Raw genomic sequence first — 144,179 nt, 5'->3', positions numbered from 1 at the left:
AGGTATCGTAAATAATGCCAGATGGGCCTTATGGATGAAAAGCTGGAAAGGGGACACGCCGTCAAAATCTAAAATCTGCGCTATCCCATGTGGGGGTGAGTTTCTCTTTGGAAAGACCCTAGATGAAATACTCACCAAGGCAAAGGACAGGAAGAAAGCTTTTCCTGATTCTATTCCCTTTTATAGGAGAGACTTTAAGAGAAGGCCTTTCGGCAAGAGAAGGCAGACAGAGAGGCCAACAAGATGGGCCACTAAGAAAGACAAACAGAGAGGCAACATGTTCAAAAGACCCAACCCCCCAAAAGAAAGCAAATATTGAAGAACCAATTACTCCAGTAGGGGATAGATTACAATTTTTCTTCTCTCAGTGGGAAAAAATAACAACTAGCTCGTGGATCCTGAATACAATCAGAGATGGAATTAAATTACAATTCATTCGCTTTCCCCACGAATCATATATCATAACATCCCTCAACTCGCCAATACAACAAAAGGCCCTTGAGGTGGAAATTCAAACCCTATTATCAAAACGGGTCTTAGTCCGGGTTCCTGAAGGGCAGGAAGGTAGAGGATTCTATTCTCCCTTATTCCTAGTTTCCAAACCCGATGGTTCATTCAGAACAATCATAAACCTAAAAAACTTAATTCATTCTTCATAATCATAAATTTAAAATGGAGTCTATCAGATCCATCATAAAACTCCTTTTTCCAAATTGCATGATGGGGGGCATTGATCTGAAAGATGCTTACTACCATCTCCCTATCCATGACAGATACCAAAGATACTTCAGGGTAGCGGTAACATTCGACGGCGAGATTCGTCATTTCCAGTATGCAGCCATGCCCTTTAGCCTCTCTACAGCGCCAAGAATCTTCACCAAGGTGATTCTGGAGGTGATGGCTTATCTTCGTCAAAAAGAGACCTTAATTGTGCCCTACCCGGATGACTTTTTGGTCATCGGAAATTCAGCTATCCAGTGTGCTGACCGCCTAGCTCATGCAGTTTCATCTTTACAGGTTCTGGGCTAGATCATCAATGTCAAGAAATCCAGACTTATTCCACTTTCCCTCCAGGCATTTTTAGGGTTCCATCTAGACTCCACAAGCCAAAAGTGTCTTCTCCCTCAGGTAAAGATATCACTCATCATACACAAAGTCACATCTGCGATGGATAATCCACGCATGTCCTTGAGGAAGGCAATGATGTTATTGGGATCCCTTATTTCCTGTACCCCAGTAGTTCAATGGGCACAATACCATACCCAGACACTGCAACACCAGATTCTCCAAGACTAAAGACGAGTACTTGGTCGTCTAGATGCAAAAATAACTTTATCTCAGGAAGTCTTGACTTCTTTGATGTGATGACTAGATTCTAAGCATTTGATGAATGGTAATACCACCATCCCATACTATAACCATCGATGCCAGTCCTCACGGATGGGGCCCCATATGGGAAATAGCTTTTTGCCAAGGGTTATGGGATACAGAGGAAACTCAGTATTCATCTAACCTTAAAGAGTTAAAAGCAGTAAAATATGCATTGTATCATTTTCTTCCACAGCCAAGGAAAAAATGTCAGAATCCTTTCCGACACCACCACAACAGTGGCATACCTAAACAGACAAGGAGGTACTCGATCAGAGAGTCTGATGTCTTCCGCTGGAGAAATCTTGGACTTAGCCGAAAAACATCTATTATCCCTTTCTGCACTTCACATAAGGGGGGAAACAACCAGCAGGCAGACTTCCTAAGTCGACACACTTTATGACAGGGGGAATGGTGCCTAAACCGTCATATCTTCCAAGAGATAGTATCCCTATGTGGTCATCCTCAAATAGATCTCTTCGCCACAAGGAAAAATAAAGTACGGAAATTTGCCTCCCTATCTTTAGCAGATCGTCCGGACATTCTAGACACTCTCCAAGCCCCTTGGCGATTCAATCTGGCATACGCCTTCCCTCCGATAATACTATTGCCACAAGTTATTCAGCAGATCAGAGAGAAAGGAGCGAGAATAATACTGATAGCAGTATGTTGGCCCAAGAGACCATGGTTCTCGTGGCTACAACCCATTTTGGTCTCAGATCCTTGGGTCCTCCCCTCGATTACCAACCTGCTCTTCCAGGGACCTTTTTTCCACCCTCAGGTGGACAGTCGCCATCTGACTGCCTGGAATTTGAAAGGCAAATGCAAAAATTAGGGGGGGTTCTCAGAAGGATTAATCGATACACTCCTTCAAAGTAGAAAGCATTCCACCACAAGGTGGTCCTCTATGGCCATAATGTGGCAGGAAATAAGTGGGTGTCCCGATTTATCACAGCCTGCGGACAAACAAATCCTGTTAACATACCTAGAATTCCCCCCTGGGATTAAAACTTAGTCCTACAAGCCCTAACAGACTCTTCTTTTAAACCAATAGACTCGATAACCCCAAAATAAATATCACTCAAAACGGCCCTCTTAGTGGCACTAACTTCTGCTAGACGGGTCAGTGACATCCAAGCCCTTTCCAAAGATCCACCTTTCCTGCTGACGTTTCAGGATAAGTTGATTCTAAAACCAGACCCCTCTTACCTTCCCAAGGTAGCAAAAAAATGTCATAGATAGCAAAAAATACTTCTGCCCTCCTTTTTTAGTAACCCCTCCACTCCTGAGGAAGAGAGGTATCACACCCTAGATGTTGGGAGAGTAGTTTTAAAATACATTGAAAGGACCAGGAGTTGGCGGCAGTGTAGGGCTCTGTTCATATCCTTCCAGGGTCACAAGAAGGGGCATGGAGTCACAAAAGGCACCTTATCCCGGTGGATCAGGGAGGCTATCAGACTGGCTTATTCCGCGAGAAATGAAAACCCTTCGGAAGGTATTACAGCACATTCTACCAGAGCTATGGCTTCTTCCTGGGCCGAAAGAGGGGATGTTCCAATTGAAACTATATGTAAGGTGGCAACATGGTCAGATCCTTCTACCTTCTATAACCACTATAGGCTTGACCTATCATCAACTTCTGACCTAGACTTTGGCAGGACTGTCCTCAGCACGGTGGTCCCTCCGTAGGTGATGGTCTCTGGAAAATCTCCAGTAGGGTGCTGTCATGGCGAAGAGTATACAGTAAAGCCGGATTACTTACAGGTAACGCTCTTTTAGTGAGTCCACGACAGCACCCACTCACATCCCTCCCTAGGTTAACCCCTTCATGACCTTGCCGTTTTTTGCAATTCTGACCAGTGTCCCTTTATGAGGTAATAACTCAGGAACGCTTCAACGGATCCTAGCGATTCTGAGATTGTTTTTTCGTGACATATTGGGCTTCATGTTAGTGGTAAATTTAGGTCGATAATTTCTGAGTTTATTTGTGAAAAAAAAGGAAATTTGGCAAAAATGTTGAAAATTTTGCAATTTTCACATTTTGAATTTTTATTCTGTTAAACCAGAGAGTTATGTGACACAAAATAGTTAATAAATAACATTTCCCACATGTCTACTTTACATCAGCACAATTTTGGAAACAATTTTTTTTTTTTGCTAGGAAGTTATAAGGGTTAAAATTTGACCAGTGATTTCTCATTTTTACAACAAAATTTACAAAACCATTTTTTTTAGGGACCACCTCACATTTGAAGTCAGTTTGAGGGTTCTATATGGCTGAAAATACCCAAAAGTGACACCATTCTAAAAACTGCACCCCTCAAGGTGCTCAAAACCACATTCAAGAAGTTTATTAACCCTTCAGGTGTTTCACAGCAGCAGAAGAAACATGGAAGTAAAAAATGAACATTTAACTTTTTAGTCACAAAAATGATCTTTTAGCAACAATTTTTTTATTTTCCCAAGGGTAAAAGGAGAAACTGGACCACGGACGTTGTTGTCCAATTTGTTCTGAGTACGCTGATACCTCATATGTGGGGGTAAACCACTGTTTGGGCGCACGGCAGGGCTCGGAAGGGAAGGAGCGCCATTTGACTTTTTCAATTAAAAATTGGCTCCAATCTTTAGCGGACACCATGTCCCGTTTGGAGAGCCCCCGTGTGCCTAAACATTGGAGCTCCCCCACAAGTGACCCCATTTTGGAAACTAGACCCCCCAAGGAACTTATCTAGAAGCATAGTGAGCACTTTAAACCCCCAGGTGCTTCACAAATTGATCCGTAAAAATGAAAAAGTACTTTTTTTTCACAAAAAAATTATTTGAGCCTCAATTTTTTCATTTTCACATGGGCAACAGGATAAAATGGATCCTAAATTTTGTTGGGCAATTTCTCCTGAGTACACCAATACCTCACATGTGGGGGTAAACCACTATTTGGGCACATGGTAAGGCTCGGAAGGGAAGGAGCGCCATTTGACTTTTTGAATGAAAAATTATCTCCATCGTTAGCGGACACCATGTCGCGTTTGGAAAGCCCCTGTGTGCCTAAACATTGGAGCTCCTCCACAAGTGACCCCATTTTGGAAACTAGACCCCCCAAGGAACTCATCTAGAGGCATAGTGAGCACTTTAAACCCCCAGGTGCTTCACAAATTGATCCGCAAAAATGAAAAAGTACTTTTTTTTCACACAAAATTTCTTTTAGCCTCAATTCTTTCATTTTCACATGGGCAACAGGATAAAATGGATCCTAAAATTAGTTGGGCAATTTCTCCTGAGTATGCCGATACCTCATATGTGGGGGTAAACCACTGTTTGGGTGCACGGCAAGGCTCGGAAGGGGAGGCGTGCCATTTGACTTTTTGAATGGAAAATTAGCTCCAATCGTTAGCGGACACCATGTCGCGTTTGGAGAGCCCCTGTGTGCCTAAACATTGGAGCTCCCCTACAAGTGACCCCATTTTGGAAACTAGACCCCCCAAGGAACTTATCTAGATGCATAGTGAGCACTTATAACCCCCAAGTGCTTCACAGAAGTTTATAACGCAGAGCCATGAAAATAAAAAAATAATTTTTCTTTCCTCAAAAATGATTTTTAAATGCACTGTTCCAAATTATTAGACACAGTAGAATTTCTAAAATATTTAGAATTGAGAGTCCTCAGTGGTTGATACCTTTTAATGGCTAACTGAAAAGATTGTAACAAATTGCAAGCTTTCGAGACTACATATGTTTCTTCATCAGGCAAAGACTAAAACAAATTCTGAAGAATCACATATTTATGCACAAAATGGTACCAAGATATATTTCTTTCCAGTAGAATTTCTAAACATTTGATATGTTTTAAAGAACTCAAAATGCTCATTCGTGAAATTTGCAGCATTAGGAGGTCACATTCACTGAACAAAAAACTATTTAACTCCAAAACATCCTAACAGGCCAAGTTACATGTTAATATAGGACCCATTCTTTGATGTCACCTTCACAATTCTTGCATCCATTTAACTTGTGAGTTTTTGAGAGTTTCTGCTTGTATTTCTTTGCATGAAGACAGAATAGCCTCCCAGAGCTGCTGTTTTGATGTGGACTGCCTCCCACCCTCATAGATCTTTTGCTTGATGATACTCCAAAGGTTCTCTATAGGATTGAGGTCAGGGGAAGATGGTGGCCACACCATGAGTTTCTCCTTTTATGCCCATAGCAGCCAATGACTCTGAGGTATTCTTTGCAGCATGAGATGGTGCATTGTCATGCATGAAGATGATTTTGCTTCTGAAGGCACTTTACTGCTTTTAATACCATGGAAGAAAGTTGTCAGTCAGAAACTCTGTATACTTTGCAGAGGTCATTTTCACACCTTCAGGAACCTTAAAGGGCCCTACCAGCTGTTTCCCCATGATTCCGGCCCAAAACATGACTCCTCCACCTCCTTTCTGACATCGCAGCCTTGTTGGGACATGGTGGCCATCCACCAACCATCCACTATTCCATCCATCTGGACCATCCAGGGTTGCTCGACACTCATCAGTAAACAAGACTGTTTGAAAATTAGTCTTCATGTATGTCTGGGCACACTGCAACCGTTTCTGCTTGTGAACACTGTTTAGGGGTGGCGGCCGAATAGTAGGTTTATGCACCACAGCAAGCCTTTGACGGATCCTACACCTTAAGGTTCGAGAGACTCCAGAGGCACCAGCAGCTTAAAATATCTGTTTGCTGCTTTGTAATGGTATTTTGGCAGCTGCTCTCTTAATCTAATGAATTTGGCAGAAACCTTCCTCATTATGCCTTTATCTGCATGAACTCTGTGCTCTGTTTCAGTCAGAAATCTCTTCACAGTATGATGATCACTCTTAAGTTTTCGTGAAATATCTAATGTTTTCATCCCTTGACCAAGGCATTGCACTATTTGATGCTTTTCGGCAGCAGAGAGATGCTTTTTCTTTCCCATGTTACTTGAAAACTGTGGCCTGCTTAATAATGTGGAACATCATTTTAAGTAGTTTTCCTTTTAATTAGAATCACCTGGAAAACTAATTATCACATGTGTTTAAGATTAATTTCAGTGATCCAATGAGCCCTGAGACACAATACCATCCATGAGTTTATTTGAAAAACAAAACAATTAAATCTTTATGACACTGAAATCCATAGTGTATATATACACATATATATTGTAGTAAATTGTTTGTACTACAGTATTTTTTACTAAAATATAATCACAGTCCCCGTCAGATAGTTGCTGGTGCTAAGTTATTTGTTTTTAACGACATCTGTCTTGCAATTGTTGATTCAGAATTTTAGTGGAACATTTTTGTAGTAAATATGCTACAGCTTTATTTACTGCATAGAATTAATTTACTTGCGGGTGATCAGTAATTGTTTTTACTGTCGTCTATTTAGTATGTATTTTTGCTTCTTTTATTTTACCAAATTTTTATATTTTTTTTATTTTATCCTTTTCTAGATTCTTTCCTTCTATTCTTTCTGTTTTTTTCCTTTTTTTCTATTTTAAATTTACACGAAAACCTCATATACGCCTAAATAAAATTTGTTACTCACATGTTCCGCTTGTCCAAAATACGGTATTCAGCAGAGGAGACATAAGCCTGTGACACTGATAGTGAGGGAGAGGATGCCACCTTTGTTTATTTATCCTGGTCCTCCTCCTCTTTATCAAGTGATACCGAACTGCCACGCAGACGCCCTATGACCAAAAATAAGACAACACCCACCGTTAGTAACCCCCTATGAACCTCACCTCCTTGACTCTACTGGCCTCACAGAAATTGGCTTTTCCAAAATCTTTTTCACTGAGAATTTGGTAAAGGGCATGATGTCCCAGACAAATTTGTGCGCCCATCAATTTTTATCCCAAAAACTCACTTCATCATTTGCCAACTGGACCCCTGTAGACGCCGTAGAAATTACAAAGTTTTGGGGCCTTGTTCTTCGCATAGGGAGAGTGAAGAAGTCTGAAATTTGGCAATATTGGGTTGGTATTTTATATAACACTCCACTGTTTTGCATGGCTATGCACGGGACACACTTTAGAGGCCATCCATAAATTTTTGCATTACGATAATGCACAATGTCTTTCCCAAGATGACCCCACCTCTGACCATCTTTTCAAAGTTCGGCCGGTCATTGATCACTTCAGCAACAAGTTTGTTGAGGTGTACATTCCCCAATGGAACATCTGCGTAAATGAGTCCCTAATACATTTCAGGGAGAGGCTCAAATTTCTGCATTAACAAATAATTGTAACAAGAAAACGAGCACTCACCATCTGTGCAAAAGTCCTCCTTTATTGAGGCTTCATGTTAAAAAAGCAGGCTGTTACAGGGAGAACCTGAGGTTCCAGATGACGACGATCTTTTCGCTCTTCTGAGCTTCTACGGGTCTAGAGGTGATGTCAGAAGGGAGGGTATATCTAGCATATCCGTCAAAGCGGCACACCCTCACCTGTGAACGTCACCAGACAATGGAACTCCTACCTAATAAAACTATTTAAGAACAAATTAAAGTGGAACAAAATAACTAAACAAACATATACAACTGCAAATATAAATACACTGTAACGAGTAAATCGACAAATTACCAAAAAATTATTACTATAAGAAAACTGACATATCAGTCCGATCATTTAACCCTAGAGGGCCTGTTGCGTTCACTTTCAATATCCATCTCCCCTCTTTTCTCAATAACAGTCTATGGAGATCGCCTCCCTGTTCTGGCACAGTTACCCGCTCCAGACCTGCGAACCGCAAACAAGTCGCATCTCCTGCATGATAGGTACGTATATGATTTATGAGTCCGGGAACACCCTTGCCTGTGATGATGGATTTGAAGTGTTCTATGAATCTAATAAAAAGGGAACGTATAGTTTTGCCTACATAACAAAAAAACCACACGGGCAAAACAACATGTAAACAACATACGTAGTTCTACAAGATATCAAGTCTTTAACCGTATGTCGAACTGGACCAATGTGGATCAATTTACCCACCAAGTGAAAGGAACAAAAGTTACAGTGTCCACATTTCACATTACCTTGGGGGATACTTGCTGTCAACCAATCAACTTGTTTTGAAACCACCCTATTGCGCACGAGTACATCTTTTAGATTTTTATTATGGCGACACGCAAACAAAGGCCCTTTACTGACTGGACCAGCTAAACTAGGGTCCCTCTCCAAAATATGCCAGTTACCGTATATACTCGAGTATAAGCCGAGATTTTCAGCCCAAATTTTTGGGCTGAAAGTGCCCCTCTCGGCTTATACTCGAGTCACGGTCGGCGTCAGGGTCGGCGGGTGAGGGGGAGAGGGCGCTGAGGCATACTTACCTGCTTCCGGGGCTCCTGGCGCTCCCCCTGCCTGTCCCACGGTCTCCGGGTGCCGCAGCTCTTCCCCTGTTCAGCGGTCACGTGGGACCGCTCATTAGAGAAATGAATATGGACTCCACTCCCATAGGGGCGGAGCCGCCTATTCATTTCTCTAATCAGCGGTGCCGGTGACCGCTGACAGAGGAAGAGGCTGCGGCACCGGAGACCAGCTGTCCGGGGGAAGGAGCGGGACGCTGGGAGCAGGTAAGTATGTCATATTCTCCTGTCCGCGTTCCACACGCCGGGCGCCGCTCCATCTTCCCGGCGTCTCTCCGCACTGACTGTGCAGGTCAGAGGGCGCGATGACGCATATAGTGTGCGCGGCGCCCTCTGCCTGATCAGTCAGTGCAGAGAGACGCCGGGACGGGACGCTGAGGAGCTGCAAGCAAGAAAGGTGAGTATGTGTTTTATTATTTTTATTGCAGCAGCAGCAATGGCACAGCTTTCTATGGCACATCTATGGGGCAATTCTGAACGGTGCAGAGCACTATATGGCACAGCTATGGGGCAATAATGAACGGTGCAGAGCACTATATGGCACAGCTTTCTATGGCACATCCTATGGGGCAATAATGAACGGTGCAGAGCACTATATGGCACAGCTATGGGGCAATTATGAACGGTGCAGAGCACTATATGGCACAGCTATGGGGGCAATAATGAACGGTGCAGAGCACTATATGGCACAGCTTTCTATGGCACATCCTATGGGGCAATAATGAATGGTGCAGAGCACTATATGGCACAGCTATGGGGCAATTATGAACGGTGCAGAGCACTATATGGTACAGCTATGGGGCAATAATAAACGGTGCAGAGCACTCTATGGCACAGCTATGGGGAAATAATGAACGGCGCAGAGCACTATATGGCACAGCTATGGGGAAATAATGAACGGTGCAGAGCACTATATGGCACAGCTATGGGGAAATAATGAACGGCGCAGAGCACTATATGGCACAGCTATGGGGCAATTATGAACGGTGCAGAGCACTATATGGTACAGCTATGGGGCAATAATAAACGGTGCAGAGCACTATATGGCACAGCTGTGGGGCAATAATGAACGGTGCAGAGCACTATATGGCACAGCTATGGGGAAATAATGAACGGCGCAGAGCACTATATGGCACAGCTATGGGGAAATAATGAACGGCGCAGAGCACTATATGGCACAGCTATGGGGAAATAATGAACGGCGCAGAGCACTATATGGTACAGCTATGGGGAAATAATGAACAGTGCAGAGCACTATATGGCACAGCTATGGGGAAATAATGAACGGCGCAGAGCACTATATGGCACAGCTATGGGGCAATTATGAACGGTGCAGAGCACTATATGGTACAGCTATGGGGCAATAATAAACGGTGCAGAGCACTATATGGCACAGCTGTGGGGCAATAATGAACGGTGCAGAGCACTATATGGCACAGCTATGGGGAAATAATGAACGGCGCAGAGCACTATATGGCACAGCTATGGGGAAATAATGAACGGCGCAGAGCACTATATGGCACAGCTATGGGGCAATTATGAACGGTGCAGAGCACTATATGGCACAGCTATGGGGCAATAATAAACGGTGCAGAGCACTATATGGCACAGCTGTGGGGCAATAATGAACGGTGCAGAGCACTATATGGCACAGCTATGGGGAAATAATGAACGGTGCAGAGCACTATATGGCACAGCTATGGGGAAATAATGAACGGCGCAGAGCACTATATGGCACAGCTATGGGGAAATAATGAACGGTGCAGAGCACTATATGGCACAGCTATGGGGCAATAATGAACGGTGCAGAGCACTATATGGCACAGCTATGGGGCAATTATGAACGGTGCAGAGCACTATATGGCACAGCTATGGGGCAATTATGAACGGTGCAGAGCACTATATGGTACAGCTATGGGGCAATAATAAACGGTGCAGAGCACTCTATGGCACAGCTATGGGGAAATAATGAACGGTGCAGAGCACTATATGGCACAGCTATGGGGAAATAATGAACGGCGCAGAGCACTATATGGCACAGCTATGGGGCAATAATGAACGGTGCAGAGCACTATATGGTACAGCTATGGGGCAATAATAAACGGTGCAGAGCACTCTATGGCACAGCTATGGGGAAATAATGAACGGCGCAGAGCACTATATGGCACAGCTATGGGGAAATAATGAACGGCGCAGAGCACTATATGGCACAGCTATGGGGCAATTATGAACGGTGCAGAGCACTATATGGTACAGCTATGGGGCAATAATGAACGGTGCAGAGCACTATATGGCACAGCTATGGGGAAATAATGAACGGTGCAGAGCACTATATGGCACAGCTATGGGGAAATAATGAACGGCGCAGAGCACTATATGGCACAGCTATGGGGCAATTATGAACGGTGCAGAGCACTATATGGTACAGCTATGGGGCAATAATAAACGGTGCAGAGCACTCTATGGCACAGCTATGGGGAAATAATGAACGGTGCAGAGCACTATATGGCACAGCTATGGGGAAATAATGAACGGCGCAGAGCACTATATGGCACAGCTATGGGGAAATAATGAACGGTGCAGAGCACTATATGGCACAGCTATGGGGAAATAATGAACGGCACAGAGCACTATATGGCACAGCTATGGGGCAATTATGAACGGTGCAGAGCACTATATGGCACAGCTATGGGGCAATAATGAACGGTGCAGAGCACTATATGGCACAGCTTTCTATGGTACAGCTATGGGGCAATAATGAATGTTGCAGAGCGCTATATGGCACAGCTATGGGGCAATAATGAACGGTGCAGAGCACTATATGGCACAGCTTTCTATGGTACAGCTATGGGGCCATAAGGAACGGTATGGAGCATCTATTTTTATTTTTGAAATTCACCGGTAGCTGCTGCATTTTCCACCCTAGGCTTATACTCGAGTCAATAAGTTTTCCCAGTTTTTTGTGGCAAAATTAGGGGGGTCGGCTTATACTCGGGTCGGCTTATACTCGAGTATATACGGTATTTCTTATGGCCGTTCTTATACTTTGGTCCATGGGACCGAATTTAAAACTAAAAACGAACTTTTTTTGTGCCAAATCATTATTGTCCGATTTTTTTACGCCGCTTGATTATACCTTCCGTTTTCGCTTTTGTTAAGGCCTCATTTAAAACACTAGGGGGATATCCTCTGTCTCTGAATCTGGTGTATAATTCTTGTGATTGTCGCAAAAAGCTTGCTTGGCTACTGTTAACCCTTAAGACCCTGAGGAATTGGCTGTAAGGAAGGGATTTTTTAGTGTAGTATGGATGAGCACTCTGATAATGTAGAAGTGAGTTCGTCGCTGTGGGTTTACGGAACACTTCAGTTTGTAACAACCCTTCTTCGATCCAAATTTTAACATCCAAAAATTCGAGATGTGACCCACCAAAAATCGACGTGAATTTCATATTCATGCCGTTTACTAGTTCAAGATGTTGAACAAAGGACAAAAAGTCGAATTCATCTCCATCCCAAACTACAAACACGTCGTCGATAAATCTAATATAAAGTTTTAGGTGTTTTAGAAAGGGATTGCTGTGAACATATACGAAGCGTTTCTCAAACACTGCTAGATATAAATTGGCGAGGGTACATGCGACAGGCGTACCCATCGCTGTACCCTCAGTTTGAACATACCAAGTGGAATCAAACTTGAATGCGTTGTGAGATAAAACAAAATGTAAACCTTCACAGACAAACGCCACTGCCCTTTCATCAGTCGGAGTATATGAAAGAACCTCTTTGACTGCCTCCACTCCCTGTTCTTGGGGGATACGAGTGTATAAACTTTCTACGTCAATAGACGCTAAGAAAAAGTTATCTTGCCAAGTAAACCCTTTTAATATTCCCAAAAAATGTTTGGTGCCACGTACATAGGAGGGTATGTCAGGGAGGAGGGGATGTAGAAGCCAATCTAAATAACGTGACAGGGGTTCTGTGACCGCTCCCACCCCCGACACTATTGGACGGCCTGGTGGCGTAGCTTGTGACTTGTGCACTTTGGGTACATGGTACCAATAAGGTTTATGAGGAAAATCTGTAAACAATTTCTCTGCCTGTCTCCTAGATAGGGTCCCATTCTCTACAAAAGGTCTCAATAATGTCCTTAAATCCTTCTTAAATTTCTCAGTGGGATCTGATTTCAATGGGCGGTGTGTTTCTGATTTACTTAGCTGTCTATGAGCTTCTAACATGTAATACTCTTTAGATAAGAGCACTAAATTCACACCCTTGTCCGCTGCGCGGATCACTATATTATCCCAACTCCTGATTTCCTTCAAGGCCATTTTTTCTTCTACAGTCAAATTTGACGGCATATGTCGATAAACCAGAGCCTCTACATCTTTGATAACCTGTCTCTCAAATACCTCTATGGGTCCACCTGAGACAACAGGAGGCATAAAGGTAGAAGGTACGTTACCCATAAAAGGTGCATTTTTCGATAACCTAGATGCTAAAGAGACATCAGGGTCTGTGAGGCTAAGTAGCAAAAGTGCATCATCCTGTATATCATTATCAACACTAGGGTTCACCATGAAACCCAAAGGACTACAGAACATCGAGTTTCACCTGGATATACTTCCTTAACTGCACCTGTGGAGGAAGAGAAGAGTTTAAACAAATGCATTTTCCTCACCGCTTTAAACAAATCGATTTTAAATTGGACTACATCAAATTTCTCCGGTAAACAAAAACTCAAACCCTTGGATAACACAGAAAGCAGAAAGGTGAGTCTTACTCAGTTCATGAGAAGACAAGTTCAATACTGTGTTTATCGATGTGCTTGCGGGTAAGTCCGTTTCCAGGAAACTTGTTTCCTCTTGCGCCGATTTTCGGGATCTACGTCTCCTGCCCCCCCCCCTTCCGTGTTTTCCTTCTAAAGGGATCACCTCCGTCACTGGTGCCTCACTTGGTGACTTGCTCGTGGATGGAAAGGGGTCCTCATTCATACTTGAGTCGGAATCGGTAGTTAAATAATCCCTTTTGGAATATTTGGAAAAATTGCGATTTCTGCCACCTCTGGGTCTGGGAAACCTGCAAAAACCTGGCGTATGTTTGTTTTTATTCCAGGAAAAAATTAAACCACTGTCAAAATCCGCTTTTTCGTGAATGAATTTGTCGCGTTTTCTTTGTTTTATCTCTGACTGGAGAATGACCAGATTGCTGTCCAGTTTTTTGTCCCGTAGTTTAGCTGGTCCAGTCAGTAAAGGTCCTTTGTTTGCGTGTCTCCGTAGTAAAAATCTAAAAGATGTACTCGTGCGCAATAGGGTGGTTTCAAAACAAGTTGATTGGTTGACAGCAAGTATCCCCCAAGGTAATGTGAAATGTGGACACTGTAACTTTTGTTCCTTTCACTTGGTGGGTAAATTGATCCACATTGGTCCAGTTCGACATACGGTTAAAGACTTCATATCTTGTAGAACTACGTATGTTGTTTACGTGTTGTTTTGCCCGTGTGGTTTTTATTATGTAGGCAAAACTATACGTCCCCTTTTTATTAGATTCAGAGAACACTTCAAATCCATCATCAAGGGTGTTCCCAGACTCATAAATCATATACGTACCTATCATGCAGGAGATGCGACTTGTTTGCGGTTCGCAGGTCTGGAGCGGGTAACTCTGCCAGAACAGGGAGGCGATCTCCATAGACTGTTATTGAGAAAAGAGGGGAGATGGATATTGAAAGTGAACGCAACAGGCCCTCTAGGGTTAAATGATCGGACTGATATGTCAGTTTTCTTATAGTAATAATTTTTTGGTAATTTGTCGCTTTACTCGTTGCAGTGTATTTATATTTGCAGTTGTATATATTTGTTTAGTTATTTTGTTCCACTTTAATTTGTTCTTAAATAGTTTTATTAGGTAGGAGTTCCATTGTCTGGTGACGTTCACAGGTGAGGGTGTGCCGCTTTGACGGATATGCTAGATATACCCTCCCTTCTGACGTCACCTCTAGACCCGTAGAAGCTCAGAAGAGCGAAACGATCGTCGTCATCTGGAACCTCAGGTTCTCCCTGTAACATCCTGCTTTTTTAACATGAAGCCTCAATAAAGGAAGACTTTTGCACAGATGGTGAGTGCTCGTTTTCTTGTTACATTTGTTGTTACAGACATCTTTTTCTGCTTTTCACGAGCACCCGATTCTGTTGTGGCAGATATAACGCCCAGTCGCCTGGAGGTGGAGTACAGGTGTGTCAGTGCTGATTGTGCGTCTGACTTTTTTTCTTTTTGAATTTCTCAAATTTCTGCATTACCTACCCAGTAAAAAGGCCAGGTATGGAATTAAACTGTGTGAGAGTACCTCAGGGTACATTCATGGGTTTTGGGTTAATGAAGGGACGGACACCCGGATTCAACACCATGATTTCCCCCTTGTCCTGCGAGTGAGTGCGAAAATTGTGTGGGAATTAGTGCACCTACTGCTGGATCAAGCTCATCACCTCTATGTATAACTTTTATACCAGCATCTCACTCATCTGAGTCCCTCTCTGCCAGAGTTACCCCAGCTTGCAATACTATGCGCAAAAATCAGAGCGCACTCCCTAGAACGCTAATTGGGCAGCTGCTCAGAAAGGCTGACAGCAGAGCACAATGTACAATGAAGGACAGCATCCAATCCAGGTGAAGTCTTAAAAAACGTTTCCTTTATTTGCCAAATGCAACGTTTCGACCACAGAGGTCTTTTTCAAGCATAAAATACATTGGTAATGGCGGCCTTATATAGGAAGTGGATTAGCATCCACCAATCACCATACAATGACCACCATCTAATATATACAATTTAAAATCATGTATAAACATACACAAACAGATTACACAATATATACATTAGAGATAATAAAGTATAAACAGAAAATTCTATATAGATACACAAATAACCTGCTTAGTTCCTGTGCAAAAAAAAAAAACACTAACAAGCGTATTCAAATGTCCATAGTGACCATGTGCCAATCACAACTTGCAACACAACTGACTTGATGTCTCATAGCAAATCAGGTACACCTTACTATACTCATGTCACACGTGTTAATTCACCCAATGTAATGCCTCCATACGTCCACCAATCATTAATCGAGTTAGCACTGCCTTCTAACAATCCCTGTACATAGCACATACTTTGTTTACAAAATAAAGGTATACAGCCAATAGATGGGCTGCCTTACTTTAGCGCTCAAATGGGGCACATGTACCTGATCCAATCAGCAGAGCTGTCAAGTCTGTTTACATTGCAGCTCAGTCTCCAATGCACTCCACTTGTGTGCCGGCCTCCAGAGGCTCATAGCTCCACCCACCACAGCGTCATCATCACATGATGCAGCTGGGTGAAGGAAACACAGAGCACTCCTCGCCGCACTTCAGAGCATGCGCAGAGGACCCACAATCACACATCAGTCATGTGACGCCTTTCAGCTATGTCACACTCTCGGGGGAACACCACCTAAATAGCGCAATAAGGAGAGCATCGGCCATCAATCAAACAACACATGTAACCATACACACCAAAGGAAATATCTCACTACATGTCGGCACATTCATCCACTATGGACAAGAAAAGACAAACATAAAGGAACTGGATCTTATCCGCAGAAATAATTATACAATCAGGGAAAGAATAACAGGTGTCACAGATCCCACATTCTATATCTGTTCGTATAGGCACCGAATGTGCCATCTTCTTGCACCAAGGACAACTAAGTGCATAACCTAAAAATATAAAGAAAAAGGGAAAAGAACAAACAAAAAATTCCATTTAAAACCAATTAAAATCTTTCTTCTACTGAAAAATAGACCACAGAGTAACCACAGGTCTCCTTACATCACACATCTGCAGATTATACTCAATATTGAGACCCCCAGGTTGTAATGTACCTAATTTGGAGATCCATTTTAATACCTTTTGTTTCAGCAATTTGATCCTATCCCCACCTCTCCGCAATGGTGGTACTCCATCAATGACCCTAAATCTCAACTGGCTGACAGTATGTTTATTATCATGAAAATGTTTAGGGACTGGCAAGTCTAACATCTTGGTTCTTATTGTACTCTTGTGTTTTCCAATGCGCGCCTTAACCTCCATCGTCGTCTCACCAATGTAAACTAACCCACATGGGCACACTATCATATATATAACAAAATTAGATGTACAAGTGTACCTGTCTCTTATCGCTATTTTTCTTCCTGTATGCGGGTGATGAAAAAAGTCCCCTTTTAGTAAATTACTACAACACGCACACCCAAGACAGGGGAAATTCCCCTGCCTCGGAGGGCCCAGTGTTCTCTGTATGGAGACCCTACCAGGGCCTACATCTGAGTGGACCAGTTTATCTTTTAAATTACGTCCCCGTTTATAAGAGAAAATGGGTGTCTGCATAAATTCAGCTACATTGGGAAAACCTTTATTTAGTACATGCCAGTGCTTTCTCACAATCCCACTGATTTGACTGCTGGCCGTACTAAATGTAGACACAAATGGAATACGCCTGACAGCCTCCTTAGTACGCTTACTTCTAACATCAAGTCGTGTTGTTTCTTTCACTTTGTTCTTATAAACTGACACATCTTTGCCAGGGTAACCCCTATCAGTGAACTTCCTACACATATCGTCCAATCTAGATTCCAACCGAGACTCGTCTGATACTATTCTCCTATACTATAATACTATATTAGTACACACCCCTCTTTGTAAACCATAGTGTCTGGGAATTGGACCCTCTCTGTCGAATATGTCAGAGTGAAGTCCAACTCAGGATAAATTCCATTTAACTCACCCTGAAACTCAAGAAGCTCATTTTGGTCTCCATCCCAGACAACAAAAATGTCGTCGATGTAGCACCACCAGGCCCGGACATGGCACCAAAATCTGGAACTGTACACGTGTCTGTCCTCGAGCACCGCCATGTAGATGTTAGCATAAGTTGTTGGGGACAGAGAGGGTCCAATTCCTAGACACTATGGTTTACAAAGAGGGGTGTGTACTAATGACAGACTTGTTTGTCAAAGAAACAGACAGGAATAGCTTATTGAGCTTTGAAAGTCATCATCCGAGGAGGATGGTAGAATCCCTACCTTGGAGCCAGATGGTCAGGGTACGGAGAATAGTATCAGACGAGTCTCGGTTGGAATCTAGATTGGACGATATGTGTAGGAAGTTCACTGATAGGGGTTACCCTGGCAAAGATGTGTCAGTTTATAAGAACAAAGTGAAAGAAACAACACGACTTGATGTTAGAAGTAAGCGTACTAAGGAGGCTGTCAGGCGTATTCCATTTGTGTCTACATTTAGTACGGCCAGCAGTCAAATCAGTGGGATTGTGAGAAAGCACTGGCATGTACTAAATAAATGTTTTCCCAATGTAGCTGAATTTATGCAGACACCCATTTTCTCTTATAAACGGGGACGTAATTTAAAAGATAAACTGGTCCACTCAGATGTAGGCCCTGGTAGGGTCTCCATACAGAGAACACTGGGCCCTCCGAGGCAGGGGAATTTCCCCTGTCTTGGGTGTGCGTGTTGTAGTAATTTACTAAAAGGGGACTTTTTTCATCACCCGCATACAGGAAGAAGAATAGCGATAAGAGACAGGTACACTTGTACATCTAATTTTGTTATATATATGATAGTGTGCCCATGTGGGTTAGTTTACATTGGTGAGACGACGATGGAGGTTAAGGCGCGCATTGGAAAACACAAGAGTACAATAAGAACCAAGATGTTAGACTTGCCAGTCCCTAAACATTTTCATGATAATAAACATACTGTCAGCCAGTTGAGATTTAGGGTCATTGATGGAGTACCACCATTGCGGAGAGGTGGGGATAGGATCAAATTGCTGAAACAAAAGGAATTAAAATGGATCTCCAAATTAGGTACATTACAACCTGGGGGTCTCAATATTGAGTATAATCTGCAGATGTGTGATGTAAGGAGACCTGTGGTTACTCTGTGGTCTATTTTTCAGTAGAAGAAAGATTTTAATTGGTTTTAAATGGAATTTTTTGTTTGTTCTTTTCCCTTTTTCTTTATATTTTTAGGTTATGCACTTAGTTGTCCTTGGTGCAAGAAGATGGCACATTCGGTGCCTATACGAACAGATATAGAATGTGGGATCTGTGACACCTGTTATTCTTTCCCTGATTGTATAATTATTTCTGCGGATAAGATCCAGTTCCTTTATGTTTGTCTTTTCTTGTCCATAGTGGATGAACGTGCCGACATGTAGTGAGATATTTCCTTTGGTGTGTATGGTTACATGTGTTGTTTGATTGATGGCCGATGCTCTCCTTATTGCGCTATTTAGGTGGTGTTCCCCCGAGAGTGTGACATAGCTCAAAGGCGTCACATGACTGATGTGTGATTGTGGGTCCTCTGCGCATGCTCTGAAGTGCGGCGAGGAGTGCTCTGTGTTTCCTTCACCCAGCTGCATCATGTGATGATGACGCTGTGGTGGGTGGAGCTATGAGCCTCTGGAGGCCGGCACACAAGTGGAGTGCATTGGACACTGAGCTGCAATGCAAACAGACTTGACAGCTCTGCTGATTGGATCATGTGATGATGACGCTGTGGTGGGTGGAGCTATGGGCCTCTGGATGCCGGCACACAAGTGGAGTGCATTGGAGACTGAGCTGCAATGCAAACAGACTTGACAGCTCTGCTGATTGGATCATGTGATGATGACGCTGTGGTGGGTGGAGCTATGGGCCTCTGGACGCCGGCACACAAGTGGAGTGCATTGGAGACTGAGCTGCAATGCAAACAGACTTGACAGCTCTGCTGATTGGATCAGGTACATGTGCCCCATTTGAGCGCTAAAGTAAGGCAGCCCATCTATTGGCTGTATACCTTTATTTTGTAAACAAAGTATGTGCTATGTACAGGGATTGGTAGAAGGCAGTGCTAACTCGACTAATGATTGGTGGACGTATGGAGGCATTACATTGGGTGAATTAACACGTGTGACATGAGTATAGTAAGGTGTACCTGATTTGCTATGAGACATCAAGTCAGTTGTGTTGCAAGTTGTGATTGGCACATGGTCACTATGGACATTTGAATACGCTTGTTAGTGTTTGTTTTTTTTGCACAGGAACTAAGCAGGTTATTTGTGTATCTATATAGAATTTTCTGTTTATACTTTATTATCTCTAATGTATATATTGTGTAATCTGTTTGTGTATGTTTATACATGATTTTAAATTGTATATATTAGATGGTGGTCATTGTATGGTGATTGGTGGATGCTAATCCACTTCCTATATAAGGCCGCCATTACCAATGTATTTTATGCTTGAAAAAGACCTCTGTGGTCGCAACGTTGCATTTGGCAAATAAAGGAAACGTTTTTTAAGACTTCACCTGGATTGGATGCTGTCCTTCATTGTGGATTTTGGTATGTACATTTTCCATGTGGTCCAGTGGAACTAGGACTTGCATCTACAGGTCTGTTGTGCTGTCAGCCACCCCCTATTGATATTTAGCAGAGCACAATGTAGTGACAACATGCTGGTGGTCAAGTACAAGGAGAAGAGGGTTGTCTTTTTTTGACCACTTTAAATGTTGATGGCAACACCCCACAGCTGTACGATGTTCCTCTACACTGGTCCCCAAACCAGACTGTGTCCTGGCGAACAACAAGAACATAGGGGGAGTTGACCTCTCTGATCAAGTCCTCCACACCTACAGTGCCACGGAAAAAGCTAAGGTGTGGTACAAGAAGCTGGCCGCGTACATCATAGAGATGGCATTGTAAAACCCTTTCATGATATTACAATGTTCAGGCCTGACTGGAACGTACCTTCAGTTTCAGGAGGTAATGATCCAGGCCCTAATGTTTGGAAATCAGGAAGGAGCAGGCCCCAGTACTTCTGTAGCTGAAGGTGCCAGTGTTGTACCAGGGCAACATTTCCCCTGTGAGGTCCCTCAAACTGCCAAGAGACGAAGGTCGCAAAAAAAGGTGCAAAGTGTGTTACAGAAGGGGGATATGAAAGGACACAGTTTCAGTGTGACACCTGCCCCAACAAACTTGGTCTGTGTATGAAATGCTTTCAGAGTCGACCACTCATCCATGGGCTACTAAATTTATTTCTGATTTGCACAAATTAACGTATGCCAGCAGCCAACCTGATGCATTCTACACTACTCACGTAGGCCAACCTGATCCCCTACCAACCATTAAGAGTTCTGGCTCTACAGACCAGTTAGACGCTCCTAATCAATTTGTTACCTGCGTTAAAGACTGTTGTCTTACATAGTCACCTTTATAAAAGACTCCTGTCCACAGACTCACAGTCAGACTCTAATGTCTACAACATGGGCAAGACCAAAGAGCTTTGTAAGGATGTCAGGGACAAGATCATAGACCTGCACAAAGCTGCAATGGGCTACAAAACCATAAGTAAGATGCTGGATGAGAAGGGGTCAACTGTTGGTGCAATAGTAATAAAAAGGAAGAAAAACAAAATGACTGTCAATTGACATTGATCTGGGGCACCTTGCAAAATCTCACCTCGTGCGGTATCCTTGATCATGAGGAAGGTGAGAGATAAGCCTAAAACTACCCAGGGGGAACTTGTCAATGATCTCAAAGCTGCTGGGACCACAGTCACCAAGAAAACCATTGGTAACACATTACTCCGTAAAGGTTTAAAATCTGCAGTGCTCACAAGGTCCCCCTGCTCAAGAAGGCACATGTGCAGGCCCGTCTGAAGTTTACCAATGAACACCTGGATGATTCTGTGAATGACTGGGAGTAGGTGCTATGGTCAGATGAGACAAAAATTGAGCTCTTTGGTAGGGTTGAGAGAATTTGTTTGGGTTCCTTTACCGAATAAGCTATAGTGGGAACCCAGCTTCCTGGATTGCGCCAGCTGATCAGCGCCGCAGCTGCATGTGTCACGGCTGTGTTACAGCACATGCATGGAGAGCCTGTTTGTTGGGCTATCCATGCATGTGTCGTGACTGTGACACAACCAAGACACATGCATCTGCTGCGCCGATCAGCCGGCACAATACAGGAAGCCTGGTTCCCTCTGCAGCTTATTCGGAAAGCGCTATAGCTTGCCCAATAAGAGGGAACCCGAACAAATTTGCCCAACTCTACTCTTTGGCATAAACTCAACTCGCAGTGTTTGGAAGAAGAAAGATGCTGCCTATCACCCAAAGAACACCGTCCCCACTGTCATGCATGGAGGTGGAAACATTATTTTTGGGGGCTGTTCCTCTGCTAATGGCACATAACTAATTCACCGCATCAATGGGAGAATGGATAGAGCCATGTACCGTAAAATCCTGAGTGACAACCTCCTTCCCTCCGCCATGACATTAAAAATCGGTCGTGGCTGGGTCTCCAAGCAAGAAAATGACCCAAAACATACAGCCAAGGCAACAAAGAAGTGGCTCAAAAATTAAGCACATTAAGGTCATGGAGTGGCCTAGCCAGTCTCCGGACCTTAGTCCCATAGAAAACTTATGGAGGGAGTTGAAGCTCCAAGTTGCCAAGTGACAGCCTCAACATCTTTATGATTTAGAGATGATCTGCAAGGAGGAGTGGACCAAAATTCCTCCTGACGTGTGCAAACCTCATCATCAACTACAAAAAAGTCTGCTGTGCTTGCCAACAAGGGTTTTACCACCAAGTATTAAGTCTTGTTTGCCAGAGGGATCAAATACTTATTTACAGTGCCTTGCGAAAGTATTCGGCTCCCTGGAACTTTTCAACCTTTTCCCACATATCATGCTTCAAACATAAAGATACCAAATGTACATTTTTGGTGAAGAATCAACAAGTGGAACACAATTGTGAAGTTGAACGAAATGTATTGGTTATTTTTAGTGATGAGCGAATATACTCGTTACTCGAGATTTCCCGAGCACGCTCGGGTGTCCTCCGAGTATTTTTTAGTGCTCGGAGATTTCATTTTTATTGCCGCAGCTGAAAGATTTACATCTGTTAGCCAGCATAAGTACATGTGGGGATTCCCTAGCAACCAGGCAACCCGCACATGTACTTATGCTGGCTAACAGATGTAAATCATTCAGCTGCGGCAATAAAAACTAAATCTCCAAGCACTACAAAATACTCGGAGGACACCCGAGCGTGCTCGGGAAATCTCGAGTAACGAGAATATTCGCTCATCACTAGTTATTTTACATTTTTGTGGAAAATCAAAAACTGAAAAGTGGGGCGTGCAATATTATTCAGCCCATTTACTTTCAGTGCAGCAAACTCACTCCAGAAGTTCATTGTGGCTCTCTGAATGATCCAATGTTGTCCTAAATGCCTAATGATGATAAATATAATCCACCTGTGTGTAATCAAGTCTCCGTATAAATGCACCTGATCTGTGATAGTCTCAGGTTCTGTTTGAAGCACAGAGAGCATCATGAAGACCAAGAAACACAACAGGCAGGTCCGTGATACTGTTGTGGAGAAGTTTAAAGCTGGATTTGGATTCAAAATGATTTCCAAAACTTTAAACATCCCAAGGAGCACTGTGCAATTGATCATATTGAAATGGAAGGAGGATCATACTACTGCAAATCTACCAAAATTCCCTCTAAACTTTCATCTCAAACACATTTCAGTTTTTGATTTTTCCACAAAAATTTAAAATAGCCAATACATTTCGTTCAACTTAACAATTGTGTTCCACTTATTGTTGATTCTTCACCAAAAATTTACATTTGTTATCTTTATTTTTGAAGCATGATATGTGGGAAAAGGTTGAAAAGTTCCAGGGAGCCGAATACTTTCGCAAGGCACTGTATAGCTGCAAAATGCAAATACATTTATATAAGTTAGAGTGATTTTTCTTGATTTTATTTTTGATATTATATCTCTTAATGTTTAAATTAACCTACTCTTAAAATTATAGACTGTTCATGTCTTTGTCTGTGGGCAAACTTACAAAATCAGAAAGGGATCAATTAATTATTTCCTTCACTGTATGTCAACCTGTTGCACTCTACACTACTCACATATACCAACCTGATGGACTCTGCACAACTCGCTTATGCCAACCTGATGCCCTCTACAGGACTTGCGTATGCTAGATCAGTTCCAATATAGGGTCACTTGTGGGGGGGGGGAGTCCACTGTTTAGGCACACCAGGGGCAACGTGATATGAGCATGATCATTATTATAAGGTATACGAAATATACTGGTGACATAAAGAAAACAGTCATCTACATATCAGAAAAAACTGCCTCACCTTACAAGCGTAAGTAAAGCGTTCTCGCTGCTCGGCTGCTCCATCAGGTACATACTCATCTTGACTTGAGGTCTCAATGTCTTTGCCAGTAGCTTCAGCTACATAGAATATGAAGACTATTTTATTTTCATTCAGTCCAGGCAATGGTGGTACATGAACTGGCAAGGTACCATCATGTGGAACTGGCCTAATTGCAGATTCAAGCTCAGGGTAATTAATCTTATGTTTGTTCTTTGTAGAAAAGTCCTTCAGTTTAATACAAAAGTAGCAGTCATCAGTATGATTTTGGGGTTCTCTCCAAATCATGGAAACGGCAAATGGCATAGCCACTTTCCTCATATTCAACCAGTCACAAAGACCATTTGAACAACTTGAGTACTGTATATACTTGTCTTACCGAGTTTTCACTCCGGGAGGGGAAAACCCCTTACTTACGTAGCGCTCACTAATATACTAATTAGGCAAGAAGACTACTAGGTCTCTATTTCGGTAAAACAACTTATATTTTATTAATAATGAAATAAAGTTTAATAATCAACAATTTAAGCTATGATTTGATATATGTACTACAGGCACATGAATTATAACAGCGCTAGCCTAACATTACATGATCATAATCATCATCTATATAATAGAGAAAGTAAGCATCTATATAATTACTGTAAGAGTCATGTCGGCCTGGTAGTCGGGGGCAGGTATATCTCGCCCAGGTATTTGTCCTATGTGAATTAGGCCGCTCAGTATCTTCAGGATACCGAGGGGTTAATAACTGCAGGAATAAAGGCTGACCAGCTGGAGGTTTCAGGTGTCAGCCTGGGGCACACAGAATGCCTGTCTGTGTGAGACAATGTGAGTAAGAGCTGTGCTCATGACCTGTGTTATGTTTGCTGGGTGGGAGTAGCCCCCCCAGTTGTTAGATAGGAACGTGTTTGTTTAGTAAGTGCCGGACAGGCAAGGATTTATTTTTATGATTTGTTTTCTGTATTTGCTTTCACTTTAATAAACCTGACCTGAGGTCAGTTTACCTGGAAACCTGCTGTCACCTCAGAGTTTAATGCACAAACCACGTGACCTTTGACCCCAGCAAAGGCGATCCCGGAGTGTTTTGTCACATTGTGGTGGAGAATGCGGGCACTCCGTGGCACAGGCGACAGTATGGAAGACGTGGTGAAAGCCCTGGTACAGTCCGCTGCCGTACAGCAGGAAGCTAATCGTTTGATGGCCGCACAGCTGAAGGAGTTACTGGACATGACGGCTGCAGACCGCCAGCTTCTCCAACAGGTGGCGCAGCGCTTGGTGAGCATGCCTGAGGCTAACCCGGAAGCAGAGTCCAGGAGGATCCATGTGAGTCGATACTGGCAAAAGCTGACCGCAGAAGATGACGTCGAGGCGTACCTGACAACGTTTGAGCGGACAGCGTTGAGAGAGAAGTGGCCGAAGGAACGGTGGGCCGATTTAATTGCTCCGTTTCTCTCCGGCGAGGCCCAAAAAGCTTACCATGACTTGGACCCGGAAGTCGCGCAGGACTTTGAGAAGCTGAGAGCTGAGATCCTGGCCCGGCTCGGTGTGACGACGGCTGTCCGTGCACAGAGGGTACACCAGTGGACATACCAGCAAGATAAACCGGCGCGGTCTCAGATGTTCGACCTGATCTACTTGACAAAGAAATGGCTGCAACCCGAGGAACTGACAACGCCCAAAATAATCCAGCGGATTGTCTTGGACAAGTACCTGAGGGTACTACCACCAGCGCTGAAAAAGTGGGTAAGCCAAGGAAATCCCACGACAGCGGATCAACTTGTGGAGTTGGTCGAGCGTTATTTCGTGGCAGAAGGACTTCCCGATGACACCGCCAGCACCCGGTCTGTGCCTCCTCCTCGTGGAACCGGTAAGACTGTTCCAGCGATTACGGGTGAAGGAAAATCACCAAAAACTGTGGGGGAGGAACCCGGGACTGCTCGCGCTCCGAGACCGAGAGTATGGGACGGTGGTCTCAGTAGGGGGCCTGTTAGGTGTTTTCGTTGCCGTGAGAAGGGCCATGTTTCTGCGAACTGTCCTGTTACCACTGAACCCATGCAGTGCGATGTTATAGACTCTAAGAAACGCATGTCTTTGGTTACACAGCTGGTGAATGTGAATGCGGGCCAAAATGATATAGCAAAACACCTGTGTGAATTATCTGTTGATGGGAAAAGTGTTGTGGCGTTACTAGACTCTGGAAGTGTGGTGACTCTGGTGAAAGCTAGTCTGGTGGCACTTCCGTCTGGTTCGTCTGACAAATTCTCTGTGACGTGTGTGCATGGTGACACCTGCTCGTACCTAACAGCGGTCATACTGATTTCCACTCCCTATGGGTCTGTGCAACACAAAGTGGGACTCGTTCCCGCATTGTTACATGATGTAATTCTGGGCAGGGATTTTCCCCATTTCTGGCAGTTGTGGGAAAGTCAGTTGCTCCTTCACGGTAGCTGTGAACCTTCCCCCATGCCATCTGGAGGTCCCGAGTTCCTAGAGGAGACCCCACAGGAAGATGTTGCTGGGGAGGTTATTGAATCTAACCTTCAGTTCCCCTTCTCAGTTATGGCGGGGGAAACTGAGGAAACTCAGCGAGAGGCGGAGGCAGACAGCCATCCGGCACCCGGCCTGCCAGATTTGGGAGTCCAGTTGGATGACTTCCACAGCGAACAAATGAAAGATCCTACCCTGACTCAGGCTAGGAAAAATGTAAAAATAATAGATGGGGTGCCCGTAGAACCTGACACTAGGCTAGCGTACCCGTACATGGTTCTTGAAAATGATTTACTCTACCAGGTAGAAAAAAAAGGGGAAGACACTGTGCAACAGTTAGTGGTACCCAAACCTTATCGGCGGAAGGTACTGGACCTGGCCCACGGACATATATTGGGGGGACATCTGGGGGTACAAAAAACCATAGAGAGGATATTGCATTGTTTTGTGTGGCCTGGAATACACAATGATGTGCGTAGCTATTGTGAGTCCTGTCCAGAGTGCCAAGTCTCGGCACCTAAACCTCGGTTCTGTAGCCCTTTGGTACCCCTCCCTATCATTGGAGTCCCTTTTGAGAGAATTGGGATGGATCTGGTTGGGCCCCTTCCCCGGTCCGCACGTGGGCACCAACATATCCTCGTCATCATGGACTATGCCACTCGTTACCCAGAAGCCATCCCTTTGCGTAACACTGCTACCAAAACGATCGCCAAAGAGTTGGTACAAGTGTTTAGTCGGGTGGGAATTCCAAAACAGATACTCACCGACCAGGGGACTCCCTTTATGTCAAGGGTGATGAAGGAGTTCTGCAGGCTCTTACAAATAGACCAGTTGCGTACGTCTGTCTATCACCCTCAAACAGATGGCCTGGTTGAGCGGTTCAATAAAACCTTAAAACAGATGCTCCGGAAGGCGATCGACAAAGATGGGAAGAACTGGGATTACTTGTTACCCTATTTGCTGTTTGCCATTAGGGAAGTTCCCCAGTCTTCCACAGGATTCTCGCCTTTCGAGCTATTATATGCCCGTCGTCCCCGTGGACTGTTGGACGTCGCAAAAGAAACCTGGGAAGGTCAAGTCACTCCCTTTAAAACGGTGATAGACCATGTAACGCAAATGCAGGACCGGATTGCTGCTGTCATGCCCCTTGTTAGGGAACATATGTTACAGGCCCAGGGAGCCCAAAGGCAAAGTTATGATAGAGGCGCCAAGGTCCGTACGTTTGCACCCGGGGATAGGGTGTTGATCCTAATCCCTACGGTGGATAGTAAATTTCTGGCAAAATGGCAGGGCCCCTTTGAGGTCATGGAACAAGTTGGAGAAGTGAACTATAAAGTGCACCAGCCTGGTAAGAGAAAACCAGAACAGATTTATCATGTGAATCTGATAAAACCCTGGAAAGACCGCACTGCCCTAACAGCGGATCTGCCCCGTCCGGTTTGCTCACCTACCATACCGGAGGTACAGATTGCCGAGACTCTCTCTGAACGACAAAAATCTGAGGTTAAGCAGTTTTTGTTACAGAACCAACAGTTTTTCTCGGAAAAACCTGGCCAGACTAGGCTAGTGAAACATGAGATTGTCACAGAGCCTGGTGTCACAGTTCATGTGAAGCCATACCGGATTCCGGAAGCACGCCGTGAAGCCGTCTCCCGGGAGGTGAAGGCAATGTTGGACTTAGGAGTCATTGAAGAGTCGCACAGCGCCTGGTCCAGTCCAATCGTGTTGATACCTAAGCCGGATGGCTCTATACGGTTTTGCAATGACTTTAGGAAACTGAATGCGGTTTCTAAATTTGATGCCTACCCTATGCCCCGGGTCGATGAGTTGATCGACCGGCTGGGTAAAGCCCGATATATTACGACCCTGGATCTAACAAAGGGATACTGGCAAATCCCTCTGAGAGAAGACGGCATTTGCTACACCAGAAGGGCTGTTCCAGTATATCTACATGCCGTTTGGACTTCACGGAGCCCCAGCAACGTTCCAGAGATTGATGGATCGAGTCTTGAGGCCCCACAGGCAGTACGCCTCTGCCTACCTAGACGACATCATAATTTACAGCGTGGACTGGGAAGCTCACCTCCGGAAGGTACAGGCGGTGATTGATGACCTGAGAGATGCAGGCTTAACAGCGAATCCCAAGAAATGTCACATCGGCCTTGAAGAAGCCCGATACTTGGACTATGTGATTGACAGAGGAGTGGTTAAACCCCAGATCGACAAAATACAGGCAATTCAGGGCTGGCCGCAACCAGTGAACAAGAAACAAGTTCAAGCTTTCCTGGGCATTGCCGGCTATTATCGCCGGTTCATACCCAACTTTGCGGCCATGGCTACCCCCTTGACGGATCTTACCAAAGGGAGGGATTCCGTCATGGTAAAATGGACTTCAGCGGCTGAAGAGGCCTTCCACAGCCTGAAACGGGCTTTGTGCTCTCAGCCCGTACTAGTGACTCCTGATTTCAGCAGCGAGTTTGTGGTGCAAACGGATGCTTCTGATACTGGTATTGGAGCTGTACTTTCCCAGGTCAGGGACGGAGTCGAACACCCGGTCCTCTACCTCAGTCGGAAACTGAATGTGCATGAGCAGAGGTATGCCGTGGTTGAAAAAGAGTGCCTAGCCATCAAATGGGCTCTCGACTCCCTCAAATATTACCTGGCAGGTAGGAAGTTTAGGCTGGTCACGGACCATGCCCCTCTCAAATGGATGCACCTCCACAAGGACCATAATAGTCGGGTAACCCGGTGGTTCCTTGCCCTGCAGGCTTACTCGTTCACGGTGGAGCACCGCCCCGGGGTACAGATGGGGAATGCTGATGCCCTGTCCCGAGTGCACTGTTTCAGGAGTGTCTTTGCTCGACCGGAGTGGTCTGAGCAGGGGGGGAGGATATGTAAGAGTCATGTCGGCCTGGTAGTCGGGGGCAGGTATATCTCGCCCAGGTATTTGTCCTATGTGAATTAGGCCGCTCAGTATCTTCAGGATACCGAGGGGTTAATAACTGCAGGAATAAAGGCTGACCAGCTGGAGGTTTCAGGTGTCAGCCTGGGGCACACAGAATGCCTGTCTGTGTGAGACAATGTGAGTAAGAGCTGTGCTCATGACCTGTGTTATGTTTGCTGGGTGGGAGTAGCCCCCCCAGTTGTTAGATAGGAACGTGTTTGTTTAGTAAGTGCTGGACAGGCAAGGATTTATTTTTATGATTTGTTTTCTGTATTTGCTTTCACTTTAATAAACCTGACCTGAGGTCAGTTTACCTGGAAACCTGCTGTCGCCTCAGAGTTTAATGCACAAACCACGTGACCTTTGACCCCAGCAAAGGCGATCCCGGAGTGTTTTGTCACATTACCAAATATTGTAACATCACTTCCCTGTCGGGGGACTCGACTGATGAGAAGGAAATATTCGGTAACACATCATCACAGAAGTTATGCGTCCATAAAGTCTCCTGGAATGTCCCTACCCCCACCTAGATGCCGTCCTGTTTTATACACTTAAAACTGGATTCAGTTTCGTCATGCGTACTGGCATTTTTCTCATATAACTTATTATTTTACAGATCACGAGCTGTTATTGTACAAATTCCATGCTTATCTTGTTGTTCACCCTTGAGAATATTTTCCTCACACTACAAGAATGCCGCTGCGCATGCGTACATAACTGTTTATGCCACATCTCCTCATACAATACAAATAGGTCACTCTGAGGGCACTTTCCCGCTTCCATTTTGTCTTGTTTTACTCAGTTAATGGCAATAGATACGTGAAATCACTATCTACACATACATTCAGACATTCTTGTCTCATTTGTATCACAAACGGTCCTTGATATCATGTAACTATTTGCCATTACCATAGGTGACCATTAGGACCTTAGGTCTCCTACAGAACACTTTGTAAGCCATGTAACAGTTCCATATTGACAATATAATAACTATTATCATGACCACTAGGAGTGGGTGGATTACCCAGTCCAACATTTTCTTAGCGGATGGCGAGTACCCAAGAAAAATATCATACCAATAATGAGAAGTGGCATTGGCTATAACTGAACCCATTTTAACCATTTTATTACTTATAATCGTAGTAGTGATTATATGATTTTTGCAAACTTTGCATAAACTAAGTGTAATTTACAAGTTTTGCCTTCCAGAGTATCTTCACAGATAGATAAATCATGAGTTTTGTTATTGTTATCAACATAAGGTCCATTGAATTTTGGCATCCAGAAAAATATATTCCCCGGAAGCCCCAACATCAATGGCAATACTACATACCTACACATTACCTGTATTATTCTAAGATAATCCCTCCAATTTGGATAATACCTCCTAAAATCAGTGGAATATACTTTATCTGTCATATTAAAACACACTATCAATTTTGTTCCATTTAAACAAAATATAAAGCTAGTATCATTCAACCTTCTAGAAGTATAATTAGCGTATACTCGAGATTCGATTAGTCCAGTCGTTAAATTTAATTCTGGCATTTCAGCTTCCCAACATACTATATTGTCTTCATGTATTATCTTTACAGTTCCAGTTCCGTTGGTCAAAACAGTACTTGGCCAATACTTCCTTCCTGGATAATTGTATGGAGCCGGTTCTTCAATTACAGGCCCATACATCCATACAGAACTGGTGTTAGATAAAGTTATATTTACAATAGCCAGTATATCACTAAAGTTTTTCCTTCCATCCTTTGTGACATTGTAGACATTCCAATCACCAGATGACCTCAAAGGTGGCACTCGCTCACTTGTTAATTGGACACCGGGAGTCCATGCTTCAACGACGTCCAAAAATACGCCTCCAAGGATTCCACATACGATTAGGAAGGAAATCTGCAGAAATCAGAACATAACACGTTTATTCCCGCAAATAACATTTTTTTTTTTCCCCTGTGGGATATACTCCCATTTTTCTACGCCTTGCCTCATGATCAGCAAGGTGCGGTCCCTGCCTACTGCAATTATCTTAGCCTCTGAAGGCGGTTCTTTGAGCATTTTGTACCCAAATTTTAGCTCCAACATTAGTTACTTCAGAGGAGCCAAAACCTTTATCTCCTCTTACGGTTAATTCAGTGGGGGCATGACCTTCTTCCCCCAGAGATAAGTTTACGGGTATTAATAACATCTGAGCCATTTTCTGTTTCTTCTCAATGATCAATGGCTCTGTTCCCAAATTTAACATCAATACTTTAATTTCTCCTTGATAATCTGCATCAATAATTCCTCCCACCACTATGGCCCCTTTTAATGCAAAACTGGAACGAGTAGCAATCTGACCATAGTGACCTTTAGGGATTTGACAACCCAATCCAGTGGAAATTGGAACCACCTTACCTGAAGGAATGACTGTTACATCTAGTGCACTCAAATCCAGTCCGGCTGATAGGGGTGTTGCCCTTTCAGGGATCCTGGCCTCTTCATGTATTTTCCAGTAGATAATAGTCTCTCCTACGTGTGCTTCATGTATTATGAGATTGGGTGTCAACATTCTCATCAGAGGAGTCATGGAATCAGTTATGGGCCTATTGTTTATTATCTGGAGGGCATCACTTAGATTATCCCTCCATTGCCCAAATGAAGTGTCAGATTGGTTCAACTTTTTAGGGTGACCTTTAGTAACCCATTCATTCTCTCTACTAACCCTGCTGCTTGAGGGTAATAAGGCATGTGATATACCCATTGAATGTTGTGTTCCATAGCATAGTCTTTGACTTGTTGTCCAGTAAAATGTGACCCATTATCTGTCTGTACTTGAAGTGGGACCCCATAATACTGTGTTATGATTTCTAAAGTTCTCAGTGTACTCCATTGTGTAGCTGCCTTGCATGGGAAACCTACCATCAGGCCTGAGTATGTGTCTACTGCGGTACAGACATACTTACACCCTCTGCTCCCTGGTAGTGGCCCTATAAAGTCCATTTGCCAAATTTGTGCAGGTAATTGTCCCCTCCCTATGTGTCCCATTACTGTGTGTGGCACCTCTCTCCTTTGGGAATGTTGACAAACAGGACACTGTGCAATAATTTGTTTTATTATGTCCATGGTGAGGGGAACTCCTCTTTCCTGGGCCCACCTGTAAGTGGCTTTTTCTCCCAGGTGTCCACTTTTCTGATGTGCCCAAACGGCCGTACCGTGAAGCCATGTTTCTTTTGCTTTATCGGTTTCCGCCGTTGTTTGTCGAATGGCAGCTGCTCTATCTGCTTCAGAATTAAACAAATGTTCAAGTGAATCAGCAGGTACATGTGCATCAACATAAAAAAACAGTGGTAGGCGTGGTTTGCATTATTTCTTCAATACTCTCCCACACCTCTTTCCCCCAAACTTCTTTTCCATGGATAAGCCATCCATATTTTTTCCACCCCATCGTCCAGGTAGCTAGTCCATTTGCTACTGACCAAGAGTCTGTATACAAGTGACATTCACGTCCTTGCTCAAAACTCAGAGCTAAGAAAATTGCATATAATTCCGCATATTGACTGCTCTTACCATGACCTTCCATTTTTATATGTTTTTCCAATTAGGAACTGGGAAATTGATTATTGTCTGTCTAGCTTTAGGCAAGATTTTCCTATGTCCTTTGTTCCATTGAATTCCTAAAAATTTCACCACTTGGGCCGGTCCTTGGACCTTCAACAACAGTTAGATAAGTAATGATACTTATGTGATCACTTATTCATACATGCTCATTCAGGGATTGTTTTTTCCTCTTTTTTTTTTTCCTTTCACTTTTCAGTTGATTTTTACAAGAAGAAAATCCCTTATCTCAATCACTCCACCTAGTTCAGCTCAAACTGAGTTGAATAATGTCTCATTGACATACATACATACATACAAGGCTCACACAGCCTGCCTATTTTGCACTTTGGAATTAACACATTAACTCTATATAAATAAAACTGCAGCAGTGTCCACTGACACTTTGAAAGCACTTCAAGGCCAAACAACAAAAACCACGGCCTTATACAAAATATAGCTTCATATAATGTACTGCCAATTCAAAATGACCAAAATAACAACACTGCACAGAGCCTATCCCAGCTCTGTATTACACACTTATACAAATACACAACCAATTAATATATTGACAGATATTACAGATGAGATCTTATTTCTCTATAAAACATTCATCCTGGACCTTCATAATCATGCATCCTAACTAACCATGCAATTTCTGTTTCTCCAGGTTTTTGTTTAAACTGGGTTAAGATGCTATCTACTTCATTTTGAGTATAATCCTCAGTTGAGATCCTGGTTCAAGTATGGGGAACACCTCGTTCCACCATAATGGGCTGTCCGTCATCTCCAAATTGAAGCTGACGAGCTGCATCACGGGCTTGCTCCCGGATTATTTCGTTTTCCGTCCTTTTTTTTTTTCCTTTTCGTTTACGGTATTTATTTTAAGCAACTTTGATAGCAGCTTTTTCTGCTACACCCTGATAGTGTTCCAACTTATCTTCTAGTAATTTTTTTTTTCCCTGCATTCCAGCACTACCCGTCTTCCTTCAGATTCAATCAACCTCTGTTCAGCTTTTTTTTTCCAACAACAAAGAGTTCTTCTTGTGAACTGCTCTATAGGCGGTGGCCAACACCCAATAGAGACACTGCATCACCTGCCTTGGCAGGGACACCCTCGAGTAACTTAACAACATCGAGGGGTTAACTGCATCACCCGCCTTTGCGGGGACCCCCCTGAGTACATTAACAACATCAGTGGGTTCACTACCCTGGAGCTTACTAGACCACTGTTCCGCTAGTCCAGAACTGCTCAATTCATGTGCCAATATATTATACGGTGCCTCGGTCCAACCGGGCACGTCCACAACATCCTCCTACTTTTCCTTTCGTTTCTCAAACATTGTAGCAAAAACTTGGCAAAATGCCAAATGCTAATTTTTTGCACAAAAAATTATCAATCAAAACATATCACATTGATAAAAAAATTTCAAAATTATGTTGACAAAAAGTTATAAAGATTTCTAAAAATTGGCTTTGCGCCAAAAAGAAATAATCTTCCAGCAACTTAACAATTTCCTTTGTCTAGACAATCAAACTTACAAAAATCCATCTATTATCTATCACAAAATTCTTTTTAACAAAAAAAGCTTGCTTTCATAAAATCCTGCCGACTACGCCAATTTATGTCTTACCGAGTTTTCACTCCGGGAGGGGAAAACCCCTTACTTACGTAGCGCTCACTAATATACTAATATACTAATTAGGCAAGAAGACTACTAGGTCTCTATTTCGGTAAAACAACTTATATTTTATTAATAATGAAATAAAGTTTAATAATCAACAATTTAAGCTATGATTTGATATATGTACTACAGGCACATGAATTATAACAGCGCTAGCCTAACATTACATGATCATAATCATCATCTATATAATAGAGAAAGTAAGCATCTATATAATTACCAAATATTGTAACATCACTTCCCTGTCGGGGGACTCGACTGATGAGAAGGAAATATCCGGTAACACATCATCACAGAAGTTATGCGTCCATAAAGTCTCCTGGAATGTCCCTACCCCCACCTAGATGCCGTCCTGTTTTATACACTTAAAACTGGATTCAGTTTCGTCATGTGTACTGGCATTTTTCTCATATAACTTATTATTTTACAGATCACGAGCTGTTATTGTACAAATTCCATGCTTATCTTGTTGTTCACCCTTGAGAATATTTTCCTCACACTACAAGAATGCCGCTGCGCATGCGTACATAACTGTTTATGCCACATCTCCTCATACAATACAAATAGGTCACTCTGAGGGCACTTTCCCGCTTCCATTTTGTCTTGTTTTACTCAGTTAATGGCAATAGATACGTGAAATCACTATCTACACATACATTCAGACATTCTTGTCTCATTTGTATCACAATACTCAAGTATAAGCCGACCCCCCTAATTTTGCCACAAAAAACTGGGAAATCTTAATGACTTGAGTATAAGCCTAGGGTGGAAAATGCGGCAGCCACCGGTAAATTTCAAAAATAAAAATAGATACCAATAAAAGTAAAATTAATTGAGACATCAGTAGGTTAAGTGTTTTTGAATATCCATATTGAATCAGGAACCCCATATAATGCTCCATACAGTTTATGATGGGCTCCATAAGATGCTCCATATTAAAATATGCCCCATATAATGCTGCACAAATGTGGATTATGGCCCCATAAGATGCTCCATACAGATATTTGCCTGTTGTGAATTCTGCTTTTGGGCTCCATCCGGTGGTTGTAGGTGGCAATGCAGTTGCCCCTGAGTTGCAGTCCTGGTCAGGTGTATCTGCTGATTGCAGTTCTGACTGGGGTATTTAGGCGTGCAGGATTCATTAGTCCTTGCCAGTTGTCCATGGTTGTTGGGAGGTTTTGGTCCTGGTTTGGTTCCTTCTGCCTTCATCCAAATCAGCAAAGATAAGTGTCTGGTTTTGTTTCTGTGGCACACATGCTGTGTGCTTAATAATTCTGTGCTATTCAGTGTTTTTTTGTCCAGCTTAGATTGTGTCAGTATTTTCTCAGTCTTGTTGGATTCTCTGGAGTGGCAGATATACATTCCATGTCTTTAGTTAGATTGTGGAACTTTTTGTATTATCTGCTGTGGATATTTTTGGAAGGGTTTTAATACTGACCGCTTAGTATTCTGTCCTATCTTTCCCTATTTAGCTAGAGTGGCCTCTTTTGCTGAATCCTGTTTTCTGCCTGCGTGTGTCTTTCCTCTCCTACTCACAGTCAATATTCGTGGGGGGCTGCCTATCCTTTGGGGTTCTGCTCTGAGGCAAGGTAGTATTCCTATTTCCATCTATAGGGGTATTTAGTCCTCCGGCTGTGTCGAGGTGTCTAGGATTTGTTAGGCACACCCCACGGCTACTTCTAGTTGCGGTGTTAGTTCAGGTATTGCGGTCAGTATAGTTTCCACCTACTCCAGAGAAAGTTCATGCGGCTCCAAAGTCACCGGATCATAACATTTGCCCCCATATAATGCTGCACATGGCCCTATATAATGCTGCACATGGCCCCATACAGATGCCCCATACAGATATTTGCCCCCATATCATGCTGCACATGGCCCTATATAATGCTGCACATGGCCCCATACAGATGCCCCATTCAGATATTTGCCCCCATATTATGCTGCACATGGCCACATAAGATGCCCCATACAGATATATGCCCCCATATCATGCTGCACATGGCCACATAAGATGCCCCATACAGATATTTGCCCCCATATCATGCTGCACATGGCCACATAAGATGCCCCATACAGATATTTGCCCCCATATCATGCTGCACATAGCCACATAAGATGCTCCATACAGATATTTGCCCCATATGCTGTTGCTGCGATTAAAAAAATTACATACTCACCTCTCCGACCCCCGGCAATTGCTATAGTCACCTGCTCCCTGTGCCACCGCTGACCGCCGCTGTGTCTTCCCATCCTCTGCACCGACATTCAGGAAGAGGGCGGCGCGCAGTAATTACGTCACCGCTCCCTCTGACCTGAGCGTCACTGCGGAAGACACAGCGGCGCCGATGGTGGAACGAGGAGCCGGTGAGTATCGCGCACTGCTCCTGGCACCGTCGCTGCACGTCTGTTCCCCAGCTCCGCATTTTCTTCCTGTAGTGAGCGGTCACCGTTACCGCTCATTACAGTAATGAATATGTGGCACCACCCCTATGGGAGGTGGAGCCGCATATTAATTACTGTAATGAGCGGTACCATGTGACCGCTCACTACAGGAAGAAACTGCAGCGCCGGGAAGCAGGGACCGCGCCAGGAGCAGGTGAGTATTATTAGACAGCCCCCGCTCCCCCTCCCCTGCCGACCCCTGGGTATGACTCGAGTATAAGCCGAGAGGGGGACTTTCAGCCCAAAAAAGTGGGCTGAAAATCTCGGCTTATACTCAAGTATATACGGTATATCACATGAGGGGTCCAGCTTTTGTCTTGATCACCAAGTGGACACTTAAAGTACATCTGGTACATTTTTTTAATATCATGAGTGATTGAACGTACTTGGCCTTTTGTTGTAAAAGAACTACACACATAGCAGAATCTGTTCATATGATTGATACACTGTCGGGGCATTTTCCTCCTTTAAGTCAGATTAAACAGTAGAGTAAGTTCAGTTCAATGGTGGTGACAAAAAAAAAATGCGATGAGCCGACAAACTATATGTAGATATTTCCTTAGAGATGATAGAGGCAGCTTGTATTTAGAACTGATTTTACTGGAAGTAATGTGGTAGATAACTATATACAGTTGTGAGATAAAGTGGTCAGCCTATTCCATACAGATGAACATTTGTAGACAGGCAGTTTCTCAGTGTGATATTGGCTGCTTTCAGGATCTCTCTCTGTTTTCTTTGCTCTGAGGGGACTTGCCCTCCCAGAAATGTAGTGAACATCCTCTCACAATGGCGGCTGTCTGCTGCCTTCCCTTCTGTCTCCCTGTGGCAGGGCTCAGATCCCTGTAGAGGCCTGTCTCCTGTCAGTCTCACATACCAGTCCTTGCTTCTATAACCATCCTTTTCTGACTGACGCAAATCTTACCGCCTCATAACAGTTAGATCCTCCCCAAAGCATGTGACTTTCCGAGAAGCAGTTATTGGTTGACTGCACTGTCAATACTCCTTCCCATAAATATCACTAAAACCTTTACTGATGATGTCCCTGTAAGAAAATTCACAATTAAGTAAGACAGCAAAGAAATGGTAATAACATAGGAAAAGCCACATACATTGAAAATGCAGAAATAACGTAATAACAGAAATACCTCTCTCAAAAACATTATGTGATAGAGCAAAACTAAGCATATTTTTGGAATCAGCACATCAAACTCCAAAAAAACAGACATATTACCTTTGCTGATGATTTTTTTGTGTTGACCAGTGTAATATTTACTATAGTTCTACTTTAGGTCCGCAGCTTTTTTCCAACATGCCGGTTTATTTTTTCAACATTCTTTTTTGGATAGTAGAAGGATTACAAGTTTAGCAACAAATTTTTATATGTTCAATTAAATTTACTTTCATTTTTTAAATTACTTTAAGGGGCCTAGATTTTAGAACCAGGAGTGCAGAGAAAATACAAAATCGGGAGACACGAGTAGTCGGTAAACAGGCCAGAATCCCAACAGGATCAAATTCAGAAGCTGTATCTGGCATCTTTAGTAGTGTGTGGTGCTTTACAATTGGCTGACGTGTGGAGTTTATTACTCCAGCTGAACTGCACATACACCCATACTGCAAGACTGGATGGTTCTACTGGTCTTGGCCACTCAAATCTTAGTGGCTGGAAAGAGTCTGCTGCTCAGAGCTTCTGGTTCCAATGTCTCCTCCATCACAAGCGCCGCCCGCAGAATGAATGATAGCAGGTGATTGAAGCAGATATCACAGGAGCAGATCCCAGAGGAGATGTGACACACCATTTGCAGAAGCCCTAATGTTACAGAATAGCCGGAAACCAGAACAGTAGAAAACCCCATAAAGTAACTCCATTTTGTAAATAATAACCATCAGTGAATTAATCTATAGGAGTAGTGACTATTTTGACACCTGCGTGGGGGCTTGTGTTTTGCAGGATGAGTAAAACATTTTATTAGTATCATTTTCGCCTTCCTAACATTTTTTGGTGGCTTTTTATTCCAATATTTCAGAGGCAAAAAGAACAAACCGTTGAATACCATGCTCCACTGGCTCATGCTATGACGTCTTCTATTAGACTGTTATTATTAGACTCGTTTTTATGGACATTTTGAGTAGAAATATTCAAAAACATGAATTTCAAGTATATTTTGTTCAAAAATAATAATTGATTTTATTCTTGGCAGATGACTGTACCAGGAGATCAGAGGAACAAATGCCCTTATCAATTTTTAAATCAGATGAACTTGAGATCACACAGGATGCAATTGAAGTGATTGCCATTACTCCAGATACACCATCATCCCTTCACAGCAAAGATCTATTGTCTGATCCTTTGAAAAAGATCCTATCTTCCGATTCATTACAGACTACTAAGAAAAATAAAAGTCAGAAAAGAGGCATTAAAAAAAGAACTGCTCTTAAATCAAAGAAGACAATTTCAAGTTCAGAATATGGAAATAGTTTTCCCCTCGAAACATCTTTGGTTAATCATCAAAAACTTCACACCGAGAAGAGATTTTCTTGTTCCACTTGTGGGAGAAATTTTAAACAGAAATCAGATCTTGTTATTCATGAAAGAACTCATACTGGGGAGAAGCCATATTCATGTTCAGAATGTGATCAGTGTTTTAAAGTGAAATCAAAACTTATCAGACATCAGAAAACTCACACAGGGGAGAAGCCACATCTATGTTCAGAATGTGGGAAATGTTTTACCCATAAATCTTATCTTGTTATTCACCAGAGAACTCACACAGGGGAGAAGCCATATTCATGTTCAGAATGTGGAAAATGTTATGCACATAAATCACATCTTGTCACACACCAGAGAACTCACACAGGGGAAAAGCCTTTTTCATGTTCAGAATGTGGGAAATGTTTTGTAGATAATCCACACCTTGTCAGACATCAGAGAACTCACACAGGGGAGAAACCTTTTTCATGTTCCGAATGTGGGAAATGTTTTAGCCAGAAATATTGTCTTGTTTTTCACCAGAAAACTCACACAGGGAAGAAAGCACATTCATGTTCAGAATGTGGGAAATCTTTTGGACAGCGATCATATCTTGTTACACACCAGAGAACTCACACAGGGGAGAAGCCGTATTCATGTTTAGAATGTGGGAAATGTTTTAGACTTAAATCTTGGCTTGTTAGTCACCATAGAACTCACACTGGGGAGAAGCCTTATTCATTTGCAGAATGTGGTAAAAGTTATGGACACAGATCATATCTTGTTAGTCACCAGAGAACTCACAAAGAGGGAAATCCTTTTTCATGCTCAGAGTGTGGGAAATGTTTTGTATTGAAATCGCATTTTGTTAGACACCAGAAGACTCACATAGGGGAGAAGCCCTTTTCATGTTCAGAATGTTGGAAATGTTTTACTTGTAAATCATTTCTTGTTCAACATCAAAGAATTCACACAGGGGAGAAACCATATTCATGTTCAGAATGTGGGAAATGTTTTTTATTTAAATCATATCTTGTTAGACATCAGAGAACTCACATGGAGGAGAAGCCTTTTTCCTGTTCAGAATGTGGAAAATGTTTTTTACTTAAATTATATCTTGTTAGACATCAGAGAACTCACATGGGGGAGAAGCCTTTTTTCTGTTCAGAATGTGGGAAATGTTTTACTCAAAAATGTCACCTTCTTGAACATCTAAAATCCCACACGGGGGAATCCATTATGATACCTAGAATGTGAAAAATTAATTACTGGAAATTATATTTTATTGACCATCGAAAATAATGCACACAGGGAGAAACTATATGTTATTGACAAGTTGTCCAAAAAAAACTAACAGTGCTATTCACTTGGGATATAACAGGAATTGTTTTTATTTAAAGTCTGGCTTTTTTTTATTTCAGTCCTCATAAACCACATCACAGGAAACTCAAGAAAAGTCCTTGTCCGGCATACAATAAAACATGATGCAACAAATCCATACAGTAGTGCTGGTTAGTGCACTTGGCTTTTTGGTCCTTGCAAAAGCACTCAATCCAGGAGATCTACACACCTTCATATACACAGCCCATCTGTATGACAAAACAGGTCTCATTTAACCAATGAATCACAGGCAGGGGTGGACATATGGTGAGCAGCTGCTCCTAATCAACCTGTCGTGGACTAATAACTCCTTTTAGTCTTGTATGTACCAAAGCATTAATTCAGGTTTATCTGCCATCCACTGTGTCTAGCAGCCACCTTACACTATTTAACAGACAGCCGTATAATTAAATGAGAAGGGAAATTACTTTAAAACTTATTTCTATGGAATATTAGACACACTTTTAACATGAAAAGTCTTGCTAACAATTGAGTGTCTGTTACAGTCTGGTGGCAGTTTCCAGTGATGGAGAACATTGAGACAGTTTACCGTATATACTCGAGTATAAGCCGACCCGAGTATAAGCCGGACCCTCCTAATTTTGCAACAAAAAACTGGGAAAACTTATTGACTCGAGTATAAGCCTAGGGTGGAAAATGCAGCAGCTACCGGTAAATGTCAAAAATAAAAATAGATACCAATAAGAGTAAATTTAATTGAGACATCAGTAGGTTAAGTGTTTTTGAATATCCATATTGAATCAGGAGCCCCAGATAATGCTCCATAGAGTTCATTATGGCCACATAAGATGCTCCATATTAAAATATGCCCCATATAATGATCCATACAGTTCTTTATGGCCCCATAAGATGCTCCATATAATGCTTCATGCAGTTCTTTATGGCCCCATAGATGCCCCATATAATGCTCCATGCAGTTCATTATGGCCCCATAGATGCCCCATATAATGCTCCATGCAGTTCATTATGGCCCCATAGATGCTCCATTGTGCCACATGTAATGCTGCTGCACTAAAAAAAAAAAAAAAAAAAGACATACTCCCCTCTCGTCGCTGCCTGCTGCTCCTCAGCGTCCCGTCTCTCCACAGTTCAGGCAGAGGGCGGCGCGCACACTAACACGTCATCGCGCCCTTTGACCTGAACAGTCAGTGCAGAGGATGCAGAAGACGGATCGTCGGTGGAACGCAGAAAGGTGAATACGAAATACCTGCTCCCGGCGCTCCTGACGCGGTCCCTGCATGTCCCATGGTCTCCGGGCGTGGCAGCTTCTTCCTGTAGTGAGCGGTCACATGGTACTGCTCATTACAGTTATGAATATGCGGGTCCACCCCTGTGGGAGTGGAGTCCATATTCATTACTTTAATGAGTGGTACCACGCGACCGCTGAACAGGGGAAGAAGCTGCCATGCCCGAAGACCGTGGGACATGCAGGGACCGTGTCAGGAGCGCCGGGAGCAGGTGAGTATTTGACAGTCGTCGCTCCCCCTCTCCCGCCGACCATGACTTGAGTACAAGCCGAGAGGCGCACTTTCAGCCCATTTTTTTGGGCTGAAAATCTCGGCTTATACTCAAGTATATACGGTAAATGTCCATATGTAGCAGAGCTGTGTTTATGTAAATTTGTAGATGCAGCGGAGCTGTATGTATGTAAATGTGCAGATGCAGCAGAGCTGAATGTGCATGCACTGTCCAGCAGTGTTGTTTGTATATATGTGAGCTGCAAAGTGCATATTAATGTTCATGTTGTGACACTATTAGTAAATAGTTTACGATAAATCCATCCGCAAAGGATAAGGTTACACATAGATGTACACCATCAATAGATTATGAATTCAATATAGGAAGAGAAAAAAAAGTAATGTGTAACTAAAATTTAACTTTTATTCCATATATGTATTAAAATATTATATCTAAAATTATTATACATACATCCAATGTGGATGTATATTTGGTCACGATAGAAATTGTAGGGTGACCCACTGAGTCCTATAGGTAAAATGATGTAGGAGATGTATAAATAATAAAGGTGATTCTGACTGTTGTTCCCATAAATTAAGTCAAACTATTCCACCTATAATTTATCAATATCATAAAAAGCAGAGCAAATATATATATAATTATCAGTGCTGATCAACAATTTCTGCATGCACGCAATTTATAGGAATTGTAACCGTATTGGAAATTTTACAGCACTATTGAGTGCTATTGGTGTTTAATAAGAGCAACTTCTAATTATGAGCTCACCCTGGGCTGATGTGCCAGAATAAATAACTGATACAATTGCTGGCAACAGTCCTGTAACAGGGTATCAGTTATTTAACGTACAGCCTTAGGGGAGTAGTTGCTGCACATGAAGTGTTAATAATAAACAAATACCCGCTGGATACCGCATGGTGTCTATACATATACTCAGTATGGTTGAGTACGGAGCAAGTTGTACTAGCACGAGACTCCACGCGGCATCCAGCGTGTGTCGGTCTCCGCTAGCAGCACTCCACATGCCATGTCATACAGCAGACTGCAGTACGTGAATGCTCGTACAACTTGCTCCATACTCAACCGTACCAAGTATATGTTTCAGATCACAAAAGAAATTTAAATATTAGACGAAGATAACACAAGTAAACACAAAATCCTGTTTTTAAATGAAGGTCTTTAATATTACTAGAAAAAAAATCCAAACCTACAGGGCCCTGTGTGAAAAAGTGATTGCTCCCTAAACATAATAACTGGTTGGGGCACCCTTAGCAGCAAGAACTGCAATCAAGCATTTGTGATAACTGGCAATCAGTCTTTCACAAGGCTCTGGAGGAATTTTGTCCCACTCATTTTTGCAAACTTGTTGTAATTCAGCCGCATTGGAGGGTTTCTAAGCATGAATCACCTTTTTAGGCCGGAGTCACACACAACGTATAAAAATATGGTCCGTTTTTGATGGCCGAGATACGCAGAAAATTTCCTGAACAGTGATCCGTATTCAATGCGAGGATGCAATTTTTTCTCCAAAAATTATCCGTATGGCATCCGTATGGCGAGATTTTCTCGCCAGCTTGCAAAATGGACATAGAATTGATCCATGGCCTCAAATATTCGTAAAAACATATATACAGTATATATATATATATATATATATATATATATATATATATATATATACAGGGGTTGGACAAAATAATGGAAACACCTAACGTTTTGGCATCATAGTATTCGAACATGTGATAAACATGCAAACCGTGACATGGTAATGTTTTGTAGTTGATTATTTGTGATATGTGTATGTAAATTAACTGTTTGTTTTGCATAATTGTACGAACATTGATGAGAACCTGATACCAATGGCAGACCTCTCGGATTTTCAAAGAGGCCAAATTATTGGTGCTCGTATAGAAGGCGCTAGTGTAACAGAAAGTGCCCAAATGCTTGGCGTGTCAAGAGGTACTGTCTCTAAAGTAATGACTGCATTAGAAAGAGAAGGAAAAACATCCGCCGCAAAGCACAGGTCTGGCCGAAAGTCAAAGTTGACTAAGAGAGACCGTCGGACTCTAAAGCGAATTGTGAGAGAGGATCGCAAGACCACGGCTCCGAAAATCACTGCTGAGCTCAATGAACACCTACAGAACCCAGTTTCCACGAAAACTGTTCGTCGGGAGCTGCACAAATCTGGATTCCATGGAAGAACTGCGAAAAACAGCAAAACAAGGCAGAGATGCTTACCTGCCTAGGCCTCCAAACAAATGCACTATCAGGATGCAGTGGACCCATGTGGTCAAGATGAAAAAAACACAGGTGCAGCATAACCGATGAGGCAGCCACTCACGGCCTACCAAACTAATGGAGGGGGTGGCTGCTTGGCACATTGCTGCACATAAAAAACTTGTATGTGGCGCTGTTCACACAATGGAGATGCACAGCATCCAGGCAGGCCTAGTAGTGACACCCTTCTATTAGATCAGGCGGGCCTGCCCAGCGCTATCCAAATGCACCCCATGTGAACAGACACCACAGTTTACAAGAGAAAAATGGGCCCAACTGCACCCCGAAAAAAAGTGCAAAAAACACATAAAAAAATATATTTTTATGTGAGGTATTAGTTGATATTTTGGCCAAAATAAAGAAGCTCATGACCCACGTCAAGGGTCCCCACGCTCATGAGTCCTAACTCTAAAATAGCTAAAAGCACAAAAAGAGGATTCAGAGATCCTCCAAAAATGAGAAAAACAGCAAAACAAGGCAGAGATGCTTACCTGCCTAGGCCTCCAAACAAATGCACTATCAGGATGCAGTGGACCCATGTGGTCAAGATGAAAAAAACACAGGTGCAGCATAACCGATGAGGCAGCCACTCACGGCCTACCAAACTAATGGAGGGGGTGGCTGCTTGGCACATTGCTGCACATAAAAAACTTGTATGTGGCGCTGTTCACACAATGGAGATGCACAGCGTTTTTTTCATCTTGACCACATGGGTCCACTGCATCCTGATAGTGCATTTGTTTGGAGGCCTAGGCAGGTAAGCATCTCTGCCTTGTTTTGCTGTTTTTCTCATTTTTGGAGGATCTCTGAATCCTCTTTTTGTGCTTTTAGCTATTTTAGAGTTAGGACTCATGAGCGTGGGGACCCTTGACGTGGGTCATGAGCTTCTTTATTTTGGCCAAAATATCAACTAATACCTCACATAAAAATATATTTTTTTATGTGTTTTTTGCACTTTTTTTCGGGGTGCAGTTGGGCCCATTTTTCTCTTGTAAACTGTGGTGTCTGTTCACATGGGGTGCATTTGGATAGCGCTGGGCAGGCCCGCCTGATCTAATAGAAGGGTGTCACTACTAGGCCTGCCTGGATGCTGTGCATCTCCATTGTGTGAACAGCGCCACATACAAGTTTTTTATGTGCAGCAATGTGCCAAGCAGCCACCCCCTCCATTAGTTTGGTAGGCCGTGAGTGGCTGCCTCATCGGTTATGCTGCACCTGTGTTTTTTTCATCTTGACCACATGGGTCCACTGCATCCTGATAGTGCATTTGTTTGGAGGCCTAGGCAGGTAAGCATCTCTGCCTTGTTTTGCTGTTTTTCTCATTTTTGGAGGATCTCTGAATCCTCTTTTTGTGCTTTTAGCTATTTTAGAGTTAGGACTCATGAGCGTGGGGACCCTTGACGTGGGTCATGAGCTTCTTTATTTTGGCCAAAATATCAACTAATACCTCACATAAAAATATATTTTTTTATGTGTTTTTTGCACTTTTTTTCGGGGTGCAGTTGGGCCCATTTTTCTCTTGTAAACTGTGGTGTCTGTTCACATGGGGTGCATTTGGATAGCGCTGGGCAGGCCCGCCTGATCTATTAGAAGGGTGTCACTACTAGGCCTGCCTGGATGCTGTGCATCTCCATTGTGTGAACAGCGCCACATACAAGTTTTTTATGTGCAGCAATGTGCCAAGCAGCCACCCCCTCCATTAGTTTGGTAGGCCGTGAGTGGCTGCCTCATCGGTTATGCTGCACCTGTGTTTTTTTCATCTTGACCACATGGGTCCACTGCATCCTGATAGTGCATTTGTTTGGAGGCCTAGGCAGGTAAGCATCTCTGCCTTGTTTTGCTGTTTTTCTCATGTTTGGAGGATCTCTGAATCCTCTTTTTGTGCTTTTAGCTATTTTAGAGTTAGGACTCATGAGCGTGGGGACCCTTGACGTGGGTCATGAGCTTCTTTATTTTGGCCAAAATATCAACTAATACCTCACATAAAAATATATTTTTTTATGTGTTTTTGCACTTTTTTTCGGGGTGCAGTTGGGCCCATTTTTCTCTTGTAAACTGTGGTGTCTGTTCACATGGGGTGCATTTGGATAGCGCTGGGCAGGCCCGCCTGATCTAATAGAAGGGTGTCACTACTAGGCCTGCCTGGATGCTGTGCATCTCCATTGTGTGAACAGCGCCACATACAAGTTTTTTATGTGCAGCAATGTGCCAAGCAGCCACCCCCTCCATTAGTTTGGTAGGCCGTGAGTGGCTGCCTCATCGGTTATGCTGCACCTGTGTTTTTTTCATCTTGACCACATGGGTCCACTGCATCCTGATAGTGCATTTGTTTGGAGGCCTAGGCAGGTAAGCATCTCTGCCTTGTTTTGCTGTTTTTCTCATTTTTGGAGGATCTCTGAATCCTCTTTTTGTGCTTTTAGCTATTTTAGAGACATGGAAGAACTGCAAATAGAAAAATGCTGCTCTCAATGACAAAAGTTTCCAAGCGTTTAGAGTGGTGTAGAAACCTCCAGAATTGGTCCCTTGAGCAATGGAAACATGTGATATTCTCACAAAGTGACTTTAGGGCACCCTGTGAATTTGACTCCGGTAGTCCCACTAAACATACACTACTTCTATTGGAGCGATTCTCTAGGTCATCAATACGATCTCTCAATATCATGTTTTCACGGACGATAGCTATCACTGTTCAGTCAGCTGTTCAGCCTGCTCTTCCTGTCTATCCTTCAGGGCAGTACTAAGAGTGGATTGAATAATGTTTTTAATTTCCGGGATTAATTTGGCCGTCACCTCAGCTGCCAAAACTGAAAGATTCATTTGTATCTCTACTTTTTTTTTAAATAGAGGTGCGAAATTGGTTAAAGAGATGGCCCAACTTCTCCCTACCCTTAGTTTGGGGTGCTTGATCCTCTTGATCAAGAGTGGGGACCATTTTGGGGATGTTGGAAACATCAACAAGGCAGGAGAAAACGGGCTGTTTTTGCTCTCTGTGAAGTAAATAGCGGTCCATATAAGCAAATAGAATTATCCGAAGGTCTCCTTTAGCTTGATGTCAATTTTAAGGATTATGAGCGTGTTTAAGGGTGTAACACTCAAAAATCAGGTGGCCAGATGAAATGTACAGGGGGAGAGCATAAGCGATGATTAGAATTCACATGGTTGGCGCCTGAACCGGAAGTCTCACAGACCCATATTTTTGTACTAGTTATCCCATGTTAGAGGTAATTCATCCATTAGTCCAAGAAAGCCGTAATATCGTGTCTGGACACTAGATGGTAGCAGAGTCATACCGGGATAGTTAAAGAAGTTGTCCACTACTATAATTTTTTTTATATATATAAATCTTGCTATTATGTGCCACTGAAAACATCCACTTTGTTTATTTTAGCAATATTACCTTTTATCATGCTGTAGCAGCACATCTTCAGTGCTGGATCCAGCTCTCATGGGGTTAATCGACAACTTCCTTTCTCCTGACTTACTGTGCTCTAATACAAGTTCCATGATGCATTGCACTCGCCTGTAACTCTGCACCTGGCACACCCACTCCAAAACACACCCCAACCCCTCCCTCCTCTCCCCCCTGTATCTTCAAAAAGATTTGTGATGTCATTTCTGTCCAACCTCCTCTTTTACATTTGTCCAACCCACACTCCATTACACACAGATAGATAGAGGGATAGATAGATAGATAGATAGATAGATAGATAGACAGACAGACAGATAGATAGATAGATAGATAGATAGATAGATAGATAGATAGATAGATGGATAGAAGTCCAAAAATCAGAGGCAGCACACCATTCTGGATAAAGTTATGAAGGTATTTAAATTTAATAGCCCATAATGGCAACGTTTCGGCCCGTGGAGAGCCTTTCTCAAGCAAAGTGACAGTGTACAGACATGGTATTTATGTTATACAACCAATTAAACATACTTAATCTCATTTGTGCAAAAAAGATATAACAAAATCTTGAGAAGCAATATATATAAAGTGCATGTAGTGAACAATATAAGTGCAAGTGTAATAAAGTGCAATACAGTGACATATATAAATGAAAACAACATGCAATAGCTGTTTCAACGTTAATTGATAATCTACACAGCTGGATTTCATAAATCATTTCATGGCTCACCCCATTCTGTAATCATGTGTACACGCCGTGTTCGGCGTCCTGCTGCCTGAACTGCGCATGTCCAAAAGAAAAAAATGTAGTACAGGAAATCACTGTCAGCCCGCGCATGCGTGGAAGACAATTTGCAGAGCCAGCACCATATCGGTTGCTGGAAAGCTCGCACTGACAGACACCAACCAGAGCTCCATAAAAATGTGGGAGAAGAGAACCACCATAAAAGCCCATTCAGATATAGTTTTTATTCTTGTACAAAATAACTAAAGAACCAAAAGAAAAAAATAAGAAAAATTTTTTTGGGGGAAAAAAGCATTCCAATAGTTGACTCCATGAATAGGGTAAGTCATGATTTATGATCTTCAGAAGAAATTCTTTTCATATTTCATAATATATCCAAAAAACAAGAAAAAAGGTTTAATCAATACCATCAACTAGCTACAGTCATAAGAGAGGCAAGATCCCAAGTTGAAATATAAGGAAATATATACTGCAATTCATTATAATGTCACTTGCAACTTAAAATCAACATTCAAACCATGTGGTTTTAATGTATTCAATTTTCGAATCCACTTAAGTTCTCTAATCTTTAAGAGTTTAACCCTATCCCCTCCCCGCCTCAGTGGGGGTATATGATCAATGATCCTGAACTTCAAATTTTTTTCTGTATGTCCATATTCTGTAAAATGTTTAGAAACTGGCAAATCGATTTTTTTCTTTCGTATGGTATATCTATGGTGATTTATACGGGTTTTAAAATCCCACGTAGTTTCACCTACGTACCATAATTTGCATGGGCATTCCAAGAGATAGATTACGTAATCACTAGAACATGTCAAAAAATAATTAATAAAGAATTTTTCATTGGTAACCGGATGAAAAAAATGATCTCCTTTTAACGTATTGTTACAATTAATACAACTGAGACAAGGATAACATCCTACTCGATTTTTTCCAGTAAGGTAAGGTTGAAATGAGGATCTTCCAGGGCCCATATCTGAACGAACAAGTCTATCCTTTATATTTTTAGACCGTTTATAAGATATGAGTGGTGGATTTTTATATTCTGCTATCTCAGGAAGACAACGACCTATCATGGGCCAATGTTTTTTAACAATGCTTACTACTGCATTACTTTCGTCACAATATGTTGTGACTAATGGAATTCTTTTCATGGTTTGTTCTTTTTTGTCTCTACATAAAAGGGTGTCTCTATCCACATCCTTTACTTTATTTTCCCATTTTTTAAAATTTTATTGGGATAACCCCTTTGTCTAAATTTTTGGGTCATCATCCCAAGGGAATCAGCCACATTCCTATCATCACTTACTATTCTTCTGACTCGCAGATATTGACTGTAAGGTAATGCTTCTATTAATCTACGAGGATGATGACTATCATATTTTAATAGACTGTTTCTATCAGTAGACTTTATAAAAACTTCAGTAGATAATTTCATGCCTTCACATCTTACCAACACATCCAAAAATTGTATTTCTTTTTCAGAGTGTACTAGTGTGAATTTGATGTCTTCATTCAAACCATTAAGAAAAGTCTTGAACTCCTCCAATTCAACAATTGTTCCCTTCCATAGGAGGAAGACATCGTCTATGTATCTCCACCACTCCACAACATTGCGGAAGTGGTGGGACACATAGACAAGGTCCTCCTCCATGACTAAATTTGCATACGTGGGTGCCATATTGGCACCCATGGCCGTCCCTCTCATTTGCATAAAATATTCATCTCTAAACAGGAAGTAATTATTACCAAGTACCACCTCCAAAAGTTTTAGGATAAATTCAATCGTGTCTGTATTATACTCAGTCCCAGCAAGCTTTCTACGTACTGCTGTCAAGCCTACATCATGACTAATGGATGTGTACAAAGAAACTACATCAAAAGATGCCATTATAATCTTTTGTTCAATCTTGATTTTTTGAAGTTTACCCCAAAAATCAGTTGTGTCTTCCACAAAAGATGGTGTCTGTCTGGATAAAGGTCCTAAAATGTTATCAAGGAAAATTAAAGATTTATGAATTTTAGGCAATATGTATATTACCGGAGTAACCGGGTTCTCCACCATCAAAAATGTATAAAGATCATCATCTGTGATGTTCTGGTGTTTTACTTCATCCAGAATCACTTTCATTTTACTTATAATCATAAACTTAGGGTCACCCGACAACCTCCTATGTACATCCAGATCCGATAGCTGACGTTTGATTTCTGCCTCATATTTACATGTGTCCATGACGACAACAGCACCACCACCATGGTGATGTCGCCGTCACGGACCAATTCACACAAAGCCGTGTTCTCCTCACGTGTCATATTAGGGTTTTTGAAGCTTGTCTTATCATAAGTTTTCTTCAGATAATCTATATCTCTGTTAACGGCCAAGATAAATGCATCAATGACAGGGACATTAATAACAGGTACAAATTCACTCTTATTAAATAACATAAGTTGTTTAGATCTAAATACGGCTCCTGCTGGATTGTCAATACCTGGATTTTGTGAATGCCAATATTTCAACTTAATGGTTCTGAAGAATCTAAAAAGTTCCATTTCCAATGTAAACCAATCAATATGTCTGTTAGGACTAAAAGAAAAGCCCTTACTTAATACTGATAATTCACATGCATTTAATGACCTAGAAGATAGATTTACCACAATATTTAATCCTTCTTCTCCACCGTGGTCTGTCTCTGTGGAAGCACCCGACCTTTCTGCTTCTTGTCTCTTTTTTTCCACGCCGGTGTTTTCTGCCACCTCTCCTGGTCCTCTTGCACTGTCTTCCATCTGATCCTGTAAAAAAAATAGCATTATCAGAACATGAATGAATAGTGGCTGACCCCCTTGGTTGAGAACTAGTTGGATAAACACCTCTATCCAATTGGTATTTTTTAGATTTTGGAGTCTGAGAACCCTCTTTTTGCCAATTATAAACTTTCCCAAGACGATAATCCTCAGAGTCCCTGTTCCACTTCCTCCTTTTAATATCTTCCAACTCTTCCCTACTTTTTTCAAGCAAGAGTCAATCATGTCCTTGAATTGTTATACACATTTAGTTGTAACGAGAGTGTTTATGCTCCTTTAAAAATGTATTTGATTACTTTGGTCATTTACTCCATTGCCCAGCAGATAGCGCGGTTACAATCTATGCTCCATTACCCACATATGGGTTGTTATTTACTCTGACGGTGTGAGATCTCTCAGTACGAGCTTTCCAGCAACCGATATGGTGCTGGCTCTGCAAATTGTCTTCCACGCATGCGCGGGCTGACGGTGATTTCCTGTACTACATTTTTTTCTTTTGGACATGCGCAGTTCAGGCAGCAGGACGCCGAACACGGCGTGTACACATGATTACAGAATGGGGTGAGCCATGAAATGATTTATGAAATCCAGCTGTGTGTAGATTATCAATTAACGTTGAAACAGCTATTGCATGTTGTTTTCATTTATATATGTCACTGTATTGCACTTTATTACACTTGCACTTATATTGTTCACTATATGCACTTTATATATATATATTGCTTCTCAAGATTTTGTTATATCTTTTTTGCACAAATGAGATTAAGTATGTTTAATTGGTTGTATAACATAAATACCATGTCTGTACACTGTCACTTTGCTTGAGAAAGGCTCTCCACGGCCGAAACGTTGCCATTATGGGCTATTAAATTTGAATACCTTCATAACTTTATCGAGAATGGTGTGCTGCCTCTGATTTTTGGACTTCTATGACAAGGTTTGGTACATGCCTGAGGGCCTTGCACCCTGATTTTTGTTTTTCTTTTCTGTGCTGCTCTCACTTTTTTGCTATTGTTAGATAGATAGATATATAGATATGGGATGGATAGATAGATAGATAGATACATATATATCTATATATCTATGTCTATTTCCATAGATATGTCCATATCCATGTTTCTAAACCCCTTCACCCCTGGAGCTTTTTTCGTTTATCGCTCCCCTTATTTCCAGAGCCATCATTTTTCTGTCAATATGGCCATGTGAGGGCTTGTCTTTTGCAGGACAAGTTCTACTTTTGAACGACACCATTGGTTTTACCATGTCGTGTAACAGAAAATGTGAAAAAAAATTCAAAGTTTGACAAAAAAGTGCAATCCCACACTTGTTTTTTGCTTGGATTTTCTGCTAGGTTCACTAAATGCTAAGGCTCCTGGCTCTTACTGAAACCTGGATCCAGCAGTCAGACACCACCGCTGCTGCTGCTCTTTCATATGGTGGACTACACTTTTCTCATACCCCAAGATCAGACAACAGAGCAGGTGGAGGCGTTGGTCTGCTCCTTTCACCCAAATGTACCTTCCAAGTTATCCCCCAAGTACCCTCACTTGTATTCCCTTCCTTTGAGGTCCATGCTGTCAGACTCTACATCCCCTTCTCCATGCGACTGGCGGTGGTGTATCGTCCTCCCGGCCCCTCTCATCAGTTCCTGGATCATTTTGCCACCTGGCTTCCACACTTTCTCTCCTGTGACACCCCCACCCTTATCATGGGTGATTTCAACATCCCCATTGCTTCTCCCCTCTCCCCATCTGCTTCTCACCTTTTATCTCTAACCTCCTCTTTCATCCTCTCGCAGCATACTAACTCTCCAACGCATGAAGATGGAAACTCCCTTGACTTGGTCTTCTCCCGGCTTTGCTCACTGGATGATTTCACAAACTCCCCTCTCCCGCTCTCTGACCACAACCTTCTTTCATTTTCTATCAAGAACTGCCATCCCACTCAGGTCACCCCCACTTTCCACACTTATAGAAACATACAGGCCATTAACACCCAGAAACTTCTGAAGAACTTGCAGTCCTCATTGGCCCCAATCTTCTCCATCTCATGTCCTGATTCTGCTCTGAAGCATTACAATGAAACCCTGCAAAGTGCCCTGGATGAAGCTGCACCTCCTATACATAGAACAACTCGACAAAGACGGCGACAACCAAACACGTTTCTTGCAGCGGTGCTCCAGGTGCGCCGAACGTCTGTGGAGAAAATCTAATCTACCCGAAGATTTCATCCATTATAAGTTCATGCTAAAAACATACAACTCTGCCCTTCACCTCTCCAAACAAACCTATTTCAACACCCTCATCATCTCGCTGTCCAATAACCCTAAACGTCTCTTCGACACTTTCCAGTCACTACTCAACCCAAGAGAGCAGGCCCCAACCACAGATCTCCGCGCTGACGATCTGGCCAATTACTTCAAAGAAAAAATTGACCACATTCGACAGGAAATCATCTTCCAATCTCTTCATACCATGCACTGTCCTCCCTCCCCCACTGCATCTAGTTCACTCTCTGACTTTGAACCAGTTATAGAAGAAGAAGTAAGCAGGCTCCTTGCATCTTCTCGCCCGACCACTTGCACCAGTGACCCCATTCCGTCACATCTCCTCCAGTCCCTTTCCCCGGCTGTCACCTCTCACCTAACAAAAATATTCAACCTTTCCCTCACTTCCGATATTTTTCCCTCCTCATTTAAGCATGCCATCATACATCCATTACTTAAAAAACCCTCCCTCGACCAAAATTGTGCCGCTAATTATAGATCTGTCTCTAATCTTCCCTTCATCTCTAAACTCCTCGAACGCCTGGTCCACTCCCGTCTTACCCGCTATCTCTCAGATAACTCTCTTCTTGACCCTCTTCAATCTGGTTTCCGCTCTTTACACTCTACTGAAACTGCACTCACTAAAGTCTCTAATGACCTACTAACAGCTAAATCTAATGGTCACTACTCCATGTTAATTCTCTTGGATCTCTCCGCAGCATTCGACACTGTGGATCATCAGCTCCTCCTCACTATGCTCCGCTCCATCGGCCTCAAGGACACCGTTCTCTCTTGGTTCTCCTCCTATCTCTCTGACCGATCCTTCACTGTATGTTTTGCTGGTTCCTCCTCCTCTCACCTTCCCCTTACTGTTGGGGTTCCTCAAGGATCAGTCCTAGGCCCCCTCCTCTTCTCTTTGTATACTGCCCCTATTGGACAAACAATCAGTAGATTTGGTTTCCAGTACCATCTCTATGCTGACGACACCCAATTATACACTTCTTCTCCTGTTATCACGCCGACCTTCTTAGAAAACACCAGTGATTGTCTTACCGCTGTCTCTAACATCATGTCCTCCCTCTATCTGAAACTGAACCTGTCAAAAACTGAACTCCTCGTGTTCTCTCCCTCTACTAACCTACCTTTGCCTGACATTGCCATCTCCGTGTGCGGTTCCATCATTACTCCAAAGCAACATGCCCACTGCCTTGGGGTCATCCTTGATTTCGAGCTTTCATTCACCCCCCACATCCGATCATTGGCTCGCTCTTCTTATCTGCATCTCAAAAACATTTCTAGAATTCGCCCTTTTCTTACTTTCGACTCTGCAAAAACTCTTACTGTCTCACTTATTCATTCTCGTCTGGACTATTGTAACTCTCTACTAATCGGCCTCCCTCTTACCAAACTCTCCCTGCTCCAATCTGTCCTGAATGCTGCTGTCAGGATCATATTCCTCACCAACCGTTACACCGATGCCTCTACCTTGTGCCAGTCATTACACTGGCTACCCATCCACTCCAGAATCCAGTACAAAACTACTACCCTCATCCACAAAGCACTCCATGGCTCAGCACCACCCTACATCTCCTCTCTGGTCTCAGTCTACCACCCTACCCGTGCCCTCTGCTACGCTAATGACCTCAGGTTAGCATCATCAATAATCAGAACCTCCCATTCCCGTCTCCAAGACTTTACACGTGCTGCGCCGATTCTTTGGAATGCACTACCCAGGTTAATACGATTAATCCCCAATCCCCACAGTTTTAACCCCTTCCTGACATCCGACGTACTATCCCGTCGAGGTGGGGTGGGCCCCCATGACCGCCGACGGGATAGTACGTCATAGCCGATCGGCCGCGCTCACGGGGGGAGCGCGGCCGATCGCGGCCGGGTGTTGGCTGCATATCGCAGCTGACATCCGGCACTATGTGCCAGGAGCGGTCACGGACCGCTCCCGGCACATTAACCCCCGGCACACCGCGATCAAACATGATCGCGATGTGCCGGCGGTGCAGGGAAGCATCGCGCAGGGAGGGGGCTCCCTGCGGGCTTCCCTGAGCCCCCCGCAGCAACGCGATGTGATCGCGTTGCTGCGAGGGTCTTACCTCCCTCCCTGCCTGCTCCAGACCCGGATCCAAGATGGCCGCGGATCCGGGTCCTGCAGGGAGGGAGGTGGCTTCACAGACGCCTGCTCAGAGCAGGCACTGTGAAGCAGCCTGCACCTCTCGCAGATCGGTGATCTGTCAGAGTGCTATGCAAACTGACAGATCACCGATCTGTATTGTCCCCCCCTGGGGCAAAGTAAAAAAGTAAAAAAAAAAATTTCCAAATGTGTAAAAAAAAATTAAAAAAAATATTCCAAAATAATGAAAAAAAAAAAAAAAATATTATTCCCATAAATACATTTCTTTATCTAAATAAAAAAAAAAAACAATAAAAGTACACATGTTTAGTATCGCCGCGTCCGTAACGACCCCACCTATAAAACTGCCCCACTAGTTAACCCCTTCAGTAAACACCGTAAGAAAAAAAAAAAAAAAACGAGGCAAAAAACAACGCTTTATTACCATACCGCCGAACAAAAAGTGGAATAACACGCGATCAAAAAGACATATATAAATAACCATGGTACCACTGAAAACGTCATCTTGTCCTGCAAAAAACAAGCCGCCACACAGCATCATCAGCAAAAAAATAAAAAAGTTATAGTCCTGAGAATAAAGCGATACCAAAATAATTATTTTTTCTATAAAATAGTTTTTATCGTATAAAAGCGCCAAAACATAAAAAAATGATATAAATGAGATATCGCTGTAATCGTACTGACCCGAAGAATAAAACTGCTTTATCAATTTTACCAAACGCGGAACGGTATAAACGCCTCTCCCAAAAGAAATTCAGGAATTGCTGGTTTTTGGTCATTCTGCCTCACAAAAATCGGAATAAAAAGCGATCAAAAACGGTCACGTGTCCGAAAATGTTACCAATAAAAACGTCAACTCGTCCCGCAAAAAACAAGACCTCACATGACTCTGTGGAGCAAAATGTGGAAAAATTATAGCTCTCAAAATGTGGAGACGCAAAAACTTTTTTGCTATAAAAAGCGTCGCTGGTTTCACACTTGCGTTTTTGTCTGCAGCGTTTTTTGCACAAAAAAACGCATGCGTTTTTTCCCTATATTTAACATTGAAAACGCATGCGTTTTTTTTGTACACGTTTGGTCGCGTTTTCAAACGCATGCGGTTTTTTTCTGCATGCGTTAATTTTCAGAAATACAACCTGCAGTATTTTCTTGCGTTTTTAAGCACATGCGTTTGTTTGCGTTAAAAACGCATGCATTTTTATCGAAAAAAAAACAGAAAACACACTGAAAAGCCACCCACCACCATCATTGTGATAAAGGGATCCAAACCCTAACCCTAACTCTACCCCTAACCTCACCCCTAACCGTTTAATGAACATTTTCTGACAGTCATAGTGCCACGTATTTCAGTGCCACGTATTTCAGTGCCACGTATTTCAGTGCCACGTATTTCAGTGCCACGTATTTCAGTGCCACGTATTTCAGTGCCATGTATTTCAGGGCAACGTATCACATATTTCAGTGCCACGTGTTTCAGTGCCACGTATTTCAGTGCCACGTATCACGTATTTCAGTGCCACATATTTTAGTACCACGTATTTCAGTTGCACGTGTTTCAGTGCCACGTATTTCAGTGCCACGTATTTCAGTGCCACGTATTTCAGTGCCACGTATTTCAGTGCCACGTATTTCAGTGCCATGTATCACGTATTTCAGTGCCACGTGTTTCAGTGCCACGTATTTAAGTGCCACGTATCACATATTTCAGTGCCACGTATTTAAGTGCCACGTATTTAAGTGCCACGTATTTAAGTGCCACGTATTTCAGTGCCACGTATTTCAGTGCCACGAATTTAAGTGCCACGTATTTAAGTGCCACGTATTTCAGTGCCACGTATTTCAGTGCCACGTATTTCAGTGCCACGTATTTCAGTGCCACGTATTTCAGTGCCACGTATTTCAGTCACGTTTAGGGTTAGGGGTAGGGGTAGGGTTAGGGCTAGGGTTGGAGGTAAAGTTAGGGTTGGGGCTAAAGTTAGGGTTGGGGCTAAAGTTAAGGTTGGGGCTAAAGTTAGGGTTAGGGTGTGGATTACATTTACGTTTGGATTAGGGTTGGGATTAGAATTATGGGTGTGTCAGGGCTAGGGGTGTGGTTAGGGTTACCGTTGGGATTAGGGTTAGGGGTGTGTTTGGGTTAGGGTTTCAGGTAGAATTGGGGAGTTTCCACTGTCCAGGCACATCAGGGGCTCTCCAAGCGCGACATGGCGTCCAATCTCAATTCCAGCCAATTCTGCGTTGAAAAAGTAAAACAGTGCTCCTTCCCTTCCGAGCTCTCCCGTGCGCCCAAAAAGGGGTTTACCCCAACATATGTGTTATCAGCGTACTCGGGACAAATTGAACAACAACTTCTGGGGTCCAAGCTCTCTTGTTATCCTTAGGAAAATAAAAATTTGGGGGGCTAAAAATCATTTTTGTGGGAAAAAAAAGATGTTTTATTTTCACGGCTCTGCGTTATAAACTGTAGTGAAACACTTGGGGGTTCAAAGTTCTCACAACACATCTAGATAAGTTCCTTGGGAGGTCTAGTTTCCAATATGGGGTCACTTGTGGGGGGTTTGTACTGTTTGGGTACATCAGGGGCTCTGCAAATGCAACGTGACGCCTGCAGACCAATCCATTTAAGGCTGCATTCCAAATGGTGCTCCTTCCCTTCCGAGCTCTGTCATGCACCCAAACAGTGGTTCCCCCCCACATATGGGGTATCAGCGTACTCAGGACAAATTGGACAACAACTTTTGGGGTCCAATTTATCCTGTTACCCTTGTGAAAATACAAAACTGGGGGCTAAAAAATCATTTTTGTGAAAAAAAAAAAGAATTTTTATTTTCACGGATTTGCGCTATAAACTTTAGTGAAACACTTGGGGGTTCAAAGTTCTCAAAACACATCTAGATAAGTTCCTTGGGAGGTCTAGTTTCCAATATGGGGTCACTTGTGGGGGGTTTGTACTGTTTGGGTACATCAGGGGCTCTGCAAATGCAACGTGACGGCTGCTGACCAATCCATTTAAGTCTGCATTCCAAATGGCGCTCCTTCCCTTCCGAGCTCTGTCATGCGCCCAAACAGTGGTTCCCCCCCACATATGGGGTATCAGCGTACTCAGGACAAATTGGAAAACAAATTTTGGGGTCCAATTTATTCTGTTACCCTTGTAAAAATACAAAGCTGGGGGCTAAAAAATCATTTTTGAGAAAAAAAAAAAAAAATTATTTTCACGGCTCTGCGTTATAATCTGTAGTGAAACACTTGGGGGTTCAAAGCTCTCAAAACACATCTAGATAAGTTCCTTAGGGGGTCTACTTTCCAAAATGGTGTCACTTGTAGGGAGTTTCAATGTTTAGGCACATCAGGGGCTCTCCAAACGCAACATGGCGTCCCATCTCAATTCCAGTCAATTTTGCATTGAAAAGTCAAATGGCGCTCCTTCCCTTCCAAGCTCTGCCATGCGCCCAAACAATGGTTTACACCCACATATGGGGTATCAGCGTACTCAGGACAAATTGCACAACATTTTTTGGGGTCCAATTTCTTCTCTTACCCTTGGGAAAATAAAAAATTGGGGGCGAAAAGATCATTTTTGTGAAAAAATATGATTTTTTATTTTTACGGCTCTGCATTATAAACTTCTGTGAAGCACTTGGTGGGTCAAAGTGCTCACCACACATCTAGATAAGTTCCTTAGGGGGTCTACTTTCCAAAATGGTGTCACTTGTAGGGAGTTTCAATGTTTAGGCACATCAGGGGCTCTCCAAACGCAACATGGTGTCCCATCTCAATTCCAGTCAATTTTGCATTGAAAAGTCAAATGGCGCTCCTTCCCTTCCAAGCTCTGCCATGCGCCAAAACAATGGTTTACACCCACATATGGGGTATCAGCGTACTCAGGACAAATTGCACAACATTTTTTGCGGTCCAATTTCTTCTCTTACCCTTGGGAAAATAAAAAATTGGGGGCGAAAAGATCATTTTTGTGAAAAAATATGATTTTTTATTTTTACGGCTCTGCATTATAAACTTCTGTGAAGCACTTGGTGGGTCAAAGTGCTCACCACACATCTAGATAAGTTCCTTAGGGGGTCTACTTTCCAAAATGGTGTCACTTGTAGGGAGTTTCAATGTTTAGGCACATCAGGGGCTCTCCAAACGCAACATGGCGTCCCATCTCAATTCCAGTCAATTTTGCATTGAAAAGTCAAATGGCGCTCCTTCCCTTCCAAGCTCTGCCATGCGCCCAAACAATGGTTTACACCCACATATGGGGTATCAGCGTACTCAGGACAAATTGCACAACATTTTTTGGGGTCCAATTTCTTCTCTTACCCTTGGGAAAATAAAAAATTGGGGGCGAAAAGATCATTTTTGTGAAAAAATATGATTTTTTATTTTTACGGCTCTGCATTATAAACTTCTGTGAAGCACTTGGTGGGTCAAAGTGCTCACCACACATCTAGATAAGTTCCTTAGGGGGTCTACTTTCCAAAATGGTGTCACTTGTAGGGAGTTTCAATGTTTAGGCACATCAGGGGCTCTCCAAACGCAACATGGCGTCCCATCTCAATTCCAGTCAATTTTGCATTGAAAAGTCAAATGGCGCTCCTTCCCTTCCAAGCTCTGCCATGCGCCCAAACAATGGTTTACCCCCACATATGGGGTATCAGCGTACTCAGGACAAATTATACAACAACTTTGGGGGTCCATTTTCTCATGTTACCCTTGGTAAAATAAAACAAATTGGAGCTGAAATAAATTTTGTGTGAAAAAAAGTTAAATGTTCATTTTTATTTAAACATTCCAAAAATTCCTGTGAAACACCTGAAGGGTTAATAAATTTCTTGAATGTGGTTTTGAGCACCTTGAGGGGTGCAGTTTTTAGAATGGTGTCACACTTGAGTATTTTCTATCATATAGACCCCTCAAAATGACTTCAAATGAGATGTGGTCCCTAAAAAAAAATGGTGTTGTAAAAATGAGAAATTGCTGGTCAACTTTTAACCCTTATAACTCCGTCACAAAAAAAAATTTTGGTTCCAAAATTGTACTGATGTAAAGTAGACATGTGGGAAATGTTACTTATTAAGTATTTTGCGTGACATATGTCTGTGATTTAAGGGCATAAAAATTCAAAGTTGGAAAATTGCAAAATTTTCATAATTTTCGCCAAATTTCCATTTTTTTCACAAATAAACGCAAGTTATATCGAATAAATTTTACCACTAACATGAAGTACAATATGTCACGAGAAAACAATGTCAGAATCGCCAAGATCCGTCAAAGCGTTCCAGAGTTATAGCCTCATAAAGGGACAGTGGTCAGAATTGTAAAAATTGGCCCGGTCATTAACGTGCAAACCACCCTTGGGGGTGAAGGGGTTAAGCGTGCCCTAAAAACGCATTTGTTCAGACTGGCCTACCGCCTCAACGCATTAACCTAACTATCCCGGTGTGGCCTATTAAAAAAAAAAAACATAATCCGGTTCCTCGCATCATGTTCTCATACACTTTATGCAGTTAATAGCACTCTGTGTCTGTACTGCTACATACTTAGGCTGTTAACTGGTTCATGCAGCTTTACATGAACACCCGAGCCTTACACTATGGCTGGTCCAAATAACTAAAGCAATTGTTACCATCCACCTCTCGTGTCTCCCCTTTTCCTCATAGGTTGTAAGCTTGTGAGCAGGGCCCTCATTCCTCCTGGTATCTGTTTTGAACTGTGATTTCTGTTATGCTGTAATGTCTATTGTCTGTACAAGTCCCCTCTATAAGTTGTAAAGGAATTGCATCAAATCCGCAGTGCACTGCACAACCAATGTAATTCTATGGGAGCCGCAGACTTGTTGTGCACATGCTGCGGAAAAAGCCGCACTGAAACGCAGCTTTTTTTCCCGCAGCATGTCACTTCTTTTGTGCGGAACTGCAGCGTTTCTGCACCCATAGACTTTCATTGAGTCGGGCACATCCGCAGCAAAACCGCAGATGTAAAAAAAATCTGCAGTTTTGCTGCGGATGTGGGTCCGGGAAATGCTGCAGATCAGGAGGAGGGAAGTGTGTGGGCAGTGACTGTGTGCATGTGTGTGCGGGCGGGGTCTGCAGGCTGTTCGGGTGTGTGCAGGACTGTTCGGGTGTGTGCGGGACTGTTCCGGTGTGTGCGGGACTGTTCGCGTGTGTGCGGGGCTGTGCGGGGGGTCTTTGGGGGTGTGTGTGAAGGCATCATCCGATGGGACTACAAGTACGCAGCATCCAAACTGCAGCTAATCCGGATGTAATCCGGAAAGTGGACACGCACCCTACACTATCCATACATCTATCAATAGATATATCTATCCAGATATATCTATAGATAGATATATGAATAGATAGATGTATGCATCTATAGATCTATCTATATGTAGATCTGTCTATCCATCTCATCTATCATCTATCTGTCTAGCTATCTGTGTGTGTAATGGTGTGTGGGTTGGACAAATGTAAAAGAGGAGGTTGGACAATAATGACATCACAAATCTTTTTTTTTGTTCAATAATACATCTTTATTTAGCTTTCAAAAATGCATACAAAAACGCATTTAAAAACGCACAAAAACGCATAAAAACCGTGCAAAAACGAATCAAAAAATGCATCGAAGCCCCTCAAAAACCACACCAAAAACTGCATCCAAACTGAACCAAAACTGCTTCTCTGTTCCCTGGACGGTTATCAATTGTAGCTGCGCGCGCATACTATGTGACGTCAATTGGCGGACTTCTGCCCTGTGCACGCGCTGCTGTGACATTGGAGCTTGGCCCTAGGGGCGCGTGCGCCGATAAGCCGAGTACATTTCCGGTGTACACCCTATTTAAATCTGTGACAGCGATCAATAGCTAAACCCCTTTTGAGAAAGCTGACCGCAAAACGTGCGTCAGGGGCCGCTTTTGGAACAGGGAGAGTCATCCATACACATGGGTAAGCTGCTTGATGCTATTAGATGATTTTTACTATGTTGGTTTGCACTATGGCACTTTATTCCATGGAGAGATATAGGACCATGGAATCTACCTCATAGGTTATTATTACTTTAATATATCATAGGCAGCACCAGGGATGTAACGCATTTCTCCTTTGCTCCTCAGCATACCATATGTTTCCTCCACACCCTGTTTGAGCATATATGCTATTATTATATTTGTAAGCTGACACTATTGGTCATAATAAAATTTATATTTTATTACTATGATTGTTGGAATTTTTATACTCTGTTCTCTCGTTCAATATGTACTCTGGAGTTTCCTGATTCGTCCTATAGATTTGGACATTTATATTGGGAGGGATATACTAATTTACTCTCGGCCACAAACTGATTATAGTTTTTTTGAGTTTTGTGTTGAGTCTTCTTTTGAATGTTGGTTGTGCTTTCACACTTGTGGTAGCATGAGACGCTCTCTTCAACCCACTCAAGTGACTCAGGTATTGCAGCTCATCCAGAATGGCACATCAATGCGAGCTGTGGCAAGAAGGTTTGCTGCATCTGTCAGTGTAGTGTCCAGAGGCTGGAGGCACTACCAGGAGACAGGCCAGTACACCAGATGTGGAGGGGGCTGTAGGAAGGCAACAACCCAGCAGCAGGACTGCTACCTCAACCTTTGTGCATGGAGGAACAGGAGGAGCCCTGCCAGAGCCCTGCAAAATGACCTCCAGGAGGCCACAAATGTGCATGTGTCTGCACAAACGGTTAGAAACTGACTCCACGAGGATGGTCTGAGTGCCCGATGTCCACAGATGGGGGTTGTGCTCACAGCCCAACACACCGTACAGGATACTTGGCATTTGCCACAGAACACCAGGATTGGCAAATTGACCACTGGCGCCCTGTGCTCTTCACAGATGAAAGCAGGTTCACACTGAGCACATGTGACAGACGTGAAAGAGTCTGGAGACGCCGTGGAGAGCGATCTGCTGCCTGCAACATCCTTCAGCATGACCAGCTTTGCAGTGGGTCAGTAATGGTGTGGTGTGGCATTTATTTGGAGGGCCTCACAGCCCTCCATGTGCTCACCAGAGGTAACCTGACTGCCATTAGGTACCGAGATGAGATCCTTAGACCCCTTGTGAGACCATATGCTAGTGCGGTTGGCCCTGGGTTTCTCCTAATTTAGGACAATGCCAGACCTCATGTGGCTGGAGTGTGTCAGCAGTTCCTGCAAGATGAAGGCATTGAAGCTATGGACTGGGACATCATGTCTCGCACCATCCATCGTCATGTTGCACCACAGACTGTCCAGGAGTTAGCGGATGCTTTAGTCCAGGTCTGGAAGGAGATCCCTCAGGAGACCATCCGCCGCCTCATCGGGAGCATGCCCAGGCGTTGTAGGGAGATCATACAGGCACGTGGAGGCCACACACACTACTGAGCATCATTTCCTTGTCTTGAGGCATTTCCACTGAAGTTGGATCAGCCTGTAACTTCATTTTCCACTTTGATTTTGAGCATCATTGCAACTCCAGACCTCTGTGGGATATTAGTCGTGATTTGCGTTGATCATTTTTAGGTTTTATTGTTCTCAACACATTCCACTATGTAATGAATAAAGATTTGCAACTGGAATATTTCATTCAGTGATATCTAGGATGTGGGATTTTAGTGTTCCCTTTATTTTTTTGAACAGTATATATATATATATATATATATATATATATATATATATATATATATATGTCATTGACACACACACCTATATATATATCTATATTTATATTTCATAGAGTTAGGTAGCAGAATAGCCGATAATTCAATTGTCAGGTTCTGTAAAATCATTGCAGAACCCGACAGGATATGAGACATGGTTTCCATACAGTAAACCTTTGCATATCCGTTCGATTTTTATATGTCCCTCGCTAATAATGTTAGTAGTGTGTGTGTGTAAAATTTTGGAGCTGTAGGTGTTATATATAAAGATTCATGGAAAAAAACTGGAGTGGGCTCCAGCGCAATTTTCTCCGCCAGAGAGGGAAAGCCAGTGACTGAGGGCAGATATTAATAGCCTAGTGAGGGACCGTGGTTATTGCTCCCCCCGGCTAAAAAAAAAAATGTGCCCCCAGCCACCCCATAAAAGGTGCATCTGTAAGATGCGCCTATTCTGGCACTTAGCCTCTCTCTTCCCATTGCCTGGTGGCATATGGGGTAATAAAGGGTTAATATCACCTTGTTATTTTAAGGTGACATTAAGCCTGCTTAATAATGGAGAGGTGTCAATAAGACACCTATCCATTATTAATCCAATAGTATGAAAGGGATAAAAATACACACACACATTAAGAATAAAGTCTTTTGATGAAATAATTAAACACACAGATTTAACATCTTTATTACACTCTCAATCCAAGCGAAGCCCTCATTCTTCTGTAAAAAAATCCAAAATAAAAAAGCAACAATATCCCATACCTGTTCGCTGTACAGTCAAGTCCCACACTGCAATCCATCTCAAGGGGTTAAATAGTTTACAACCCAGAGCTGTGCTAATGCTACCGGCCAGGCTGTAAACCACGAAGGAATGAATGAAAAGCTGCCTGCGCAGCCTCCCCGCCTGACCGGACATGAGCTCATTAGCGTGGGAAAGTTTCTGAACATTTTCCCATGCTGTCAAGTTCACCTCAGGTCTCAGGTCAGGCGGGGCAGACTACCGCTGACATCACTGAGCATGCGCAGACTTCCTGCCATGGATCCATTATATCTCCATTTTGCAAGCCGGTGAGAAAATCTCGCCATACGGATGTCACACGGATACTTTGATGAGAAAAAATTGCATCCTCGCATTGCACATGGATGACATACGGATCACTGTTAGGAAACATTTCTGCGAATCTCGGCAGTGAAAAAAGGACCGATTTTTTATACGTTATTTGTGACTCCAGCCTAAGGAAGAGACAGAGACTTCTACCAAGGGGCCCCAAATCAGTAAGAGAGAGAGGGCTCCGGACCCCCGGGACTGAGAGTCCATGTAAGTAAGAGACCGGGAGAGGCTTCTACCAAGATGCCCCAAATCTGTAAGAGAGCGCTGGACCCCCGGGACTGAGAGTCCATGTAAGGAAGAGGCCGGGAGAGACTTCTCCTAAGGTACCCCAAATCTGCAACAAGAGAGATAGAGCGCCGGACCCCCGGGACTGAGAGTCCGTGTAGCTAAGAGATCGGGAGAGACTTCTACCAAGATGCTCCAAATCTGTAAGAGAGAGCGCTGGACCCCCAGGACTGAGAATCCATGTAAGGAAGAGGCCGGGAGAGACTTCTACCAAGGTGCCCCAAATCTGTAAGAGAGAGCGCCAGACCCCCGGGACTGAGAGTCCATGTAAGGAAGAGGCGGGGAGAGACTTCTACTAAGATACCCCAAATCTGCAACAAGAGAGCTAGAGCGCCGGACCCCCGGAACTGAGAGTCCGTGTAACTAAGAGATCGGGAGAGACTTCTACCAAGATGATCCAAATCTGTAAGAGAGCGCTGGACCCCCAGGACTGAGAGTCCATGTAAGGAAGAGGCCGGAAGAGACTTCTACCAAGGTACCCCAAATCTGCAACAAGAGAGATAGAGCGCCGTACCCCCAGGACTGAGAGTCCATGTAACAAAGAGATTATGAGAGACTTCTACCAAGATGCCCCAAATCTGTAAGCGAGAGCGCTGGACCCCCAGGACTGAGAGTCCATGTAAGGAAGAGGCCGAGAGAGACTTCTACCAAGGTACCCCAAATCTGCAACAAGAGAGATAGAGCGCCGGACCCCTGGGACTGAGAGTCCGTGAAAACAAAGAGATTGTGAGAGACTTCTACCAAGATTCCCCAAATCTGTAAGGGCTGTCCCACACGTCCAGATAATTCCGGTATCGGAATAAATCGGTACCGGAGTTATCCGTGTCCGTGTGCCTGGGAACTCACGGAGGCCATACGTGCGGCACACGTGTGCCGCCCGTATGGCGAGTGGGTACCACACGGAGCGTGTGGTACCCACTCTGCATGGTGCTGAAGCTGCGATTCATATCTTCCCTGCAGCAACGTTTGCTGTAGAGAAAATATGAAGAATAGTGTTTAAAATAAAGATCTATGTGTCCGCCGCCCCCCCCACCCCCTGTGCGCCCCCCCGCTGGTCAGAAAATACTTACCCGGGTCCCCCGTCGGCTGTCGCTCCTTCCTGGTCTGGCCGCGGCTTCTCCTGCATGCGGTCACGTGGGCCCGATCATTTACAGTCATGAATATGTGGCTCCACCTCCCATAGGGGCGGAGCCGACTATTCATGATTGTAAATGATCGGCCCCACGTGACCGCATACAGTAGGAGGCGCGGCCAGACCAGGAAGGAGCGAGGGAGCGGGTAAGTATTTTCTGACCAGCGGGGGGGAGCACAGGGGGTGGGGGGGCGGCGGACACATGGATCTTTATTTTTAACACTATTCTTCATATTTTCTCTGTAGCAAACGCTGCTACAGGGAAGATATGAATACCGGCTTCAGCACCATGTGGGGGGGACAGCGCTTACTGTAGCTCTGTCTCCTGCACGCACACGGACCCCAGACGGAGAATGTCCGTGTGAGGTCCGTGTTTTACGCGGACCCATTGACTCTATTGGGTCCGTGTAAAACGTGCGCTCCCACGAACACTGACATGTCTCCGTGTTTGGCACACGGAGACACGGTCCGCAAAAAATCAATGACATCTGCACAGATGCATTGATTTTTATGGGTCTACGTGTGTCAGTGTCTCCGGTACGTGAGGAAACTGTCACCTCACGTACCGGAATCACTGACGTGTGAAACCGGCCTAAGAGAGAGCGCCGGACCTCCGGGACTGAGCTCAGGACAGAGAAACAGGGCTGTAAGGGGGAAACTGGGTGTGCTAAGGGAGACACAATAATATGCACAAGGTTCCGCTCTATACACCTCGTACATGCACGGCTCCGCTCCATACACCTCGTACATGCACAGCTCTGCTCCATACACCTTGTATACGCACGGCTCTGCTCCATACACCTCGTACACGCACAGTTCTGCTCCGTACACCTCGGACATGCACGGCTTTACTCCGTACACCTCATACATGCACGGCTCCGCTCCGTACACCTTGTACACACATGGCTCTACTCCATACACATCGTACATGCACAGCTCCACTCCGTACACCTCATAAATGCACGGCTCCGCTCACCTCGTACATACACGGCTTTCCTCCGTACACCTGTAGGGGACGACCAGGGGCGCAGTCATGGCCGGGCATAACTGGTCTGTCACACCCTCTACATAACGCATACCATGGGAGAGAGGCAGGATGAAGGCACAACTGTATGACCTCGGGTTAATGAAGCTGCAAACACACCAAGGATTACGGGTGCCACTTCCAAAGAAAGAGAATCTGTATATCCATTGAAAAGAAAGCGGATAGGCACATATCGTCCAGCGCACAAAATTCTTTATTGTGGCATCATAATACCATCAACAGGCGGATAAAACGATGGAGCAAATACAGACGACGATACCATTTTCCGATACCCGTAGCGTCTATATTTTCTGAGATATCGGGTTTGGTGAGGGCTTATTTTTTTAGTGCCGAGCTGACATTTTTAATGATACTACTTTTGTGCAGATATGTTCTTTTGATCGCCCGTTATTGCATTTTAATGCATTGTGTCGGCGACCAAAAAAACATAATTTTGGCTTTTGATTTCTTTTCTCGCTACGCCGTTTAATGATCATGTAAACTTTTTTTATTGAAAACAGCTGACATGTTGCAGCTTTGAAGTGGGCTCACCGCCGGAGCCCACCTCAAAGCGGGGGGATACTGCCAGCTGACGTACTATTCAGTCAGCTGGCAGAAAGGGGTTAATGAACAATATGTTTCAGTTAAAAAAAAAAATGAAAAAACATGGCGTGGGCTCCCGCGTGATTTTCTGCGCCAGAGGGGGAAAGCTGACGGCCGGGGGCCAATATTTGTAGCCTGGGAAGGGGTTAATACCCATGGCCCCTCCCAGGCTATGAATAACAGCCCCTAGCTGTCTGCGTAGCCTTTACTCGCTATTAAAATAGGGGGACCCCCCAAAAAAATGACGTGGAGTCCCCCTATATTTTATAGCCAGAAAGGCTATGCAGACAGCTGCGGGCTGATATTCATAGCCTAGAGAGAGGCCATGGATATTGGCCCCCCCTGGCTACAAATACCAGCCTGCAGCCGTCCCAGAAATGGAGCATCTGTAAGATGCGCCAATTCCGGCTGGGTTCTCTTCTTCAAACGTTATGTGGATGCTGCGGTGTCCAGGGCCTAGAGTGCATGTGGACGCTCCGGGCACACGTATTTTCGAGGGCTGCAGATTTTTCCGCAGCGGATTTCATAAATCTGGAGCGCCCCCAGTAGGGCTATGGGGTACTCGGTACCGGGTCCTTCGGTTCTCAGTGGGGATGTCACGGCGGCTGACCCGGTCCGTGGCCCTAGGGACGTCCATTTTAAATGGGGGAAAGGTCTTTAAAGGGATATGTTCGTGACGCCACCTGTGGTATTCGGTCAGGGTGACCGACGCTGCTTAGGGGTCCGCTGGGGTGATGTAATGGCAGCTAGATGGTATACTTTCCACAGGTGAAGTGTATCCCCAGGGCTTCCCAGAGTGTAGATGTTGGATGGTGTGAGGTGCAGTGAAGAACGAGGACACAAGGTTGCAGTTTCTTTACCTTTACTGAAGGCTTCAGCATCCACACTCCAGGGTACAGACCACAGGGTAGGCAGAGTCTGGCCGGTCTGAAGGCAAATCCAGAGTCCCCTTATCCAGGTGGAAATCAGTAGCTTTCCTCTAGCGCCTGGGTGTTGTAGTACCTCCCTGCTGAGCGTCTCGGTAAGGTCCTCACAACTGATGTTGGTGTTCTAGATGTTATTTGTCTTTCTCTCTGTCCCCCTAATGGAATGGATAGGACAAACCCGTATGACTGGTGGCCTGAGGCTTTTTTACAGGGACTCTAGCACGCGCCGGCCCCCACAAGTTGCCACCGTGCCTCCTGGGTATGGGTCGGGCAGCTAATATGGAATTAACTGTCCTGCCGGTCTCTGGAGCAAAGCTTGGAGATGATACTCCCTCGGTGTTCTGGCTACCGGATCCTGCGCCTCAGAAAGGAGGCAGCCTTTTGCAGGGCAGAACTCCTGCTGGTTTCCTCTCCTTTTGCTATGACTTTGTTTCTCACCCTCCGCAATACAATTCTCTTCTAATGTCTCTTTCTTAGGATGCTGCCGCACGTCGGGCAGGGGCAGCTCCGTGGCCTTCTGTCTAGGCCTCTGACAGGATCCCACCCCTGTCAGGGACCCACTCTGTCAGCAGCTATTAGGTGGTCTTCCACCCTCTCTGCCTGACAGGCAGTGTCGGACTGGTGTGCCAAGGGCCCACCAGTATCTTAGACTTCGGGGGCCCACTTTTCACCTGCATACAGATATTACACTACCCTCGTTCACAAATTTTCCTGTATCTCTATATAATACTAAACTAGGTAGTTTGGTTAATGAATGAGGAGATGCTGCTTTTTTTCTGTACACAGTCAATTATGGGAATAATGCCAAATACTTCCCATATAGTGGGATTGGGGGCCCATGTTTGCACAGGGGCCCACCGGGGGATTCCCCTGTTCCCCTACGGGCCAGTCTGAGCCTGCTGACAGGTGCTGCCTGGGTGAAGCCCAGTCAGCTTCTGCCTATCTTCCTATCCAGACCACCAGTTTTACCTAATTGTGAAGAGTGCCCTAGTATAGGAGCATAGCTCCCCCTGGTGGGCTGGAGTGTGAAGTGTGTTGTGTGGTTTGTGATACCTGGTAAGAAGACCTCCTTTATTGCCTTTAGACGTAACATCACTCCCCCTGGTGGAAGAACGACATTACTGCAACGACCAGGACCCTGGGGTGCTGCAAATCCGCAGGTAAAAGGCACTGCGTTTCACCTGCAGATTTACTGCGGTTTTTATGCTGATTCCACCTGCGGTTTTACTCCTGCGGATTCCTATTATGGAGCAGGTATAAACCGCTGCGGAATCCGCACAAAGAATTGACATGCTGCTGAATGTAAACCGCAGCGTTGCCGCAAGTTTTTTTCCGCAGCATGGGCACTGTGCATTGCGTTTTACATAGGTTTACATTGTACTGTAAATGCATGGAAAGCTACTGCGGAACCGCAGCAGCTCCACAGCAAAATCCGCAACGTGTGCACATAGCCTCAGGGCGGCCCTTCTGACCTCACCTAACACAATACACTTACCACACAGCAGCCCCTCCCACAATTAACCATCTACCTACACTATGTTCTAGAATACACTACGAATACTATAGTGCCCCCATCTAGTGGCAATAATTAGACACTACACTTTCCCTATACACAGCAACAACACAAAAAGTATAACATTACATATATATATGTTTGGCAAAACACAGTAATACACCTAACAGTGTAGCAGCACCATTGTATGAGTAAGAATGGTAACACACTAAATCGTGTAGTAGTACCATCAAATATTAACAAATATATAAACACAGAAAGTATATGGATGGAAACATAATATATCATACTCCCTACACACGCACAACTCTACTCCGTACACCTCATACACACACGGCTCTGCTTCGTACACACACACGGCTCCACTCCGTACATCTTGCACATGCACGGCTCCACTCCGTACACCTCATACATGCATGGCTCCGCTCCGTACACCTTGTACAACCACGGCTCTGCTCCATACACCTCGTACACACGGCTCCGCTTCATACACATCGTGCACACACGGCTCCGCTCCGTACACCACGTACACACACGGCTCCGCTCGGTACACCTCGGACATGCATGGCTCCGCTCCGTATACCTCGCACACACACGGCTCCGCTCTGTACACCTTGAACATGCACGGCTCTCCTCTGTACACTCACGGCTCTGCTCCGTACACCTTGCACACACTGCTCCACTCCGTACACCTCGTACACACACGGCTCCGCTCCGTACACCTCGTACACACACGGCCCTGATCCATACACCTCGTACACATGGCTACGCTCCGTACACCTCGTACACACACTGCTCCACTCCGTACACCTCGTACACACACGGCTCCGCTCCGTACACCTCATACACACACGGCCCTGATCCATACACCTCGTACACATGGCTACGCTCCGTACACCTCGTACACACACGGCTCTGCTCCGTACACCTCGTACACACACGGCTCCGCTCCGTACACCTCGTTCACACACGGCTCCGCTCCGTACACCTCGTACACACACGGCTCTGCTCCGTACACACGGCTCTGCTCCGTACACCTCATACCCACACGTGACTCCGCTCCATACACCTCGTACACACACGGTTCCACTTCGTCCACTTCGTACACACACGGCTCCGCTCCGTACACCTCGTACACACGCGGCTCTGCTACATCCACACTGTAAACCCCTCCTGACCCCACACATAAACTTCCCCTCATCCAGCACCATGACAACCAGCACAGCAGAGTCCTGCATACACTGAGGCCCCTGATCATGTGATCCCTGACTCCTCCCCTCCTGTGACCTCATCACAGGTCCTGTGCGCACAGAGCAGCCATATATGTGGTGTGCGGCTCTGCAGGTGGAGGTAGGTGCTGGAGATTCCCCATTATTGGGCGGGGGCAGTAACCCCTTCAGTGCTGAGACTATTCTGGTGTTTTTCTGTTGTACTTCGTAAGTATCATAACATTTTTTATTCCTTTTCCTCTAAGGCGGCGTCACACTCAGCGTAGGGAAATACGGTCCGTATTTTACATGCGTAATACGCAGATATGTTCCCAAAATAGTGATCCATATGTCATCCGTAGGGAAGGTGTGGCAGGGTATTTTGTGCATGTAAACCTCCGTATGTAATCTGTATGGCATCCGTACAGCGAGATTTTCTCACCGGCTTGCAAAACGGACATACAATGGATCCATGGGCTGAAATATTCATGAAAACATATATACAGTCTATATATATATATATATATATATATATATATATATATATATATATACATACATACCTCCCAACCGTCCCGGATCCTGCGGGACTGTCCTGATTTTGACAGTCAGCCCCGCGATCCCGGGAGGGACATTAGTTGTCCCGCACTACGTGCCGAGGGCGGGGACAATACAGGGGCGGCACCTGAGCAAGGTTTGTGGCTGGTTTTTTGTTTTTTTTTATAAAAGCCGGGTCACCTCCCGACCGACCCCGCCCCCCCGGACGCCTCCCACCCACCCTCCTTGAAGACGATACTCACCCTGCTCCAGCGATGGTCTCGGCTTCTGCAGCGCTCCTGAATGAGCGGTCACGTGGTACTGCTCATTATAGGTCATGAATATGCGCATATTCATGACCTTAATGAGGTATCACCTGACCGCTCACCCAGGAAGAAGGTGCTGCTGAGCCGGGACAGAGCGAGAGGGATGGCCGTGCGGTGAGGAACAGGTAAGTATGAGGGACGGGGGACAGGGTAGGGGGGATGAAGGAGGACGGTAAGCCACGCCATTCAAGATGGGAGCGTGGGGGGGGAGCGTGGGGAGAGATGAGCCATGCATACAGGAGGGGGGGGGGAATATGAGCCATGCATACGGGGGGGGGGGTCATTATACTGTATTAAGCATCACGTGGGATCATTATACAGTATGGAGAACTGTGTGGCCATTATACAGTATGGAGCATCATGTGCAGTCATTATACAGTATGAAGAATCATGTGGGGCCATTATACAGTATGGAGCTTCATGTGGGGCCATTATACAGTATGGAGCTTCATGTGGGGCCATTATACAGTATGGAACATCATGTGCAGTCATTATACAGTATAGAGCATCATGTGCGGTCATTATACAGTATGCAGCATCATGTGCGGTCATTATACAGTATGCAGCATCATGTGCGGTCATTATACAGTATAGAGCATCATGTGCGGTCATTATACAGTATGGAGCATCATGTGGGGTCATTATACAGTATGGAACATCATGTGCGGTCATTATACAGTATAGAGCATCATGTGCGGTCATTATACAGTATGGAGCATCATGTGCGGTCATTATACAGTATGGAGCATCATGTGCGGCCAGTATACAGTATGGAGCATCATGTGCGGCCAGTATACAGTATGGAGCATCATGTGCGGCCAGTATACAGTATGAAGAATCATGTGGGGCCATTATACAGTATGGAGCATCATGTGGGGTCATTATACAGTATGGAGCATCATGTGCGGTCATTATACAGTATGGTGCATCATGTGCGGTCATTATACAGTATGGAGCATCTTGTGCGGTCATTATACAGTATGCAGCATCATGTGCGGTCATTATACAGTATGGAGCCTCATGTGGTTATTATACAGTATGAAGCATCATGTGCGGTCATTATACAGTATGCAGCATCATGTGCGGTCATTATACAGTATGGAGCATCATGTGTGGTCATCATACAGTATGGGGCATCATGTGTGGCCATTATATAGTATGGGGCACTGTGTGGCCATATTTTTTTGTTTATAATTATTGTATATGAAACAGTGTGATCAGCAGTGCAAAATGGGCGTGGTGACCGGTCACATGAGCGGCCACGGACCAATCACAGGACCGCGACGTCATCGAAGGTCCTTCACGCTCTGCAATTCTTAGGAACGGAGGCAGACGCTTGCAGCGGTGACAGCCAGGCTTCTCGGAGGGGTGAGTATATCCATATTTTTTTTTTTTATTCTTTATTTTTTACATGAATATGGATCCCAGGGCCTGAAGGAGAGTCTCCTCTCCTTCAGACCCTGGGAACCACACGCCATATAAGATGACTGGGCGTATAAGATGACCCCCGTCTTATACGGCGGGAATATCCCAAATTCCATATTATATATGGAAAAGTTGGGGGTCGTCTTATACGCCCAGTCATCTTATACACCAGAAAATACGGCATATATTACTCCCATCAGCCTACTCCTGCTGCCTCTAATAACAGTGACAGTAGGCGCCATGAATAAATAAATAAAACTGTGTTTTACTCTTCGCCACGACAGCACCCCACTGGAGAGAGGGATCCGCCCCGCAGGAACAGGAAACCTATTGAGAAATAAAAGAGGGCGGTCCGCCTCTCCTCCTCAGTTTAGGTTTCCTGTTCCTGCAGGAACGACAGGATTTCTATGAAGAAAAAATACCTGGGCATGCACGCCGCCTGTGCGGTGTCTTTTAAGAACGGCAGGGGCTGCAGTCCAGAGGCAGCGTCGGGGGAGATCCGTTTGACGGCTCCCTCCTCGCCTGACAGAAGCCCGGATGATGACCTGGTCCGGGTAAGGCCGCCGGGCATCGTTTCCGAAGCAGGTGGCAATAGCAGGCGCCGGAATCCTCGCTGAGCAGGTGAGGACAGCGTTCCGGAAGTGAGTCCGGGGCTCGGACTGCGCACGCGCCGACCACCACCAAGGATTACCCGGAAGTATAGTTTGAACTTCCGGAGTATCCAAGCTGCGGCCGGCGGCGGGGGGAAGGTGCGGTCCTTGCGCATGCGCAAGATGGAGGACGCTTAGGCGCCATATTTAAATCAAATGAGCGCTACTATCTGGCGATGTAAGATGTCATCCCCAGGTGCCATGGACCCTGAAACAGGAGACCAAGTACCCCCTGCCAAAGATCGTCCCAGCAAAGGATCTTCAGACACCGGTCATAAGAGCGGTTCGGTGATCAGATCCAGGACAGGATCTCGGGCTTCTGATCCGGTATTTTCAGCTTCACTGGGTGAGTGTGAGTGACTCTACCTATTAAGCTAATGCTATTTCCCCTCTCTCTCTCTCCCTCCTCCTTCTCTCATCAGCGCACGGGTCAGGGTAAAAAACGTGAAAAAACAAAACATAAAGAATGTGCTCTATGTAGCCAGCCCCTACCCGACTCATACCCCAAAAAACTTTGTCAAGGCTGTATATCTGAAACCACACAAGGAGCGGCAATGTCCATTACGGACTTGCGTACCATTATCAGGGAAGAATTAAGAGCCATATCCCAAGATAAACCGCATAAAGCCAAACCCAAAATACCGACACCCTCGTCAAATTCAGACAGTGACCAGGTTGTGTGTTCAGACGCCTCCCTGTCGTCATCATCATCATCATCATCTTCATCGTCTGAAATTGAGGGACGTCCTTGCTTCCCGGTGGAAAGTGTGGACAATTTAGTGAAATCAATACGAGACACTATGGGGTGTGAAGAGACAAAAGGAGCACAAACCACGCAAGATATAATGTTTGCGGGTTTGGCAGAGAGAAAAAGGAGATGCTTTCCGGTCATACCGGCAGTGAAAGCGTTAATAAAAAGGGAGTGGGAAAAGCAAGATCAGAGAAGCTTTTTACCCTCATCGTCAAAACGAAAATACCCGTTTAGTGACGACGAGCTTCTCACATGGACAAAAGTCCCTAAAGTTGATGCTGCTGTAGCCTCTACCTCGAAGCAGTCAACTCTGCCTGTAGAAGATGCGGGACTGCTCTCGGATCCTCTAGATCGCAAAGCCGAGTCCTCCCTAAAAAGATCCTGGGAGGCAACTACGGGAATATTTAAGCCAGCAGTAGCAAGCACTTGCACAGCCAGATCAATGCTCATATGGATAGATCAATTGGACCAACAAATTGAGAATAAAACCCCAAGAGAGAAATTACGGGCAGCCATCCCCTTAATACGGGGTGCAGCAGCCTTTATGGCGGACGCATCCGCGGACTCCCTTCGGTTAGCGGCAAGGTCTGCAGGTCTGGTAAACAACGCAAGGCGTGCACTATGGATGAAAAGCTGGAAGGGCGATGCGCAGTCAAAATCTAAAATATGCGCCATCCCATGTGAGGGTGAGTTCCTCTTTGGCAAAACTCTAGATGACATACTAAAGAAGGCGAAAGACAGGAAAAAAGCTTTTCCTGACTCTTCCATTCCTTTTTATAGGAGAGCCTTCAAAAGGAGACCGTTTGGCAAAAGAAAGCAAACGGATAGGTCTACAACATGGACCGCTAAAGATGAAAAGCAGAGAGGTACCATGTTCAGAAGACCCAACCCCTCAAAAGATAACAAATACTGAGGATATACCAGTTGGGGGTAGATTGAAGTTTTTCGCCACTCAATGGGAAAAGATAACATCCAGCTCGTGGGTTTTAAATATCATCCGAGATGGAATTAAATTAAAATTCTCTCGTGTCCCCCACGAGTCTTATATTATAACATCTTTCAGCTCGCCTATACAGCAACAGGCGTTAGAGCTTGAAATTCAAACCCTATTATCAAAACGGGTCCTAGTCCAAGTTCCGGTGGGACAGGAGGGTAGGGGGTTCTACTTTCCCCTATTCTTAATTTCTAAACCCGACGGTTCTTTCAGGACAATCATTAACCTTAAAAAACTCAACTTATTTATCGAAAATTATACCTTTAAAATGGAGTCCATTAGATCCACCATAAAGCTCCTCTTCCCAAATTGTATGATGGGGGGCATTGATCTAAAAGATGCATATTATCATCTCCCTATTCATAACAGATACCAGAAATTCCTCAGGGTGGCGGTAAAAATCAACAACGAGGTTCATCATTTTCAATATGTGGCCCTGCCCTTCGGCCTCTCAACAGCACCGAGGATCTTCACCAAGATAATGCTAGAGGTGATGGCCTACCTTCGCCAGAAGGAAACCTTGATTGTGCCCTATCTGGATGATTTTCTGGTAATAGGAAATTCAGCTACTCAATGTACTGACCGTTTAGCTCACACAATTTCCTCTCTACAGGGCCTGGGCTGGATAATCAATACCGACAAATCCAGACTCACTCCACTTTCCCGTCAAGCGTTCTTGGGGTTCCATTTAGACTCTATATCTCAAAAGTGTCTTCTGCCACAGGTAAAAATTTCACTGATCAGACACAAAGTCCTAGCCGCAATAAACAATCCACGTATATCCCTAAGACAGGCTATGTCATTATTAGGGTCTCTAATCTCTTGTATACCTGCAGTAAGATGGGCTCAACACCACACTAGAACACTGCAACATCAAGTTTTACAAGAGGATAAACGGTTATTGGGTCATCTAAATGCAAAAATAACCTTATCTCAGGAGGTTTTAACTTCCTTAGAGTGGTGGCTAGACTCAGACCATTTGATGAGTGGGGTTCCATGGGTAATAACGCCATCTCATACCATAACCACTGACGCCAGTCCTCATGGATGGGGCGCTCATATGGGGAATGATTATTGCCAGGGATCATGGAGCATAGAGGAAAGCTGCAGCTCCTCTAACTTCAAAGAACTAAATGCTGTAAAGTACGCCTTATACCATTTCCTCCCACAGCTTCGGGGGAAAAACGTCAGAGTCCTGTCCGACAACACCACCACCGTGGCGTATCTAAACCGTCAAGGAGGTACGCGATCAGAGACTCTGATGTCTTCTGCTACGGAAATTTTAAATCTAGCAGAAAATCATCTAGCATCCCTTACTGCGTTGCACATAAGAGGAGCAAGCAATCAGCAGGCGGACTTTCTAAGCCGACACACCCTAAGACAAGGGGAGTGGTGTCTAAACCAACAAATTTTCCTGGACATAGTATCTCTTTGGGGCCGTCCTCAGATAGATCTCTTCGCCACAAGAAGAAACAGAAAAGTTCAGAGATTCGCCTCCCTATCACCAGCGGATCATCCGGACATTCTGGACGCTCTCCAAGCCCCTTGGCAGTTCAGTCTGGCGTACGCGTTTCCTCCGATCATATTGCTACCTCAAGTCATACGCAAAATCAGGGAGGAAGGGGCGAGAGTTGTACTGATAGCTCCATTCTGGCCCAAGAGACCATGGTTCTCATGGCTACAGACTATGTCGATCTCAGATCCTTGGGTCCTCCCCTCAACGCCCAATCTTCTCTTCCAAGGTCCGTTTTTCCACCCTCAGGTGGACAATCTTCACCTGACGGCCTGGAACTTGAGAGGCAGATGCTAAGGTCAAGAGGGTTCTCGGGGGGTTTGGTTGATACACTTCTCCATAGTAGGAAACCCTCCACCACAAAAATCTATACGAGAGTATGGAAAAAATTCCTGCAATTCCATACATCTACCAATACATCAGAAATTCCTATATACTCTATCTTGGAATTTCTTCAAAAAGGGAGAGAACTGGGTCTAACTGTAAACACCTTAAAGGTTCATGTTTCAGCACTAGGAGCCCTCTATGGCCATAACATCGCGGGGGATAGATGGGTATCCAGATTTATTACGGCCTGCGAAAGAATGAATCCAGTTAACATACCTAGGATTCCACCCTGGGATTTAAATTTAGTCTTACAAGCCCTAACAGACTCTCCATTCGAGCCAATAGACTCAATATCAATTAAATGTCTATCACTAAAGACGGCCCTCTTGGTAGCACTGACTTCAGCTAGGAGAATCAGTGACATCCAAGCACTCTCCATAGATCCACCTTTTTTGTTAACCTTTCAGGATAAACTAATTCTTAAACCAGACCCTTCCTATCTACCCAAAGTAGCGAAAAAATTCCACAGGTCACAAGAAATAATCTTGCCCACTTTCTTCAGTAATCCATCCACTCCTGAAGAACAAAAATATCACACTCTAGACGTTAAAAGAGTAGTGTTAAAATACATTGAAAAGACCAGCAGCTGGCGACAGAGTAGGGCTCTGTTTATTTCCTTCCAGGGTGTCAAGAAGGGTCATGGAGTAACAAAAAGCACCTTATCCCGGTGGATCAGAGAATCTATCAGACTGGCTTACTCCGCGAGGAAAGAAATCCCTCCGGAAGGCATAACGGCACACTCCACCAGAGCGATGGCATCCTCCTGGGCAGAGAGGGGAGACGTCCCGATTGAAACTATATGTAAGGCGGCAACGTGGTCAAATCCTTCTACATTTTATAACCACTATAGGCTAGACCTATCGTCAACTTCTGACCTAGACTTTGGCAGGACTGTCCTCAGCACGGTGGTCCCCTCCCTAGGTGATGGTCTCTGAAAGATCTCCAGTGGGGTGCTGTCGTGGCGAAGAGTAAAAAGCCGGATTACTCACCGGTAATGCTCTTTTAGTGAGTCCACGACAGCACCCTCTTACATCCCGCCCTAGATCAATATAATACTGATTGAGTAAATTCCTTTTAATCATAAGCAAATAAGTTTAAAGAATGAAATAAATGATATTTGCCTAATACTGGCGGTCCTCCGGGTACTCTGAAATCAAAACTGAGGAGGAGAGGCGGACCGCCCTCTTTTATTTCTCAATAGGTTTCCTGTTCCTGCGGGGCGGATCCCTCTCTCCAGTGGGGTGCTGTCGTGGACTCACTAAAAGAGCATTACCGGTGAGTAATCCGGCTTTTTCCCCTGTATTTTCTATAACCAGCAACACAAACTCACAGCTGGGGGCTGCGACCCTCAGCTTTCAGCTTCAACAAGGCTGATTATCAAGAATAGAGGGGTCCCCACGCAGTTTTTTTTTTTTTTACAATTATTTAATTAATTCTAAAAGCAGCGTGGGGTCCCCCCGTTTTTGACAACCAGCCTTGCTAAAGCAGACAATTGGGGGCTGGTATTCTCAGGCTGGTAAGGGGCCCATGATATAGGCCCCCAGCCTAAAAATAGCAGCTTGCATCTGCCCATAAAAGGCACATCTATTAGATGCACTAATTTTGGCACTTTATCTGGCTCTTCCCACTTGCCCTGTAGCCACCACCTGTTGTCGTTGTCAGTTGAATATATCTCTCATCATTCTCCCCTATTTGCGCTGATTGCCGGCAGAGCAGGGGAGAAGGATGAGAGCCGTCTTCAGCACCTGTCGCCGGGGAACAGAACTAACTGTACCACTGCTTTTCAGGCGCCGGTACGTGTCACATAGATGACATCCCTGTGTGTCATTCGTGTGCAGCACGTTTTGCAGCCCTTGCTGCTGTTAAAAACATGTCAGAATATTTTGCCCATGGACACGCAGTCCGTGGAAACAAACTGACATGTGTACAGACCCATTCACTTGAATGTGTGTACGTGTGAAAACTGTCACCACGCGTATTGAAGACACGAAATTGAGAAAGAGGCCTAAGTGAGTCGAGAATTAGCGCTATGGAAGATGAACTATGAGAAACGTATTCAGCTGTGGCCTAACATATATGGGATTTATTTTTTTTTTTTAAATTCGTTTATTAGTTCAGTATAAACAAACAGTGCACACATTTGCAATTACCATCAATTATACCGTGACATACAAATAGTTGTAGAGCAACATCATATCAGAAGTTACAGAATAATGAAATGTGCATGGTAAATCATTAGTTACTTATAAGAGAAAACTACCTATAATACAACTTAACTTTAACCACTAACAGTAACAGTAAGTCGCCAAAAGAAAACAGAGTTAAATCCTGCTCTATGAGCGATGTCCCCAAACACCACAAGCCCACCCTCCTATGTAGATGTCTAGTCAGTGCAGACTATAGAGTATGACAAGAGGAGTTCCATCTGCCCCATATCTTCTCAAATTTACCTGGACATCCTCTATTTTGATACATTGTTTTTTCATATGGGATAATTGAGTTCACCAGATCGATCCAAACTCTAAGGGTCGGGGGGGAGCCACCCATCCATCTTAACGCCAATACCTTCCTTGCCAAAAAGAGCGTCTCTCGGAGAAAGATCCCAGTGTGAAGATCCCAGGTCTCCATGTCCCACACCCCGAACAAACAGGTCAACGGTTCAAGCGGGACAGAGATCGACAATAACGATGTTAATAGTGTCGTCACCTCTCTCCAGTAATGAAGAACTACAGGGCACCTCCAGATCATATGAACAAAATCAGCATTGGGCGCATGACATCGTAAACAATCTGACGAATGCAAGCGGCCCATTTTAAAGAGCCGTGTCGGGGTTAAATAGGCCTGATATATGATATATAACTGGGTCATTCTATTATTGATTGAAGGGGAAACTTTAGTTGAAGATTCAAGAATATCCTCCCAATCCTCTCCCAGTACATCGGGAAGGAGTTCCTCCCATTTCCCCTTGACAGAGTTGATGACCGACCCATCTCCCATGGATAGCAGATATGTATATAGAGAGGATATAAGTCCTTGAGGACCCTGCGATTTGAGGATACCTATTAAAGGCAAAGAAGAGATCGCCCGACCCGTACCCACATTTCGCATGTGTGATTGGAAAGCTGACCTTAGTTGTAAATACCTAAAGAATTGAGACCTAGGGATGTTGTAATTATTTCGCAGTTGTTCAAAGGTTACAAAAATCCCCTGGTTATGTATATCGTTTACCGAGAGAACACCGTGAGAGATCCAGAAATCAGTGGATGGATGATTTAGTAGTTCAGGTATATAACCATTGTTCCACAGTGGCATCTCGGCTATGATATCCATAAATTTAATAATTCTTTTTATTTGTCTCCATATCAGTCTCGCCAGCCGGAGCATAGGTAACAGACGACAAGTACCAACTTTCTCCATCTCCAAGAATCCCAGTGGGCAATTAATCTGGGCAGAATGAATTAAATGACTCTCAGAATTAGGTAGGGAGCTATCTGGCATCCACTTACTTATCGCCTTAGCCTGTCCGGCAAGGTAGTACAAATAGAGGTCTGGTAAAGCCGCTCCACCCCCCTTTTTCGGTCTCTGTAAAATAGATAGTTTGAGTTTGGGTCTGGCCTTTCCCCATATAAAGGATGTAATTAGGGAGTTTAATTTTGCGAAAAATGACTTGGGTATTGGTACAGCACTATGTTGAAAACAATAATTGAGTTTGGGAAGCAGTATCATCTTAATTAAATTAATGCGGCCTGCAACTGAGAGGGGGAGTCTACTCCATGTTATAAATTTAGACTTGACCAAATCCAGCAGTGGGTAAATGTTTTGTTGTAGGTCTAACCGACTGTATTGAGACATATGAATACCCAGATATTTGAAGTTGGAAACCACAGGTAGCGACGTGGGAATCCCAAGACAGGGAGCCGCAGTATGAGATAGAGGCATCAGGGCAGATTTATCCCAATTTATATATAGGCCAGAAAATTTGCTAAATTTATCTATGGTTGCTATCACTTGTGGTAGAGTTTCTTCTATTTTATCCATAAATATTATCATATCATCAGCATATAGGCCAATGGTATCCGTACGATCTGCAATATTTATTCCCTTGATATCCTTGGAGGATCTTATGCGTATTGCTAAAGCCTCTATCGCAAGGGCGAAGAGAGCTGGGGATAAAGGGCATCCCTGTCGGGTTCCCCTGTGTAATGTAAAAGAATCAGAGATGGAATTATTTACGATTATACGCGCTTTGGGATTCTTATACAGCTTGTCTATTCCCCTAATAAATTTTCCTCCAAAACCATACTTCTGCAGACACGCGGAAAGGAAAGGCCACTCGAGAGAGTCAAATGCCTTGGCCGTATCTAGTGATGCCAGCGCCCAGCTATTATCCGGTTCTAGAGAGCTATACTGAATCACCGATTGGACTCGCCTGACATTAATAGAAGTACTTTTCCCGGGCATAAAACCAGTCTGATCTGGGTGTATAAGGTCCAATATGAGCGTATTTAGCCTAGTGGCCAATATTTTGGTGAAAATTTTGTAATCTACGTTTACTAGTGATATGGGGCGATACGATCCACATTCCAAAGGATCCTTCCCTTCTTTTTTAAGTACAATAATGTTTGCATCATAGAATGTTTCGGGCATCGTCTCTCCCTCCCATATACTCCTAAGTACTTTCAATAAAAGTGGTGCCAATTGACCTCGATATTTCTTATACAACTCAATAGGGAACCCATCAGGTCCAGGGGCTTTCCCGGTGGCCATGTCCATTATAGCTTGCTCAACCTCCTCCAAAGTAAACTCCGCCTCCATAAAGGCTTGCTGAGCTGGACTCAATGAGGGGAACACTATGTCCGATAAATAGTCTGCACATTCAGGGACACCAAAACCACTATTAGACTTATATAAAGAGTTATAGTAATCATGAAAACACTGGAGGATCTCCTCAGTAGAGGATACCAATGAACCATCAGGTGCCCGAATCTGCAATACTGTGTTGGATGTGTTGTGTTGGCGTACCAAAAAGGCCAATAGCTTACTGGCTTGATTCCCCAATTCGAAATATGATTGGCGGGTAAAAAACAATTTACGTTTGGATTTTGTGTCTATATGTTGGGTATATAGTCTTTGGGAAGTGAGCCATGCTACCCTGTTGCCACTAGTTTGGTTAGTTACATAGGCGGCCTCGGATTCCTTCAACTGTCGCTCCATCTCATCATCCCTTCCCGCCGTTATTCTTTTAATATAGGAAATAGTGGAAGACAAACATCCCCTTAGATACGCTTTCAAAGTATCCCAGAACAGACCAAGATTTGAGGGATCCGGGTGGGTGAGGATAAAACAGTTCAACTGATCCACCGTTCTATCACTAGAATCTATTAATTTCAGCCAGAAGGGATTCAATTTCCAGGGTATAAAGTTATTTGGTTGACCATATTTAAGTTTAAGAATAACTGGACTGTGGTCCGATATTCCCCTATTGCCATGCTCAATGCTATCTACCCTTAATGCCAGATCACTAGACCCAAATATGTAGTCTATACGAGACAGAGACTGCCTAGTTGACGAGTGGCAAGTGTATTCCTTTAACCCAGGGTGACGAATTCTCCATAGGTCCAGCCATCCGCTACCACCCATAAACAGTGCCAACGGAGAAGAGGATTGAACAGAAGGGCCTCCAGACATCCCTTCCCCCAGTCTTAATTTATCTAAGGAACTATCCATGACTAAGTTAAAATCTCCCATACAAATAATACTAGCGTCAGGATAATTTAGGGAGAATCCCATTGCCATACGGAGAACCGATATACTAGCTGGAGGTGGGTTATAGATACACAATATCACATATTCCCGAGTATTAATAAAAGCGTGTACGAAAACGAAACGACCTTCGGGATCTCGTCTTGCCTCTCTGGCCTCCCATCTAACACTTCTATGAATTAGCAGAGAGACCCCTCTTGAGTAGCTGGTATGAAATGCATGAAGGGACCACTGCACCCATGGTTTTTGTGTACACTTAGCTGTGTCCCTGGTCAAATGTGTCTCTACTAGTGCTACAACATGGGGGTGATATCGCTTAATTTGTGAAAATACCTTGATTTTTTTACGAGGAGTCTTAATTCCCCGTACATTCCAAGTCATACACACAATCTCAGACCCCATAGCCACACTTGAGAAAAGGAACACTATGCACCATGGCTTGTGTAGAGATCAGGAACACCACCCAGAGCACAGAATTATCAATGGCGACTATTAAACATATCAAAAAGTCAAAACTGGTATAAAAACCAAAATAAAATAACACTTGAACAGAAGAGGAGTTTAATCCTTCACTCCTACAGTCAATCAAAAAAGGGGATACCCTCACTGGAATCAGCGTTCGGTATTGTTGGTAAACTCAACACCTTGTACGGAAAGCTCCATTTGTATTGCCATTGGATAAGAGAGATTGCTCAGGAGTCCGGCACAGTAGACGCCTTGTATGTACGTAACCATTCGGTTACCTCCGCCGGATCTGTAAAAAACAGGGAAGAACCTTCATGGACAACACGGAGCCGAGCCGGGTAGAGCATGGAGTAGAGGATGCTTTTATCCCTGAGCCGCTTCTTAACTTCCACAAATCGAACTCGCTGCTTTTGGAGCTCCATAGAGAAATCCGGGAAAATCGATTATAGTGGCGTTATTGAATTTAATAGGGCCCTTCTGCCTCGCCAGGCGGAGTATCGCATCTCTGTCCCTGCAGTTGAGAAGACGCGCCAAGAAAGGCCGGGGTGGGGCTCCAGCGGGGAGAGGCCTCGTTGGTACTCTATGGGCCCTCTCCACAGAAAACGTTGAGGAGAATCCATCTCCCAAGGAAGTTTTCAGCCAGTCTTCTAGAAATTGTTCAGGCTGCTGACCCTCTGTGCGCTCCGGCAAGCCAATTATTCGAATGTTATTACGGCGCAGTCTATTTTCCAAGTCATCTGCCTTCTGTTTCCAAGCATTCACGGACCCGGTAGCCTTTGATAACTTAGCTTCCATGGGGGTAATGGTGTCCTCTATCTGAGACACTCTTGTTTCAACCTCCGAGATGCGCCCTCTCATAGCCTGCATGTCATGTCGCAAGCGACCAACTTCAGTATGTACGTCCTCTATTTTCTCAGTAAGAGAGGATCTAGTGAGGGAAATGGCCTGCATCAGTTGCTCAGACGCTTGTTTGAGAGTTAGTTCGTCCTGTTCTCCCTCCTCATTACTGTCAGGCGGATAATTTTTCCGTTGGTGCTGCGTAGAATTATTTCTGAGAGTGCGCACATTATCAGGGGTGCCTTCTCTGGAAAATTTCTTTAATTTCTCAGCAGCCCCCGTTCCTTTAGAATGTTGCATGGCGGTTAGCAGAAGGACCCCACAGAAGGATCACACATATAGTTATAGCTGGTCTATTCTCCAATAACTGAGCTGCCAATATTAAATACTGAGATGGCTCCTAGGAAGATCATCAGCCAGGCAAGGGAGCTTTCAGATGATCATAAAAGCAGCAGCACAGGGGTTAATAGGCACTACGTCCCAGAGCAGCCCACAGCCTCCACAGGCAGCACAGCAGAGAGGGAGGGGTTAATCCCTCTCAAAGTTTATGGCACAATCAGGGGCTTGTAAGACAAGGGGGGGTGCAGGGCCCAATTTTCCAGGGCATCACACCGCACTACCCCTTTATTATTATTATAAATGTTCACCTCCCAGCTTGCACCGCTGTCTTAATATGGAGCGCCGCTCTCCTCACTGCTGGAGAGCACGCCACAGTAATTGCCGCTGCCCCCCGGGTGCCGCCCGCCGCTCCGGACCCAGCACCTGTATTTCAGTGTTCCACAGCGCTCCCGTCCCAGCGCAGGTGCCCGCTCTCTTCAGAGGAGATATATCCGGCTCCAACAACCGCCGGCGCCGCGTCCCTGTATAGTGGAACACGCGCCCAAGATGGCCGCCGCAGCCCAGGGATCACACTGCCCGTTCAGGCCACTTCACTTCCCAGCTTCTCTGGGCTTCAAAACCACCGTTTCCAGGGGTCGCCAGCCTCCTGGGATCTTGAGGGTTCCTCTCCAGCCGGTGCAGCCGGTATAGCAGGGGAATCCACGGCAGGATCTATTCAGGATGGTCGGAGCTCTCCAAAGGTGCGTCTTTCTTCCTGGACTACATAGCCACGCCCCCCATATATGGGATTTATTAGTAGATATATAATTCTTATTATTATCATCTACAGTAATTGTATTATTACACAGGATTCTTTATGATGTAACATCAACTCATCTTTTTCCTTACAGATTCCTACAATATTGGATCTGCTCAGTGGAGATTTTCAATATTAGAGGACTTTTCTGATTTGCCCATCGCGGATGGATAGGGACAGGGGCAACATGGCGGAGAGGATATTACACCTCACCCTAGAGATCCTCTTCCGGCTTACTGGAGAGGTGAGAGATTCTAAAGACGTCACATTACATCATTCTTATCTATGGGAATAACAGATGGACAGAACTGGAGAGGTGAGGACTCTGGAAATGTCTGTAGTGAGATTTATTAATGTGTCTCTCCATAACCAGGATTACACAGTAGTGAAGAAGACCTCTAGTGAGTGCTGTGAGGACCCTGTGTCTGAGGGATGGAGAAGACCCCTGAGCCCAATTACGGGTCCTCCACCTCACCCCCTGATACATGAGGACATCAATGACCAGAAGATCCTAGAACTCACATACAAGATGATTGAGCTGCTGACTGGAGAGGTGACACTGCTGGGAATGCTGGACATTATACAGTAACACTATGAAGGGATCGGGGGGTTGATGGTATCATTGTATGTGTCAGGTTCCTATAAGGTGTCAGGATGTCACCGTCTATTTCTCCTTGGAGGAGTGGGAGTATATAGAAGGACACAAAGATCTGTATAAGGACATCATGATGGAGGTTCCCCAGCCCCTCAAATCACCAGGTAATTGTTGGGACTAAATACACACAGCCTATAATTATCTGTATGTAAAGAATTAAATTAGTCCCTGTATGTGTTTCCTCCAGTTCTATCCAGTAAGAGGACAACACCAGAGAGATGTCCCCATTCTCTCCTTCCACAGGACTGTAAACAAGAAAATCCCGATGTTCCTCAGGATCATCAGGTAGGTGGAGAAAAGGGTGTCATGAGTTCTCCCCTATCATTTATGTTTAAAATATCTTGTGTTCAGTCTTCTTTTATCCACCAGTATTACATGTTTCCAGGACGTCCCTCCTGACAGCACCACCAGGAGGTTGTCCTTCTTATCCTTGATAGGGACAGGAAACACAGAAGAGGTTAAATAGCCCCTCCCCACCTCCACCCCTCAGTGTTTTTCCTGTCCCTATCAGGGACAGACGCAGAGGAGCGATGGCACGGCTTACCGTGCTGAAGATCCACGTAACCGGTCGAGCAGGGCTCCCGGAGCAGTCTCATCCCTCTCCCGAGGGCTCTGAGCAGGCGGTGCAGGGCGCCGCATAATTGCGCTGATACCGCTGGAGGTCCCTCAGCGCCGGTCGAGCTGTGCTCCCGACTTCGGTGCATCCCTCTTCAGAGGGCTCTGCACCTTTTTGCTGCACCCGGATACCGGCGGTGATTCTCCCAACCCACGCCGGAGAGCGCGCTGGGTTGGGCCTGCGGGGGGCGTGCCGCGTCATCAGAGCGCGCCGCGTCGTCAGGGGTGCCGCGTCATCGGGACGCCGCGTCATCAGAGCGCGCCGCGTCTCTGGCGTGCCGCGTCACCGAGGCAACGCACTGGCGTGTGTGCCGCGTCTCTGGGGCGCGCCGCTGCAGCGACGCTGTAACCACCAATGGGAACTTCCGGTGGCGTTCCCGGGCAGCTCGGGGGACGCCGGAAGCAGGCGTCAGGCTGTATTATAACAGCTGAAGAAAAGAATCCCCGCCCAGCAGCAGTGGGCGTCAGAGACCCGCAGTAATCACCGGCAGCTGAGCTCGGAAGGAGGACGAATCAGATGTTTTGAAGACAGGTGAGAGCCCTATTTAATCAGAAACATCTGACTGCACACTGTTCCTAGAGAAATGGAGAGTGCAGATCGTCAGGAAACCCTGTCCTCAGAGCTCGCCCCCGATCATGTAAGTTATACAAAGGGGGTCTGTATCACATATCATAACACAAGCTATAGGGCCTCTCTATGTCTATTGCAGGATAAGGGGATGTCCAACCGCCCAGCATCAGGCCAAAAGCGCAGGACAAAATGCCCTCTATGCTCCAGCAGGCTACCAGAGGGGCATAGCAAGAAAGTATGTGATAAATGCATGGCAGGACTTCTTAAAGGAGAACAGACTTCCCTCCTGGATAGTATTAAAACTATGATCAGGGAAGAAGTACAGTCCACAGTATCAGCGCTGTTGCCAGTCGATTCTCCCCGCCCTAAGAGACCTAGGTGGGAGCAGGATCTTAGTTCAGAAGAAGGGGAGCTTTCAGCCTACTCCGTATCCGATTCCATGGAGGGAGAACGCTCTTCAAATATCCTCACAGAGGAAAAGAAGAGATATCTATTTTCTTCTGAACACACTGAGACACTACTACAGGCCGTCAGAGATACCATGAGAGTAGAGGAGGCCACAGAACCCCTTACAGTCCAAGACGAAATGTTTGGGGGGCTCAGAGCTCGTAGAAGCAGAGTGTTTCCCGTAAATCGTCATATTCAAGAAATGATCTTAGAAGAATGGGGCGATGTAGGGAAAAAACTGATAGTCCCAAGAGATTTCAAATATCGCCTGCCCTTTGATCCAGAGGAGACCAAAATCTGGGAATCTGTTCCTAAAGTGGATATACCCGTAGCCAAGGTCTCAAAAAAGACCGCCATCCCTTTTGAGGATTCCTCGGGTCTCAAGGATCCTATGGACAAAAGATCTGAAGATCTCCTCAAAAAGGCCTGGGAGGCCTCGGCTGCTGTCATGAAAACCAATATTGCGGCCACCTCAGTTGCCAGATCAATGTCCCTGTGGGTAGAGAAACTTGAGACCCAGATTAATAATAAAACGCCTAGAGACGAGATTCTAAAATCTTTACCACTCCTAAAGATGGCAACAGACTTTATGGCCGATGCCTCGGCAGAGTCAGTGCGGTTTGCTGCAAGGAACAATGCTTTATCCAATGCAGCGAGAAGAGCTCTGTGGCTCAGATCATGGTCCGGCGATACACAGTCAAAGAACAAACTGTGTTCAATACCCTTTTCTGGCCTTCACGTTTTTGGTCCAGTACTGGACGAGTTGCTTGAAAAAGCAGCGGATAAGAAAAAGGGTTTCCCAGAAGAAAAACCAAAAAACACGCCGCCCTTTCGTAGGTCTCGTTTCCATCCCAGACAGGACTATAGAGGAAAAGGGAAAGGTGGAAGATGGAGCTACCCGAAAGGTGGTAGAGGCAGAGGTACCTTTCAAGACCAAAAATCAAGATCTAATAAACAATGACGCCAATCTAGTGGGGGGAAGGCTTCAGTACTTCCTACAAGGTTGGCAAAACATCTCTCAGAACCCATGGATCCTAAGTTTGATAGAACGAGGATACAAAATAGAGTTCAGCCAAACACCTCCCAAAAGATTTTGCCTAACTCAGACCCAGTCTTTATCGACTCAGCAAAGACTTCTGAAGGATATTCAGGAACTTATCCAGATAAAAGCCATCATTCCGGTACCCCATGCCCAAAGGTTCAGAGGACACTACTCGAGTCTATTCTCCATAAAAAAACCAAACGGAGAATTCCGTACGATTATAAACCTAAAACCTCTGAATCGGTCAGTTACTTACAAACGATTCAAAATGGAATCTCTCAAATCTGCAATACCTCTAATCCGGGAAGGTTCAGTAATGAGCACATTAGACCTAAAAAGTGCCTATTATCAGGTTCCCATCTCCGCCTCACACCAACAGTATCTCAGATTCGCCATAAAAGACCAGGGCCAAATCCTGCACTATCAGTTCACATGTCTACCTTTCGGCATCTCGTCTGCTCCCAGAGTATTCACCAAACTCATGGCAGAAGTGATGGCGTTCTTGAGAGAGAAAGGGATACTTACCGTCCCTTATCTAGACGACATCCTGCTCATAGCGGACTCTCCACAACAGATGGAAGAGAACTTATCAACAACTATTTCACTCCTGGAAAAGCTAGGATGGCTAATAAATTTCAAAAAGTCAAGCCTCAAACCCGAAACAAGGAAATCATTTCTTGGGGTAATCCTAGACTCAGTTCAGGAACATACGTACCTCCCACTTCACAAGCAGGAGTCATTCAAAAAAGAAATCCAAAAATTACAAAAGCAAAAGCAAACATCCATAAGGAAAGCCATGCGAGTATTGGGCTTAATGACCTCTTGTATTTCCAGCGTCCAGTGGAGCCAGTATCACTCAAGACCCCTGCAGCAAGAGATCCTCTCGCTTTGGGACGGCAGGGACGTAACCCTGGACAACAAAATACGATTATCCCTGGATACAAAAGGTTCACTGTCATGGTGGACCATAACAGGAAATCTCGGGAAAGGAAGACCCTGGAGAACATCTCCGTCGGTAAATATCACTACAGATGCAAGTCACAGCGGCTGGGGAGCACACATAGAAGGGAATTACTCCCAGGGGACTTGGCCCGTATCAGTACAAACCAGGTCTTCAAATTACAGAGAACTAAGGGCAGTCTGGGAGGCCTTAAACGCATTCCAGGGAAGGTTAAAAGACCAACATATCCGTGTCTTTTCAGACAACTCGACTACAGTAGCCTTTCTACTTCACCAGGGAGGTCCAAAGCATCGTCACTTACAGGACCTATCGAACACAATATTCTCTTGGGCAGAGCAGACCGTCAGATCAATAACGGCGATACACCTGAAAGGAACCAAAAACCAGGTAGCCGACTTCCTAAGCAGGCAGAGACTATGTCCTACAGAATGGTCCTTAAACGACCAGATCTTCCTCCAGATAACCCAACGGTGGGGCTTCCCGGAAGTAGATCTATTTGCCTCAGGGAAGAACGCAAAGACAAAAAGATTTTTCTCACTAAACCCAGGAGACAGACCATCGGGAATAGATGCGCTAGCTCAGAACTGGGACATGAAGTTGGCTTATGCTTTTCCTCCATTGGCCCTAATACCGAGAGTATTGAGGAAGATTCAGGAGAGCCAGACATCAGTTATCTTGATAGCCCCATACTGGCCCAAAAGGAGCTGGTTTCCTCTTCTAAAGAGCATGTCCTGGGAGGATCCAATCCATCTACCAGCGGTACCAGACCTTCTGTCTCAAGGGCCCCTAGTCCATCAAAACCCGGGCCTTCTACAGTTAGCGGCATGGATCCTGAAAAAGAGATCCTAAGATCAAAAGGCCTCTCAGAACCAGTCATTGCTACTATTCAAAACAGTAGGAAACCGGTAACTGCCGCAATATACAGGAAGATATGGAAAAAGTTTTGTTCTCACAGTACAGTTCCTGTATCGGTCTCTCATGGTCCAGATATTCCAAAAATCTTAGACTTCCTCCAGTCAGGTTTCGATAAGGGACTAAGGCCTAGTACACTGAAGGTACAGATCTCAGCCCTCAGTTCCTTCTATGACTTCCAACTAGCCTCCCATCCTTGGATAGTGAGGTTCGTCAAGGCCATTCAGAGACTTAGGCCTACAATTCGCAGTTCAGTGCCTCCCTGGGACCTAAACTTAGTGCTAAATGAACTTTGTAAAGCACCTTATGAGCCATTAGGTCAGGCAGACCTGAAAGCCGTAACACTTAAAGCCCTTTTTCTAGTGGCAATAACGTCAGCACGTCGCGTTGGTGAGATCCAATCTTTCTCTATTAAACATCCATACTTAAAAGTCCAGGATGACTGTATCATCCTTAAACTAAATCCCGGGTTCCTTCCTAAAGTGGTTACAGACTTCCACAGAAGTCAAGAGATTGTTCTACCTACATTCTGCCAGAACTTCAGTAATGACAAAGAGCGATTTCTCCACGCTCTAGACGTAAAAAGAACAATTCTACACTACTTGGAGATTACAGATAGCTGGAGAATTGACTCTAACCTCTTCATCCAGATGACCGGGAAAAACAAGGGGAAAAAAGCATCCAAAGCTACTCTAGCAAGATGGATTAAATCTACCATCACGGCAGCCTATATCTCGGCAGGAAGAACTCCTCCAGAAAGTCTCAAGGCACATTCGTTGAGAGCAATCTCAGCCTCATGGGCAGAAAGCGCTGGGGCTTCTATGGACCAAATATGCAGAGCTGCAACATGGTCGAGGTCAAATACCTTTTGTAGACATTATAAGTTAGATGTAACTGTGAATCAACAGACTACATTTGGGAGGAAAGTCCTCCAGGCTGTAATCCCGCCCTAAAAAATACAGGAGTTATTTGGTATTTCTCCTGGTGGTGCTGTCAGGAGGGACGTCCTGGAAAGTAGGAATTAGTCCTACCGGTAAGTATGTTTCCAGGAGTCCATCATGACAGCACCCCTTATATACCCTCCCTTGAGTTCCCCTCTGATATGTGATGTAAACATGGGAAGAAGGGAATTTCAATAAAATAGAGTTGCATCCATCCTGGTGTGGTACTTGGAAAATCACTGAGGGGTGGAGGTGGGGAGGGGCTATTTAACCTCTTCTGTGTTTCCTGTCCCTATCAAGGATAAGAAGGACAACCTCCTGGTGGTGCTGTCATGATGGACTCCTGGAAACATACTTACCGGTAGGACTAATTCCTACTTTTATACTTGTGGAGATGATAGGATTAGAGCTGATCATAGATCATGACATGACATCATGATATAGAGCATAGATTACGACACCTGTTTGTGGGAGTTCTGTGCCTAAAAAAGCTCTTTTCACTCTGAACCCTTGTCTTGGGGAGTACTGTGCAAAAAAGCCTCTGTCTGCTCTGCACCTGTGTCTGGGGGAGTACTGTGAGAAACAGTGGGTGGTTGGAGCTTACCAAGCTTGTAAGATTAGCGTCCATGTTTTGTGCACCTGTGTCTGTGGGAGTACTGTGCCTAAAAAACACTTTTTCTGAGGCCAAGTCAAGTTCTTGCTGTTTTGTCATCTTGTTGTTTCATGTTGTCTCATATGGGTATTGCATGCTGGAAATGAGTGTTCCTTCTAGTCACATATGACATGTCCCACAGCATGCTGGCTTCTTCGACAGATTCAGATTTTTTTCTGAGTAAACAAAAATTCCCAAAAGAAGGCAAAATTAACTGATTTAATGACTATTTGCAGTTTAACTATACCATCCGTGTGTACTCTAAAGTCATGTGAGAAGGCCTAATGTTCCAATCTTTTTCCAATCCAAATCACAATCAAGTTTTTGCTTTGCCCCATCTTGTATTTCTACTCAAATGTCAGTTTCATCTCAAGGAAATAAGTAGAGATGAGCGAATCCAAACTGTAAAGTTAGGGGTTTCTTCTGTGTCCGGTGTTGATGTTGGGATTCTGAAAAAAGGTATTGGCATGGCTGTAATTGGCTGACGCACCACGTGACCCAGCCTGTGGCACCGCCATTCTGCTCTAATTAGCGCAGGGACAGGACTCAACTTGAGTGAGAGACAGTATTAGGTTCTGTGTGTGTACTCTGTGAAAAAGCCTTTGTGGGTGTGCTCATCAAAACAGCCTCTGGGGTGTATTCTGCAAACAGCCTCTTGTTGTGTTTTTTTTTTTTTTCTTATATTTCAATTTGGAGAGGCCTGAAACATTGGGAACGGCAAATAAAACAAACAAACTGCAGTGGAGTATAACAATGGGTGGGTGCAGCTGGTATACTTCTCTATTCAGCCAAAGGTACTGACAAGTCCTGGGGGTTCACACCTTGCCCATGTTGGCTGTGGACAGGCGGATGCGCCTTTCTGTGATCACACCTTCTGCCATGCTAAAAACACGTTCCGATGGTACACTTTCCACAAGGCAGGCGAGCACCTCCATGGCATAAAGGGCAAACTCAGGCCATGTGTCCAATTTGGAGACACAGAAGTTAAATGGGGCAGACCCATCACTCAGTTCGTGGAGACATGTGGTCACATACTCTTCCACCATGTTGTTGAAATGCTGCATCCTACTAATAAAGAATGTATCAGATGGTTATACTGGATGTTGTGGCGTGCTGAGGAAGGTTTTCCACGTTTTGCCCAGGCTAACCCTCCTTCCGAGGTGGTGCCAGTGGCCCAGTTGTATTCGCAACTTCCCCCTTCTCTTTTGTCTTGTTCTTCCAAAGAACTACCAGCGTGCGCTTGTATTCCCGCATTTTACTATCCTGCTTCAGTTACGCAAGTAAGGATGGTATTTTGTCCTTGTAGCGTGGATCCAGCCGGATAGCCTCCTAGTAATTAGCACTAATAGCAATCCTTATAACTCTGCGGTCAATGCACAGGCACAGCAGCATGTGTTGACTCATGTGTGCCTGGCTGCCCAGACTATGAAAAGCTGTTATCGGTGAGAGCCCGTGATGCCCGTGAGCCGTTTTTCAACGGCCTGGAGCGGTTTTTCAAGGAGGCATAGAAGTGGGACAGTCTCTCCACCATTTGCAAGGTGTAGTTGGAACATTGCATATGAGTCGGAGAGAGGATGGGCAGAAGTGGTGCTGCAGCGCAGACAGACAAGATGCAGGATGAAAATGCTGAATGCTCACACAGACGGACTGCACTTTCTGCAGCAGCTTTGACATCTCAAGTTAATTTTTCAGGAAGCTCTGCACAACCAAATTCAGGCCAAGCACCAGGCAAGTGATGTGCGTCAACTGGCTTATCTCACACCGCCAGGTCGGTTTCGTTTTTCATTGATGTGCTGAATTTGGTCGTGCAGGTGTTACACTGAAAGGATGAGGAGGTGGTTCAGGAAGCGGAGTAGAAGGCAACATGGGCAGAGAAACATCCAGCAATCCTTGGTGGTGGTAGGATATGCGCCAAAGTGGTTTCTGAGATAAAATGTCCCTGCCTTTACATATTAGTCCACGTATCGGTGGTTGTGTGGATCTTGACATTGATGGCGTTAAGCTGTGCACACCTAATTTTCTACGCAACGTGTTCATGCAGGGCAGAGATGGCATGACTGGATAAATAGTGGCTGCTGGGAACCACGTACATTGGTTCCTGTGATCCCAACATATTGTTACTCCTTTATAAATCAATTGCGAGTGGGAGGAAGAGGTCAAGACCCCAGCAGAAGAGGGAGCAGGAGGAGGCTCAGATCTTTCATGTTTTGTTGTTTGTTTGTTTTTTTTAAGAGGTGTACTACACTGCAGCCAGGTCCACCTCCTCATTCACTTAGACCTCAGCTTCTGGTTCAAGATTATTTTTTTTATTCTATGTTATTTTAAGTATTATCCCTAGCCACATATGTTTGTAGGGCAATTACCTTTTCTTACCCTCATTTTGCCGTTCCCTAACCCGTTCTATGACCATTTTACAGCACCAAAGTTTGGGTCCCTGTTGACTTTGGAATTAAGTTCTGGTCAAGTTCTGATGCCTGATCCGAATTATGAACTACAGTTCGGCCAACTCGACCATCCACAGGTCCGCTCATCTCTAATAGAGATACATAACAGTGTATTTTTATGTCCCTGTATTCTAGAGAGAGAATAATAATTTTTTTTTCTTCCTATAAAAAAATGAAAATCGCACTGTAATTTTTAATGTGCTTTATTAAATAATAAATATCACAAATCCGCAAATAACATATTTGACATTCCTGATATAATAACGACCCTCACAAAACAGTGATCATATTATTTACTGTGATCGGAAAATGGCGTGATTGATATTCTTTCTCTATTAAACTCATTAAAAAGTTAATACAAAATGTAACGCTGAAGCAGTCTTCACACATACTGTACATACTACGTTTTTTCCCTGCGTTTCATTCTGCAAATTTTGTGAGCACATGACACAATAACAATCTTGCTGTGTCTCTTTTATGCGCATTTCCCCTTATTTGATGCTGTGGAGACAAGGGGGGTCAGAGGTTGCCCTGGTCAGCTAACAGAAACCGCATGGACCATGGATCATCCCACCGAACGCCCGGTCTCCTTCCCCCGTGGGCATACTGCTACTCAGACAACACAGGGTGACGGTAAAACAGTGGGGTAATACTTTATTAAACCACAAAACAGGCAAATAACATGTAGAACAGTCCCAGCACAATACCCAAGATGGTGCTCATTACAGAGTCTCACCCTTCCGCTCACTCGGCGGAATAAGAGCAGCTGTGAATTCAGAGCTTCCAGTGCCGACTAGCCCACCTGAGGCGTGCACAGAGAAGAGGTAACGGCAACCTTAGGAAGTTGACAGTCCATTGAGGTATAAGACCAGTTGACTGGAGGGTCGCAACTTAGTTTCTCTGAACATCTCCATGAAGCCAGGTGACTAGTGGGTCCAAATCTTGACTAGCCCAAAGGTATCCATAGTTCAGTGATGGTCAACAGAGCAGATCTGTATTCTTCCAGCTGGGGCCATGGTTCCTTAAGCTGGCATCCTGTAGAATGTTAAATCTGTGTCTCTCATGATGGAGCCATTATGTCTTGGCTTTTTCTTGTAAAGAGTCTCTGGTTCTTTAGATCTCTTGGCTATTTGGATGTATATCTATATATGTATATGAAGATTTATATCCTTTTTAAAGTTAACAACTGTTCTTCAGAGGTAAAGGGATAAAATGGTGGTGAAATCCCATTGTTTGATTATGTAATCTATTTGCATAGTTTTTCCTTCTCTGTTTTGAAAATCAACAAACTGGCTGGCCTGGACAATGTATAATCAACATATCAGCAAAAGATCATTGTTCAATGACCCTGTATCACTAGTTATCCAGGATAAGAGCACAATGTTACATCAAATGTCAACTTACAAGTCAATATCACAGGCTTATATGAACAAAAGTCTGTTTTCTTAACCAACCACAGAGAAACACATACATTCAAAAGTCAACATTTAGATAAGTCTATTCCTCCTGGCTTACTGAAAATAGACATCTGGTTAATTAACCCCTTAGTGACAGCCAATTTGGTACTTTATTAACAAGCCAATTTTTACAATTCTGACCACTGTCACTATATGAGGTTATAGCTCTGGAACACTTCAACTTATCCCACTGATCCTGAGTTTGTTTTTTCGTGACATATTGTACTTCATGTTAGTGGTAACATTTCTTCGATGTGACTTGCGTTTATTTATGCAAAAAATGGAAATTTGGCCAAAATTTTGCAATTTTCAAACTTTTTATTTTTGTACACTTAAATCAAAGAGTGGTATCACACAAACTAGTAACATTTCCCACATGTCTACTTTACATCAGCACAATTTTGGAAACATAATTTTTTTTTTGTTAGGACCTTTATAAGGGTTAAAATTTGACCAGTGATTTCTCATTTTTCCAACAAAATTTACAAAACCATTTTTTTTAGGGACCACCTCACATTTGAAGTGAGTTTGGGGGGGTCAATATAACAGAAAATGCCCAAAAGTGACACCATTGTTAAAACTGCACCCTCAAGGTGCGTAAAACCACATTCAAGAAGTTTTTTTAACCCTTCAGGTGCTTCATGAGAATTAAAACAATTTCGAAGGAAAAAATGAACATTTTACTTTTTTTCACAAAAAATTAACTTTGGAACCATTTTTTTTTTTTTTTTAATTTTCACAAGGGTATCAGGAGAAAAATGGACCACAAATTATTTTTTTTTGCAATTTCTCCTGAGTATGCTGATACCCCATATGTGGGGGAAAGCAACTGTTTGGTTGCATGTCAGGGCTCAGAAGGAAGGGAGCACCGTTTGACTTTTTGAATGAAAAATTGGTTGGAATCAATGGTGGCGCCATGTTGCGTTTGGAGACCCCCTGATGTATCTAAACAGTGGAAGCCCCCCATTCCAACTCCAACCCTAATTATAATCCTAACCACAACTCTAACACACCTCTAACCCTATTCCAAGCCCAAACCGTAATCGCAACCATAACCACAACTTAGCCCAACTCTAACCCTAATGGAAAAACGGAAATAAATACATTTTTTTTAAATTTTATTATTTTTACCTAACTAAGGGGGTGATAAAGAGGAGATTGATTTACTATTTTTTTTGTTATTATGATCACTGTGATTGACCCTATCACAGTGATCAAAATGAACCTATACTAAAAATTTCCTATTGTTGCCGGGTGCCAGCCAGCAGATCTCTGAGGGCGCACTGCACATGCGCCTGCCATTTTCTCCCGGAAGAAAACACCAAAACCGCATAATTTAGCAGCGTCTTTAGACGCACAGAGTTTGCAGTTTTCATGAAATAACATCAACTTTGTATAAACATTTAGGCCCGTATTCACATGTGGCGTAAACGCTGTATATTTTGTGCTTTTTTTTTTTTTTTTTTTGCATAGAAACTTTGCTGTGTTTTTAACTGTCCAAGCAAAGTGGATGTTATTTAATGAAAACTTCAGCTGAACTGTGTGGTTTTTTTTGTGGGGGTTTTTCTCTCTTGTCTTCTATGTGGAGCTTAAAAACATGCATCTTAAAAACTGCAGTTACTTTTTTAAGTGCAGAATCAAAGTTTTTCTGTGCTATAAAAAACGTTAGAAACACTGCTTCATATCTGCACCAAAAAACGCTCCATTGGGGAAAATTCCTGGTGGCCCAGAGGGTTTTTCATCATTATTCTATAAATCATATAGAGAGCCACTTGCCCCATTTCTCACTAGAGTGTTTACTGCAGTATCGATTTCTTCCCCGTTTGCTTCACAATCCCTCAAGGTACACATTACAGTAATCCCGAAACCAGGGTAAGACACCTCACCCGTTTCTAATTACCGTCCAATATCTTTAATGAATATTGATATTAAAGTGAACGCCAAAATACTAGCAAACAGATTAGCACCCATCCTCCCCTCAATAATACATACTGACAAAGTGGGGTTTATACAGGGAAAAGAGGCATGGGATAACGTGAACAAAACCATATCACTCATGACAAGTGGTCTGGCATCATCAAAACCATTAGGCCTGATGTCAGTAGATGCAGAGAAAGCATTTGACCGGGCACACTGGGGTTTTATGAGGGCAGTCCTTAGACAGATAGACCTAGGACATTGCTTCCTCAATAAGATCATGGCTTTGTATACATGCCCATCGGCTTGTATTAAAGGCAATGGATCTATTTCTTCACAAATAGAAATCCATAATGGAACAAGACAAGGTTGCCCTCTATCCCCACTATTCTATGTAATCGTCATGGAGCACCTGGCGATAGCGATCAGAAGGAACTCTAGTGTACACGGGTTACAAGTAGACCACAACACTTATAAAACTTCCCTGTATGCTGATGACCTTCTACTGTACATATCACAACCACATATTACATTTCCCACTTACGAAGGAATTTTAACGATATGGGGACATGAGTAATTTTAAGGTTAATTATTCCAAAACTGAGGCGCTAAATATATCCTTATCACCAACTGATATATACAATCGGCCACACATAATTTGTAATTTGGGTGGAAACCGAGTTCAATCAAATACCTTGGTATCCATATTTCCTATAATCTTAGTAAGCTTTACTGTCTAAATTACCTTACCCTATTAGAAAAAAACACCCAAGACCTTGCTGCGTTTAAAATGGATATTCTCCCCAGATTTCTATACATTTTTCAAGCAGTTTCCATTTTACCACCAGCAAACTTTTTCAAAACGCTTAAATCTGCCCTAATTAGATTTGTATGGAAACAAAATAAACATAGAATAAAGTATCACTCGCTCCAAAGTGTCAAGGGGAGCAGGCCTACCAGACCTTCGCACATACCATCAGGCCTCCTTGATAGTTTGATTTATTCTATTGGCAATATTATTAAAAATCAAACAGTGGGTAACTACGCTACACCTTTTGAAGCACCTCCCATCGATCGAGTCCAAAGATAAAATATAGATTGCACCTCAAGGGCTCCTGATAAGGGATGCTTTGGTCTGGGACCAAAGTAAACAAAAAAACACATTAGTCAGACCCTACAGTCCTCTCACCCCCATATTCTCCAACCCAGAGTTTCCGCCAGGGAATCTGAAAACAAAATTCAAACGCTGGAACGCTTGCTCGGACACCCGTCTATGTCACATATTGACAGGACCCAATTACAAAACATAGACCCACCACAAAACCTCTCTTGGTTAGAATATGACCAGATGAGATTTTTTATAAACTTACGGAGGAGGGAGGGACGGCACTCTTTACCGGTCACACTAACTCCCTTTGAAGGGTTGTTTCTCAGAGAATCGCCTCCGGCAAACTTGATCCCTCTCATATATAGTTTCCTAAACCAATCATCCTTCTCTATGGACCCTATCTTTATCCAAGCATGGGAAAACGAATTACACATTACCTTCTCAGAAGAAGACAAACAAAAAGCATATCTGACACAAGCAGCGGGGACGAACTGTTTATTGGGATTTCTGGAGACAGATAAACCATATGTTCCTAGGATTTTACCTCTCCTTAAGCTGGCCACACAATCTGGAGACAAGCTAAAAAAGTAGTTGATTTCACTGAGTTTGCGGTGGAAATGCCACTCTGGCACAACACATACTTCCCGTCTCTACAAGAACATCCCTCCTGCTTTCTGGAGCTCCAGAAATGTATTAAAAGTAAAAGACATATATAATCAAAATATTCTAATGTCTTTTGAACAGATACAGACTCAGTACGCAGTCCCATGATCTCAATTCTTCAGGTATCTACAACTTAGATCAGCGAACCAATCCCACATAGGTACAGGCACGCATATATCTTCTCTCCCGTTGATTGGCATACTTAAATCACAGGGACCAAGATGTCTTTTCTCCACTCTATACACCTATCTGTCAGCAAACATGGACTCTACTCCTTTGGCAGTTAAAGGAAAACGACAACTCTTGATTCCTGACATTCAGGAGGAGGACTGGGAGGAGATGCTGGAGTCCTCAATCAAGGTTTCCCCATCGGCTAACAACAAAATGGCCCAACTATATATAATCCATCAAGCATATCTTACACCATCTAAATGAGCAAAAATGGGTCATTCTCAGACCTCAGAATGCCCGAGGTGTCATGAGTTGGAGGCTGACTTCATACACATTATGTGGAGGTGTCCAGTAATACATACATTCTGGCAAGGGGTTACCACCTTCTTGTCATCACTGTTTAGGGTTGTGGAAGAAGATAATTGGGACCATTATATTAAAATATTTCTCTGAGAGACGCAATTTTTGGCTAGGAAATTAATTGCTCTGAGATGGATAGGGAGTTTACACCCAACACTGAGATCCTGGGTAGAACTTGTCAATTCAGTGATTCCATATGAAAACACGGTCTATCAAAATAGATGGTGCCCTGGGAAATTCTATAAAATATAGGACTTCTGGAACTCAACACCCGTCACTATCTAACAAGTGCCTAAAAATATTGACATGGAGGGGATGTGCCCAAATCACATTTACAGGTGGGTTGGTTTTTCCAGCAGAAATGTTAATTTTTAGTTGTTATTATGTAAATAGTTATTGGGTATTGATCTCCAAGTTTCGAGGTCGGCGTTATATGCATCCAGTAAATGTATACTGAGATAATAAGTTAGAATGAGAGGATAGATATATGTGAAATATATAACCACAGTGTAACATTGCTGGACGGTTAATGACCAGACATGGGATTGAACACTGCTAATTCATACATTGTTGCTTTTAATTTTGTAAACTAGTGTAATAACAAAGTGTACTGCTGTTTATGGACATGGAAATGTGTTTGTTCTTATGTATATTTTCAATAAACGAAGTTAAAAAAAAAAAAAAGCATATCCGCATATCAACTTACCCATAAAATGTCAGGGGCAGGAAATGCCTAAGAAAGAAATTACAAGATTCTGTCAAGGTGGTATCACTACCCGACAAACCTGAATACAATGTTTCCAGTTGTGCCTGATACATGCTGGCGCTACGGAATAGAGAGAGGAACACTGCTCCATATATGGTGGAACTGCGACAAAATAAAGCCTTTTTGGGAGTGGTGTATTCTGCCTATCTTAAGATCACAGGGGAGAAGATTCCCCCTGTATCCCAAATAGCCCTCCTTTCAGTACTACCAGGATCCTTTAGATCACAGAAACACGGTCTCCTATGTTTTTGCCTGACTGCAGCGCGCTCGGTGATTCCCAGACACTGGCGATCAATAGCATCCCCATCTATGTCTGAATGGCAGCAAGAGCTGTCAAACATATGCTTCATGGAGGAATTATCTGCAGAAGCATCCGGAGACCACAGCAAATGTATCCAAGTCTAGCGGCCCTGAATCCTACTCAGGGATTCACCAAACTTCCAATCATTACTTACCTGATCAAAACTATTAGTAGATGACATCAGCTACACAAGCTCTCTTTCCCCCCCCCCCCCTTTTTTTTCTCCCTCTCTCTATCTCTCTTTTTCCCCTCTTCCTTCCCTCCTTTCCCTTCCATTTGTACCATTCATTTATCTCTTAGTAAAATCATTCAGGATATACAGTTATTGGGTCAGTTTTGCGTTCTGGTCCGGTGACCCTAACGGAAATTGTTAAGTTAATACCCGGCTCTTGTTATTGTTATGCAAGGTATTTCTAAACACAATTAACATAGGGTGTAGTGTCTTAGTTCTAAGACAGAACAGTCGCATGCCTCGTTAGAACCCACTATTAATCAAAATTTAGATAAGGAATAGTGATGAGCGAATATACTCATTGCTCAGGTTTTCTCGAGCACGCTCGGGTGTCCTCCCGATTATTTGTAAGTGCTTGGAGATTTAGTTTCATCGCCGCAGCTGAATGATTTACATCTGTTAGCCAGCTTGATTACATGTGGGGATTCCCTAGCAACCAGGCAACCCCCACATGTACTTATGCTGGCTATTAGCTGTAAATCATTCAGCTGCGGCAATGAAAACTAAATCTCCGAGCACTTACAAATACTTGGAGGACACCCGAGCGTGCTCCGGAAATCTCGAGTAACGAGTATATTCGCTCATCACTAATAAGGAACAGACTTAAGAGAGAGGGGGAAAGAGGAGAAAGGTAAAAAAAAAGAAAGGCAAATGTCATATAATAAAGCTACAAAAAAGTTCTGGCTGCTATGAAGGAACAAAAAATAATTCTCAGGTCCCAACTATAAATGAGCAGGATGCACGGAGGACTTTATCCCAGTCTTGGATAATCAAAACCTGCGACGGGGACGCTGGAAGGTTAGAGAGTCATGGCCTCCTGTCCAGCCACCAGGTAGCACTGATCTAGACCCTGGACCAGAGAGTCGTGAATCCATCGGCTCATCTCTAGTCCTGGATTTGGGACTACAGCCGGCAGTCTCAGGTGACTGCTGAAGGTCCCTCACTACCAGCGCCCCTCTTACAACTCCTCCAGTTCTGAGACTATTTTGGTGCTTTTCTGTTGACACTTTTTAAAAATCATGACGTTTTTGTTTCTCTTTGTATGATACACAAGATCCAACTATGGAAAACAAGAAGTAAGGCAACATATTGCTCACACAGTACATTGCCTCTTTGTGGGAGCTTCCCAGACAGTGTAATTTTCCCACAGTACCTCCATCCCCCACATACAGTATAATGTTCCCACAGTACCGCCCCCCCCCCACACACACACACACACACATTATGACAGTACAAGTTGCCCCCACAATATGGCACCACCCGCCTCTTAATACATAACTCCTCCTTCCCCCACTCCTGGTGCAGGTACAGATGACCCCGGGACACAGCACCGACCTCCTGGATCAGTTTCCCAGGGCTGGAGATGTGGCCCCGGGCCAGTGCTATAGATGTATGAGGGGCTGTTATCTGCGGTCTGAGCTGTACATGTAATGGAGACATTCTGGAGATAGATTATCCCAGCAGGAGAACTTTTTCTCTTCAGTGAATGTAGCTGGATTTTACGTTGTTGTTTTCTCTTTATAATTTAATGACCCCGTTCTATGACCCCATTGTTAGGCCCCGGCTGTCATGGCGATATATTGGGATGTGCCTGGGGAACACAGGACTCCAATTCTTTGTGCCCCAGATATAATGGAGGAGGCGCTCTGCCTCTGTCTTTCTGCCTCAGATACAATAATGGATGTTGTCTCTCAGTTACCTCAGATACAATAATGGATGCTGTCTTTCATTTTTACCTCAGATATATAGGAGATGTCTTCTCTCTGTCCTCATCAATAATGAAGAATATTTTCTTTATTGCTAAAACTGTGCTATTTATTTTTCTTTTTAAGCTTTTCTCCACACCCCTCATTAGTGCGATCATACAGCATAGAAGCCTCTGATTGCTCCGGTGATGCCCTGTACTACTGTAGTGCGGGGTATTATCTCTGCCTGTCAGTGTGATACTAATGGCCCCATACACATGAGATAGCTGTTGGCCGGACAATCATTCTGCTGATGTCTATTTCTCCCAACTCCCCCACACACAACTGTTCTCCTCGCCCAAGCTTTCCTGTGGTCTCTATAAATCTGTCTACCATTTGGCATGTAAGGTGCACCATGTGTCTCACACTTCTTGTATGGTGTTGTACAAGAGTTGTTGGTGCCAATTGTATTTTATAACATTTTAACACCTGTTTATTTTTGGTGTTTTTCAAGTAATTTAGTAGCCATTCCATCCAACCAGAACAGTCCTGTGTCACCCATAAAAAAAAACAAAACATAAAAAATAATTATGAAATAGTAATAAATACGGTATCTAATATTATAACACGAGATCTTAACTACAACCAGTAAAAACCTGAACATCATTATTGCCCATTTCAGAGAAACTGCAATTTCACCACAGAATTTGAAAATACATATTCAACATATCCGTTTCTACCATAAAAACAGATGTGATAGATTTCCTCATAATTTATTTATACATTTTAAGCGGTGTGAATGTAACACCCGTAACTCTGGAATGGCCCTTAGAGAAATCAAACCTGAAAATAACCAAAAAACAAAAGATCCAGAATAAAAAAAAAACCCATAAAACTCTACATGTAGATGTTGGCATCAAATCCCTCCTGTCCGCTGTGTTCTCACAAATCTCCTTTTATAAATCCCTCAAACTTTTCTGTGTGTATTAGATATGAGATCTAACAGGATAAAAGATTACAGCCCGGGGAAGATGGGAAACTTTCATACAGGCGGCCGGTGGAGATGTAGTCAGTGACGGACTCTGGTCAGATATGTTTCTAGAGCCGTAGTAGAAAATGAAGATGTCGTCCTCATCATGAAGTAGTTATTTCTCCTTTCACGTGTAATGAATACAGTGGGAAAAAAAAAGTATTTTGTCAGCCACCAATTGTGCAAGTTCTACCACTTAAAAAGATGAGAGGCCTGTAATTGACATCATAGGTAGACCACAACTATGAGAGTCAAAATTGAGAAAACAAATCCAGAAAATCACTTTGTCTGATTTGGCAAGATTTATTTTGCAAATTATGGTGGAAAATAAGTATTTCGTCATTAACAAAAATTAATCTCAATATTTTGTTATATATCCTTTGTTGGCAATGACAGAGGTCAAGCGTTTTCTATAAGTCTTCACAAGGTTGGTTCACACTGTTGGTGGTATGTTGGCCCATTCCGCCATGAAGATCTCCTCTAGAGCAGTGATGTTTTGGGCCTGTCGCTGGGCAACACAGACTTTCAACTCCCTCCAGGTTTTCTATGGGGTTGAGATCTGGAGACTGGCTAGGCCACTCTAGGACCTTCATATGCTTCTTAAGAAGCCACTCCTTCATTGCTCTTGCAGTGTGCCTGTTATCATTATCATGCTGAAAGACCCATCCACGTTTCATCTTCAATACCATTGCTGATGGAAGGAGATTTGCACTCAAAATCTCACGATACATAGCCCCATTCATTCTTTCATGTACACGGATCAGTCGTCCTGGTCCCTTTGCAGAGAAAAGGCCCCAAAGCATGATGTTGCCACCCCCATACTTCACAGTAGGTATGGTGTTCTTTGGATGCAGCTCAGTATTCTGTCTCCTCCAAACACAACAACTTTTGTTTCTACAAAACAGTTTTACTTTGGTTTCATCAGACCATATGACATTCTCCCAATACTCTTCTGGATAATCCAAATGCTCTCTAACAAACTTCAGATGGGCCCAGACATGTACTGGCTTAGGCTACTTTCACACTAGCGTCTTACGACGCAAGTCGCAATGCGACGTACCGACGCATACTGTGAAAGTGCCGCACAACGGGGACAGCGGATGCAGTTTTTCCAGGCATCCGCTGCCCCATTGTGAGCTCCGGGGAGGAGGGGGCGGAGTTCTGGCCGTGCATGCGAGGTCGGAAATGCTGGACACGACGCACCAAAAAACGTTACATGCAACTTTTTTTGTGCCGACGGTCCCCCGCAACCGTCGCACGACGGTTGCGACGTGTGGCAGTGCGTCGCTAATGTTAGTCTATGGAGAAAAAACGCATCCTGCAAGCAATTTTGCAGGATGCATTTTTTTTCCAAAATGACACATTGCAACGTGCATCGTACGACGCTAGTGTGAAAGAGGCCTTAAGGAGGGGGACATGTCTGGCACTGCAGGATCTGAGTCCGTGACGGCGTAGTGTGTTACTGATGGTAGCCTTTGTTACAGTGGTCCCACTCTATGCATGTCATTCACTAGGTTCCCCCATGTGGTTCTGGGATTTTTGCTCACCGTTCTTGTGATCATTTTGACCAAATGGGGTGAGATCTTGTGTGGAGTCCCAAATCGAGGGAGATTATCAGTGGTCTTGTATGTCTTCCATTTTCTTATTATTGCTCCCACAGTTGATTTCTTCACACCAAGTTGCTTGCCTATCGCATATTCAGTGTTCCTGGCCTGGTGCAGGGCTACAATTTTGTTTCTGGTGTCCTTCGACAGCTCTTTGGTCTTCAACATAGTGAAGTTTGGAGTGTGACTGAGGTTGTGGACAAGTGTCTTTTATACTGATTACAAGTTCAAACAGGTGCCATTACTACAGGTAATGAGTGGAGGACAGTGGAATCTCTAAGGAATCTTGCTTGTTTTTAGGTGACCAAATACTTATTTTCCACCATATAATTATTGCCAAATCAGACAAGGTGATTTTCTGGATTTGTTTTTTCAATTTTGACTCTCATAGTTGTGGTCTACCTATGATGTCAATTACAGGCTTCTCTTATCTTTTTAAGTGGGAGAACTTGCACAATTGGTGGCTGACTACATAAAAACTTTTTTTCCCCACTATATCTCCTGCAATATTGCTAATGTTGATTCCAGTGTCGGTAAATGAGACGAGACTTAGCATTATGGAAGATGAGACTATGAGAAACATATTCAGCTGCCGACTCCGAGGAAGAAACTTCTTGTTGTGTGTAGTGTTAAATATATAGAATTTTTATTAGGTGTTAAAAAATTAATACTGTTTAATAACACTGGTCAACAGCATTTTTGGTGCCAAAGATATTTCATCGAATTTAGGGTATTTTTGGGGTGCTGATTCTGAATATGTCATCAGTTTTGCCAGATTGGCTCAAGTTTTTGAGATTTTTGGTATCTTATTTATAGCACTTGTTGGTAAATGCGACGCATCATCTCATTAATTTCTTTGGATTAGTACTTGAACTGAGCAGTTCTCAATATAGTTTTGTGTTAATTAGTGTTCTAAAAGTTTGTTCATAGCTTGATTTTTGCACTAACTTTATGTTGTTGTCTGTTTTCCAGTGAAAAGCATGAACTCATCAAGAAGAAGTTGTCTTAACGATCCAGACTCATTCTGTTACATTTGTGGTGAATACACACTGCCAAAACATAGGAGAAACATAACAGACTTCGTAAAAAAAGTGTATTTTGCCTATTTTGGGGTTATGCTTGGGGACCAAGACAAGTTTTGGGCACCACACATAGTGTGCAAAGCATGTATCGAATTATTACGAAAATGGAGCAAAGGACAAAGAAAAAGCTTCAAATTTGGTGTTCCAATGGTGTGGAGAGAGCCAAAAAATCATCATGATGACTGTTATTTATGGTAAACACAGGTACAGGCACATCTTCACAATGAGGGACAGGCCTTCTTGCAGATTCCATGTTACTCCCATTTTCGTTTCTTATGCTTATTGAATCCTTGCACTTGCACTGCACAGAAATAACAGTCATCATGATGATTTTTTGGCTCTCTCCACACCATTGGAACACCAAATTTGAAGCTTTTTCTTTGTCCTTTGCTCCATTTTCGTAATAATTCGATACATGCTTTGCACACTATGTGTGGTGCCCAAAACTTGTCTTGGTCCCCAAGCATAACCCCAAAATAGGCAAAATACACTTTTTTTACGAAGTCTGTTATGTTTCTTCTATGTTTTGGCAGTGTGTATTCACCACAAATGTAACAGAATGAGTCTGGATCGTTAAGACAACTTCTTCTTGATGAGTTCATGCTTTTCACTGGAAAACAGACAACAACATAAAGTTAGTGCAAAAATCAAGCTATGAACAAACTTTTAGAACACTAATTAACACAAAACTATATTGAGAACTGCTCAGTTCAAGTACTAATCCAAAGAAATTAATGAGATGATGCGTCGCATTTACCAACAAGTGCTATAAATAAGATACCAAAAATGTCAAAAACTTGAGCCAATCTGGCAAAACTGATAGCATATTCAGAATCAGCACCCCAAAAATACCCCAAATTCATTAAAATATTTTGGACACCAGAAAAAAATTTTTTTTTGTTGACCTGTGTAATAGATTTCATATGATTCCCCTTATTATCCCCAGTAATTTTATTATTGCTTTTTCATAGAATGGTAGAGTAGGAAGGGACCTCTTGAGTCATCTGGTCCAACCCCCTACTCAAAGCAGGATTCACTAAATCATCCCAGACAAGTTTTTTCTAATATCTAATATGTGTCTCCTCCCATTCAGTTTCATCCCTTTGCTTCTAGTCTTTCCTTGTGCAAATGAGAATAAAGATGATCCTTCTACAGTGTGACAGCCCTTGAGGTATTTGTGGACAGCTATTAAGTCTCCTCTCAGTCTCCTTTTTTGCAAGCTAAACATTCCCAAATCCTGTAAACATTCCTCATAGAACATGGTTTGCAGACCGGTCACCATTCTGGTCGTTCTTCTCTGAACTTGCTCCAGTTTGTTGATGTCTTTTTTTAAATGTGGTGCCCAAAGCTGGACACAGTATTCCAGATGAGGTCTGACCAAAGAGGAGTAGAGGGCAATAATGACTTCACGTGATCTAGACTGTATGCTTCTGTTAATACAGCCCCAAATTGTATTTGCCTTTTTTTGCTGCTGCATCACACTGTTGACTCATGTTCAGTCTGTGATCTATTAGTATTCCCAATTCTTTTTCACATGTGCTGTTGCTTAGCCCTATTCCTCCCATTCTGTATATGCTTTTTTCATTTTTATTGCCCAGATGTAGTACTTTACATTTTTCCCTGTTAAAAACCATTATGTTAGTTGTTGCCCACTGCTCCAGTTTATTTATATTTTTGAATCTTCTCTCTCTTCTCTAGTATGAGCTATCCCTCCTAGCTTTGTGTCATCAGCAAATTTAATCAGTTTACCCTCAATTCCTTTGTCTAAATCATAAAGATGTTGAACAATACAGGGCCCAGGACAGAGCCCTGTGGTACCCCACTTGAGACATTCTTCCAACTGGATGTGCAGCCATTTATGACCACTCTTTAGGTCAGATCACTAAGCCAGTTATGAATCCACCTAACAGTTGCCTTGTCCATTCCATACTTAGTCATTTTTTCAATAAGGATTGTGTGAGATACTTTGTCAAATGCTTTGCTGAAGTCAATATATACTATATCTACAGCATTTCCCTGATCCACCCAGTCAGTGATTCTGTTATAGAAGGAAACTAAGTTAGTATGACATGACTTATTAGTTACAAACCCATGCTGACTCTGTTTAATCACTTCATTCTTATCCAGGTACTTACATTCATGTTGTTTAATAATTTGTTCAAAGATCTTTCCTGGTATAGATGTCAGACTCCCCGGCCTATAGTTCCCTGGGTCCACCTTCTTCCCCTTTTTGAAGATAGGAACAACATTTGCTCTTCTCCAGTCTTCTGGGACTTCTCCTGTTCTCCAAGAATTTTCAAATATTATGGAGAGTGGTTCAAAAATTTCTTCTCCTATCTCCTTCAGTACTCTGGGGTGTAATTCATCTGGACCCGGAGACTTGGATTCATTTATCTGAACTGCAAAGTGTTTCCTCACTAACTTTCTGTTTATAAATACAGTATCCTTGATTCTTCTATTCCCTTATTAGGACAGTAAAAATCAGTTGATGTTACATTTTCTTTCTGAGAGAAAACAGATGCAAAATAGGAATTTAAAAGTTCGGCCTTCTCAACATCCTTTCTTACCATGTCATCATTTCCAGCCTGTAAAAATCCTATAGCATCTTTGACTTTTCTTTTACTTTTTACATATCCCCAAAATCCTATTTTATTGCTTTTGACGTCTCTTGCAAGCCTTAATTCATTGTCAGCTTTAGATAATCTGATTTGTGCCCTGCAGGTTCTGGAAACAACATTATATTCTTCTTTAGATAGGCCTCCCTCTTTCCATTTGATAAACATTTCTTTCTTCCTTTTTAGCATGTGTTTAAGTTCTGTGTTCATCTATCCTGGTTTCCTTAAATTCTATTCCTCCCTCTTTTCGGAATTGTTTTTATTAGTCAGGATTCTTTATGCTGTTACATCGTCATTTTCTCCCCATTAAGGTCCCTATAATATCGGATCCTCTCAGTGTAGATCTTCTGTGTAAGAGGATTTTTCAGATTTACCCATCAAGGATGAATATGGACAGAGACAAGATGGCGGAGAGGATATTACATCTCACCCTAGAGATCCTCTTCCTGCTTACTGGAGAGGTGAGAGATTCTGATAATGTCACATTACATCATTCTTATCAATGGGAATAACAGACGGACAGTACTGGAGAGGTGAGGACTCTGGAAATGTCTGTAATGAGATTTATTAATGTGTCTCTCCATAACCAGGATTACACGGTAGTGAAGAAGACCTCTAATGAGCACTGTCAGACCCCTGTGTCTGAGGCATGGGGAAGACTTTTTAGCCCAATCACTGGACCTCCACCTCACCCCCTGATACATGAGGACATCAATGACCAGAAGATCCTAGAACTCACCTACAAGATGACTGAGCTACTGAGTGGAGAGGTGACACTGCTGGGAATGCTGGGACATTATACAGTAATGCTATGGAGGAATCGGGGTGATGACGGTATCATTGTATGTGCCAGGTTCCTATAAGGTGTCAGGATGTCACTGTCTACTTCTCCATGGAGGAGTGGGAGTATTTAGAAGGACATAAAGATCTGTACAAGGAGATCATGATGGAGGTTCCCCAGCCCCTCACATCACCAGGTAACAGACATGACTAAAGTATAGGCCGTGTGTATTATCTGTATGTAAAGAATTAATTCAGTCCCTGTATGTGTTTCCTCCAGCTCTATCCAGTAAGAGGACAACACCAGAGAGATTTCCCCGTTTTTTTCTTCCAAAGGACTGTAAACAAGAAAATCCCGATGTTCCTCAGGATCATCAGGTAGGTAGAGAAGGTGTTATGACATCTACCCTATGATAAATAGATGGCTGTGAACGTCTTGTGCTCAGTCTTGTTTTATCCACCAGTATTATATGTTTTATACTTGTGTAATAAGAACGGTAGAGATGGCAGGATTAGAACTGATCACAGATGTGGCTTCTACATCTGTCTGACTTTTACAATATTTGTTTCAGAGTGAAGATCTGACCAATATAAATACAATAGAGACATATGTGTGGGGTGACGAGTGGTGCAAAGAGGAAATTCCTACATACGACTACCCAGGTGAGTAATAATCACTTATTGCAGAGAAGTCACAGATTCTTCTCAGTCACTGGCTGTCATGATAATGGTGGAGTACGAGCAGGGAGCAGCAAATGGTACTTCCAGTTCTTGGAATTGGCGCTAGGAATCATAGGGAGAGAAGAGGAGTGGGAACAGTCTGGTTAAGGCCACGTTAAGTTTTTACATCAGTATTTGTAAGCCAAAACCAGTAGTGGGTGAAAAATTCAGACGTGGTGACGTGTTTCTATTATATTTTTCCACTGATTGTTCCACTTCTGGTTTGGGCTTAAAAGTATTGATGTAAATACTGAGCATGTGAACATGGACTAAGACAGCGTATATAGAATGTTCCAACAAGTTATAAAATCACTTGTAGAAAAATATCGAGCTTGATAGCGGAGGCTAATGATTGCCTCTGCCAAATGTCTGAGATCTAAATTTAAGACCCCTCAGTTTTAAAAAGTTTTCTTTAAATGTCTAATATTTCTTCCAAAACTCATCTGACAGAAAATATTGGCCCTGAGATAGTTTAGATTGTGAAGAACCAACGAGCCACATACACTAATTACCTCAGAGAGGTTTCCCCACTAGTTACTCATTTTTTTGGTGATGAAGACTGTTGAGTTTGACTATGTCAGTAGATGTCTATTTGTCTATAGTCACAGTTTTGTCTACATTAGTTAGTGCCCCAAATGCTTTGATTTAACCACTTCCCGCAGACAGTTTTATGTTCCTAACCAGGCCCCATTTTTCAAATCTTGACATGTCACTTTTTGTGGTGATAATTTTGGATGCTATGGCTGGTCCGAACAATGAAAGTAATTACCAGCCACCTTTCGTGTCTCCCCTTTTTCCTCATAGGTTGTAAGCTTGCCAGCAGGGCCCTCACTACTCTTGGTATCTGTTTTGATCTATGTCTTTGTTATGCTGTAATGCCTATTGTCTGTACAAGTCCCCTCTAAAATGTAAAGTGATGCGGAATATGTTTGCGCTATAGAAATAAAATAATTATTATTATGCTTCTTCTGATTCCAGTGATTCTGGAATATTTTCTAGTATAACTACCTTATATTTTCGTATATAAGCCGATATTCTCAGTACAAAACGCCCCCCTCGGCTTATACACGAGTCCAGAAGGCTGGCGTTGGAGCGGCGGAGTAGTGGCAGGAGCCGTCTTCTGTAGCACAGTGACAGCTGCAGCGGCCGGCTATCAGAAGGCATCATACTCGCCCTCCGTAGCTGCATCTCCGTTGTCACGGCGCTCATTAAGGTAAGGAAAATGGACGCGTCTCAACGTGACTGCTGAGGAGAGGAGAGCCGCCGGCACCGTGACAATGGAGATGCAGGGACAGAGATGCAGGTGGGAGGAGGGTGAGTATGACGGGGAGGGCCAATGTGAACCATGCATACAACCAGGGGAAGCGGGGGAGCCGAGCCATGGGGGACGGGGGAGCTGAGCAATGGGGGAGCTGAGCAATGAGTGACCAGGAGAGCTGAGAAATGTGGGACCGGGGGAGCCATGCATACAACAGGGGGAGCCACACATACCAGGACAAGGATAGGGGGAGCCTCATACCAGGGCAGGACGGTGGAGCCACGCATAGCAGGACAGGACAGGTGAGCCTCATATCAGGACTGGACGAGGGGAGCCTCATATCAGGACTGGACGAGGGGAGCCACATACCAGGACAGGATGGGGGAGACACACATAGCAGGACAGGATGGGGGGAGCCACATACCAGGACAGGATGGGGGGGAGACACATAGCAGGACAGGACGGGGGGGAGCCACGTACCAGGACAAGGGAGCCACACATAGCAGTACAGGACAAGGGAGCCACATACCAGGACAGGACAAGGGAGCCATGCATTCGAGGACAGGGATGAGGGGGACCATACATACCCGGCTTATACTCGAGTCAATAAACTTTCCAGTTTTCCGTTGCAAAAGTAGGTGCCTCAGCTTATACTCGGGTTGGCTTATACTCGAGTATATACGGTATATCTTTCTAGTAATCTTGGATTATTTCCTTCAAGGCAGAAGTTTATATGTCATGGAAGGGAAGAATTTCCCGACCAATGCAACACGTATACTGTACATAATGTAATTCATGGGACCATAGTGACTAAATGCATGTTGATTGCATGTTTCTGACAGCAGGACACCGGGACTCGTAGCCATGGGAGTGGCACCACCTCACACTTCCCTTCAGCTACAATCGCTGTGATTAGCTGTTCAATTCAGATCATCCAATCACAGCGATTTTAGTGTTTCAGGCAATGAAATTGCCTCAAAAACTGAGGTGCAGCACCTATTATAGGCTGGATCTTAGCAACAGTAGCGTCATCAGCCCCATCACTGATTTGTGCCATCAGACGATCAGACTAATCAGACAAAACAGATTGAGGCTAATACAATGGGGTGATACTTTATTAGATCACCAACCATGAATAACATGGTATATAAGATGGTGCAAAAGACAGTGTTTCACCCTTTTGCTGGCTTGCCGGGAATTTAAACATTTGCGAGTTTAGGGATTCCAAGGCCAACTACCCCAAGCATTGGCACCCCACTTTTGTCAGACATCCACAGAGCGAAGTTAGTGGCAAGCTTACGAAGCTGACAGGCCTTTGAGTTATGTGGCCAGGTGACTTGATTATCCCAACCTGGGTTCTCCGAATGTCTTCGTAGGTTCTTTGATGGGCAGTGAATCAAATCTATATTCCTCCGGTTGGAGCCGTGGTGCCTTGGCTGCTGTCTTCTAGAGTCTCACTGTAGAAGGAGAGAGGTCCCTTTTATACCCATAGCTGTCCTTCAGGGCATTATCAACAGTTTTGGGGGGAGGTGGGAGTAGATAATCCCTCATTGTTCGAGTGTTCAATTAACCCCTTCACCCCCAAGGGTGGTTTGCACGTTATGGACCGGGCCAATTTTTACAATTCTGACCACTGTCCCTTTATGAGGTTATAACTCTGGAACGATTCAACAGATCCCGGTGATTCTGACAATGTTTTCTCGTGACATATTGTACTTCATGATAGTGGTAAAATTTCTTTGATATTACCTGCGTTTATTTGTGAAAAAAACGGAAATTTGGCGAAAATTTTGAAAATTTTGCAATTTTCCAACTTTGAATTTTTATGCAATTAAATCACAGTGATATGTCACACAAAATACTTAATAAGTAACATTTCCCACATGTCTACTTTACATCAGCACAATTTTGGAACCAAAATTTTTTTTTGTTAGGGAGTTAAAAGTTGACCAGCAATTTCTCATTTTTACAACACCATTTTTTTTTTTTAGGGACCACATCTCATTTGAAGTCATTTTGAGGGGTCTATATGATAGAAAATACCCAAGTGTGACACCATTCTAAAAACTGCACCCCTCAAGGTGCTCAAAACCACATTCAAGAAGTTTATTAACCCTTCAGGTGTTTCACAGGAATTTTTGGAATGTTTAAATAAAAATGAACATTTAACTTTTTTTCACACAAAATTTACTTCAGCTCCAATTTGTTTTATTTTACCAAGGGTAACAGGAGAAAATGGACCCCAAAAGATGTTGTACAATTTGTCATGAGTACGCCAATACCCCATATGTGGGGGTAAACCACTGTTTGGGCGCATGACAGAGCTCGGAAGCGAAGGAGCGCCATTTGACTTTTCAATGCAAAATTGACTGGAATTGAGATGGGACGCCATGTTGCGTTTGGAGAGCCCCTGATATGCCTAAACATTGAAACCCCCCATAAGTGACACCATTTTGGAAAGTAGACCCCCTAAGGAGCTTATCTAGAGGTGTGGTGAGCACTTTGACTCACCAAGTGCTTCACAGAAGTTTATAATGCAGAACCGTAAAAATAAAAAATCATATTTTTTCACAAAAATGATCTTTTCACCCCCAATTTTTTATTTTCCCAAGGGTAAGAGGAGAAATTGGACCCCAAAAGTTGTTGTACAATTTGTCCTGAGTACGCTGATACCCCATATGTGGGGGTAAACCACTGTTTGGGCGCACGGGAGAGCTCGGAAGGGAAGGGGCACTGTTTTACTTTTTCAAAGCAGAATTGGCTGAAATTGAGATCGGACGCCATGTCGCGTTTGGAGAACTCCTGATGTGCCTAAACAGTGGAAACCCCCCAATTATAACTGAAACCCTAATCCAAACACACCCCTAACCCTAATCCCAACTGTAACCCTAACCACACCTCTAACCCAGACACACCCCTAACCCTATTCCCAACCGTAAATGTAATCCTAACCCTAACTTTAGCCCCAACCCTAACTGTAGCCCTAACCCTAGCCCCAGCCCTAACCCTAGCCCCAACCCTAGCCCCAACCCTAGCCCCAACCCTAACCCCAACCCTAGCCCCAACCCTAACCCTAGCCTTAACCCTAGCCCTAACCCTAGCCCCAACCCTAACCCTAGCCCTAACCTAACTAAGCGGGTGATGAAGGGGGGTTTGATTTACTTTTATAGCGGGTTTTTTAGCGGATTTTTATGATTGGCAGATGTCACACACTGAAAGAAGCTTTTTATTGCAAAAAATATTTTTTGCGTTACCACATTTTGAGAGCTATAGTTTTTCCATATTTGAGTCCACAGAGTCATGTGAGGTCTTGTTTTTTGCGGGACGAGTTGACGTTTTTATTGGTAACATGCTCGGGCACGGGAGATTTTTTGATCGCTTTTTATTCCGATTTTTGTGAGGCAGAATGACCAAAAACCAGCTATTCATGAATTTCTTTTGGGGGAGGCGTTTATACCGTTCCGCGTTTGGTAAAATTGATAAAGCAGTTTTATTCTTCGGGTCAGAACGATTACAGCGATACCTCATTTCTATCATTTTTTTTATGTTTTGGCACTTTTATACGATAAAAACTATTTTATAGAAAAAATAATTATTTTGGCATCGCTTTATTCTGAGGACTATAACTTTTTTATTTTTTCGCTGATGATGCTATATGGCAGCTCGTTTTTTGCGGGACAAGATGACATTTTCAGCAGTACCATGGTTATTTATATCCGTCTTTTTGATCGCGTGTTATTCTACTTTTTGTTTGGCGGTATGAGAATAAAGCGTTGTTTTTTGCCTCGTTTTTTTTTTTTTTTACGGTGTTCACTGAAGGGGTTAACTAGTGATATAGTTTTATAGGTGGGGTCGTTACGGACGCGGCGATACTAAATATGTGTACTTTTATTGTTTGTTTTTTTTTATTTAGATATAGAAATGTATTTATGGGAATATTTTTTTTTTTCTTTATTTAGGAATTTTTTTTTAATTTTTTTTTTTTTACACATGTGGGAATTTTTTTTTTTTACTTTTTTACTTTGTCCCAGGGGGGACATTACAGATCGGTGATCTGACAGTGTGCACAGCACTCTGTCAGATCACCGATCTCACTTACAGCCGTGCAGGCTTACCAGCACCTGCACGGCACCCGGAAGTAATCCCTGCAGGACCCGGATGCAGCCCCGCGGCCATTTTGGATCCGGGGCCTGCAGGGATAGGAGGTAAGAGACCCTCGCAGCAACGCGATCACATCGCGTTGCTCCGGGGGTCTCAGGGAAGCACGCAGGGAGCCCCCTCCCTGCGCGATGCTTCCCTGTACCGCCGGCACACCGCGATCATGTTTGATCGTGGTGTGCCGGGGGTTAATGTGCCGGGGGCGGTCCGTGACCGCTCCTGGCACATAGTGCCGGATGTCAGCTGCGATAGGCCGCGCTCCCCCCATGAGCGCGGCCGATCCTGCTGGACGTACTATTCCGTCCTTGGGAATTAGGGCCCACCCCACATGAACGGAAATGTACGTCCAATGGCAGAAAGGGGTTAACCTGCTTATTTTGTCCTTCTGTGTTTTCAGAACAACAAGCTGCAGGGACTGATTCAATAGGTAGTCAACAGGCATTTACCATATTAACAAACATCGATTGTTCAATTAACCTTTGCCTTTGTCCCTCAAGTATAGCCGAACAAATAGCTGCATGGACTGATACAACAGGTAGTCAGAAAGCATTCAACAAACATCATTTCAACCTACAAAGTTTGGGCGCATATGAACAATTGCTCATGTCCCTGAGCCTACTGAATAATACATCTGGCATAACTAAGAATAAATGCACTGTCGTCACACCACTACAATACCCCTCTCCCCCCTTCTGCTGCCGAAACTGATCCAAATTTGATTGCTCCATTTTTGGCAGTATTTTTATTGTGCATGCATCCTGGAGCCATCAAGCACTGATCAGTGACTTAAATCACTGATCTGCACATATGCTCGCTTTATTCCAGAATGTTACTTTTTTTTCTTGTCAATTCTTTTTATTTTGTTTTTTTTTTTGCACCACAACCATACGTGCATTCTACAGCCATTGAGCGCTGGTCAGTGACAAACTTCCTTTTGTTTTGTGTGTGAAAACAATTTTGATTAGTTGATAGGACTAGATTAGGAACAGTAAAAATATATTCTGTGTCTACTACAGTATCTTTACTGAATATAGTGGGGGTTAATGTCAGTGAGTAAAGTGTATGAGTGTGTGTATATATATATATATATATATATAAGCTAATTGTGTGTATGTATGTGTGTGTGTATGTCCAGGATTGGCATCTGAACCGTCGCAGCTACAGCCACAAAATTTTGCACAGTCACACGTCTGGACCCCGAGAGCGTCATAGGCTATGTTGTGAGGCGAAATTTTAACCCCGCGCGTTCCAATTCACCAAACAATTTTGCCCCTATCTACATAATGGGGGAAAAAATGAAAGGAAAAGTGTTGGAGGCAAATTAACAGCTGCCAGATGTGAACAAGGGGGACTTAAAGAATGAGAGCGATGGCGCCAAAGAGTATATACTGTACAGTTGCTAAGGTGGGGCCCCGACATGGGATAATCACCACACCACCACAGGGACATGAACACACACACAAAATGCGCCACACACTACCACGTGCTCGAACACATATATCACCCTCAGCACACATTTCACCACACATACACCAACCTCGCCACATAAAAGTCGAAACTCAAAACTCGCCACGCGCAAAACTCTCCACATGCAAAACTCGCCACACGTGCAAAACTCACCTCATGGAAAACTCGCCACACGCAAAACTTGCACACGCAGAAAAATTGCCACATGCACAAAAGTTGCAACACATGCAAAAGTTGCCTCACACAAAACTTGCACATACTCAAAAGGCACCACACAAAACTCGCCACGCGCAAAACTCGCCATGCGCAAAACTTGCTGCACACAACTTGCTACACTAACCTGTCACATGCAACTCGACACACAAAAAGTTGCTACACGCATGTCGCCACACAAAACTCATCTCACAAAAGTCGCTACATGCATGTCGCCACACGCAACTCAACACACACAACTTGACACACGAAACTCGCCCTAAAACACACACAAGTCTGGTATTATCCTTCAAAAATAAAAATCTGATTAATAAGCAGACAAACTACAAGAGCAACAAATGTACCATATAGGAATCCGGCAGCTGTCAGTCACATGACCAGTCTATTATGTGTATGTGTGAGCTAATATATACTGCCAGGGGGTGGGCTTACTGTTAGATGGGGATTTATCAGGCTGCCAATTTAGCTTACAAATACTGTGGTAAAAATACTGACCAAATAACGTGTGAACGAGGGCTAATACAGGAGGAGATGACATACAGATATATACTATATACAGGAGGAGATGACACACAGGTATATACTATTTACAGGGGAGATGACACACAGGTATATACTATATACAGGAGGAGATGACACACAGATATATACTATATACAGGAGAGATGACACACAGGTATATACTATATAGAGGAGGAGATGACATACAGGTACATACTACATACAGGAGGAGATGACATACAGGTATATACTATATACAGGAGGAGATGACACACAGGTATATACTAATATACAGGAGCAGATTACCTACAGGTATATAGTATATACAGGAGGAGATAACATACAGGTATATGCTATGTATAGGAGGAGATGACATACAGGTATATACTATATACAGGAGGAGATGACACACAGGTATATACTATATACAGGAGATTACATACAGGTATATCTAATATATAAAGCTGAATATGTGTGTGTATGTATGTGTGTATGTCCGGGATTGGCATCTGCACCGTCGCAGCTACAGCCACAAAATTTTGCACAGTCACACGTCTGGACCCCGAGAGCGTCACAGGCTATGTTGTGAGGTGAAATTTTAACCCCGCGCGTTCCAATTCACCAAACAATTTTGCCCCTATCTACATAATGGGGAAAAAGTGAAGGGAAAAGTGTTGGAGGAAAATTGACAGCTGCCAGATGTGAACAATGGGGACTTAAAGAATGAGAGCGATGGCGCCAAAGAGTATATACTGTACAGTTGCTAAGGTGGGGCCCCGACATGGGATACTCACCACACACGGGGATATGAACACAAACACAAAATGCGCCACACACTACCACGTGCTTGAACACATATACGACCCTCAGCACACATTTCACCACACACACACCAACCTCGCCACATAAAAGTCGAAACACAAAAGTCACCACTCAAAACTCGCCACGCGCAAAACTCGCTACATGCAAAACTCGCCATATGCAAAACTAGGCTCACGCAAAACTCGCCACACGTGCAAAACTCACCTCATGGAAAACTCACCTCATGCAAAACTTGCACACACAGAAAAATTGCCACATGTACAAAAGTTGCAACACATGCTAAAGTTGCCTCACACAAAACTTGCACATACTCAAAACGCACCACACATAAAACTCGCCACGCGCAAAACTCGCCATGCACAAATCTTGCTGCACACAACTTGCTACACTAACCTGTCACATGCAACTCGACACACAAAATGTTGCTACACGCATGTCACCACACAAAACTCATCTCACAAAAGTCGCTGCATGCATGTCGCCACACGCAACTCAACACACACAACTTGACACATGAAACTCGCCCTAAAAAAGTCTGGTATTATCCTTCAAAAATAAAAATCTGATTTAATAAGCTGACAAACTACAAGAGCAACAAATGTACCATATAGGAATCCGGCAGCTGTCAGTCACATGACCTGTCTATTATGTGTATGTGTGAGCTAATATATACTGCCAGGGGGGAGGGCTTCCTGTTGGCTGGGGATTTATCAGGCTGCCAATAGCAACCAATCACAGCTCAGCTTCTATTTTGCTACAGTTAATTAATCTGAGCTCTGATTGGTTAATATAGGCAACAAAGACATTCTCAGTATAACAAAGCTAATACATGTTGTGAAATTCTTCTATTAGCTTAGTTTTTGCCTTTTAATAATTACATTTCTATCTATTTGTTTTGTGGTTTTTGCGTGCAGAATACATTTTTGTTACATTCTATTTTGCTAACAGCAGTCATTAACCCGGGTGAAGCCGGGTAGTACAGCTAGTGTGTATATATATATATATATATATATATATATATATATATATATATATATATATATATATATATATATATTGTAAGATATTTAAGACTATTCTTACTGAGTGTGTTGGGGGACACTCGCTTGACCGCGACATTCAGCACACGGGCACGGGTTTTAAAACCAAAACAGTCCTTACGGTTTATTACACCTCATAAACCATACCACGAGCAGTCCATTTACATACTGTACCAGGACCTCACTTTAAGTTTTAGGCCCTTATTCTGTGGCAACTACACACGCTGGTCCTCACTGACCAGTTGCCACGGGTTACCACACAGTTCCTATTCCAAGCACCAACAGCTTGTGGAGGTACCTTATGGGAGCTCCTGCTCCATCTGCTGACTCCTTGTCAGTCCTCTCTCCTGGGGAAACTGCCTAACGGGGTTCACCAACTTGCCTGGCCGGCACACATCAGTCAGTCCAGAGCCACCGAAGGCCGGTAGCTTCCCCAACGCCGATCATCCAGGTCCACAGTCTCTCAGGTGCTCCAAGAAGACTCCACTCGCAGGAGCTTCTAACACAGACTGTGCCGGACCATGATCACACTGTGTTCTTCAGAACGTCCATCCCACCTGGGACCGTTCAACACAGAGGCCGTGGCCTGTCTGGGTGCTATTCAGGACTCAGTCCAACACCACAGGCCACCAGGTCCAAGCCATGTGCTTTCCAGGAAGCCTCCTCCCAGGTCTTCCTACACGGGGCACACAGCCCATGCACAGGCTTCCAGGACCTTGCACTTGGACCATTCAGATCCAACACTGGAACCACACAGAAGACCACGTGACCCACACCCTGGTCAGGTTATGTACCTGTAACCACACCCACAGTAATGGATCACCTGGGCTGGTCACGTGATCCTGACATTACTGCAGGTCAATTCTCACGGCCTCAATACGACTCCGTGCACATACCGGGGAGACCATGCAGCGCCCCCTACCTGTTACAGGGGTCACTATATCACAATATATATATATATATATATATATATATATAAACGAAACCCGACTTTGGATTACAGATCGTGTACCGCCGACCCGATCCCAGATCATATATATATATATATATATACCGTATATACTCGAGTATGAGCCGACCCGAGTATCAGCCAAGACCTCTAACCTTGCCACAAAAAACTGGGAAAACTTAATTACTCTAGTATGAGCCTAGGGTGGGAAATGCAGCAGCTACCGGTAAATTTCAAAAATAAAAATAGGTACCAATAAAATTAAAATTAATTGAGATATCAGTAGGTTAAGTGTTTTTGAATATCTATATTGAATCAGGAGCCCTATATAATGCTCCATACAGTTCATGATGGGCCCCATAAGATGCTCTATATTAAAATATGCCCCATATAATGCTGCATAAAGGTTAATAATGGCCACATAAGAGGCTCCATAGACACATTTGCCCCATATAATGCTGCACAAATGTTGATTATGGCCCCATAAGATGCTCCATAGAGACATTTGCCCAATATAATGCTGCACAAATGTTATGGCCCCATAAGATGCTCCATAAAGATATTTGCCCCATACAGTGCTGCATAAATGTTGATTATTGCCCCATAACATGCTCCATATAGATATTTGCCCCATATAGTGCTGCACAAACGTTGAATATGGCCCCATAAGATGCTCCATAAAGATATTTGCCCCATATAGTGCTGCACAAACATTGTGAGAGGATGCCACTTTTTTATTTTTGTGTGCCTCCTCCTCTTCATTAAATGACGCCGAAGTGCCACACAGACGTCCCACAGCAGAAAATGAGACAGCGCCCATTGTTATTGAGCCCCTATGAACCTCACCTCCTTGACACTACTGGCTTCACAGAAATTGACTTTTCAAAAATCTTTTTCACTGAGAATTTTGTAAATCTCATGATGTCCCAAACAAATTTGTGAGCCCATCAATTTTTGTCCCAAAGTCCCACTTCATTTGCCAACTGGACCCATGTAGACACCGTAGAAATGATGACATTTTAGGGCCTTGTACTTCGTTTGGGGATAGTGAAGAAGCCAGAAATTCGGCAATATTGGGTTGGTATTTAATATAGCACTCCAATTTTTCGCATGGCTGTGCCCCGGACACACTTTTTGAGGCCATCCATAAATTTTTGCATTACAACGATAATGCACAATGTAATCCCCAAGATGACCCCACCTCTTACCGTCTTTTCAAAGTTTGGCCGGTCATTGTTCACTTCAGCAACAAGTGTGCTGAGGTGTAGTTTCCCCAATGGAACATCTGCATAGATGAGCCCCTAATACATTTCAAGGATGGCTCAAATTCCTGCATTACCTGCCCAGTAAAAGGGCCAGGTACAGAATTAAACTCTACAAGCTGTGTGAGAGTATCTGTGTGAGGGTTTATGAAGGGAAGGATACCCGGATTCAACTCCATGATTTCCCCCTGTCCTGAGAGTGAGTGCTAAAATTGTGTGGATATTACTGCATCTACTGCTGAATCAAGCTTATCACCTCTATGCATAACGTTTATACCAGCATCCCACTCATCTGAGTCCCTCTCTGCAAAAGTTACCTCAGAGAGTACTCCCTAGGATGTTAATTGGGTAGCTGCTCAGAAAGGCTGAGAACAAGTCCAATTTAGCGACAACATGCCGGTGGTCAAGTACAAGGACAAGAGGGATGTCTTTTTCTTGACCACTGTAAATGGTGATGGCAACACCCCACCACTGTGCCAGGTGCCGCTGTACGAGGTTCCTCAACCATACTATGTGCTGGGGAACAACGAGAACATGGGGGGGTTGATCTCTCTGATCAAGTCCTCCACACCTACAGTGCCATGCAAAAAGCTAAGATGTGGTACAAGAAGTTGGCCGTGCACATCGTACAGATGGCATTGTAAAACACTTTCATGAGATCACGATGTTCAGGCCTGACTGGTACGTACCTTCAGTTTCAGGAGGTAGTGATCAAGGCCCTAATATTTGGAAATCAGGAAGGAGTACTTCTAGAACTGAAGGTGCCAGTGTTGTACCAGGGCAACATTTCCTCGGTGAGGTCCTTCAAACTGCAAAGAGACGAAGGTCGCAAAAAAGGTGCAAAGTGTGTTACAGAAGGAGGAAATGAAAGGACACAATTTACTGTATTAGGCTGCTTTCACACTAGCGTTGGCACAGGGCCGTTGCTATGCGTCGGCCCGACGTGCCGACGCGCGTTGTGAAAGAAATGCCCGACGTGGGCAGCGGAAGCAGTCTTACGAAGCTTGCGCTGCCCCATTGTAAGGTCTGGGGAGGAGGGGGCGGAGTTTCGGCCGCGCATACGCGGTCAAAAATGGCGGACTTGACGCACAAAAAAACGTTACATGTAACTTTTTTTGTGCCGACGGTCCGCCAAAACACGACGCAACCATCGCACGACGGTTGCGACGTGTGGTGATACGTCGCAATGCGTCGGTAATGTAAGTCTATGGGGAAAAAACGCATCCTGCAAACAACTTTGCAGGATGTGTTTTTTCTCCTAAACGACGCATTGCGACGTATTGCAAACGACGCTAGTGTAAAAGTAGCCTTAGTGTGACACCTGCCCCAACAAACCTGGTCTGTTTATGAAATACTTTCAGAGTCGACCACTCATCCATGGACTACTAAATTTATTTCTGACTTGCACAATTTATATATGCCAACCTGATGCACTCTACACTACTCACGTATGTTAACCTGATACAATCTATACAACTTACGTATGCCATCACATTATTTAACTCACATACCAGGAAAACACTTGTTCAATTCCAATATAGGCTCACTTGTAGTGGGTTTCCACTGTTTAGGCCCACCAGGTGCTCTCCAAACGTGAGATGACGCCCCAGACCATTCTATCAAAGTCTTTGTTCCAAAACTCACTCCTTCCTTTCCGAGCCCTACCGTGCGCCCAAACAGTAGTTTTCCCCCACATATGGGATATCGGCATACTCAGGAGAAATTGATCAACAATCTTTGAAGTCCATTTCCTCCTATTACTTTTGTGAAAATACAAAAATTGGTGGAAAAAATTAAAATGTTCTTTTTTTATCTTCCACATTGCTTTAATTCCTGTAAAGTATATGAAGGGTCAATAAACTTCTTGACTGTGGTTTTGAGCACTTTGAGGGGTGCAGTTTAGTATGCTGTCACTATGGGGTATTTTCTGTAACATTGGCCCCTCAAAGTCACTTCAAATGTGATGTGGTCCTTAAAAAAATGATTTTGTAATTTTTTTGGGGGAAAAATGAGAAATTGGTGACCAAATTTTAACCCCTCTAACTTCCTTACAAAAAAAAACTTAAATTTTAAAAATTGTGCTAATGTAAAGTAGACATGGGAAATGTTATTTAATAACAATTTTATGAGACATGTCTCTCTGGTTTAACCCCTTTTCGACATCGTGTGTAATAATATGCCGATGTCGGACTCACTCCATTTGATTTGGTGCTGAGCCCACACCTTTTCCGGCACATGTCAGCTGTTTTGAACAGCTGATATGTGCCCGCAACAGCCGCGGGTGGAATTGTGATCTACCCGCGGCTGTTAGTTAAATGCCGCTGTCAATCTCTGACAGCGGCATTTAGCACTCACTCCCGGCAAGCGTGCCGGAAATCCCGCGCATCTTCACCCGTGTCACATGACCGCGGGTCGCCGATAGGTTGGCATGACAAATAGAGGTCTCCAGCAGACATCTATGGTCGTCACTGCCGGATTGCAATGAGTGCCACCCGGTGGTTGGCGCTTATAGCAAGTGAGCAATTCTGCTACATACAGGCGATCATCAGATCGCCTGTATGTAGCAGAGCCGATCGGGTTATGGCGGCTTCTAGTTTCCCATGGAGACTATTGAAGCATGCCAAAAGTAAAAAAAAAAAAAAAAAAAATTAAATATTTAAAAAAATCTAAAAGTTCAAATCATCCCCCCCCATTCGCACCATTCAAAAACAACAAACATAAGCAGATTTGGTATCGCCGCGTTCAGAATCATCTGATCTATCAATATAAAAAGTCATTAACTCAATCACTAACCAGCGTAGCAAGAAAAAAAGTCAAAATGCCAGAATTACGTTTTTTTGGTCCCCCAACACTGGATTAAAATGCAATTACGGGCGATTAAAAGATCGCATCCACACCAAAATGGTATAATTAAAAACGTCAGCTCGGCATGCAATAATAAGCCGCACTCAGCCTGAGATCACAAAAAATGGAGACACTATGGGTATAGGAAAAAAGGCATATTTTTTTTTTTTTTTTAAGAAACTTTGGATTTTTTTTTTTCACCACTTAAATACAAAAGAACCTAGACATGTTTGGTGTCTATGAACTTGTAATGACCTGGAGAATCATAGTGGCAGGTCAGTTTTATCATTTGGTGAACATGTAAAAAAATAAAATAAAAAAAACAGTTGTGGATTTGCACTTTTTTTTTCCAGTTTCACCGCACTTGGAATTTTTTCCTGCTTTCCAGTACACAATACGTTAAAAGCAATGGTGTCATTCAAAAGTACAACTTGTCCTGCAAGAAAACAAGCACACACATGGCCATATTGACTGAAAACTAAAAAAAAGTTATGGCTCTGGGAAGAAGGGGAGCAAGAAACAAAAATGCAAAAACGAAATTACCTCTGGGAGTTACGGGGTAAAGGGCTTAGAATTTGCAATTTTCAAAGTTTTCATTTTTTTGTCAAATTTACTATATTTTGACAAATAAGCGCATGTCATATCGAACAAATTTTACCACTGTTTTGAAGCACAGTATGTCACTAAAAAACATTCTCATGATCAGTAGGATTTGTTGAAGTGTTTCAGGGGTATTTACCACATAAAGTGACACAGGTGCTTATTGTAAAGTTTGGCCTAGTCATGAATGTGAAAACGGGCTCGGGGTGAAGGTGTTAATATATTTTGCGTTTATTTTTTAAAATACCTGAAAACTGCAAATTAATTTTAGAAACATTTGTAATTTTCAAACTTTAAATTTGTATGCTTCTTAATCAGATAGTGATACCACATAAAATAGTTAATAAATAATATTTACTGTTTTTACTTTAGGTCGACAGCATTTTTCCAACATGCTGGTTTATTGTTTCAACTTTCTTTTTTGGATGATAGAAGACTTACAAGTTTAGCAGCAAATATTCAAATAAATTTACTTTTACTTTTGAAATTACTTTAAGGGGCCTAGATTTTAGAACCAGGAGTGCAGAGAAAATACAAAATCAGAAAACACGAGTAGTCAGTAAACACACCAGGATCCCAACAGGATTAAATGCAAAAGCCAGGAGCTGAGCACACAGAATTGAACTAGAGGAGAACAAGTCTGTATCTGGCATCCTCTGACAGTATGCTTGGAACTTTAGTAGTGTGTAATTCTTTACGTAGTTCTTTACAATTGGCTGAAGCAGGGAGTTTATTACTTCAGATGAACTGCACATACACCCATACTGCCAGACTGGATGGTACAGCTGGTCCCAGCCACCCTATTCTTAGTGGCTGGAAAGAGTCTGCTGCTCAGAGCTTCTGGTTCCAATGTCTCCTCCATCACAAGCACCGCCCGCAGAATAAAGGATAGCAGTCACTGGTAATAGAAGCAGACCTCACAGCAGCAGATCCCTGAAGAGATGTGACACAGTGACACACCATTTGCAGAAGCCCTAATGTTACAGAATAGCAGGAAACCACAACAGTAGTCTCCAACATCATGTCCCCTCTATATCCTAAACTCAACCTCTCCAAAACTGAACTTCTTCTCCAGCCATCTACCAACCTCCCTAAATCTTACATTTCCCTTTCCGTGGGTGGTACCATAATAACACCCCGGCAGCAGGTGCGATGTCTCGGTGTTATGTTTGACTCCCATATCTCCTTCACATCCCACATACAATCTCTGGCCCGCTCTTGCCACTTACACCTAAAGAACATCTCTAGAATCCTCCCTTTTCTCACCATGGAAACAACAAAAACCCTCACTGTCACCCTGATCCACTCCCGTCTGGACTACTGCAATTCTCTGTTATTTGGCCTCCCCCTCACTCGACTTTCCCCTCTCCAGTCTATCCTTAATGCAGCAGCCAGGGTCGTCCATCTAGTTAATTGGTATCCAGACATGTCTGCTCTTTGCCAGTCGTTACACTGGCCGCCCATTCATTATAGAATCCAATTCAAAGTGCTTGTTCTCACCCACAAAGCTCTCCACAGTGCGGCATATCCTTCCTCATTTCGGTCTATCGGCCTAACCGACAACTGCGCTCTGCAAACGACTAATCCGTACCTCCCGACTCCAAGACTTCTGCTCTGCTGCGCCAATCCTCTGGAATGCTCTACCCCAAGATATTAGGACCATCCACAATTTGCATAGTTTTAGGCGCTCCCTCAAAACACATTTGTTCAGAGCGGCCTATCGCGTTCCCTAATCAAAGTAATTTTTGATCTGTGTATGTGTGTGCGTAGCCCATTCACTACTTCCATCTATCCCCCACCCCCTGAAGATGGCCGGACCATCATTGTAAATACATCATTGTAAATACTCACCTGTACTTTGTATCTCCCCCACCTCATGGTAGATTGTAAGCTTTCATAAGCAGGGTCGTCTTATTTTGCTTTAATTATTGTATTGCTAACATTGTTACTTATGACTTGTGTTTGAAACTGTTAAACTGTAAAGCGCTGCGGCATATGCTGGTGCTATATAAATAAAGATTATTATTAACAGTAGAAATCCCCATAAAGTAACTCCATTTTGTAAATTAAAACCATCAGTGAATTAATTTATAAGAGTTGTGACTATTTTGACACCTGAGTGGAGGCTTGTCATTTGCAGGATGGGTAAAAAAAATTATTAGTATCATTTTTCACCTACCTAACATTTTTTCGTGGCTTTTTATTCCAATATTTGGGAGGCATAATGAACAAACTGTTGAATACCATGTTCCACTGGTTCATGCTATGAGGTCTTCTATTAGACTATTATTAATAGACCCGTTTTTATTGTCATTTTGAGTAGAAATATTCAAAAATATGAATTTCAAGTATATTTTATTCAAAAATAACTGATTTTATTATTGGCAGATGACTGTACCAAGAGATCAGAGGAACAAAAGAACTCTTCAATTTTTAAATCAGATGAACTTGAGATCACACAGGATACAATTGAAGTGAATGTCATAACTCCAGACACACCATCATTACTTCACCCCAAAGATCTATCATCTGAACCTTTGAAAAAGATCCTGTCTTTTGATTCATTACAGACTACTAAGAAAAATAAAAGTCAAAAAAGGCGCATTAAAAAAAGAAATGCTTTTAAAGAAAAGAAGCCAAATTCAAGTTCAGAATATGGAAATAGTTTTCCCCTTGAAACTTCTTTGGTTAATCATCAAAAAATTCACACAGAGAAGAGATTTTCTTGTTCCACATGTAGGAGAAATTTTAACCAGAAATCTGATCTTGTTATTCATGAGAAAATTCATACTGGGGAGAAGCCATATTCATGTTCAGAATGTGATCAATGTTTTAAAGAGAAATCAAAACTTATCAGACATCAGAAAACTCACACAGGGGAGAAGCCACATCTATGTTCAGAATGTGGGAAATGTTTTACCCAGAAATCATATCTTGTTATTCACCAGAGAACTCACACAGGGGAGAAGCCATATTCATGTTCAGAATGTGGAAAATGTTATGCACACAGATCACATCTTGTTACACACCAGAGAACTCACACAGGGGAAAAGCCTTTTTCATGTTCAGAATGTGGGAAATGTTTTGCAGATAATCCAAACCTTGTTAGACATCAGAGAACTCACACAGGGGAGAAGCCTTTCTCATGTTCTGAATGTGGAAAATGTTTTAGTCAGAAATATTGTCTTGTTTTTCACCAGAAAACTCACACAGGGGAGAAGCCTTTTTCATGTTCAGATTGTGGTAAATGTTATAGACACAGATCATATCTTGTTAGTCACCAGAGAACGCACATAGATGGAAAGCCTTTTTCATGTTCAGAATGTGGGAAATGTTTTGTATTGAAATCACATTTGGTTAGACACCAGAAGACTCACACAGGGGAGAAGCCTTTTTCATGTTCAGAATGTGGGAAATCTTTTAGACTGAAATCTTGGCTTGTTAGTCACCATAGAACTCACACGGGGGAGAAGCCTTATTCATGTTCAGAATGTGGTAAATGTTATGGACACAGATCATATCTTGTTAATCACCAGAGAACTCACAAAGAGGGAAAATCTTTTTCATGTTCAGAATGTGGGAAATGTTTTGTATTGAAATCACATTTGGTTAGACACCAGAAGTCTCACACAGGGGAGAAGCCTTTTTCATGTTCAGAATGTGAGAAATGTTTTACTAGTAAATCATTTCTTGTTGCACATCAAAGAATTCACACAGGGGAGAAACCATATTCATGTTCAGGATGTGGGAAATGTTTTTTATTTAAATCATATCTTGTTAGACATCAGAGAACTCACACAGGGGAGAAGCCTTTTTTCTGTTCAGAATGTGGGAAATGTTTTATTCAAAAATTGCACCTTCTTGAACATCTAAAATCCCACTTGGGGGAATCCATTATCATACCTAGATTGTGAAAAATTAATGACTGGGAATTATATTTTGTTGACCATCAATAATAATGCACACAAGGAGAAACTATATATGTTATCGACAAATTGTACAAAAAAATCGTAACAATGCTACTTACTTGGGATATAACAGGAACCGTTTTTATTTAAAGTCTGGCTGGTTTGTTTCAGTCCTCATAAATCACACCACAGGAAACTCAAATAAAGCCTTTGTCTAGCATACAATAAAACAATGCAACAAGTCCTTACAGTAGTGCTGGTTTGTTCACTTGCCTTAGGGTACCGTCACACATTGAAATTTCCATCGCTACGACGTTACGATTCGTGACGTTCTAGCGATATCGTTACGATATCGCAGTGTCTGACACGCAGCAGCGATCAGGGATCCTGCTGAGAATCGTACGTCGTAGCAGATCGTATGGAACTTTCTTTCGTCGCTTGATCACCCGCTGACATCGCTGGATCGTTGTGTGTGACAGCGATCCAGCGATGTCTTCGCTTGTAACCAGGGTAAACATCGGGTAACTAAGCGCAGGGCCGCGCTTAGTAACCCGATGTTTACCCTGGTTACAAGCGTAAACGTAAAAAAACAAACCGTACATACTCACCCGTCGGTGTCCTTCAGGTCCCTTGCAGTCTGCTTCCTGCTCTGAGTGCCGGCCGGAAAGTGAGAGCAGATCACAGCGGTGCTGCGATCTGCTCTCACTGTACGGCTGCACTCAGAGCAGGAAGCAGACGGCAAGGGACCTGAAGGACACCGACGGGTGAGTATGTACTGTTTGTTTTTTTACGTTTACGCTGGTAACCAGGGTAAACATCGGGTTACTAAGCGCGGCCCTGCGCTTAGTTACCCGATGTTTACCCTGGTTACCCGGGGACTTCGGCATCGCTCCAGCGCCGTGATTGCACCGTGTGACCGCAGTCTACGACGCTGGAGCGATATTCATACGATCGCTGCGACGTCACGGATCGTGCCGTCGCAGCGATGAAAATTTCAATGTGTGACGGTACCCTTAGAGTCAAGCTTTTTGGTCTCTTTGCAAAGGCACTCAATCCAGGAGATCTACACACCTCCATATACACAGCCCATCTGTGAGACAAAACGGGTCTCATTTTACCCAGTGAACCATACGCAGGGGTGGAGATATAGTGAGCAGCTGCTCATAATTAGAGATGAGCGAATTTGATGGGGTCTCTCCTTATTCGGCAAGCTATACCGAATAAGCTGCAGTGGGTACCCGAATACCTGGAGCGCTCCGGCTGATCAGGTGTTCGGCTCCGCAGCTGCATGTGTCGCGGCTGTGTCACAGTCACAACATATGCATGGAGAGCTTGTTTGATGCGCTCTCCATGCATGTGTTGTGCCTGTGACACAGCTGCGACACGCAGCTGTGGCACCGAACAGCTGATCAGCCGTAGCGCTCTAGGTATCTAGGTGGTTCTCACTGCAGCTTATTCAGTAAGCTCTATAGCTTGCCAAATAAGGAGGGACCCGAACAAATTCGCTCATCTCTACTAATAATAAACCTGTCGTGGACGATTAAATCCTTTTAGTCTTATATGCACTAAGTATTATTTCAGGTTTATCTCCCATCCACTGTGTCTAACAGCCACCTTACACCATATAACAGACAGTTGTATAATTAAATGAGAAGGGAAATTACTTTAGAACTTACTGTATTTATATGGACTATTAGACGCACTTTTAACAAGAAAAGTCTTGCTAACAATTGAGTGTCTCTTACAGTCTGGTGGTAGCTTCCTGTGATGGAGAACACTGAGACAGTTTAAATGGCCAGATGTAGCAGAGCTGAATGTGATGCACTGTCCAGCAGTGGTGTTTGTGTTTATATATGTACACTATATGTAAGTATAACACATGCTGCAGAGAATGACTAACAATAGGTTTATTACTTAACTATTTCTCTCCGATGCATTACAATTAGTGATATTGACTTGCTTTATACCACCAGGGAAGATTTAATTAGTAGAAAGTAAGAATTATTTATTTTACTGCCTAAACTTGGGGTGCATCTTATGGTAAAGTGCATCTATATCATCTGTAGCGCTGGTGGGTGTGGACAAACTGCTGTATGGACCAGGCATACCCTGGAGGCGTGTGAACAAGTGTCTACTGGGTCTTCATAGGACCTCCAACGTTGAGCATTGTCTGGGCTACCGGTAAACACCAGGTACCACTCCAGGGCAGTCCCTGGGACTACACAGCTGACCAAAAGGCCAGAGGCACATGTATGAGGTACAGGAGGGCAAGACAGAAGCATAGTCATATGGTCTGAGATTAGGGTAGGCATCATGGGTTCACTGAATAAAGCTGGAGTCAGGGATGGAGAAGTCAAACAGAGAGGGTAAACAAAGCCATGTTGATAACTGGAAACCGAATAAGGAGATGCGGCCTGACAGAGGAGAAGCCACGTGGTGACCTCGGTGAGTAGGGCGGTGCTGAGGAGGCATACGAGTTACGGCGGTGACGCATCTTATAGTCCAAAAAATAAATAATTAAACATATATTCAGTTACTAATATATTTCATCTAATAAGCAAATAAAAAAGCAATCTTTTATGTGCATTGAATATTTGACATTTTTATATATTTATTTTATATTTTACTGTGGTGTGAAAAAAATGTTTGCCCCTTCCTGATTTCTTATTCTTTTTGCATTTTTTGTCCACACGTTGTCAAATGACAGCTTGAGACCATCGTAGGTATAGTTTACCTCTGGTCACTGGTGTAAGCTGATGGGTCTACTGCCCCCATCAGCCAATGCTTGCTGCCTCTAATAACAGCTAGAGCAGGGGCTGCTTATTGGAGTATTCATCGACTGACGTCTGTACCGTAAATAAATAATTTAAAAAAAACACAGCGTGAGTTTCCCTGTATTTTTGATAACCAGACAGGCAAAACTCACAGATGGGGAGTGCAACTCTCGGCTGTCAGCTTCAGTAAGGCTGGTTATCAAGAATAGAGGGGTCCCTACACCTTATTTTTTAATTAATTAAAAAATAATTTAAAAAGATGATGTGGGGTCCCCCTCATTTTTGTCAATCAGCCAAGGTAAAGCAGACAGCTGGGGGCTGGTATTCTCAGACTTGTAAAGGGTCATGGATATTGACCCCCCTGCCTAAAAATAGTAGCCTGCAGCTGCCCAGAAAAGACGCATCTATTAGATGCGCCTTTTCTGGTGATTTGCCCAACTCTTTCCACTTTCCCTGTAGCACTGGCAAGTAAGGTTCACATTTGTGTTGTTGATGTCACCTTTATATTGTTAGGTGACATCAAGCCCACGGATTAGTAATGGAAATATGTGTATAAGACACCTATCCATTACTAATCCTTTCGTTGTATGGTACTTAAAGACGCAGCAAGAATAATGTATTTTATCCTCCTATATTATTTCAAAACACTCTTTTTCGGTGATTACTTTGTATCCGTTCTTACTGCACCCACACACACAAATAATACACCATTTGAAAGGTAAACTTGCCCCCTTGGGCAAGAAAATAGCCAAACAAACCACACATCCACAATGTGATCACAAAATACAGTTTAAACATTAGTTTTCATAAACCTGCAGTAAGGAAAAATGTCCTGCAGTTAGTTTTCATCGCCAAAGCTGAATGATTTACATCTGTTAGCCAGCATAAGTACATTTGGGGGTGCCTGGTTGCTAGGGAATTCCCACATGCACTTATGCTGGCTAACAGTTGTAAATCATTCAGCCGAGGTGATGAAAACTAAATCTCCGAGCACTAAAAAAATACTCGGAGGTCACCCGAGCCTGCTCGGGAAATCTCGAGTAACGAGTATATTAGCTCATCACTAATAAATACCTCTCTGTGTTCATCATCTCATTAAATAGATTTACATTTGACTAGCTTGATTTTCCTGAAATTGCCTGCACCTCGACAACCAATGTGCGAAAATTTCGCACGGGCCAACTAGTTTGAAATAAAACAAAACTTTATTTTTAAATAAAAAAGAAAAATAGGTGAGTATAACGCCTAATTCCACTGAATCCCTTGTCTCCTGAAAGAAAAAAAACAACAATATTCCTCACCTGGCGGTCGTTCTGTCCCACATCATAATCCATGACTGGGGGATTAACTGTTTTCAATCTGGATGGTGCCAAGATGCAACTGTCTAGGTTGAGAACCACTGGTGAATGAGCTGTTGCAAGCGCAGCATCAGTGACGTCATAGAGGTAACAGCTGGTCACTGAGGCTGAGTTCCCAGCCAGGCCAATGACCTGCAGTGACCTCAGTGAGATCCCCTCTAGCACCGTGAGAAAGTCTCATGGTGCAGAGGCATGTTAACCACAGTTCAAAATCACCACAGTGAAATTCTCCCAGTGAGCTCGCCTCTGCGCCACTACAGGGCAAGTGGGAAGAACCGGATAAAGCGCCAGAATAGGATAGTCGCCTTTTCTGGGTGGCAGCAGAATGCTGTTTTTAGGCTAGGGAGTCCAATATCCATGGCCCCCTTACCTGCCTGAGAATACCAGCCCCCAGCTGTCTGCTTTAGCTTGGCTGGTTGCCAAAAATATTTTTTTTATTATTTATTTAAATAAATAATACGCTGTGGGGACCCCTCTATAGTTGATAACCAGCCTTGCTGACAGCTGAGGGTTGCAGCCCCAGGTCTGAGTTTTGCCCGGCTGGTTATCAAAAATACAGGTGAACCCACACCGTTTTGTTTTTTTTTACAGCACAGGTGCCAGCTTATGAATACTCCCATCAGCCACCTCTGCTCTCACTGTTATTAGCGGCATTAGGCGTCAGCTGATGGTAGCAGTAGTCCCATCATATGACACCAGTGACCGGCGATAAACTTTATACCTACGATCACAGTGCGGGCTCAAATGACAGTGTGGGCACTGTGACTGCCTGACCAGCAGTGATGATTTTACAGTCGATCAGAAGCAGTGTTTGCCGTGCTGTCATGCACATGACAGTGTGGCAAACACTGGATGTTCAGGCCTCTCATTTAAGTGAATGGGGTCCGGGTACTGTTCTGGTACCAGAACCCAAACCTTTTTGTAACTGTTCAATCGAATCCCCCAGACCCGAACATCCAGGTGTCCACCCATCTCTATCTACCAGACAATCTTTCATCCATCAATAAATGTTTTTTAACACATGTAAATCCGATGTCAAGCAATATGCTTATACATAAAGATGACACATCTAGCGTAAGAAAGATATAATCAGAATTCCAGTGGACCTCTTGTAATAGTTGAATTGGTGGCTAGTTAGTTTTAAGATATGAAATTGCATTATTTGGTCAATATACCCTGATAAATTGCTAGTACGAGAGCCAATTCCTGGTATAATGGGTCTCCCTGGTGTATTAGTAAGATCTTTACTCGGGATGTCACCCAGCTTTACAACTCTGTGATAACTCTTGCTTCTCCTGCGTGTATTTACTCGACTTCTTCCAAGTATCCCCCCTACTCTGGAACTCTCTACACCAACATATCAGACTCTTGCCTACCATGGAAACCTTCAAAAGGAACCTGAAGACATACCTCTTCCGACAAGCCTACAACCTGAAGTAACCACCAAACTGCTGCATGACCAGCTCTGACCTCACCTACTGTATCATCACCAGTAGTGTAGCTACTTGGGGGGGCAGAGGTGCTTTTGTAGTGATGCCCTGTCTGAGATGTCAGGGAGAGAGCAACACAACGCCTGCTCCCGTGTCTGATAGACTCTGCACGGTGGCAGGCTGCAGTGTATGATGCTGTCTCACCAGAGGAGCCTCTTGCAGGCTGAGCTGGCAGCATCTGCAGTTGGTTTCTCCCTGTGTAGGCTCCGATTAGCACAGGCAAACTGTTTCCTAGTACCCTCCTTGCATTTAACTCCACACTTTATGGTCCTACCTCACTGCCTACAAACTTCATTGGTAAGTGGAAATGGAATTTATTAGATTAATTAAATGTTGGCAAGTCATGGTCACTGTGGGATGAATGTGAGAGAATGGGGCTATTGTGGGGGGACAGGGCACTGGGAGTGAATGTGAGAGGATCGGGGTATTGTAGGGGCTAAAGGGTAGGGGGACCGCACTGGGGGTGAATGTGAGGATGGGGTATTGTGGGGGAGAGTGAATGCTGCTGGGGATGATTGTGAGAGGATGGATGTATTTTGGGGGAGGGGAGACAGTGCTGGGGGTGAATGTGAAAGGGTGGGTGTATTGTGGGGGCTGAAGTGGGGGAGGGAGACAGGGCACTGGGGGGTGAATGTGAGAGGATGGGGTTATTGTGGGGGCTGAAGTGGGAGAGGGAGACAGGGCACTGGGGGGTGAATGTGAGAGGATGGGGTTATTGTGGGGGCTGAAGTGGGGGAGGGGGACAGGGCACTGGGGGGTGAATGTGAGAGGATGGGGGTATTGTGGGTGTTGGGATGGGGGAGGTGGGACAGAGCACTGGAGGTCTGATTATTATACGGTTTTATTATGAGATTATATGCACTCCATCACATGTAATAGTTGCTGTCTTGGGGGACTGGAGATGTGGAGGTCGTGGGCTTTTTATACTTGTCAGCTGGGTCTTTTATATGTATTAGTATATCAAGCACAGCAATACAGGTTAATAGCGTTAATAATAGGTTAATATTTAAGTATTAGTAGAAGAAAGATAAGAATTAGCATAAGGGCGCAGACAGACGGCCGTATAACTCATACGAGGATCGCATCTCAATCCTCGGACTGGCCCAACACCTCTCCTGCCCTGAGCGTGAGAGCGTGATGGATTAAGGCCGGCCTCACACTCAGCGTATGTAAATACGGTCCGTTTTTTACGGCCGTAATACGCAGAAAAGTCCCCAAAATAGTGGTCCGTATGTCATCTGTAGGCAGGGTGTGTCAGCGTATTTTGCGAATGGCATCCTCCATATGTAATCCGTATGGCATGCGTACTGCGATATTTTCTCGCAGGCTTGCAAAACCGACATCTAATGGATTTATGTGCTCAAATGTTCGTTAAAACATATATACAGTATATATATATATATATATATATATATATATATATATATATATATATATATGTGTCATTGAGACACATATACTGTATATATATTCTGTATATTTAATTCAGCACGATATATGTGAAAAGCCGGTAATTCAATTGCCGGCTTCTCATTTCTCCTTCCCAAACCCGACAGGATATGAGACATGGTTTACATACAGTAAACCATCTCATATCTCCTTTTTTTTTGCATATTCCACACTACTAATGTTAGTAGTGTGTATGTGCAAAATTTGGGCGCTGTAACTGCTAAAATAAAGGGTTAAATGGCGGAAAAAATTGGCGTGGGCTCCCGCGCAATTTTCTCTGCCAGAGTGGTAAAGCCAGTGACTGAGGGCAGATATTAATAGCCTAGAGAGGGTCCATGGTTATTGCCCCCCCCCCCGGCTACAAACATCTGCCCCCAGCCACCCCAGAAAAGGCACATCTGGAAGATGCGCCTATTCTGGCATTTGGCCACTCTCTTCCCACTCCCGTGTAGCGGTGGGATATGGGGTAATGAAGGGTTAATGTCACCTTGCTATTGTAAGGTGACATTAAGCCAGATTAATAATGGAGAGGCGTCAATTATGTCACCTATCCATTATTAATCCAATTGTATGAAAGGGTTAAAAAACCACACACACATTATTAAAAAGTATTTTAATGAAATAAACACACAGGTTGTTTTAATATTTTATTGCTCTCTCAATCCACCTGAAGACCCTCGCTTGGCAAAATAATAAACCAACAATATACATACCTTCTGTTGATCTGTCACGTCCCATGAAGTAAATCCATCTGAAGGGGTTAAATCATTTTACAGGCAGGAGCTGTGCTAAAGCACTCGCTCGTGCCTGTAAACCCCGGGTGCTGAAAGGAAAGCAGGGTGATCTGTACTTACCTTGAGTTGCGGTGATGCGCCCTCTGCTGGATGAACTCATGAACTGGAGCCTTGGAAATGTTCCCACGCTCGAGTTCATATGAGTTCATCCAGCAGAGGGCACCTCACCGCGACTCAATGTAAGTACAGATCACCCAGCTTTCCTTTCAGCACCCGGGGTTTACAGGCACGAGCGAGTGCTTTAGCACAGCTCCTGCCTGTAAAATGATTTAACCCCTTCAGATGGATTTACTTCATGGGACGTGACAGATCAACAGAAGGTATGTATATTGTTGGTTTATTATTTTGCCAAGCGAGGGTCTTCAGGTGGATTGAGAGAGCAATAAAATATTAAAACAACCTGTGTGTTTATTTCATTAAAATACTTTTTAATAATGTGTGTGTGTTTTTTAACCCTTTAATACAATTGGATTAATAATGGATAGGTGACATATTTGATGCCTCTCCATTATTAACCTGGCTTAATGTCACCTTACAATAGCAAGGTGACATTAACCCTTCATTACCCCATATCCCACCGCTACACGGGAGTGGGAAGAGAGTGGCCAAGTGCCAGAATAGGCGCATCTTCCAGATGTGCCTTTTCTGGGGTGGCTGGGGGCAGATGTTTGTAGCCAGGGGGGCCAATAACCATGGACCCTCTCTAGGCTATTAATATCTGCCCCCAGTCACTGGCTTTACCACTCTGGCGGAGAAAATTGTGCGGGAGCCCACGCCAATTTTTTCCGCCATTTAACCCTTTATTTTAGCAGCTACAGCGCCCAAATTTTGCACATACACACTACTAACATTAGTAGTGTGGAATATGCAAAAAAAAAGGGATATGAGATGGTTTACTGTACGTATGTAAACCATGTCTCATATCCTGTCGGGTTTGGGAAGGAGAAATGAAAAGCCGGCAATTGAATTACCGTCTTTTCACTAACACCGCTGCGTATTTCTCGCAAGTCACACTGCTGGTCCGTGTGGAATCCGTATTTTTCTCGCCCCCATAGACTTTCATTGGCGATTTTTTTGCGCAATACGGTGACAAACGCAGCATGCTGCGATTTTCTACGGCCGTACAAGACCGTATATTACGGATGCGTAATATACGGCAGATATGAGCTGGGCCATAGAGATTCATTGGGCCGTGTGTAATGCGAATTTTACGGACGTAGTTTATGCGCTCATACGTCCGTAAAACTCGCTAGTGTGAGGCCGGCCTAATATGCAGCCATCCTGCTCAGGTCAGGAGAGCCGATGGTCAGTCCGAGAATTGTGATGCGATCCTCATCTGTCTGCCCCCTAACAAGTACAACAATGCAGTAACCACGAGCTGTATTCTATTTAATTATTTCATAATAAGCTATTTATTATAAAGTTATTAAATGCTCGGGATAAATGTCTGCAGTCACTCTGAGACTACAGACTGCCAAATCATGATGGGGTGCACCTGCTGTCATGAGACCCCAATACCACTGGTGCGATCAGGCGGTCATGCAACCACGTTTGCTATTTGCATGTGTCGACTAGAGAAGTTTGAACTTCTCTCAATAGAAGATAATTGGGAGAAGCTGAAAGAGTCTTCAAACAACCCCCTTGCTCACATCAGCGATGCTGGGGCCATTACTACTGTACATAGGGGGACTCAGGAGATAGGGTTAAGTATTTATTAGGCACTGAAGAAGCATTATTATTTGTAGCGTAGCTACTGGGTGGCAGACGGTGCTCAGCTGGCTGTCAGTCAGTGCCAGGGTGCTGTTACAGCTGCCGCTCTCTATACAAAGAGCGGTGACTTAAAACATCCCAGCGCCGCCCCTATGAGTGGAAGAGCAAGCCTGCTGTGAGGAATATAGTTAATTTATTTATTAGTTTTTAATTGTATTTCTTTGTTTACAGCTTTGTCTTACTTTTGATGTTTCTGATGTTATTGAAGGGGCCATTGGATCATTCACTGTCAATGTGTGTTTTTGTATTTCTTGAATGTTTCACTTTGTATTGCATCCTATTATATTGAGATTTGAGCATTTTTTCACCTTTTTTATTTCTGTATTTTGTATTTTTATTTCTTTATTTTTTCTCATATTTCATTTTTTTACTTTATTTTTATTTTTGTGTTTTTTTTGTGTGCAATGTACTGGTGCACTATCATTGACTGTTCAGGTGCATTATTGTAGTTTATTGATGCTTCACTATTTATGGCATTTGATTGTATTGAGATTCACAGTTGCATTCAATTAGCATTCATTCTTTGATCATCCACTTTTTCATTTTTATAATATTTTCACATTTGGACTTTTCATCTTTCCCTTACATGTTTTTTATTATTTCTTTCTAAATCTTTGTCTCTGCTATTTAATATTCTTGCTCTCTTATCAATGGTCCACAGATGCTTGCGCTGTGGTTCTCCCGTGGGATTTTCTGTGAGTGATTCATTTGGAGGTTTGCGCATGCACTGTCGCACAGCGACGCATCTGAGCTTGCGTTCCACTGGACCGCAAATGGAAATAGCCATTTATCACGTCAGGGAATCACTGCGCATGCGCCGCTTACGGATGTTCTCCGGCTCCTTCATTTTACTTCCTGTGGCTGCCGTAATATATGTGTCTTTCTTGCCTTATAAATATACTTACCTCCCTCCCCTTTACACGCCTCCTGAGGAAGTGGCTATCTCGAAACGTGCGTTGGGGCGGTGGGAGCACTTTCATCACTCACATGTAAGTCTCTCATTTTATTATTATGCATATATGTGCACCTTATGATTACAACACTGGTTGTTCTGGTTCAATACTGGATATTATGCTTGCATATTATATGTAGGTACAAATAAATGCACTTTATATATAAATTAGCATCCTGTAAGATTAACAGGTATATTAGCATGCTTTTTAAGCACTTTTTTTGCACTTTATATATTTGTGCCAATTTAGATCTTACATGTGAGTATAAGATGAATTTAAGGTCTCCTTAGACTGTTTTTGTTTTGTTTTTTTGCCGCCTCTAATGTGGCATTTTTGGTATCTGTTTTTTGTTTTGAAAATTCTGTCAAAATTTGGTGAATAAAGATTTGTGTAAATTTTATATATTTAGAACTTAGGCTCTTTTTTTTCATTGTTACTATCTGTACATAGGGGGACTCAGGAGATAGGGTTAAGTATTTATTAGGCACTGAAGAAGCATTATTATTTGTAGCGTAGCTACTGGGTGGCAGACGGTGCTCAGCTGGCTGTCAGTCAGAGCCAGCGTGCTGTTACAGCTGCCATTATCTATACACAGAGCGGTAACTGAAAACACCCCAGCGCCACCCCTGTTATGGACTGGTAATTTAGGAGCGACATGCGACTAGCTCTGAGCAGGTGGTAACTATACAGACCGCAGTTCCTGATCTTAACACAACACTAGCAGTAGCCGTGGGATGTTCCTGTCACTCCCTGGACACCTCGTCACAGCCGGAGAACTAGCTACCCCTAAAGGTAGAAACAGGAAAGCTATCTTGCCTCAGAGAAAATCCCCAAAGGATAGGACAGCCCCCCACAAATATTGACTGTGAGAGGAGAAGGAAATGACATACGTAGTATGAAACAAGATTTAGCAAAGGAGGCCACTTCTAGCTATATACATAGTAAGGAAAGAACACTGTGCGGTCAGTAATAAAAACTAGAAAAAGTCCACCGCAGAGATATGCAAAAATCTCCACACCTGACTAAAGGTGTGGAGGGCAAAATCTGCAGCCCAGAGCTTCCAGCTTAGCTGAATAGATCCATACTGATAAGCTGGACAAATGAGCAAAACATAGAATGTGCTGAACAATAAAGTCCACAACAAATGGACTGCAAAAGGACAAGCAAGGACTTATCTTTGCTGAACTGGACAGAGTGACAGGGAAATCCAAAAGAGCAGTGGCTCCAAGCAGGAACAATTGACAACTGGCATTGATTGAGGGATAAGGCCAGACTAAAATAGCCGAGCCAGAAAGACGATCAGTGGAAGCAGCTGCTAATGCTAAATCCAAGAAGCAGCTATACCACTCAAAACCACAGGAGGGAGCCCAAGAGCAGAATTCACAAAAGTGCTACTTACAACCACCGGAGGGAGCCCAAGAGCGGAATTCACAACACACCCCTATGA

General features: G+C 43.6%; 2 protein-coding genes across 3 annotated transcripts; both read left to right on the top strand.

The window, feature by feature from the left end:
* The first annotated feature begins 39,366 nt into the window (after positions 1-39,366).
* Positions 39,367-41,095, top strand: LOC143766231 (uncharacterized). Its single transcript, XM_077253749.1, has one exon. It carries the CDS (start codon positions 39,393-39,395, stop codon positions 40,887-40,889), a length of 1,497 nt encoding a protein of 498 aa, XP_077109864.1. The 5' UTR covers positions 39,367-39,392; the 3' UTR covers positions 40,890-41,095.
* A 31,608-nt stretch (positions 41,096-72,703) lies between these two features.
* LOC143766213 (uncharacterized) lies at positions 72,704-132,388 on the top strand. 2 transcript variants are annotated; one of them, XM_077253715.1, is made up of 11 exons: positions 72,704-72,750; positions 87,486-87,635; positions 87,765-87,944; positions 88,027-88,150; positions 88,234-88,331; positions 111,934-112,083; positions 112,213-112,392; positions 112,476-112,599; positions 112,683-112,780; positions 112,975-113,065; positions 130,625-132,388. In XM_077253715.1, exons 2-11 carry the CDS (start codon positions 87,558-87,560, stop codon positions 132,148-132,150), a joined length of 2,649 nt encoding a protein of 882 aa, XP_077109830.1. In that variant the 5' UTR covers positions 72,704-72,750; positions 87,486-87,557; the 3' UTR covers positions 132,151-132,388. The 2 variants fall into 2 exon arrangements, with proteins under 2 accessions (XP_077109830.1, XP_077109829.1); XM_077253714.1 differs by having other exon boundaries at positions 72,734-72,836.
* Positions 132,389-144,179: the final 11,791 nt, after the last annotated feature.

Source organism: Ranitomeya variabilis, chromosome 4, assembly GCF_051348905.1.
Source record: "Ranitomeya variabilis isolate aRanVar5 chromosome 4, aRanVar5.hap1, whole genome shotgun sequence".
Taxonomy (NCBI): Eukaryota; Metazoa; Chordata; class Amphibia; order Anura; family Dendrobatidae; genus Ranitomeya; species Ranitomeya variabilis.
The sequence above is the reverse complement of the archived record's forward strand: the minus strand, read 5'-3'. Positions and strand labels throughout refer to the sequence as shown.

Bases quoted from the DNA above. Each gene is read 5' to 3' on its own strand.
- LOC143766231 (XM_077253749.1), top strand. From the start codon at position 39,393: ATGCCCTTATCAATTTTTAAATCAGATGAACTTGAGATCACACAGGAT.
- LOC143766213 (XM_077253715.1), top strand. From the start codon at position 87,558: ATGGATAGGGACAGGGGCAACATGGCGGAGAGGATATTACACCTCACC. The intron at 88,151-88,233 runs GTAATTGTTGGG...TGTTTCCTCCAG, and splicing joins CCAGCCCCTCAAATCACCAG to TTCTATCCAGTAAGAGGACA. The intron at 112,600-112,682 runs GTAACAGACATG...TGTTTCCTCCAG, and splicing joins CCAGCCCCTCACATCACCAG to CTCTATCCAGTAAGAGGACA.